This window comes from Anguilla anguilla, chromosome 4 (genome assembly GCF_013347855.1).
Source record: "Anguilla anguilla isolate fAngAng1 chromosome 4, fAngAng1.pri, whole genome shotgun sequence".
NCBI lineage: Eukaryota > Metazoa > Chordata > Actinopteri > Anguilliformes > Anguillidae > Anguilla > Anguilla anguilla.
Window position 1 is genome coordinate 25526603 of NC_049204.1, and position 144179 is coordinate 25670781.

Genomic DNA, 144179 nt, shown 5'->3' on the forward strand with positions numbered 1-144179 from the left:
CGATTAATAGTGCTGACTGTGAGAATATTGACCCGATTAAAATGTCGCAGATGGAGGAAAGTCACTAAAAGACAAAAGCTGAAGCACTCCAGGCTGTGATACAACAACCAAAGAAGCCGTAACTGTCAATTCTGACAAAATGGAGGTGCACACTGGATCCAAGGCATGTGTCTACCTGCTTCCAGTAGGCCCAGTTGACCTTCCAGCTCTTCCTGCAGCTGACCCTTCCCAAACTGCCTTTCCAAACTTTCCCTTTCAGGTCCATCAATCTCCACTTTGTTCTTGACCTCTACTGCTGTGCTACTCCCTGCATATTCTACACTAGCCGTGGCTTTTACCTGATTATCTCCGTTCCGTCACCACGTTCAGTTTGGCCTGCTCAGTCTGGCCGGTGTGGATGGATAATACTCGCTCTGAAGCAGCTCAAATAGGGCACTGCAAGTCAGTGCAATGTGTACAACACTTTGTTGTACGTCACTCTGGATAAGAGCGTCTGCCAAATGCCTGTAATGTAATGTAAGTTCCATGAACATAGTAACATTCGGCCACCCAATGCTATTAATTCCCCATCGTCCTCCAGGATTCGCAGTCTCTAGCAGGTCATTTTTCTACAGTATGTTTTCTTCCTTATTCAGTGTTTTTTTTCCTAAAAAAAATAACCTTCAGAGTGATACAGAGAAATTGTCATTCATGAATTCTGGTTCTTTGGAATACAGTGGTTAAGGGTGCTGCTTCGAGCCTGGAAGGTGTTTCAGTTAGCTCTGAATGCTTTATCAGCGCTGTTAGACAGCAGCAGCTGAGCCGGAACTGAGAGTCGCAACCTCCGCGTGAAGTGTAGAAAATAATTGTTGTGAAAGAGCTTTGGTTTTTACACTCAACATTTTTTATTTTATTTTATTTTTTTGCTTAGCGCAGGGACTTGTTCTTTTCGGCCCGCTTGGGAGCCGTTTCTTGCTGCTCAGGCTTCAGTGTGGTGTACGCTAATGTGGGGTTAGACGTTAGATGCGGTAATGATATGCTAATGAATGCCCAACTCCCACAACTTGCTACTGATGACAGCACATCAACAACACAGGGGCTGCCATTTTTTTTGAAAATAATGATCTTTTATCTTATCTTTTTACCCCTACTGTTTTGCATGAGATTACTCCCTGCTTATGAACAGAATGTCTTCACCCGTCCTCCTGCATGTAATCAGGCTCCTAGGACATTTTCAATGAGTTGAAAAAGAACATAATTAAGATTTTAGTTTTTCACAGAATAGACTAACAAAATTAATACTTTATTAATTTAACTTCTATTTTAGCAATATGTCCTAAATACTCACCGGTCCCCTCCACAGAATGGTACTAAATGTGACACCTTCTCTTTAGAATAGAGTAGGCTAGCTGTCAGGCTAGAAGGTGTATTTTAACAAATGAAGCAGAACTCTAGTAAACCTTTATTGTGATTTCTTCGGGAGAAAAACTGAAATTGAAGATGCAACTTAATTTTAGCTACCCTAAATGTATGCTTCAAATAAATGTAATTTAGCTCTTGCTTAAGATAAGGTGGACTTGGATAGGAGTTATCTATTACTGCCTGCAGATGTGTCAGTGCGGTGTGTGTGTCTGTCTCACTGATGCCGTCTCTGCCTTTTTGTAGCAGGGTTCTGAGGATGTCAGGAGAGAAGCTGAAAGGCGAATCCGAGGTGAGGAGGAGTATGTGAGGTGTGAGATGAAGGGAAAGCTTCGCCCTTCCACACCGTCCAGCCTCTTTAATGTGAGAGCTGGAGCAGGCGGATCAGCTTCGCAGGCCTGGGTCTCAGAGCTAACAGCGATGGTTTTTCGGGCCGGCAGTAACAGAGAGACATACAATAAATTTGGGGTTTTACGGGAAAAAAATTTATCAAAGGCAGAAACTTGGGTCCTCTAGCTCTGTTCATTGGCTGGAGAAGTTTGGGCATTGTCCTTCTTGACACACAGGACACACACACACACACCAATACATGCATTCGCTTGGACCGTGCTGATTGGGTTACATTAAGCTGGACCAGTTTGAGATAAATTGAGTATCCTGTATTAAACACCAGTGGGGAGACAGGATATTGGAACTATTGAGGCAATTTTACTGTTCAAGCAAAGTTAGAGCTTCCAGTGTAAAGTGTGTTTCCTGCCTAGATTTTGGGACATACGCATTTTGTGTTGTTCTTTTCATCTGACACTCCATAGCTGGGAAATGGAGCCAATAAAGTAACACTGTCCAAATCAGGAAAATGTATTTATTTTTTTATGAACGATCTCTGTGGCTTTATAAAGAGTGTTTGTTTTGTTCCGATTGTTATTAGTACATAAATCTACAGTAGGCCTTCTTACCGGATTCTGAGAAGTGACAAACCTGGATATACTCTAGTTCTGTGACTGAATGTTGCTTATTTTCCAGTGTAGAGAAACCAGGCTTGCAAGAAGGTAAAAGCTGTCCGGTCCAATGCAGCGTGGTTATGTTCCCATTGGCTGACACGCACTGCATGTTGCGCTCCGTCCACGGACCTCTGTCACACATATTGTGGCATTAGCTGGATAACTGCACAGAGTTAACCTCAGAACCCTCCCAAATGTGGAACATAACTAAATTTCAAAGAGCTGTGCTGGTTTTACTCCAGATAAGTCAGTAATCCTGCTTCATGATACAGGCTCTACATCAAGACTGCGTAGGAACAGACCAGGATAGCCTTCTTCTTGATCTGGGTGATATTTCATGATGCAGGATTACTGAGTTAGCTGGACAACTGCGCTGAGTTAAACCGGGAACAGCTCTTTTTACTTCAGTCCATATTCCAGATTTGGGAGGGTTATCAGCACAGTTCTCCGGCTAACTCAGTAATCCTGCTGCGGGAAAGAGGGCCCTGATTTCTGCCCGTGCCTGTGTTTGTGTAACGATCGATCAGTCATCGCAGCGGGCTCTTTTTTTCTTTCCGCATAAGTCTGGGATCACAGATTCTCACGCCTACGTCGGCAGGAGCGGCACAGTCGTGCATCTTGTTGACTCTGACATCGGCTTGCTTGCAAGTAGGCCAGCGCCAGTTTTGGTTGTGGGCTGAACTGACGTGAGTCAGCATTACAAAAAAATCAACACAAATCTACCCTGAGCCTGAACCGAAGGTGCCAGCCCAGAAGCGGGGACACGATGGTGTGGTTCCCCCACAGCCGAGTGACTGTTCCTTACACCAGGGGTGTCTAATCTTATCCAAAAACAGCCCGGCTGGTGTGAAGGTTTTTGTTTTTGTTTAAGACACCTACTTGATTAAAGACCATCATTGGTTAATTTGCTGGATCTGGTGTCATAGTGCAGGGTTAAAAGAAAAACCATTTTTGGACAAGATCGGACACCCCTGCCTTGCACAGTGACCCCTAGGCTACAAATTCTTCAACCTCTTGTCCGGTAGACCCTGCTGCAGAAAGACTTCGCGTGTCTGGATGAGTATAGCATAATTTTTTTTTACCCTGAGAGAGGTGTTCAGCCAGGATCCAAGGTCAGCGATTGATATAGTAATCTGTTTAAGTTCAGATGGGTTCCTTTGTTCATATAGATGATAATGCCTGTCAAAGGCTAGCCATGCAGTGTAAATGGGGCACGCAGGGAATTCTCCTATTGAGCTGTTTCACATAGCATTTCCCTTTCTCTGTATATCTCTCTGTGTGTTCCCCTTGAATGTCGATGATTCTCTGTGAGTGTATAGTAAGCTAGCTATGTTCTTGTCTTCTGATCTCAGCCTTGCAGCCTATTGAGTGAGGTGCCGAAAGTAAACAACTGTGGATACAAGTAGAAGGCTAGTTAAGTCACTGCATGGTGTCCCTTGGCAGGACTGCTAATGGCCAGTTCTGTTACGATTTATTTAGATGCATTCTAGTTATGACAGAAATACAATGCCTTCTTCCTTTCTGATGAAAAAGTTAATTGAATGATTTATTTGGTGTGAGTCAGCTTCTCAGGCAATTATTTTTTCTTTGTTATCCTGTGTGTGTGTGTGTGTGTGTGTGTGTATACATGTCCTCTGGGGTATCTGTGTCTTTGTGGCCATAGGTCAGCATGCATACCTGCTGATAGTCATTAAGACCAAAGACTGTGGTTTTTTTAGATGGTATTTCACATGGCTTCTAAAACATAAAGATCAGAACCCCCAGCCAAAGCTTTGTTCTTTCACCGTGACATTACTGTGAAGGTCATATAATGTCAGCACTTGTGGCAAAGAGTTTCCTTACATAATTAATTGGACAATAATGCAAGAAGATGGGTTCTTCTGTGCTTTCTGTTTTATTCATAAGCATTCCTGCACAGCTGAATGCATAACTACAATATCTTGAAACTACAAAGAAATGCTGTTTTTTCACAACACTGCAATATCATGAGTTGTCCTCAAGGTGGCGGTGAGCTTAAGTGTGCTGCCTCTTGCACGTTTGTGTTATCACCAAATTATCACATAGGGCATTGTGCTACAGAAACATAATGATGTGCATCTTACCTTTTTTAGAACTATGTGATTTTTTTTTTTTAAGTGAAGACGTACTGTAAATTCCTTAAAAAGGGAAACAGATCTGATTTCCATTCAGACTCTCTCAGCGAGCTTAAAACAAAGGAATCCGTTTTCATTTTCATATATCTTGGTCTTATGGCAATAAAACCTGGATACATAAAAATGTGAATGAGCCGAAAAATAAATCGAAATGCCATGTGCTTTCAATAGCTCAGCGAACTGGCCTGTATCAGTCATCGATTCGATTCGATTCAATTCAATTCAATTCAATTCAATTCAATTCAATTCAATTCAATTCAATTCAATTCAATTCAATTCAATTCAATTCAATTCAATTCAATAAACTTTATTTATCCCCAAGGGGCAATTAATTGCTGGGCATATTTTGAATCAACATCAAAAGCGGACTGGACATAATAAGGTGACATCACATGCAACAGAAATTCAAATAAACATGTAGAAAAGAAAATGCAGTGCAATAAGAAGAGTATTTAAGACGGAGTATGTATGTACACATAAAAACACACACACACACACACACGCACATGTACAGATTCACTTGTGCCAGTCAGGCTCAGACATTCGGTGGGGAGGCAATCATTGGTCAGTGATCTGCCTGACGGCCTCCCCCCTTGTACAAAGACGCTACCATGGCATGTCTGTCTATCCTGCTCCAATGAATCCACATGTAAATTAAACTATTCAGAGATTCTATTTTCATTCTGGGCTTCTGAGTTGATATGTGGTCATTTTTACAGCTTGCCATCTGATTAGTATGCAGTTGTAGAGCCAAGGAGTGAGGGCAGGCGGAGTAAAGGGTAAGACTGTGGCCCTTTGTAAATTAGCCCGCTCCGCAGTGGGTTAGTGCCAAGCCTTATTGGCTCTTGGCACTGCGTGAGGGTGCACATGCCAGCCAACATCCATCAAGACCCTGGTAATTTTGCGGGCACCTGCGAGGCAGTGGCATTGTCTGATCCCTTGTAAGCTACGTCCAATCACACGTCTTCCCTTTCGCCGGAGAGGGTGATGCTGGGCATTCAGCCCCCCCTGCTTGCCCCCCCCCCCCCAGTCCCCTTTCGCTCATTCAGGCTGAGACAAAGGGAAACGAGACTCTTTTCTGCCCTTCCCTTTCAGCTGTCTTCCCATCTGAGGTGACACACTCCTCTTTGGAACCGAGGGAACAATTGCGCGTCACATCCATCAGACGTGTCACAAAGATTTTTCCTTTTCTGGCGTTAATCAGCCTTGCTCACCGCAATTAGCTTTTTTTTTTTTGTCAAATGTTCTCGCAGCCTTATCATTAAACGCATCAAGACATGTCAAGTGTCTTCATTTTAATAGACGAATCACGCGTTGTCGCGCGGCTTTCGCTTCTTGGTTTGGTGTTTGTGTGTCCTGGGCTCTCCCCCCCCCCCCCCCCCCCCCCCCGCCACGGTTCTGGTGCCTGTGCCTTCATGCCGACTGGGAGGCTGCATCTGAGGGCTGCAGCTTATGGTTGACTGAGCTGCGCTCATCGCGGAAACAACCAATCAGATCTTTCCCACAGGGTCTCCATGCTATTTAATTGGCTGACAGTGCCAGCTAGGACAGCTGATATAAACACACAGCGCTACTTGTATCAGACAGTGGGCAAGCGAGAGCGTGCGATTGAGAGCGAGAGAGAGAGAAAGAAAGAGAGAGAGGAAGAAAGAAAAAGGCCAGGCTTTAAGTGGGAGACAGACACAGAAAGGGAAGGAGAAAGAGGAGGCTGACGGTGCTGACAGAAGCTGGTGCTTGTTACCCCTTCCCCTCGCCAAAAACAGCCATCTGAAAGTGTCCATCACCATCGGGCGACATGAACCACAGCTCCACAGAGCCAGAAGCGGAGCCCATTGAACCAATCCGGTACCTCAGGTAAGAGGAGCACGCGTGCAGGGGTGGGGATGTCTGTGGATACAGTGGGGAAGGAGATAAATTTTGTGATGGATTTTGTGGCAACCATTTCACTGTTGTGTCTGTCTGTGTCTGGCGATCTCCAGTCATTTTAACCCGGTTTTCACACGGAGAGGAACAGTCGAATGTGTGGGGAAGGATGGCTTCGGTGCACCTGTCAAAGAGCCGGTTTGTGTCTGTGCGCATCAGGTCACAAAGTTTCACGCATGGGTCCTTGAGTTTTCAGTCAGAGAGGTGTGTGTGTGTTTGTGTGTGTTTACATGTGTGTGTGTATGTGCGTGTGTGCGCGCATGTGTGTGTGTGTGTGTCTGTGTGTTTGTGTGTGATAGTATGGAGCGTGCACGTGTGTGTGTGTGTGCGTGTGTGTGTCTGTGTGCACGTATGTGTGTGTGTGTGTGTGTGCGCGCACATATGTGTGTGTGTGTGTCTGAGTGTGTTTATTTGTGATGATATAGAGTGTGTGCTCGGTAGCTGGTTTGTACCTCGGTACTCCAGAAAAATCACGGAACCCAGAGGAGACAGCAGGAGACTGGCTGGTTCAGACCACTTTGACTGTGCTGTCTGCATTACAATAAAGTACATGCATCCATGTGTGTGTTTGTGTGTGTGTGTGCCTGCGTGCGTGCATGTCTGTGTCTGCGTGTGTACGTCTGTCCATGTATGTCCATGTGTGTCTGCGTGTGTGTGCATGCGTGTGCATGTGTGTACGTGTGTGTGTGCATGTGTGTGTGTGCGTGTATCTATGTGTACGCATGCATGCATGGTGAAGTGTGGAGATTAAGTGTACCTGCCCAGCAGCCTCACCCTTGCTCAGAACTCGCTGGTAGAACAGAGGAGTTGTGCTGGATGCCTCTTCAGTCTATGACATTATGATCGATGGGGCGGAGAGGGAGTACACAGCGAAAGAATTTTGAGGTGTTTCACTCAGAATGCAGCATCAGTGCTGGGATTCCCTTTAAGATCGATCAGTGTTGGGAATAATTCTGAAGAGGTCCGGACTACCCTTCATTTATTAAGTTTCCCTTTTTGAACTGGGTCTGTACATGCATTACTTTGCATGTGTTATACACCATTTAACTGAAGGATCATAAGTCTTGGTTTGTATAAATGCATTATGCAGTATGTGCACTGCAGTCTTGGATCATTCCACCTTTTAAAATTGCTTTGGATTATGTTATACACTCTCTAACACCCATGCAATTGGAATAGTACATTATGTTATGTTCAGACAGCATATATTCCATCACATTAAACATATGCTGGAAGTAAATGAATATCAGTCTGTCTGAAGAACAAGTAGAAAAACAAACAAATGAATCATATTCTGTTTATTATTCAAAATACTGTCTTAGTATAAGGTAGTGATAGAAGCATTTTTCATTTTTAAATAAATTGAATTTCATACTGTTTGTTTAGTCAACAAGAGGCAGGGTCATTACCCTCAACAATTTTTTGTACATTTTTGCATTTTGTACATGTCTTTGTGCTGTGGCAGTAACACTACTTGTTTGCACATTAAGTTCTCTCACTTCTTTCATGGTGAGAACTCAAGGTGAAAAATGCAATATATAAGAATTCATATCAATATTGGCAGCTTGAAGGACAGATAAATACCTGGAGTGCTGTTTTGATGATTTTATGCATACCTGCATGCATTTGTTTCAGTGCGCAAATGTTCAGTGAAGGACAAGGCAATCTTCACGGCATGAGGAAACATAATGAATGGATTAGCAGTATAATGTCAGTCTGTCTAGAAAATTTCCACCCATTCCATCAAAGCCCCCCATCTCCCCTCTCCGGTAAGCAGCTGTTCATCATTGCCCCGCCCCCCTCCCCACCCTAAACACCTACCTTTCTTTTCTCCCATTTTCGTTGCAAAACGGCAACTAAACAATACAAATGATATCTGTGCACACAGCACAGTATTGTCTAAAATTTGCTCCTTGAATTTATGCCCCAGCACGGGGAATACCTGTCAATGAGTGTGTATTTCATTTAAACCACACCTCTGTGGTTTGTTGATATTCCTTCATTAACCCTTTTTTTGGAATGCAATTTTATGTCAACGTTCTAGAACGTTGTTGCTTTCAATTAACACCAGTGATTGATTGTTACATCAGCAATAGAATGTTCAGTTCATCTTAAAGGGTTAATATCGCTTCCATAGTGCTTTTCCAGCAATAAAGAGTAATGGTTTCGCCCATACATTTAGGGCTTCCAACAGTAGAACATAGACACATAAATGGAGCCCTTCTGACAGGGCAGAGTGGTTTTAGATTTAAGTTAAAGTGGGATTTCAGAGCTGGGCTGGCTTTGGGCAGAAGATGCCTAAACCCGCACATGGTGTGTGGGCTGGCCCGCGTTGGCATGCCTGCTGAAACATGGCTGCTGATTAAGACTGAGCTTCGCCGTGTCCCACGCGATGTAATTCTGGTGCCATACCGAGCCAGGAATTCTTAAGGGGCTTCATGATCCGTTCACTTTCACCTGACTGGGGACCAATTACAGAACAGAATGGTTACAGTAGCAGCCCCCTTTCAGACTTTGATACGGATAGATCCGTATCCAGCCTCATTATGGTCTCACGGCAGGTTCAGTGCCTGCTGCACAGTGGAAGACGGTGTACTGAGTGGCAGTAATGAGAACGGCATCATGCTGTTGTCACCCCTGGATGTGAAAATGCCATCTTGTCAAAAGTCAAAACATTTCAAATTACGTAAAGAGAAACACAGGAGATGGACATGCTTCATAATGACTCATTATTAGCCAATGGGCATGCAGTCCTTCAGCTCCCGGGCACCTTGTCATTTGCAGACAGAAATAGACATGTTGTTCCCTCAGCGTTGGTTCTGAGGCCTTGTCCTCGCTCCAGCTGAACGAGGAGCCGCGGAGGAGCGGGGGAGTCCGAGCCGCGGTGTGGCGCTTCGTCCGCCCTTTTGTGCCAGAATCAGCCCGTACCCCTCTGCCCCGTTACGCCCTGAATTCAGCGGACATGTCCGTACAAGCGCCTCTCTCAAAAGACAAAAAACATTGAGCCATGTAGGTATTACAAGACTAAATTGGTTTTATATTGTTTGTATCTTATTATCAGTTTCATTCAATCTTATTATTATTATTCTCACTGAAGCCATTCATATTTAATTTGAAACCTGTGGCAACCTGTGATCCTGCAGCCTAGCCTGAGAACCTGTAGCTTCTTTGCTGTAAGTCTGGAGCACTACGGTGATGCTCTACACAGCAAGCAGCAAGCTGCACCCAGGAACACGCAGTAGCAGTCAGTTTCACAGTCTTTGACTGGACGATGACGCATGCATCGGCTATCTGTGCCTCTCTTTCCCTCTGAGAACCTGTCCAACCGCGTGCACTTGTTCGGTCAGACATTTTAGACAGGTAAAAAAATATATATATTGTGTTATATGGCTGAGTGATGGGCAGTTTGTGGGCCACAGTAATTTTATATTTTTGGAAAGGTTTCTTAAATTTTTTTATTAAAAAAAATAATGATGGCTTCACCTGCTTTTCTTTAACGTGAAAGCATCGGATTGTGACTCGGCCCTCTGTGTCGGACCCTTCTGGCTGTGCGCAACAGAAGGTTTGTTGTTATTGTGTTGGCTCATCATCCCATTCCCACAATGCATTGCAGAGAGAGACTCAATTTCCTTTGTGCCTGACACAAGTTTATTTATAGGCCGTGACTTTCAAATGCAATAATCATAGCATAGGGAAGGGGTGAAGAGAGAGAGGGGGTGAGGGGGGGAGGTGGGGGGGCACGGGCAATTTGTTATCAGGTCGTGCACAGCCCGTAAAGGCGGCTCCCATTAGAGTCAAATTAGACTTAAGAGCTCTCCATTTGCTGGGTTCTAAGTGAGGTGTGTGCGACTGGGACACGTGGGCGGACACATTCATGACAAAACTATTGCATTATGAGGATTTTTTTTTGAACACACATAAAAAACTGCTCTGCTGATCCTCTTTCACATTTGTCCTCATTTTTTATTATGGCAGGGAGAGGGGTAGGGGCCCACCGTAGGAACAGTCAGAGACGGGACCCCGTAGAACTGTCCCGCAAAGGTTGACGCTCCGTCGGGTGCACATCGCGCAGTCTTTGCGTTTTGCATAATACAGGTGGCAGGTGCACAAAACCCATTGACACCGGCACGCTGGCAACACAACGCACTCGAGCCCTCGCTACTGTGTAACTGTGCTGAGGGTGTGCAGCTGCGCTGAGGGTGTGCAGCTGCGCTGAGGGTGTGTAACTGTGCTGAGGGTGTGCAGCTGCGCTGAGGGTGTGTAACTGTGCTGAGGGTGTGCAGCTGCGCTGAGGGTGTGTAACTGTGCTGAGGGTGTGCAGCTGCGCTGAGGGTGTGTAACTGCACTGAGGGTGTGTAACTGCGCTGAGGGTGTGCAGCTGCGCTGAGGGTGTGTAACTGTGCTGAGGGTGTGCAGCTGCGCTGAGGGTGTGTAACTGCACTGAGGGTGTGTAACTGTGCTGAGGGTGTGCAGCTGCGCTGAGGGTGTGTAACTGCGCTGAGGGTGTGTAACTGCGCTGAGGGTGTGTAACTGCGCTGAGGGTGTGCAGCTGCGCTGAGGGTGTGTAACTGTGCTGAGGGTGTGCAGCTGCGCTGAGGGTGTGTAACTGCGCTGAGGGTGTGTAACTGCGCTGAGGGTGTGCAGCTGCGCTGAGGGAGTGTAACTGTGCTGAGGGTGTGTGACTGCGCTGAGGGTGTGCAGCTGCGCTGAGGGAGTGTAACTGTGCTGAGGGTGTGTAACTGCGCTGAGGGTGTGCAGCTGCGCTGAGGGTGTGTAACTGCGCTGAGAGTGTGTAACTACGCTGAGGGTGTGCAGCTGCGCAAGCTGCGATGTTGACATGTTCATCAGGACTCTTATCAAGGCTGTTTCACATCCACAGAAGGCTGTTATTATTTTCCCCAGGCGTGAAAGTGAAAATGAATGACTGGTTGAAGAAAGAAGGGAAGCAGATTTTTACCGAGAGCCTCTAAGGACTGTCGAAATCTCTATGCTCAGCAGGTCTTGGAGGGCTTGATGTTACGTACACTCACAGACCAAACAAACAAACAAACACAAAAAAACAGAGAAACACTTTGCCATACATTTCTTCAACATAAATCTGATTGTCATGTCCCATCAGAATCAGAAATCCATCAAATGAAAGAGAGATCTGCGTTGGAGATCTACTGCAATTCTGCTCATTCTGCACCTCTTTTTTTTCACCATTTGGAATGTCCATTTATATTTGTCAGCATGTTCCATCTCTGTGCCAACCTCCCTCAGTCTGGGAGAATGCTGACTAGGAGGCATATCCACTGAAATCCAGGCTGGGGTCCACTGGGACTTTACAGCCATGGCCTCAGTGGCTCCGCCTCACAGCTGTTGTGTCACAGCCTAGGCTGGCACCTATTGGACCAGAGAAGTGGCTTGTTCGCAGTGAGACGGGATAATCTGGCCTACCAAAATCCTCCCTCCCTCGGTGGCTGTGGAGGCCTAAAACCTGTGGGACAGTGGTACCGTCTGGATTCGATTGCGGATCAGTCGCTGCATTGAGAACAGCTGCTTTAGCAGAGTGAGATGACTGAGAGTGCTGATTTTACCTGTCTTTTAAGCTTAACACTTTAAGGTCTAAAATCACAAGTGTGCTATTAGAATGCTCTTCACTGAACATTCTAAAGCTGTTGTAAGCATCACTACCGGCAATTGAAAGCAATGGAGTTATAGAACACTGACTTAGAATTTAGAAAACATTCCAAAAACCCACTCTTCACAGAGTTAAAAACACTGAAACGGTTCTGTCTGCCTCTCTAATAAACTCTCCCCTCCAGCAAGCTTGGTTGGCATGTAGGCCCATAGGCATTAGCAGTTAGTGAGTTACCAAAAAAGATCCTTACGTGTTCTTTAGTGTGATATCCGCTGTCACTGGTGGTCCCTGTTATGTCCTGCTGTCTTTGCTGCTTGTAACCATCATGGCAGTTAGAGATGAGGTGTCACATTGACTTAGCTTTTACCTTTTCACCTTTTAGCTTGTTATAACAACACTTTCATTCTGTAGTTATAAAGGTGTATACATACTGCTTGCATTAGCTGTGGCAATCAACCCTCTAAGTTACTGGTCTGAAAGGTAATAAAAAAAACTTCACAGGCCACCTTCAAATGATTTTAATGACGTGGAATGGACTCTGTCTGGTTAAAGTGGATCGCTGAGAACAAACGAGATCATTTTCTACACCAACCCCTAGATAATGCGAGAGACATGAAAATGATTACTATGCTGTCCTGGGCTCTTCCAAATTCATGTTAAAATGGTCCTCAGACCCCCCCTTTTTACACCCAGTCAGCACATATCAACACCCTGACAGGAGGAGCAGCTGTTACCTGCTTGCTGAGCAGCGAGCAATTCCTGTTATGATTATGCCTGTTTTATTTTTTCAACTGCTGCTGTTTTTGCTCCTTCATGCTGAACTCTGCTGAGTCAGCTGTACGTGAGAGCCAAAGGAAACTGTGCTTTTGATTATTTTATTGGCTTGGTCCCTTGTACACTGTGCAGTAAATACACAGATCTGGCAAGGCCAGAGATGGATTTAGGGGGTTAAATTTCGCCGTGGGCAACTTTCAGGCAGCCTTGCTATGAGTTAGCTATCGATAAAAAACTTTATTTCAGGAACAAATAAGCTGCGGCTATAGAACTTGATTTTAAGCACTTATTGAAGTCCCATCTGGATTATTGAGAGGTTCCCTACCCATTCCCTAGGGTCTTATGTGAGCTCGCTACAGTGTCTCACTACGACATTGACCAACTAGTTCGCTTGGTGTCTTTCAAAGTATTTTTTTTTTTTTTTGCCCTTCATAGCAAATTTGGTCATTTTGGACATGCCTTGAATTAGAGCATTAATTTTGTGTGGCGTGGTATTCTTGATTTAGAGGCTGTAAAATCTTCTGCTTCACATGATTCAAGGGCCAAGCCTGCGGCTCCATTAATCAGAGCGCCCTGCGTCCATGTTGAGCTGCTAATGACCTCACAACATGAGCATAATCTGATTGCTCCTCCACAACTGGACTTAATCCCAGCCTCTAAATTGCTGTTACATTCTGAGTCGTGTGCAAATGAAATCCCCCATTTTGTGACCCTGGAAGACCACTGTATTTCAACATCCTAACATGGAGGAAGATCATTTAATAATCTGGGCTGCCTTACGGGCTCTCCCCTCAGTTTCTCCAGGAGGGGGTTGTGGGATTGCCCTGTACTTTGGCAGCAGTTGTACAGATCTAGGGGATGGTAATGTGCTGGCTGAATTAGCTCCCCAATGCCGTGACATTCTCCATCCATAATTCATCAGTGCTTTTCTCTGCATGTCTGTTTTATTTTTTAAATCTCAGAAAGCTCTGATAGGAGGCAGAAGCAGTCTGTGTGGGGAAGTTGGGCTGGGGGCTTGGGGCGGGGGGGCTGGGGTTGGGGGTGGTTGGTAAGTAAGATGGACAGTTTCTATGCTTCATCAGATCTCTTTAATGAGCAGAAGGCTGGATGATGAAGTGTGACTTTAGGAGATGCAGTTTGGGGTGGGGTGGGGTGGGGTGGGGGGCGTTTGGGGGGCCGAGACTGTGCATCTCGTGCTCGGAAAGGCAGAGGGTCTCTGTGTTCCTGAGAATTGGAAGTGATTGCGATGCCCTTCTGGAAGTATGCTCTCTTTATTTACCTTCTCTCTGTTTCTCTTCATTGTTGTTTCTGCCATTTTGTTTTTGCATAGGCATCCAGCTCCTCCTCTGCTCTTCATTTCAGTTGGTCTTATTTCGCACATATTTATACACACAATGAGCTCCATAATATTTGGGACAAAGGCATATTTTTCCTGATTTAGCTCTGCACTCCACAATTTTGACTTTGTAATCAAACAATTCACATGTGGGTAAAGTGTGGATTCTCAGCTTTTATTTATGAGTATTATTATACATTTTGGTTTCTCCGTGTAGAAATGATGTTTGTTACGCACTTTCCTCTTGCCATCACTCTGATCCAAGTCATTCTCTATCTCATCTGTCCACAAGATCTGTTCCTAGAACTCTGCATGTTCTTTTAGGTACTTCTTAGCAAACTGTAATCTGGCCATCCTGTTTTTGCACCTGACTAGTGGTTTGCATCTTGCAGTGTAGCCTCTATAGTTCTGTGCGTGAAGTCTTCTGAAGGCAGTAGTCACTGACATGTCCACGCCTCCCTCCTGAAGAGTGTTTCTGACCTGTCTGACAGGTGTCTGGTGGTTTTCCTTCATTATGGTGAGAATTCTTTGGTCATCAACTGTAAATGGCAAATGGACTGCATTTATATAGCGCTTTTATCCAGAGCGTTTTCCAATTGATGCCTCTCATTCACTGCCATGCAAGGTACCAATCAGCTCATTGGGAGCAATTAGGGGGTTAGGTGTCTTGCTCAGGGACACTTCGACACGCTCAGGGCGGGGAATCGAACCGGCAACCCTCCGACTGCCAGACAACCGCTCAGACAATGGAGTGCAGGAGGTAGAGGTCTTACTCTGCTTATCAGCCCCTTAGCAATTCCTTGGCTCACCAAGTGCTCTCTTTCTTCTTAATGATGTTCCAAACTGTTGATTTTGGCAAGTGTAAGGTTTGACCTGGGCCTCTGACGTTTTTTTTCTCTTTCTTTCTTTGCGATTTCTCAGTCTCATAATGGCTGCTTGGACTCATAGTGGCACAACTCTGGTCCTCACGTTGACAAATGCCAATAACAGACTCGGAAGCCTAGAATGAAGACTACAGACTGAAAACTCTCTTATGCCTGCACTATGGTAGAAAATGAACACACGTGACTAATTAGAAACGCCTGTGGAGCCATCTGTCCAAAAAATTATAGTGCCCTGAAAGGAGGGTAAAATGTATAAAAAGAACTATAATTTCTGCATGGTGAAACCAAAATGTATAAAAATACCCTTTCATAAAACCTGAGAATCTGACTTATACTGTATACACACACACACACACACACACACCCCGTTCTTATGGTAACGGGTATAAGGGGGATCTTGTATATTAAATACTGAATCAATAATTGGTAGCAGTGACCTGGAGAAAATAGAATATTATAGAAAATAGAATACTGACAGTTATTGATAGTTTGTACAGAAATAACATGATTTAGATGTGTTCAGATTGTTTAATGACCCTAAACAAACATGGAGTAACACTGTCTAATGCTCAAGACCCCTGCCAGGAGCTCAGTCTTTCTGGGAATCACAGTGTTTCATGTTATGGCCCAGGCAACCAACCGCAAACCTTAAATTTCAATCAAGGAAATTGCTAGAAGGGCAATCTCCAGCGGGCACGTTTGTGTTGTACCCCTACCTCTGTCAGCAGGGATCTTTCCACTTTGCTGAATTATGTACAGCAGTTTTTCTCTAGCAAAAGCCAGCACATAAAAGCAATCATGGCAAGAGAGGGAGAGAAAGGGAGGCAGAGAGAGAGAGAGCGCTCTCTCCGTGTAGGATGCGTGTTGTACGGCCGTCATCACGGCAAACTGTGCCCCCCCCCCCCCCAGAAGCTGTGGGGCAGACACGGCGAGACGAGGGGGTGCGAGAGCAGTGGTGGGCGGGGATGGAGTACGAGTGTGTGGGGAGCACTGGGAGGATCCGCTCAGGAGCTACAGAAAAGCTGGCCCTCCTGCACTCCATTCCATCTCCATGACAACAGCAAGACCCAGAGTTCTGAGCCAAGCCCACACAGACTAAAGCCGGATTCCTGCAGGGCTAGAGCAGAAACATGGCATCATCATCACCTCTGACCATTTTCTGCCAAGGACCACTGATTAGCCTTTAAATAAATAAATAAATAAATAGTGCAATTTCACTGTGTTCTATAGGCTCAATGTAATGACACACTAGACGCTATGTTCAGATTACTGGAGACATCCACCACACAGAAAAGATTCGTTTGTATGTAAACCTAAATAAATAAATTGTGCAATTTCACTGTTTTCTATAGCCTCAATGTTATGAAACACTGGATGCTACACTACATGATCAATGCATGTGGACACCTGACATCCAACATTACGGGCATCACTGTTTGGTGCTATAACAACCTTCACTCTTCTGGGAAGGCTTTATACTAGATGTTGGAGAATTGCTACAGGGGTAATGGTGATGGTAATGGACTGCATTTATATAGCGCTTTTATCCAAAGCACTTTACAATTGATGCCTCTCATTCACCAGAGCAATTAGGGGTTAGGTGTCTTGATCAGGGACACTTCGACATGCCCAGGGCGGGGGATCAAACCGGCAACCCTCCGACTGCCAGACAACCGCTCTTACCTCCTGAGCTATGTCGCCCCAGGGATTTTCTTCCATTCAGCCAAAAGAGCATTAGGGTGGTCGGACACTGATTGGGCAATTAGGCCTGGCTCGCAGTTGGCTTTCCAATTGTTGGATGAGGTTGAGGTCAGGGCTCTGTGTAGGCCAGTCAGGTTCTTCCGCACCGATCTTCACAAAACCATTTCTATATGGACCTTACTGTGTGCCTGGTGGCATTGTCTTGCTGAAACAGGAAAGAGCCTTCCCCAAACTGTTGCCACAAAGCTGGAACCACAGAACCAGCTGGAATATCATTGCAAGATTTGCCTTCACTGGAAGGTAGGGCCTAGCCCAAACCATGATAACAGCCCCAGACCAAGGGGTGTCCAGATACTTTTGGTCATATAGAGTACCTTTCGGCCACAGAGAGAGAGAGAGAGGGTGGGGAAAGGTAAGGGAGAGAGTAAGAGAGAATGTGAAAATCTGTCAGCTACCATCAGGTCTCATAAAGAAAAATTATAGTGTTGTACACAGATGTTGTTGTTTTATCAGCTATTACCACTTGTCACTCATGTTACTTACATGTATGGAGTCACCATAGAAACCTTAGAAGTGCAGTAAATTCTTATGGGAAATGTATGGGTAATGCTAATGTATGTGTGTGTGTGTTTTACACTGGGGGTTGAATGTTATTAGAATAATACTGATATTTAAAGCAAATGCAAATTCAAGCAATTTCAACAGGTTTAGTATACCCATAAGATGAATTCCACACAGTGGTAATGCCACGTTATAACAATAGCCTGAGATGATTTAAAAAATATTTTTAAAAACCCAAAAGATAATTCAACTAAGTAAGTGTAGGAGTGTGCGGGTGTCAACTCTTCAGTGTGTGTGGAGCGCTTAATTACTACCTTTGAGTTTGAAGGCATTTCTCTCCCTGTGTGTGTTATCAATCTTTCACAGGTCATCAAATTTTTCACCATTATTCTGATAATTTATCCCTATTTTCAGATGGCTGAAGCCGAGATTCTCCACTGGAGCCTTTAGTATTTATTTTCCCCAAACCAAACTCAAACGAACCTTCAATACGAATCTATTTTTATTGGTATATCGAAGTAGGAGTCAAACAAGAGAGGTGTGATGCCTTCTTTGCTGAGGAAAATCAAAATAGCCATATATCACACTCAGAGACAGTAGGCCTGCAAACTAATGACTGTTAAAGGATGCAGCTCTCGCCTCACGTAATCATGTTTTGGTGTGCTCCCATGTTTTACATTACTTGTTGAAATTGCGCTTGATCACTACTTCGCTGTTCCTTGGAGAGATTGACTGAGTCTGACCTGAGGCTGGCAGCCCAGGTTATATCTCCTTATTGGTTGGTTCCTCGTTGGTCTTAATGGGCTGGAAATGGGCTTCTCCACGCTCCCGTACTCAACGCCCGTGCTCATCAGCAGATATGCTCTTCATCGACTGGAAGGAAATGAGGCACTCTTTGAAGGCACGGGAGCAGATTTCACGATAGTCCTTATGTACGCTTCCTTATGTATGAAGCTCCCCTCCATTTGTTTTGTTTATATTTCTGAGAAACGGAGCCCCTATATGCCTCCACTGCTTTTTATTTCTTCAGTTTCCTTTTGTTTGGTGGTGGAGGAGAGGGGGTGTATGAGATGGAAGTGATGGAGATATTGCTGTTGGAAAAAACAGGAAAGAAAAGTATAAGAGGTGAAATGAAATTTCATTGTTACCTGTCTTGTTGGCATAGAATGAAATTTAATTTAACCTGTTCGGGTGTCCGCCCAGCAGAGATTTTAAACAACAACAACAACAACAAAGACCGCTGAATCACCTATTTTTTCCACCAATCACTGCTGGTATTGTTCTGTTTTTTTATTACCAAAGTACTCTGTGATTGGTGGAGGTCCTCTCTGGTTTCTATGCAAAATGTGACAACACGTCATTCACACTCCCTTTTTTTAGTATCCCTGGTATGAATAGAGCTGTGTGTCCTTTAAATTTAGTTTTTATGAAAAAATAATCCAATTTCTCTGTCAATTTTTTCAGTGCTGCACTGGACAACATTTTAATCATGTAGCCTACCATTGCACTTGTTTTCCAGCTTTTGGTCCACAATAGCTGTCACCAAGGTAGAGTTTCATTTGAAGTCCACACACAAAGAATATGTGAGGGATCTATCGGCCTTTAAAATTTCTTTACCATGCATCAATGTGATCACTATAAGGCTAGAGCACGCTACTTTTCTGTCCACTACCCTCTTCTGTAGTGGTTGTGTCAGTGGAGAGAGAGAGAGGCCTTCAGTCCTGAGCGGACCCAGTGTCTCCCTCTGCTAGGCAGTCACGGCGCAGCCATTCTGCTCCAGTTAAACCGCAATGGATATCGTCTGAGAATTCTGATTATGCAAAAGGTCAGCTTGCTCAAGCCACTCGTCTGTGCAACAACAGTTTCTGTTGGTTTCTGCTGGTGGTATAAAAAAAAAAGAAAAAGAACTGCCAGGCCCAGTCTATACCATAAGCTGATATTTTACAGCTACATGAACATGAAAATTTCATTCAGAGCTTTTACATTTCAGTATATCTAAAGCATAACACTGGAATGTTGTTTTGTTTTGCAATTATTAGAACCTGAATTACACCCTGAATATTTATTGTTTTTATCTTTAGTTTGGAATTCTGTGTGTTTACTCACAGGCATATGATGCATTTGAATGGTTTTATTTAGATTTAATTTACATTTATTTGTTGAATTTATAAATGAATAAAAATGCAAATGTGAAACTGTTGAAGATTGGCCTGCATTTACACCTCCTCTGCCAGCATATGAGAGCCATTATCCATTATAACAGCACAGCATCCAATAATGGAGAAGCGTCAAAGAAAGGCTCCACGCCAGCTATCTGATATAGTCACTGACGCTGTTTTTGGGAGTATTTGTAGCAGCATTGGACATGGCAATGCATGCTCAGGACAATGCATTGTGGGTTTTCGTTGATGTGCTATCTCGCAAATTAGCTTGTGTTCAAACCAAATGAATACATTTAATTCTTAATGGATTCTTAAACCTATGAGCGCTGAATGAGAAAAATCCCAGCCAGACCTTCATATTACAATAATAACAGAGATAAGAATACATTTCAAGTGTAATTGGAATGAGTCCAAACCCAGATTTAGAGGAAGCATAATCAGCTTTGTCCTCAGCTGTTACTTCTTTCAAACATGGTTGATTAAATTCAAAGACTTCAGAAACATTAATATTGTGTAAAAAAAAAAAAGAAGCAAGCTGCTCCATTTGCTTGAATTCCTTATTCCAATGTGAGGACAAAGCCCTTGTAGATCAGATTATGTTGAATATGAGCTCATGGCCTTTCCAGCTGCAGGCTTGACTGTGAGCTGAAATCTAGGCTGATTTTGTCATTCATTACATCTTAAGCTGCAGCTATACCCCTCAAATGACAATCATATCATGCTGGCCTACATTTCTGTAGTATTGTGCTTCTTCAGTGTCTTCACATGCGAACTATGCCATAGTGTATGGCTTTGCTTAAAACCAGACTCCCTTGTCGTTCTACTTCAGGTTTAATTGCACATTATCTGAGAAGCACTATTCTTAGTGCTGCTGGATGGCTCATACGGTTAAGGCTCCATTTTTGCTCCGCAGTCCGGGATGGAAACCCGTGGCAGTAACCAGTGCCGGTGCTAACTGTAGCCGATAGCCCCGCAGGGCAAACCACAATTGGGGATAGCACCACCCATGTTTAGGGAAGGTTCAATTGCCAGGGACACGCAGCTCATTGCTCTCTAGCGATCCCTGCTGGTTGATCAGGTGCTTGCAATTCTGCCTGTTAATTTGCACACTGAAATGTCTTCCTACAACTCATCTCTATGCATACTCAGCTTACGGGCTGTGGTGTGATAAGAAGTGCCACTTGGTGTCATGCGCGTCTGCCAAATTGATGGCAGAGTTCCAGTGAATGCTGGTGTATGCAACTGGGAATTTCATATTGGGGAAAAGGAAATTAAAAAAAAAAAAGAATAATATTCTCACTGTCTCTTCAGAATTCATATTTAAAGATACAGGTAGAAATTGATGTATAATTTAAACAGGGAGGTATGGTATAGGGTAGACATCCGAATGAAATAAATGGTGGTGTGCTGGAGCTCGTATTTGGAGCATCACTGTTCATTAACTTTGTTAATGTCCTGTGGCAACCCTACTGCTCCTGTTCTGCATAATAACCTGAATCCTCAGCAATGCCTGAATAGGCTCAGTAGCGCCCTCAACTGGCCTCTCCCTAGGGTTTCCAGATTTAGAATTAGTTAAAACCAGACAACATGCAATCGAAACCAATGGAGCACATTTTATTGACCTGTACAATAATTTGAAAACCATACATTCCAGTTTGAAACTGGGAATCTGGCAACCCTACCTTTCCCTCTATTCATGGCCCCAACAAGTTTTCAATGTGCCAATTAATATGACAGTTGCAAGATAACGTGTAAGTTTATTTTATTTTTATTGAGATATCAACTTCTCCAAGCCTCAGTTGTGCAAACATTAGCAGACAAGTATTTGGGAAAAAACTCTTTGTGCTCTTTAGTTTTTAGGAACACGCCTATACAGAAAGTGTGTGTCCTGATTTAAGTGCTTCTGACAAATAACTTGGGAATTTACAGTGATAGAACAAGGAGTTGCTCGCAGTGTGTAGCCTGATGTATTTAGGACAGACTCTCCAATTACGAGAGCAGTCGCTAAGTGTCTTTGCATCGCCCCCAAGGAAATACACTTCAGTACAGATAGATCCTCCCTAGTGGATGTCTTCATGTACTTTGTGCATTCCTGAGGTGTCCTTTGACAGTTGGATAGTGTGTGCTAGCAAGGGCATTGGCTGCTGGTCTCGGTCTCTCTCTCTCTCTCCCCCCTCTCTCTCGCTCTGTCTCTCTCTTTGTCTCTCTGTCCCTGTCTTTCTATTTCTCTCTCTCTCTGTCTCTTTCTCTCTCTCTCTCTCCCCCTCCCTCCCTCTCTCCCTCTCTATCTCTTTCCCCCTGTCTCTCTGTCTCTCTCTCCCCCCGTCTCTCTCTCTCTCTCTCCCTCTCCTTGCTTTTGAAGCGGTCCTGATTCAGGCGTGCTGTGCTGTGCTGTACCGCGGGTGCGGCTCGGCGGTGTGAGTGGGATGCTGACGCTGACGCGCGGGGCCCGGTGTCAGCAGTGCGCCGCGCGCGGGAGCCAGGATCGGAGGCGACACGCCGGCGCTGCACAGCGGCACAGGGCAGAGCCGCGAGGCTTCAAAAGAGCGGGATGAAAGCGCCACTCGATAGCTGCGCGTGACGCTAAACTCCCCTTTGGCTCTTCTGAGCCGCGGCCTGCGGGTCACGGACGCACGTCCGCGCGTAGGAGCTCGCCGTGAAGGTGATGAGGCAATTTCATCAACCCCCCTCCAGTATCAGCAGCCAGCATAACATTACCCCCCGCCCCCCCGTCCCCGCCCCCACCCCCCGCCAGCAGCTGTCACAAGTTAGCGCGGCACTGACACACCGGCTCCCAGGGTTCCTGTGGCTGTCATGCCCCCCCCCACCAACCCACCTGGCTCCCATCATTAATTATACAGGTACTGTAGCTGCCGACAGCTCTACACCTGGGCTGTCTGTTCCCCTGCTGCGCGGTTCTGCTCCTCTTGATATTCTCATATCCTCAGTGAAAGCGATGCCTGTGAAAGGTGCAGAAGGGAGACGGCCGTTTGGGGGAAGCGCGGGTCGCGAGCGCCACGTTTCGCTTCCTCTCTGAGCGCGCTGCCGGCGGATTCCAGAGCTACGTCGGGAGCTGCAGGCTCTGGGTCCTTCCCTTTCAGTTTCGGGCCATCCGTTTGGCTTCTTATCTGGGCTTTTCCCAAACGAGATGACCTGAGAAGTAGATCACAATGTCACTCAAAGAACCGATAAGGCACAGGCGTATTCTGCCCCTACCACTGCTTTTCAGCACATCTCAAATCCTTTGTTGGCTGTTCGGAGTGGAAGTACTGAGAGATTTTGTAGTAACTATAATGCCGTTTTTGAAGTGGTGCTTTCTGAGAAAATAGGAGCAGTCCTGAAAAGCTGGAAAGTATTAGGAAGAAAAAGCTCTCCTGGACATGACACCTTTCACCTCTCCTCTTTTAAAGAGCTTGGCATTGTTGCTTTCTTAGAGTTGCGAATGAAAGAACAGCAGACTCCATGGAGAGGAAGTAAAATGGCTTACCTCTCTCGTTTTTTACCTTAAAAATAAAATGCATACTCTGAATAGGCTGAGGAACTAACTGGCCTCCAGAATATATCTTTTCAAAGCACGCTTTTGGTATGCATGTGAGGTAGCGAGCGAAAACCTGACTGCTCTCTTAATGAAATGATCGATGACTCATTGAGGACCAGTCTTCTGTCTCTCCCCTTACTTTATTGGATCTAATGTGGTAGATACCTTAATGTAACCAGCTTAATGAGTACTTTACGTTACATAACTGTAATTATAAAAATAAAAAAAATTGTGGGTACATTTGTAAATTGCTGGTACATGCGTACATATGGATGGAGAAATAATTAATCCATTTTAATACTCAGGTGCCACTTTGAAGAAGTAAGCTCACTGTTATGGCAGAGCAATGTAAAGCACAGTATGTGCTACTAGGATTTCGTGTGAGGTGATCTAAAAGGAATAAAAAGTAATTAAATACCCAAAAACAAGTAAGTTTTTGTAAGTGCGCTTTGCATGCTATCTAAGGAGCAATGGCTCACAGTGGGATGAGGGATGGGCACACTTTGCCTTGTAGACATTCTCGATAAGTAAGACATAAGATTTACAGAGATATGTTTAATTGAACTATTGCACTGAATGTTTCATTGAAAGGAGAAATTATTGATGTAACACTGCTGTGAGTGGTACACACGGCTCTCATAGTCCATCTGCTACTGTATGTGGTAGCGGGATTATTTATCATCGTAGTGTGGGGGGAACTTTTTCAGTGCAGTAGATGTAAATTCATTGCATGGACATCATTTATTGAATGCATTACTTTTTTGGAAAATTATATATAATCACAATTAACCTAGGGTAGTACATTGTAATAAATACATTTTAAAAACTTAATTTGTTAGCTAACCTAGAAAATGTGGCATTGTTCTTTTTCCCCTTTCCCAAGTCTCATGGAAGGCTTTTTGTCCTATCAGTAAGAATTTTCATTGTGGAAGAAATGTTTTCATAGTCAACACACGGTACACCCCAGATCTGCTTGTCTTGTTTCTGTAGTGCACAAACGTTCTATTTTTATCAGACTCATTACACGGACCTGCTGTGGTGATCGTTCTCAACCCACCTTTCACTTCAATTGCCTCATTCTTTGCTGCCTGAAGTGCCTGATCTTGGTCTGTGGACGCGTTAAGTAGGACCACCTAAACACGCAGACTGAGAAGTACACGGGAATCGCTCGGCATACTTAATTAACTGGCACATGATTTACGCGCTGGGCACTTGCCTCAGCCGTGAACACATCGTGCTCAGCTGCTCCGTGCGCGGATGGGAGATTTAAGTGGATGATGTGAATCGCCAGGAAAGAGCTTAGCCATGGGAATGCTTATTCATCCAGCGGCGCAAGCACCGTAGGAGAACACAACTGGGATAACAGTGCCGTGCACAGTCTGAGCGGAAAATTACATTAAATTATCAGACCTCGGCTACTTAACACGAACTGCGCAGATGAGACAACATGGCTCGTAAATCTCACGAGTAAAACTTAGAACTCACGTACTGAGCCCCAATACACAATTCACACACTCATGTCCAAAAAACTCACACACTTCAGAGAATCCCTGCCGATGGTGGCCTCAAGTTTCATTTCATTGCTGTGCTGAGGATACACTGTTGTAGCCTACTTGAGCACCAAATCTATCGTGGCGTCTGTCTCCTCCACTCTTGCAAACCGCTTAGATGACATAACAAACTAGATTACTAGGAGGTTTAAACCTTCTAAAGCTAAAATGTAATAAATCCAAGTGATTGGACCTTAACAGCTTGTTCACAAGACCACTAATTTCATGTTTTTTATTTGTTTTATTTGTGTGTGTGTGTGTATATATATATATATATATATATATATATATATATATATATATATATATATTACTGGCAATTTGACATGTTGAATTTGGTTGAAGCATTAGGCCTATCATTCACGAGGCACGCATGCCAGCATAATTGATGAGGCTGCATGCAAGTTAGGAAGGTAATGCCACATTAGCGACGTGTGCAAAGGAAACAGGCTGCAGATGGGTTATCTGCATTCCATTTAAATCAAAGCGCTATTTAACCATTAGAAACATTCAATGGCAGGTTTCAGACAATTAGCTACGGTTAACATGTACGTTTTCAGCCTCTTCCATTTAAAGCTGGCAAATCGCCCGCTTCTCTGCAGTCAGCCCTCATGCTTAATCCTCCCTTCCAGTTTATCATAACCTGCTACTTAATGTGATTAACCAAAAGGGGGATTTCATTAAGCATGGCTCTCCTTAATTAGTTACCAAATAATCTAGCAAAGCATTTGATCCTTGTTTGTTCCGGTTTCTTTTCCGGAAAGGGAATCGGTGTTTGGTTCTGCGCCGTCTGGCCTCCTGCCAAAGCAATCTCACGTAGCCTCTTATCATCGTTATCCATCGTGTATGAAAGATCGGTAGAGATGGAGGACACAACGGTTTGTTTCTTAAATGGACAGGAGCATGGAGTATGGGTGTGTATGCATTGCACGCAAGCATCAGCTGGCAAACAGTTGCTTTTTTATTTTTATTTAAAAAGGTAAATAAAATTTGATAATTTATTTTGTCCTTGCTTTGGTTGGAGGGGATGCTGTGTGTTAAAGTAAGGGAGAAGATGTAGTCTCACAATTTCAATGAGGACGTCAGCCTGTATTCCTTCAAGGGGTCAGCATGGGTCAAAGTGAGAAAGGGAGGGAGGGAGGGAGGGAGGAGAGAGAGATAGAGAGAGGGAGAGAGATGACAATCCCTTGCTATTCTGCCATCACTGTTGTAATGATATCTGCCTTTTCTCAGCTGTCAAAAAGAGAAACACTCATGGTGGCAAAAGCTAATTTCATATCCCTCCAGCCCACCCCCTTGCCCCTCCTTCCTTTTCTCAGGTTAGACAATCTGGAGGATGCCTGTTATGAGTTCACAGGGATTGTGCTGCTCAATATACACCTTCATTTTGCTGCTGTAAATAAGGTGCCATTCACAACCTCGTGTGAAATCCGCCATTTAATTAGAAAGTGTGGCCAGTGTGATGTTTGGTACGGTTTCCTTAAACGTCCCACTTTGTTGGGATCTGGGAGGATTAGGAGCACCTGCCCAGAAGAACCACTTAACTGGCTTCCCTCCTGTTCTCGAAAAATTTCGGAAACCCCGACACCGCCGCCGACCGGCCTCCTCCTCGCATTCCTGCCGCTTGACCTTCAGATTCGATCTTCTGTCCTTCGGTCTTCCCCTCTTCCCTCGGGTCCCCCCGCCGTGCGCCTGGCTGTTCTCCTGCTCCTGTCGGGCCGGTTCAGTGGCTCGTTTAAAAAGAAGCCGTTACAGAGTGAGGTCTTAATTCGGATGCCCGGCGGCGTGCGGACAAAGCCTTCTGGCTGGCGTTCCAAACTCTCCCTCTTTCCTTGCTTTTCTCTTTCTAGGACAATGGCGCTGCGCAAGCAGCGCAAACGGACTCTCTTCCCTCCGGGAGAGATTTGTCACGGCGCCCTCTTAGGAAAATTGTTGATAACTGTTTACATTGTCGGCAATAAATAAAGTCGCTCGCTGCGTTATTTTTATCCTGAATGGTGTTATGATCGGAAAGCGGGGAGTAAATTAAATTTATGACAGCGCTGGGCCTTGAAATAATATTACAAACAGTGATGAAAATGATGAAAATCCTTATTAAACGTCTCCCTGAGAATTACAGTGTAATATGACAAGCATTGAAGCTCTCGGTCTATGGGGGCTTTGCAGAAAGGTGTGCTCGTCAGATGGGCTTGTAGCCATGAGAAAGAGCTTGAGAGCAGTTTTGTTGCAGGGAAGATCTACAGTTGACCTTTTAATGCTGTCTAACTGCATGTGATGTGTTCTTACTCGTTCTGAGGCAATGTTTAAAATGCCAGGCTCCTGAGCTGTGGACTTCTACCACCTTTATGAACCAGACTGAAGAGTAGAACAATGATAATACACCATGTGACCAAAAAGACCCCGATCGTCCAAACATTTTTATTGTCTTTCTGAATGAGATTTTCGGCTTGGTCCTATTAAGACGCGCAGTGAAAGGATGTAGATCTCCCAGCGTAGATGGTATCGACGAAACGACGACACGCAAAGTGAACCGCGTGAGCGCACTCATCCGCAAACCGCTCATCAGTACCCCGGTCTGGCGGGATTCATTGATCCCCTTCAATAATCAATGCAGGCTCTGGGCAAAATGTATGATCTCCATCAGCTTTCCGAGCCGTGAGCTCGAGTCTGCTCCAAACCCCCCCCATCCCCCGGGGTAAGAGCGTGGGTGGCTTGTGCTGTCCCCAGGTGGTCAGCGAATTACTTTCCTCCTCTTGACCCTTCCTCAGCCGTGACTTATCCACCTTGGATGACTCATCTTTAACTGATTGCTGCATAAGGCCATGGGGTAGCCTGGATGGTCCCACAGATAAGTGGCTCACAATCCCAATTTTTCTTGTTGTTGAAAACCTCTCTACTCAGTCAAAGTACGTTAGACACCAGGTCTAGTCTTCCTCCCCTTGTGGTTTGGCTTTGTATCTTGCAATCCCCTTCTTGAAATACCAGAAGGCCCCTGAGAGGAGAGTTTTTTATTGGACACCACGGGTGGATTTAATACATTTTAAAAAGCAATTTCGTAGACCGTGAGAAAGAACTACTTCACAGTGTTGCTAATGTATGACACGCGTGTCGCAATTTTCTTCTGTGTTGCACTGTATTGCTCTGTGTGCTCCTCTGTGCCTTGAGGACCCACCGGAGTATGACTCATTACTATCGGCTTGTCGTATGTTGTATGGACAGTAGGGTGCCCTCTGATGCAGACACAAAGACTCTGTGTGTCGAATGCTGCATACAAACAGCCACGTCCTCAGCGAGTTATCCTGGAATTCTGGTTGGACGGCACTTATTAATTCAGAATTTTCTGCAGTGATACATTTGTCTCCCTCCCTCCCTCTCTCGCTCTCCCTCTTTTGCACGCCCACTCGTTGCTCTTTTGCTTCTTCCTCCTTCTCTCGCTCAGCTGAAACTTCTCCTTGCTTCTGTGGCGAGGGTGAATGAGTCCTCTGAATATTTGATTATGTCTGTGAGAATCTCCCCGTAGGAACCCGTAGGTGGGACGGCGGCGAGGCTCGATGGCACTGAATTAACTGCAGGACACTCGTCCTTTAGTCCTCGCTGATTACTCTGGGAACACTCAATCAGCGCTCCAGACTTTCAGCCATCTCAAACAACCGCATGACTCAGAATGATGTCAGCAATATCCCCAAGGTGCGGGCTGCCATATAAATCGCAATCATTACAGTTGGACTTTAGTGGGAACAGGAGCATTGTAAAACACTATAAAAAAAGTGGACCATTCTCATTATGTTAGGATGGGTAATGCAGTTGCATTACCTTTGCGATTAGGGGATTGTTCTTCTGTGAATCGTGAGCGGTCGGTTCAGCTATTTTAAAATAACTGTCGTCCGAGGGGGTAATTTTTCAGTTGATTTATTTTTTTTGCCTCAGCAACTTCCAGCTCAGCCAAGCAGCGGTTTTAATTGGGCCTGAAGGAATGTTCCAGTGCGTCTCTCTTTCTCCTTCTCTTTTTCTCTTTCTCCCCTCACGTATATGCCGACTGAGGCAACGCCTCAAACGACCGCCTCTGTTTCCATGGTTTCCAGTATCCAGTGGTTGTCCAGTATCACCCTTAACAACTGTACTAACGATGCGCTTACACATTTGTACAAACACTTGCAGCCAGATGTATTTGTGGCCCCCTTAACTGAGATGAGCAAAGTAATGAGATCAAGCTCTTGAGAGCTGAAGGTACTTCAGATGTGAAGTGTGTGGCTAGCAAACACATCGTTGAACTTACAATACTCCAGCTTGGTGTAATACAATTTGATTAAATTTTATTTGTAAAGCGTTTTTTTTCACGGAGACACTGTCAGAAGGACACTTTACAGAAAAATGTAATAAAAGGAAATGTAGGACAGATGAGAAAAAACAGACCTGAATCGGTGAAGAAAAAAAACTCTCAAACAGTGGTATGAAACTCCCCTGGTGGGTATAAATCTTATAAAAGCTATAAAAGGAGGAAGTTGATATAGAGGGGTAGCCCATGCTGATCAGCCTGGTGTCCGTCTTTAAAGAAGGGCTTTCAAATTAGGAAATCCAAGCTAAATGCATATCTCTTTTGATCGGCTAGGATCTTCAAGCGAACCCTGGGGGCAAGACTTTTTTTTGGCAGGATTGTGGCTTATGTTGGGGTTTCAGGATAGTCTCAGATAAAGTATGCACTGCACATGCCCAGCAGGGTCCTTGCAGTGTGTGTTTGCAGACGCCCTGTGCATAGACTGCAGAGCTGGACCCTCGGAGCTGCACCTGAGGTCACACTCACAGTGAGAGGCTCTCAGACATGTAGTCTTTCCCTTATCTCAAAAAACACATATTGTTACATTACAGGCCAAGGAGAGTTGAAGAGGAGGCATCAATCTTTAAACAGGGCTTTAACATCTAGCCAAACTGAGTTACTCTGACACTTGTTCACCGGTGCTATGAGGGTGCTAACAGTCCTTGAAATGTGCTGGGAAGGTGGCCTATAATTCATTTATAAATTTCCCTCTTCAGAGTGTAAAAATAGCAGACAAAACATAAATGCAGTTAAAGCTTACACACAGTTGATCTTCAATCCAGCTACTGGTCATCATATGGCAGGTTTGAGGAGGCGTGACAAAGTTAGCCAGCTGTGCAAGGGGCTTAATGCAATTTTCAGCTGCAGTGGACACAAATTCCCCCGTTCAAACCCGAAGTGAATGTGAATGAACATCACTCATTAGATCATAGTCCCCAAAACCGTGGGGAATAAAGACTCCAGATCGCATCCACCCACCATCTGGAGGTGGACTGCTCTTCCTGAACATCCATCACTCAGGGGAAGAAAGTGTGACAGAGATGGAGGATTATTTGCTAAGTGCCATTGTTGATTGTGCTGTCGGGTATTAGTTTGGCCATTTCCTCATTGCTGCTGTGGGCAATGCGGTTAGTACTTTATTAGGATTGGTGGTGATGACTTTCTGTTGTGAAGCTGCATTCAGTCAAGCCTGATATTACTGCCAACACTTCTGAAGAAAATACAGAAATCCCTTTAATAAATGTCAGTGTCAAAAAGGAATCACCAAAAATTATTCACTCGTAAAAATTTGTATACTGAAGCAAGATTGAAGTATGCAGTTTATTAGTGTACTTTGGCATGCTTGAAGTATAATTAAAGTTTGTATTTAAAGTATACTGAAGTATGCTATTTTTCCCAGGGGTCCTCTCTTGGCCAATGGATAATGGGCTCCTCTCTATAGCCAGGTTCCTTCTGAGATTTTTCTCATTTGGGATGTTTTTTCTCGCCCCGATTTGAGTGTTTTTCCTCCCACTGGTAGTTCTTTTTTATTTTTCCTCACTTGTTTGCTTTTTGGGGATTAAGGCCTGGCTTTGCCCAATTTTCCTTTCTATTTCCACTGTAAAGCATCTTTGTAATGGTGCCTCAGCAAAAAGTGCCATACAAATTGAATTGAATTGAAATGAAAGTTTCTCAATTCTAAAGTAATCACTGAGCGTACAAATAAAAAACCGAAACAACCAATAGAGTATGACTATTCAAAGCCCTTTGCAACTGAAATGGCAGAAAAGTTTTTAAAAAGTATAAGCTATTTTCAAATATCAATGTATTATTATTCCTTGAAACAGAAGTGTGAGAAACGTATCAATGTCAAGAAGCAGTGTGCTTGTGAAATGTATTGCTCAGGAGCATGAGCGTGGTCACACCCGTCTCTGTACTTTCACAACCAATGAAACGCTGTCCCCTGCCCCAGTCCTAGTCAACCTCCTTGCTGCAACTCCTTTGCCTTTTACTCCATTATATCGAATCCAGCCCTCCTGACCAGCTGCCTGTCTTTGTGTTGTCCTGTTGCACCGACCTTTCTGCTCTGTGCTCTGTTATTGATGTCTGAAAGGCTGTGCTCTCCCTCGCTCGCTCCCTCCCTCCCTCCCTCACCTCCCACCGGTGTAACGGTCACCTGCTGCGGAGTGCTGCCAACCTTGCAACTGCCCGCTGAGCCGTCAAACCTTTTGCACCTGCTGTTGGCTCTGAGACTTCAAGAGTCTGTTCGAAAACTGCACAGTAAAAATGTCCAGATCTAAAATTCAGGTCTAAAGGTGTTAATTCAGCTCTAAAAGTGTTAATTCAGCTCTAACACATTTGGTCCTGCTGTGGACTTCCAGTGTGGGACCAAATGTTGTCTGTGTGGTTCAGCTGGCTGTCGTGTCTCCCGATACGTTTCTGTTTTTCACCGTGAGCGCCGGACGACCACGATGAGCACGCCGTGACTGCATGCATTTACAGCAGTGATTGGCTGGATAAGGGAGACACATCATCCCACCCTCATCTCTCTGTATTGAGTACAATAGAGTATTAATGAGTTCTGGGCCCATACTCATAAAACATCTCTGATGAGGAGTCTTGGTTTTTTTTATCACAGTGGATAATGTTAGGATATGCGAAGGGAAAATCTAATCCGAGATCAGAGCTCTTTTCAGATTCTTTATTAACACATGTACTGCTGTTCACAATCCAACCAAGATACCTGGATTTTTTGCCTTATGGAATACTGGTTCTGGATTGTGAAGCTTATTAATTAGCATACAATTAACTTATAATGAACTCTCTGTGGTGTTGGTATGACTGAAAACAAAATGGCTACTTCGAATTGCTTATTGGACATCACTTGTAATCCATTACAAGTGACAAGGTATAATTTGGCATTCTTCCTGAATTTTCAGGTGAACCATGAAATAAAAGTGTAACTCCGAGCTCAATGTAATTAAAAGCAAAGTGATGTGTTCTAATTCCCTTCCACTCTGCCCACTGTCAGAAGTCATTAAACTACCCCCCCCCCCCGCCCCCCATAGGTGAAAATGGAAATGACAGAAAATGAAACAAGACAGAATAAAATATATTTGATTATCTCAAGGGTTCCCTCTTGAGGGATTTGCTCATTGCACAGAATTATTGTTAAGTGGAGCTTAATCAGGCACAGGGAATGGTGACGAATCATGGGGGACCGAATGGAGACCTATTCGCCTGTAGAACAGGCTTTATTCCTTTGCCTTCTCCATCCTCTTTCTTCTGAAGCTAATAAGTATGTGACATTGGGCAGTGCTTGACTTTATTAGAGCATAAATGGCACTTGAAACATCAGGGCACCGGACCCTGGACTTGCTTGAGTGGCAGTTGAACAAGTGTGGGAAATGCAGTTATTTAGCTTGTCTTGAGAGCTGGGTAATTACAGCACGACTTACACGAAAAAGATGGCTCACCACGTGGATCCAGATTTAGGAGCTGTTTGGTTAATTATCACTTTTGGGGGGGGGGGGAGATGTCATGTGGAAGCTCTCAGTCTTCCGTGGCTCCTTGTAAGGCCATACGACATATTTAGGCCTTTTTTTTTTTTTTTTTTTCCCCCACTTTGTTAACGGTTACTAACTGTGGGCATTAAAATACTTCATTTGCATGGTGTACTTTCTTTCTTGTAATAAAAAGAAGACACATTATATCAATGTGCCATTGCGTGCACTTTAATATCATGCCAATATTCCAACAGTGTGCATGACTACAAGAATACAGTATATAAGTAAGTATACAAGTACGTCACTGCAGGATCATGTTTTTAAAAAGCCATGAGAACTGTTCACAAATTCTGTGTGTGTGTGTGTGTGTGTGTGCATGTATGCGTGTCTGAGTGCAGGTGTGTATGTGTGTGTGTGTGTGTATAGTGTGTGAGTGTGTATATATATGCAGTATGTGTGTGTGTGTGTGTTTGTGTGTGTGTTTGTGGGCATGAGTGTGTGTGCGTGTGTATATGCATGCATGTGTGTGTGTGTGTGTTTGTGGGCATGAGTGTGTGTGCGTGTGTATATGCATGCATGCACACGCGTGTGTTTTCCACAGGAGAGCTGTAGGTGTCCCTCAGGGATTGTTACCAGGGGTGCAGCCTTGTGCGCTGAGCTGTCACAGTAAACATGCTCATTAAGAGATGTGATTACAGGCGCGGGCTGCAGTGAGGAGCCCAGGGGGGGCGGGGCGCCACATGGGGAAATTAATGAGAAGTTTTGGGGGGGGGGAAAGGGTCTCTCCTGCGTGCCGCTGTTGTTCGCTTCAACAGATGTTCCTCTGCATGGCCTCCCTGGGTTGTGTGTTTTTATATGCAAACTTGCTACACAATATGGTCCCCCCCCCTCCCTGCCCACTTGACTTAAAGCTGGCGCTGAACCTGAAGGAATTTGGCCTCTGACTAACAAAGCAGGCCCAGTGAAGGCCTTTGTTTCAATCTGGGCTCGTATTTGGCCGGACACGCTCAGCTGGGCAAAATTCCATCAGCCTCACCAGCTCGTGACCACCACACTGGAACCATTTTGTGGGGGTCCTGCGCTGGCCAAGTCCTGGCCCAGCTAACACGAAACGCTCTCACACTGTTGCTGCAACGTAGCGGCGATGTCATAGCATTGATGAACCAATCCGGAAGCATTGTGAGAACATTTTGTGTTGGCTGGGCTAGCGCGTGGCGCTCACACACCGCAGCATCGCACTCGCACAACAACAGGTGGATGGATTCATGTTGCCGAATGCAGAAAGCGGTAAGAAACCGCATCATGGATTTCCAGGGAGACGGTTGCCCTGGTGATCCAACACAGGTTAAATTTAAAGAGCAGGAACATATCCGCAGGTGTACACTAGTCGGGAATTTGAAATTAAAATTTTAGAAAAACAATAGCAATTTCATTCATCATTGTGTCCCTGAAAAACCTGGGAAAAAATGTCTTCTGTAAATTATGCATGCAGACTGTAGTGGCTTCTACCCACTGAAGGCAGTTGGGAAATGACAAAAGGCATGCTGTACACTGCCATAAAGTGAACTAAAAATGTAATTGAGGTGAGGAAATGTTCAGTAGCATTTGATGGAAGCAAAGCTTATGTGCCATAAAAGGATCCCTAGTTGCTTTGAATTTTATAAATAATGTGACTTATCTTTGTTTTTCATTAATAATGATTCCCTGGTTACCTTACTCTGTGTCTCCAAAAATCAGTTTTGCTGGTTTGGGCACAAACAAGGATTGCATCATCCCAAAGAGGGATTACTGAATACTGTGCTTATCTAACATCTATGTCATGATAGGTGTTCTGCGGTACCATGTGAATTCGGTTTAGACAGACAGTGCCCCCAGGGAATTGAAAAGGACCCCCCCCCTGACACACACACACACACACCCACGCACGCACGCACGCACGCACGCACGCACGCACGCACGCACGCACGCACGCACGCACGCATGCACACACACACACACAAATGGGGCTTGAGATATGTGTTTCATGAGTTTCACCTGGATCGATGTGTGTGGGCACTGTTTACCGTAAGCAATGCAGTGACCCACGCACTATTCATGAATTTCTTTGTTGCCTTGGCAACATACTGTGAAGATTATGTCATTATTCTGGAGGAGCCGAGTAAGCCATGTCCCACAGTCGGTTAGACTCCAGCTAAAAATTATTTTGCCCCCAATTTCTTTTCATTCTCACTAGAAGCCTTGAGACGTCAGTTTGAATGAAACCTAACGGGATGAACTGAAGTCCTTACATATATGCCCGGTCAGTACCAATGATGTGACTGAATCTGATTAAGTTTAGCTCAGCAAACACGGTCAGTTGAACGGAGGGGCAGGCAAGGAAGACTGTATCTCTGTCTGGACTTCCCGCCAACTTCAGCTCATTTATTTAACTGGCCTCGCCATATGCGATATGTGTTCTGACATTTTTGCCAAGCTTCTTGATAAGCTCACGATTCACAGATGATGGCATCCCTGTCAAAACATTGCGCCAAAGCATTTTCCCTGACGAAACATTGTACATCTGGTGGAAAGAAAAACGGGCATACACCCTGGCTGAATAGATTTGCCCATCCCTGATTTAAAGGCTTGTTTTCAAAGATGGCCTTAGTAGGTGTAAGCTGAGCTCATCACAACGTTATGAAAGCCGATGTGCTTATCCAGTACGTCACTTGACATTTTACTTTATTTATTTATTTAGCCAGGTAGGTCAACTGACAACTTGTGTTTGCAAATGATGACCTGGGGAATCAAAGTGAGCAAGGGATTGTGGGAATCCAGTCAAATCTAAGGGATGGGTGATGGGGGAAGGGTAGGTGGCCAGATTTAGACAGCCAGTTATTTATTTATTTATTTATTTATTGTGGGATTTTGGCCAGGAAACAAACAGCCCTATTCTTTCAAAAAGTGTCACGGGATCTTTAGTGACTACAGGACCTCTGTGTTACGCTGGTGGTATGGCTGCTGGAAACTAACAGTTAAGACAATATCAGGTGTGAACTGCAATGGCATTTAAAATGCATTACTTCTTTGCTTGGTACTTCATTGATTTCTAGAAAGAAAATACAAGTTTTAACAATCAGTTCAATACTTTGGAACCTTGCAGATTACCCATATGTTTGGCTCTACTGTAATCAAAACACGTGTGTCCATCTGGTTTATATAAGCATTAAATGTCTGCACAATACCTGTATCAACACGAAAAAGCACAGTAGCAGTGCATAAGGAATCCACAAGGTGTCTCTAGCGTAATAACCTATGCCTCGTGAAAAGCTCTTGACTTCGTAACAAGCTAATACATTTGAAACTTCCCTTTAGCTACAGGGCATTGCACATCATATGAAGAAGAAAATCGCTTTTAAAAGATGTGTGTTTTGGGTCCATTTTATAAACTCACTTCAAATTCTTGCTCTAGATGAAATACTTAAAATCCAGAGCAATCCTACAATTCAATTTCATACAATTTTTATTGTTCACCTTTGAAAATGATTTTTGTACGATCATCTCAAATTCCACCCAAATAGAAAATGGAACAATAAATATAATGGTCTTTTTTGTCGTGATGTGGATATAGCGAGTGCTCAAAAATGTTGGTTTGTCGGTTATTTTTGCCTATTTTAACAGTGCTGCATTGTAAAAATCAGATGCTCCATACTATATTATTAAATTCAAAATGATCTCACTTACATAGTATGAAAAGGGAGTCAAATTATTATTTTTTTTAACGCACATTCTGTAAATGGCATCAACTTTTCAAGTAACGCTTAGAATTGCTTGGATACTTAAAATTCACCTCCATTTCCAAAAGGCTAATGATTACAGTCCAGTCCAGGTGTAAAGCAGTGAGTCACCCGGTTATGACTGAGTACTGAATGCCTGTTATTTCACCCTCCGAGGTCACCACGCAGCCTACCGTGTGAGCCCTGAATCTGAGGCTCCAGTCACATGACACTACAAGCATTTAGCAGACACTTTCATCCAGGGCGGCATTACACGGCTTTTGCATTTTCACATAGTTACTCATTTTTAAAGCCAGATATATCCTGAAGCGATTGAGGTTGAGTACCCTGGCTCAAGGGTGCGGCAGCAGTGTCTTACCTGGGAATCGAGGCTGCAGCTGTTTGGCTACAAGCCCAGTTCCCTAACCTGTTAAACTACACTGCCACCCCCCAGCTAGTCCCTGGGTGTGCCTTATCCATATGGCTCTGCTCTTATCCCTGGAGATTCAGGGAGCTAAATAAAGAGACTCGGCTCAAAGAGGACAGGAAGAGAAGGTGTTTGTCATGTGAAGAATTAAAACCAGCTCAGAAACAATACGCTCAAAAATGCCCACCACTGGCGGCCATGCAACTCACACCTCTGTCCTCAGACCACTTGGCAGTGTCGTGATCAGACAAACTATTCTGGAGTTACGAACCAGAGGCCGCTTCTGGGGATCCTGTTGAAGCCCGAGCTTGTCTTCTGAAGCACGTAATGTCAGCCGCCGTTCACCTGCAGACTTGCAAACACCTGATCCACCAGCAGGGGTTGCTAGTGAGCAACAAGACACTGTCATGCCAGCAGAAACCCGCCTATCCCTGGGAGATGCTGGAGCCAGTTGTGTGTTGCACAATTGGGCTGCCAGCCTCAGTCAGCACTGGCCTGACCTGGATGTGATGCTGGAGCGTTTGACCCATCCATGCACCAGAACAGTGCCTTAACAGGCTGGGTCTCCCCACACATGCTCTTCTGGTCCATTTTAGCAGGATAGTCTAGTGGTTGGATGTTTGACTGGTAACTGTAGAGCTGCTAGTTTGAGTTCCTGGTGGGCATATAGGGATGCTAACTTGAATCTGGAGAGATGAAGTCGGGTCCCTACAAAAAAAGAAACAACTCTCTTTACTAAACAAAATAACACAAGCTCTTTTTACCCCTGTTCTCTCTCTCTTTCCTCTCTCTCTCTCCCCACTTGCAACTATGGCGTTCACTCTGGAATTTCTCCCAGGGTGTTCTTGAAAAAGAGGGACATGTTCTCAATGGACCATCCCTGATTAAATAAAGGATTAATGAAAAATAAATGATATAAATTTCTATGTAACCATGACTTCTACTGCACTGCTGTGCCCAAGCTCTGGAATTACCTACCTGAGCGCTACCAACCCCATCCACTCTTTTAATACACTCTTTTAAGTTAAAATCTTACCTGCTTAGGAAAGCCAATGACATTGTTTGATGTGCATAGTATGCACTTCTGTGTGTAGTGGTTATGGTATCTCTCTCTTGTTTCCTTGTACATATTGTTTGTTTCTTTGCTGTTATTTTTATTTTATTTATACTGTTTTTGTAGTGTTCTGCATTGTTCATTTTAACATACTGTACAGTGCTTTGAGAATAATAATAATAATGATTATGGTTATTATGATTATTATGATTACTATAATTATGATTATGATTGATATGATTACTGTGATTATGATGATGATGATGATGATGAGTATTATTCATGATATTACATAGGCGCAGCAGATAGAGCACCATGAGTCACTTAGCAGTGAGGTAAATCCAGTTCAGAGCATTGTCGCGGGCAGATACGCTCCTAACGCGTTTCTGTGTGACCTTGCCTTCCCCTGCAGCAAGGCAGACGCCGCCGCCATAGAGACAGAGCTGCTGAGGGACTACCGCTTCGGACAGCAGCAGCTCATCGAGATCTGGGGTCATGCCTGCGCCATCGCCATCGCCAAGGTCTGTGCTCTCTCCTGCAGGCCAGACGTGGGCAACGAGGGTATATACAGCCAGCTGGCTCACTGAGGCAGGATGATGGTTGGAAACAAAAACCTGCAGGAATTGCCCACCCATGCTATCGGCGCTAAACCCCAACGATTTTATCTCTCCATCTTGTGTCTTTCCCTCGCCAGCTTCCTCTGCACCTCCGCCTAAGCTCTACCACTCCCTTCCCTCTCGTTTAGCACTGTCTTAACAGGGACACGGGGCACACATGTGGATCCCATCCGACTGTTAAATGAAAAAGAAATTAATGATTAAAATGAAACTGCCTTAACAGCAGCTCCAGGACACTGATCATAAAGTCAGCAGCACATTTAAACAGAATTCAGTAATAATGCTGGGGTGAAATGGGCTGAATGGGGTGATCTGGTTTAACTGGTGGAATACGGTTTGGCAAATGGAAGCATTGCGTCACCCTGAACAACGTAACGTCCAAGCTCCAAAAACCATCCCCCAGCCAGACTTACACAGTCATCAGAACTGTCTGCTGTGAGTCACACTGAGGATGAGGGGTAGAGTTGCTTATTACACCTGCGGCTTATAATGCTCGATTAACCTGAGATTTGGATTTGAGCCTAAGTGAATTATCAATGGGCACTCACAAGCGTATGAGGAGAGGCACCATTCACACATTAGACCGTACTCGATTAGTTTAACCTCTTCAACACGCCACATTGGCCATAGACATACTGCACTGTAAATTCTGATTTATATTTTGTATGTATTGATTATAAATTGAATTTCTGTGCCTTCTGCACTCCTGAATTTTACACTGATGTGTAAAACTGATGTTCTCCACTTTGCTAAGTCACTCTGGATATGAGCATCTGATTAGTGCGTGTAATGTAATGTAAATTCTGCTTGGGGCATTGAACCATGCTTGCCACCTAATAATTAAATAATGTAACATTTATTTACATTACGCTTGTCATGTATAATCATGCAAAGCAAAATTAGGAAGCCATGTTGTATTTCAGGTTACTGCTATGATTGCAGCTGAAGATTATGATAGCGGTCAGCATCAAATTGCACGGATAATAACAAGTATTACAGCAATGATGATTCATAGCCTTTTCCTACATGGACATGGTTGAATTGTCATAGAATGTCATCTGACTGGACCTCAGAACTGGCACATGCCATAATGTTATATTACAATTTAACATGATTGTATTGCATAGTACAATGGAAAACTATACATTCCAGATTTACATTTGAACTGCCAACTGGATGAATATAAGGTATGAATCTCACACTGCTATATGTCGAAGTCCCATACCTTAGAGACTGATTCTCAGAATGCTTGACATCTATTGTCATTTGTAGCTGCTGATAACAGTCAAAGCGCTGTCAATGTCGTTTCGAGTAAATAGAGCAAATAACCCCCCCCCCCCCCCGAGTATTGCTGCTGCTGAAAATGTATTTCATGTATTTTAGCTGTTTTTGGCAGAATGCCGAAGGCAAATTTCCATTTCGTGTAAATGTAACGGACAATAAAGTTTCCTTATCTTATCTTATCTTATCTTAAATACCGCTCCGCTTCTCTCTCCGGAATCTCTCACCTGCGGAGTTCCTCTACCTCGCTGTGTTCTTCTAATCTGCGGCCGTTTGCCACTGGCTCGGCGTTGCTGTAGTGATGTACGCGGTGCTGATACTCTCACATCAATCATGTATGGTTCGGGGCGGAGGTGTCGGCTCGATGGGAACGTGGGTCACGCCGCTAATTAGGAGAGCCGCCGGGGAGGCGCGTCCGCGGGGACCCTATTAGCGGCCCTCCGTCGCCCCGGGTAAACACCGCGATTGCTCTCCAGCATCTGGACGGGACCAGAGCCGCGCGCTGGGATCCCTGGCAAGGAACCGAAAAAACAACATTCCTTTTGCGAGGTGCGGAGCGTAAAACCCACTCGACGCAACATTCACTGGCGGGGCAACGCAGAGGACGCCGCGCCGTCCCATTCTCTTTCCTCTTTTCTTAATCTTCTGAAGAGTACGATTTTGGAACTCTTTCAATTACAAGTCGTGATTGGTACATCAGCATTAGAATGTTCAGTTAAGAGCATTTTAATAACCGATTTGTGATCTTACACCTTGATTGGTTAATGGCCGGAGAAATCCAAAAATGGGGGTTTGTTTTGCCTCAGATACGATGGGCATACTCCCCACCTATGTATTAATTAGGGACACTGTGCTCTGATTGAACTTAAGCTGTTTCCGCCTGGGAGACCAAACAGGATTTTTCAATTCGGCACTCAGGGAGGTTGGAAATAACACAGTGCGACACGAAGTATGGCTTAAACGACATGCCGTTTGCAGCGCTCTTTAAAAAATTTTTTTAAATCCTCTGGCAGTTGTCAGCCGCTTCCCGTGGACACGCGCACCCTCAGTTTTCACGCAGAGTGAAAGGGCCTTTTTAAAAAGCACCAATGCATGTTCCCTGACCTGTGAGCAGCTATCATTTGAACTTGTATGTCTGGAACAGGAATTGGATATTTTCTGGAAAAAGAAACCAATTGATGTCTGAAAAATAAGCTGAAACATCAGTGTTTTAAAGGTTCAAGCACACATCAAACTGAATGGCTACTGTATATAATGAATTCTTGGTCAGTTCAGTTGAGCTATTATTAGTCTTCTTTTTATCTCATAGGAACAAATTACTTTATTAAGTTCTAGAACCTTCTGTGTTTGGAAGCAGCTTATAATTTGCAATATATTTTCTGTCTTCTTTCAGAGGTTATAATATCCGCCACTGGTGCATATCACAAGAGCAGTCCGCTAATGAGAACAAAGATTCTCACACCAGTGAAACATGTTTTCTTTACCACTTTATAGCACATACTGTATAATTTCAGTACCCACAGCTGTGGGCATCATTATTATAACCACTGCGCGTTCTGTAATCTCTCTTCCACTGATTATCTTCACCATTGTCAGATTCTGGAACTGAACCAAAGTCCTTGAGTCTCAAGTCCAATAAAATAGTGTTATGTTACTTCTTTGTGCATTAAATACAATGGAATGTCACATAAATAAGATCACTAACTTCATTCACAGCTTTTCAACTGCAGTATTTTTTGACCTACACCTTGGCTATGTTAGAGAGAGAAAGCATTCTCTACATACCGGAGCCAAAGCACCTTCACCCGGCACAGACAGGGTGTGTCAAATAGTGTCACTGTCAGGGGCGCCACCAGGGATTTCGTGCCCCATGAAAATAACACAATGGCCCCCCCCACCTTCACAATGACCCCCCTCCACCCTCTCAATGCCCCCCCGCCCCCCACAATGCTCCCCCCCCCCACCCTCACAATGCCCCCCCCACCCTCACAATGGCCCCCCCACCCTCACAATGGCCCCCCCATCCCCACAATGGGCCCCCACACTTTCTCAATGGCCCCCCAACCCTCACAATGGGCCCGCCCACCCTCTCAATGGCCCCCTCACCCTCTCAATGGCCTCCCCACCCTCTCAATGCCCCCCCCACCCCTGGAAATGAATATTTGTTTAGAGACCCTGTCAGTCTGGGCCCTTGGAATCCTGTCTGTCCATCCTGTTCCCTCCCCCCCTCCTTTTTTTTGGTCCCTCTGGTCACTCAGTGGGTTTACATGATGCTTGAAAAAGTCGATTTATTGTATTAGTCTGGCTAAAACTGGACTTTTAAAAATCATGTAAACATTGTAGTCCGACTGAAATCGTGCTCATTCGAATTTTTCAAAGTCGGATTAACATACCTAGATAATGCGGTTGTGGTCGATTTACTACAGCATGTATAGGCTACGCTTCAATAGACCAAAAATTGGCCTAGGCTTTCTGCGCTTGTTCTGTAATTTACATAGCCACTACTGTGGCCAAGCGGAATCGATAACATTTCAGAAAATATATAACTTTAAAAGATTTAATTCAATCTTCTATTGGGACTTTTGTCGTTTATTGAGGGTGTGACAGAAAAATTTGGTGCCGCTGACTATAATCAAATGTTTTTCACATTTACCGTTTGATTGAGCAAGTACCATGCAAAGTACATTTTTATGGGTTAGTGCTGTCTGATTGTGCTAGCTACTTCACATTAACCTTGTACGGCGATCAATAAAAGCTAACAGCACAGGAGCACTTAATTATTGTCACTTCTATCACCACTGTAATGAACTAAAAAAAACGACCTTTTCTGTGAGAAATGCATTGTCGAGCTCACGCGCATACACTGCTGGCGACATTCTAAAACTCAGTTTTGCCCTAGTATCATGGCGAAAAAAACACATTTCTGGACGGACGAGGAGACTAACTTCATGCTATCGCAACTAAAGGAGTTAAATATCCTAAAATTCATGGATGGAAGAAAAACGCGGAATGGCGAACTATTCAAAAAAGTTGCAACAAAATTGGAGGAAGCAAGATTTATAAGAAGCCTTCGTCAGACATATCTCCGGCCAATAAATCGATTCTTTCCGAGTCATGTATATTGGGACAACGACAATAATCCAATCAAATCTCATCTTTGGCCAAATCGAGCTATTAATATAGATCGATTTCACCTGTGCATGTAAACGCACTGCCTGTCAAACTAATAAAATCTGTAAAGGTGTCAGTAGTGGCACGGCTGTGCTGAAAGGTGGGAAGCAGGGCGAGAGGGGCTAGCTGGGGGTGTGTTAGCCAGCGGCCGCAGCGAGCGGCCCAGCCTGCTTCGGGACGCGCAGTGGAAAGTGCGTTATTTAAAGTCGACATCCTGTGGCGCGGGCGCTGGTATTTTTTCCGATCCCGTCAGGGTTTATTTTAATTTAAGTTTGGGCTTTTAAAAAAAGACAGGGATGCCATTCCCCACCGGCAGCTCTCGCTATGGATAGAGCAGCTGACAGTGATGGAGGGCTGGCTTCTCTCTGACAGGTCAGGCTGCCCCTGATGCCGGAGAGGGAGCCTACGAGACAAGCGGCTAATTGCTAATGCTTTCTCTCTCCCCTTGTCTCTTTGGCTATCCACATTTCTCAATCCTCAATCCATCTCTCTCCCTTTCTTTCCTTTCCGCTTTCTCACTCTCTCTTTCTTATTATTTTCTCTTTTTTTGCATGTCAATATTGGTGTGTGGGTATCATTTTTATTGTTTAAAAAGGGAAGTTAGAAGTCAAGTCTCTCTTTTTCTTCTTCTTCTTACACTCCCTCTCTTTGGGAAAAACACAAAAATAACAATACCTTAAAATCAGAGATCTGTACAATTTACACCAAGGATGCACACTCTCACACAAGTTTCCACTAGTGTGAATTGATGTGTCTTCAGAATGAATGTGCAATTTTGGGTGACGTGCCCAAGCCTCACTGCACTCATGTAGCTGACTGTGTGTGACAGGACGGGTAGCTGAGAAAAAGCCATCAGATATGGCACCACAGATGGCTGGAAGGGACACAGTATTCCATACAAGGCGCAAGCATGAGGGCTGAATGTGAGGAGCACTTCAGCTCCCCCGTGAAGTAAACACCGGGGAAACGGCAGTGGCTCTGCCGTTCCTTATGCAAACGTGACCCTCCCGAGTCCCGAGTGCATCCGGCTAAACCATGACTGCGACCGGGCGTCCCATGGGGCTGTGTGCAATTGGCAATAGTGACCCCCCCTCCCCACCTCGCATTAGCGAGGCACCTGCAGCCTGCCTGCGCCATCTGTGTAAATATGTGTCCTCTGGGACTGTGGCCATGCAGGTGGGCTGCAGAATGTGAAGACGTGGCTGGCTGTGCACGCTTGAAAGGATGCATGCTTTAGTGCATTTCGTTCCGAACTGATAGAGGATGCATGCGTTACTGCGCGTTCTCTTGACCCAATGCAGGATGCATGCGTTAGTGTGCATCCTTCCGAACCGATAGAGGACGCATGTGTTAATATGCATTCCTCTCAACAGACGGAGGATGTTATAGAGAATGGATCGGCCAACAAATACCGTTGTGCAGTCCAGGAGACCAGTATGTATGGAGGACCAATGCTGCTTTAAAAATACTAATAAAAATAAAACACAGAAATGAATGGAAGCAAATGTGAACTAAAATCAGTCCAAACAAATTTGCCATGGTTTATACGCAGATGCTCAAAGAGGCACAGGAACAGATGGCTGGACGCCTTTCTTTTTTTTTTTTTGTACAATTTCCATGGCCCGTGTTTTCTTCCCGTTTTGGCTCTGGTAATTGTACTTATCTAGTTACCACTGTGCCACCTACGCCCACGCGTGTGCTGCACCTCCAACGCTTCTGCCAGCCAGCGATGATTTCCCCCGCCACAGGTCACACGCTTTCAGAGCGGCTCTGCTCGGGCCAATCAGAGGAGATGTCTGTCTCTCACTAATGAGGACTGTCACCTCTGGGCACCCGATGAATTGCTCGGATGGACATATGCTGCTGATGAATCCTGGTGGACTGATTACCCACAATGCCCTCTGACCAGTGAAGACTGCCAGTTACATAACTGCCTTTGTGTACTGCCAGTGCAGACTCTAAGTCATAGGGCCTGATTTACTAAGACCTTTAGCACATGCAGAACCTTTTAGCGCATGCAAACCAATAACATGACCAATGATTGGTCATGGCATTTGCTTTGCACCAATCAGCGGTTGTGTTGTGCTAAAAGGTTTTGTATGTGCTAAAGGTCTTAGTAAATCAGACCCATAGTCGGCATAGTGACATAGCCAAGACCTGAACCTGCAGTGTGCTTGATGGCCGTTGGGTCATACAAGGAGCTATTAGGTACACACAGCTATTTTATAAATTAAGCCATATTTTAGATTCTGCCACCAAACCGATTCCAGCGGCAGAATCCCTTTGACGTTAGTGAGTCTTTCTATTACGTCTGTTGTTTTTTAGAGAGTGAAGTTTGGACCCAAATGATTTATTTGTTAGGTGAAGATGCGGGCAATAAAGCCGCTTCTGTGCCTTTAAAGTTTATCACGATAAAGGGATTCCTGAACCTCTCTGAATAACGTGCTTATGGAAACCTGTGGTGCTGCCAGTGCAGCAGTCTGGCTATGTGTGCACTGTGCCCGGGAAGATTTAAAGCATTTTTCAATGTGCTATAATATATGCAGTAAATATTTTTATTGCTTTCGCAGATGATATTATATTGCTTTTATATGGCGATTTTATTGAAATCTCTCTCTCTCTCTCTGTCTCTCTCTCTCTCTCTTCTCTTTCTCTCTGTTTCTCTCCCTAACCTTGCAGGCCTTTCCTCTGAGTACTCTGGGCAAGAAGCAGCCGACAGTGCTTGTGGTCTGTGGCCCTGAACAAAATGGCTCCATCGGCCTGGTTTGCGCCAGACACCTGCGTATTTTCGTAAGTAAGGCTTGGCTCAGAGCAAGACCACAGTGCTGGGCTGCTACATACGGTACATCCTGACAACTCCAGTAGCAGCATACAGCAGGTTCTGTCATACTGTCAGTCAATCAAGTGCAAAACATTCCACTCACCGATACTAGCAGGGTGAGAGTGCGTTTGTCAGACATACCTGTTGCAAGGCTGGAAGTGTGTGTGTGTGTGTGAGAGGTTTCACCGTGTCACAATGAGCACCTGTGAGTCACTCCACGTTAAGAATTTCACTTCCAAGAAAGTTTAGATGGTTAACTTCCATGATTGCAACACTCCTTGGTGACTTATTGAGCTTGTGGTACAATAAAAATATTTTTAGTTCATGAGATAATATATTACTAATATTATATTAATAATTACTCAAGTATTTTTAAAAATATTATCAAGTGGTTACCTCACGACCACAAGATACCTAACTCTTGATTTTTAATATTTCCTAAGAGGTTAATGTATGGTGGGTTGTTAAAGTCTTAATGAGCCATTTTATTATTACCGTGATCAGAGTAGTAGAATAAGTTTAGGCAGCTTGCCATTAGAGACTGCCCAGCAATGTAATCGTGCTCTCAATCATAAAATGCTTCAACAAACTCAGCATCGAAAAGGTAGTAGCATGGACAGTTGTGTGGCTGATTGTTTATCATTTGTTGATGTTTTTATTGATGTAATTTGTCGTCATTTATTATTTATCTATAGAATCTCCCCATAACAACAATACAAGCAGCAAATAGCCTACATGGTAAGCAGGTCTCATCTCCAGCACAGATTTAGGGTGTGTGAGGTGGGTGGTGGCCAGGCCTCATAACCCAACTGCTTCTGGTGGCTACTGATCTATCACAGACTTACGGTGTACGATAAAAGACATTACAGCTCATTCAACAGACATTCAACAGACAGGACTGCGGGCTTTGGAAGGCAGAGTTTTTATTGCTAAAATAGTGCAGCCAATAACTATGAAACACATGCTAAAAAACCTTCAGATGAGCGTGTGCCATATGAATTTGCCATATGGACTTCAGATGCAAGATTTATGGAACATTTAGATCTTCTATTGAAAACAGATTTTTTTTTCTGTAAAGTTGGTGGAATACTGTCTGCCAGCCATTCCAGTCAGACCTCATGTGAATTGGAGGTTCATCATGCCGTGTGTGTCACGTGTTGGAGATGTTTGAATGCACAGTCTGTTATCACACCCTATGGGAGTGTGATAACTAAAACATAACCTCCTGGAACCCCTCATTACTGTTTTAGATGGGATGCACCCTTCCAGGATACATTAAATAGCACGGCACACCTTTACAGATTGTGTTCTGGTGGGCCGGAGAGCTTAACAGCTTAAAACCTTAGCTCTCATTCTGCAGGCCAGGGGGAGGCCAGGATTGAGACTGAGTTGGTGGAGGACGGCATTTTCCCTGCTGCAGTTGAGCACGGCTGATTTTAACGTGGGACTCAGTCATCCGTGTTTGGCCTCAGCTTCAGTGTCCTTGGCACCATGTGTGTATTCCCGCTGTCCTGTTCTGCTTTGTGCTTTAAATAACCGAACGAGCGAAACGTTGGGCGTGGCTGGACCGAAATGTCCCGCGGCCGCGGCTGAACCTGAACGTGCGCATAGCGGGGATGCCATCGTGCGTCCTGATGGCTCGTCTGCCCCTCCACCTTTCCTGTCTGGGAAAATGGAAATGATTCGCTTTGCCCCTTTGTCTGGGACGTGGATGAATCCTTCTAAACGTCCACACCTGGAGGGTACATCACATTCACTCTGTAGTATCTTGAAAAACTTGTGGGACCTGCTTTTGAGCTGTTAGTTTACCTACCGTTAAGCAGCAACTCAGGCTGTTGGTTAAAGGTCATGGTTCATAAGCTATGTTGCCAGGCGGAAAAAAACAACATTTATTTATATTATCCCACATAAGAAAAATAAGCAAATACTGTAAAAAAATTTTTTTTAAAAACCTCAATGGTGTACTAGTTAAATAGTTAAAAACCTAACTTAATAATTAACATTAATAATAAATATATAATGTTATGAAATAATGAATAAAATCCAAAACAATATTTCAATTGAGCGCTTGCATCGGCCGTTCTGGCCTGCTCTTTACCTTGAGAGCAACCGTTGTAAATGGTTATAGACCGTGACCAAAGGAATGTCACGGTCCAGATGTTTACCTGTGAGAGCCCCGACTGGGTCGAGGGGAAGCTCGGGCAAAGTGCTCGGAAGCTTGAGAATAACAGTGAACCTGTAACCTCGGCAACAGGATGTGAAGTTGTTTTTCTTTCACCCGGAGAGGGAAAGCCCCCCCTACCCCCCAGGTGTCCTCACGGTGCAGTGTTTGTTCCTGTATCGTGTCTGGGGCCAATCGGAAAGGCAGGGGCAAATCCCCGGCCAATTGCAGCGCGGGGGATGCCCACAGGTACTCCGTGGCGTCTCCGCCTTCAAACACGTGCAGCCGCCGTTGCGTTCTTTGGTGAACACACACGGGCTTCAGATATGCAAACCAGGCGCTCCACAGTACAGCCCCTCTGATTTACAGTCCAGAGAGCCGATCCTCTGCATGCTGACAGGACGAATCATTCCCAGGGGCCCCTGGGCCTTATGAGGGCCCGGCCCTGCTACAGACAAAAGCACCATGACACTGTTGCCTAGCATGACAACAAAAACACACCTACGCCCAGAAGAGACAGTCTATATGTGCTCAGAGTCTATCTGTGGATTTCTGGTCTTTATCGTGGGACGCCACCTCCTGCCATTTTTATCCACATATCTCTGGCTTTTCGCTCACCTTGGCCTTTGATTGCATATCGCAGTGTAGTCAAATCCCAGGGGCCTTAGGAGAGTGACCTGACACACAGAACGAGAATGCTGAATCCCCAATGCACATTACAGATGGGGAACAGACCAACAGCTGACATCCTTTCTTAAAACTTAAATCAGTTCAGGACTTCAGCCACTCATAGTCAAGTTAAATTGGCTTGATTTAAAGGCTCTCTCTCTCTCTTCCTCTCTTCTCTCTCTCTCTCTCTCTGACAGGAGTATGAACCCACCATCTTCTACCCCAAGCGCTCTTCTCACAGTCTTCATCAGGACTTTACAGTTCAGTGTGAAAAGATGGACATCCCCTTCCTCTCCTACCTTCCGACAGAGGTGACTGGCAGGGGCACCACTGAAAAATTCCCAACTCCACTGTAGGAGCTTAAATATGAAATGAAAAGGGTTTCCCCCCTACACAGTTACTAATGACAAATATCAGATGCTAAATAAACAATGAATAAATTCAAAAACAACATAGATCATTTTTGTAAAGCACCATTGATTAAGACATGGTGCGGTCAGATTTTAGGACCATGCAATGTGTCCAATTCTGTAAAATGACATATATTTTCCCACTGACAAAAGGAGACCTATCTTCATAAAAGAAATGTCTTGTTTCACGCATAGGCTTTCTCAAATGTAACATGCTTCAGCATAATGGGCTTTACTGTTGTGTGGTTCTTTAGTGCTGCGTAGGTGTTGTTCTGCAGCAAGGATGCCATGGCATAGGAATTCTGTGAGGCCTTTTTGTTTTTGTTTTTGTTTTTGTTTTTTATCAGAGTGCCTGACTTTAGTTAATTTAATAGCCAGATAGTTTTTCTCAGGTTTCTTAAAGTATTTTGTCTGTAATTAACTCACTGCAAGTTCATTCTGAAATGACACTATTTATTGGAGAAAAGTGTGGAGCCTTCCAAAACTGCCTATTTTTAGTGCCTTCTACCAACAATTACCCTTTGGTGACATACAGTATGTGTGCTTTAAAATGTGACATTTGTACTTCTATGGAATGTGGCATTCACGCAAAATTGTATTAATAATTTAAGCGCACATACATGGTATAAAATGAACTGAGATTCAGAAAAAACTACACTGAAATACCAACAGACAGAAGTGCATTTACATAAAGAGTTTATTAGGTTGGTAAAATCCCGTTCCCAAAATGTTTTTTTTTAATGTATATGTACCCCTTTGTTGTGAGATAACAAGACTTTTTTCCGGTGATGTGCAATGGCGCTACTCTTCGGACACACAGTTGCAATTTTTGGTGTAAATGTAATGTGAAAAGTTCTTGAAATCTTTAAAAACAATGGGTGATTTTTCTTCATTGTGCTGGAATGAGATGAGCTGATGAGGCTGTCTTTGTGCTGTGATTAACGCGTTCAGGTGCAGTTGATAAATGACGCCTATAACCTGGTGATCGATGCTATCCTCGGGCCCGAGACAGACCACACGGACATGAGAGAGCCCTATACGAGCATCCTGCTCACCTTAAAGCAGATCAAGATCCCCATCGCCAGCGTGGATGTGCCATCAGGTACCATTACTCTAAGGAAATCCAAGCCGCAGTGTCACCAGTGGTTCGATCATGTACAGCCTCCTAAACCCAGGGCATGTTTTAGCAATCTGAAACGCACTAAAATTCTCAGAACTATCCCTGCGGGTTCAATTGATTTGTTAAAAATAACAGAGGTTTTAAAATAAAAATGCACACTGGGAGAGTAAAATGGTGGTGGTGGTGGTGGTGGTGGTGATGATGATGATGATGATGTAGATTATTATTATTATTATTATTATTATTATTATTATAAAAGCAAATCCTATGAAAAGTCTTGTGAATTTATTAAAATTATTTTTTCATCTTGTGAAATACCAAGAACATTTTATAATACATGACATATTTATCATTGCCTTGACCATAAAGTATTGATTGCCGATACAGACTTTGAGCAAGACTGTATATATCTCTGATAAATCAAGGTTGGGATGCGGATGAGGCCAGCACAGATGGAATAAGTCCAGAGGTCCTCATCTCCCTCACGGCACCGAAGAAGTGCGCTGCCAGCTTCCCTGGGAAACATTATTTGGCTGGACGGTTCCTACCTTATGACATCCAGAAGAAATATGAGCTCAATCTGCCAGAGTACCCTGGCACAGACTGTCTTATAGAATTGTAATGGGCACACCTGAGCTATTCTTTCCATAAAAATATACAAAAAAATATATACAAACACATTTTTGTATTTTACAGTTTGTTACAGTGCTATATTGTTATTGTGCTCTATAATATGAGTCTGAAGCATATTGTGGCCTAGTCAGAGTTTTATTTCTCTGCTAATAAAAAACAATAGAAAGAAATATTATATATTTAGAGTATGTAAGTGGTCTGAGTTACAGTATATGAAGTAAATTTGCAAAATAGTTTGAGGATTGTTCATGTTAATTGCAAAATTCCTTTTTTAATTTCCCTCCCAAATAAACAGGACCATTTTCACCAATGGCAACGTGTTATGAATGCTGTGCGGCATAGGTATTTCATACCTTTAACCTTTGGCGTTCTTTTTTATTTATTCTTACGATCACCATTTTTGATGTTCACACCACCTGTAAAATATAGCTGCTGTTCTTGTTTTCCCTGGCTGCATTTACATTCTGTTTCTTCATTTATCTGATATTACGATGCTCTCTTTCCTGTATCCAACCGATTAACTTGTTTGATATTGAGCAGTTGTAGGGATTATTCTTAGGTTAATTAAAGCTCTTGACAAGCCACCAAGTTTATAATGAGTGTTTATGTGCAAATTCTTTTTTTTCCAGCATAAGAAAAATTGAGGAGGATGCTTGAGAAAAGGCAAAAAAAAAAACCATGAAGGAGAGAAGTGGAGAAACAAGAATACCATGCACTAAACATAAAACTGCTTTCCCCTGCATTTGCCCCCTGCACCCTCCCCCCCCCCCCCCCCCCCCCCCCCCCCACCCCAGGAATAGAATTAGGTATTATGCTGCAAGTTATTTCTGTGTTTGACACGCTGTTCCACAATCTGCACACCTGCAAACCAGGGACTATTTTCCACCCTACTGATTTCTCTGGCTACAGCACTTTACAGTGATTCATGATGACCACTGTGGCTGATTGTGGCAGTGAGAGAGGTCTTAGTAACTAACAATATTGCAATAGCCATAAAATACAATATTTGACCCACCTTAAACAGTGTACCTTGCTAAGAAGTGTGGTTCAATCACACCTTACAGCTGAAAAGCCGAAGGTGATTAAATTCTCGCACAGAATCTCAAAATTTGAGATTGCTCTTGAGCTGGGACTTTGGGACAGACGAGAGGAACAGCGTGGTCCCCTGCAGCTGGTTCTAATGATGGCAGCCGGGAAGCAGAGGTACTGCAAAGATGAACACGTCAAAGAGACAAAATTACTGCAGATGTACACAGTGTTGGAGTGCCCCTTCATTCCAGTACTGTGTTAAATCCTTGAATGTTACCCAAAATAAAAAGGGAACACTTTCATATTACTTTTTTAAAGTACTCACTCAGTATGGCTTATCTTTATTGTAGTGAGTCATAAAATGATCATGCACACACACATTTAAAGCTGCAACATCCTCATTTCAAATGAGTACAATGAGTACAAGCAGGTCGGCTTAACAACATATATTCTAAAACTGATACAATTCAAGATACAGGAGATGGGCAAAGGGGTCAGTGGCAAACATCAGTGTTTCCATTACAACACATTTATTTCCTATTAAAATATTTGACTGCTGATGGAGGAAGCAGCCTTAGAAATGATCTTTCTCTCTCTCATTCGATCTCTCATTAAATGAACACGCTCCTTTAGCATTGAATGGCAGTAATGAGATTATGCCACTAGAGGGCGTTAAGGCTGATGAAGTGGTCATAGTGCCTTTCGTATTCCGCTTGGTTTCTGATGTTGTGCAATGTAGACAACATGTTTTTCATTCAGATAGCATTTGTAACCCACCTAAATAATGACAATTGTCAATTGAACAGTAAGAATCATAAGCAATCTTGGACGCTCTTCCTTGGCTATAAAATGTAAAAAAGATATGATAACAATGACATACAGTAAGCTAGTATTAAATATTGTAGAAATAGATTGCAAAAGTAGCATGTTACTCCAAAACCTGGACTGTGATATTCCTTAAAAAAATTCAATACAAATACAATGACCTAATGTCTGCCTACTGTATAAAAATGCCCTAAAACCATCACAAAGGACTCCCCCCGTGAAAAGCAATAAACATGAAGACATACGCTGGTAATCACACCTGTCAGCACTACAAAGACGGCCTCAGACGTACGAGGAGCGGAGAGCACCGTGCGCGGATACTCCCCGGCCTGGAATGGGTCTTCCACGTTGCGTAACCATCATAAAAGGACGGGGAAAGGAGAAAGGCTTAAGGCTCAAGGTGAAAGCATATGGTTGCCGAGACACGGCAATAAATGTTCGCTCGGGAAGCCTGTTCTCAGAATCGACCTCCTGCAAGGCACCGGGAGCTACGCGGCCTTACGAGGCGCCGGTGACCTGGAGGTGCTGACGCGGAGCTCCGGGGGGATCCCCCGGGCAGGTGTCCCCACCGCTGGATCACATTTCTCTCTCCCTTTGAGGCTGTGAGGCAAATGTACACTGCACATAATATGTGTCTGCCTTTCAGGGTTGTGCCATTTTTTATTTACAGTGGAAAAAAAGAGTTTTTTTAAAGGGACAAAACCAGAACAGCCTACCTGCAACGTGCTTCTTTCTTCAGAGAAGTTTTGTGACTTGAACATTTTAGAAAAATTAAAGTCTTACATGACTTTATGAGATCAGAATGAGCTGGGGGGGGGGGATGCAAACTGCAAAAAATGAAACTGCAGTTTCTTGCTAGTAACAATGATGTTTAAGTAGTGGTGAAAATATGCAATACTTGCATACATGCATTAGTTAAAGGACAAAAGCGTTTATTCAGAACCTTATATTTTTATAAGTGATTTTCTCTCATCTTCCCTGTAAGAATTATGATGCATTATTGATGAATTACAGGAACACTATTGCACTTTGTCTGAGACTAAATGCGTCCTTTGGGGCCTGTTCTATTTCTGTGTGTTCTTTTGGGAGGTATAAAGGCTTTTTAGAAAGGAATTATTTGATAAGCCAATGTTTGTCATAACTGTAACGCTTCGGGTGTATACATGTGAGAAGGGTATGGAACAGTTTATGTATGAGGCAGTGTGTTCAGGGCTGGAAAAACCTGAAAAGGTCAGAAGAATACTAACATTGTGGGTGGGATTCAAGGTCATTGTAGTGGAACGTTGATCCATTCAGTTAAGTAAAGAATATGAAACCAAGGATTCTTAGACCATAGTGGAGATTTGCGGCAACGGTTAACTAAACAGAACCAAGCTAGTCTCTCTCTCTGCTGAGGCAGAATAAGGTGGTTCTGGGATTGAAATAGAGGTTTGTAATGTGGCTGAATATTCATAAAAGTGTTAATGAAGCATAAGAAGGGATCTTTGCTCGTCAGTGTAACCGTACGTGCTAATTGAGGAGCATCACTTTTCCAGAAGCATTTCACAGCCAGCGCCTCTAGAGACTAGCCGTCGTTTTAACGACAAGACAATTCCATGCGTTATTATCATAGCCTTAAGAGCAGAGATGGAGTTAAGGGGAAAAATGTTAACTCTAAGTCTTCATAAACAGCTCAGAAATCCAGCAAAGTACATGAACATAATAATAAATACAGACACAGCACTCAGCATAATCATCAAAAATCCAGCAGCAGAATTATGTTAAAAGAGCACACACATTTGCAATAATTATTGCTTTAATTTCTCACAAGAGCAAGATACTTACCATAAAGTACACACATACGCACACACATACACAGACATTCATGCAGGAGCACATCCAGTCACACACAAGCAACGATCCTTTGACAGTACTTGTGTTTCCACAAATCATACACAAACCTATATCAGTGAAAACAGAATGAAAACTGTGATGCATAAAATTAAATTTCTAGACTCCCCGTTGGTTTAGATAGACTGTAGATTAAGCAGCTTAACCTAAATTACCTCAGCACTACTTTGGCTCTATAAATAGATGACATGTCAAATGGGAACTAAGTTCCCCTTTCCCCTGGGATAAAGTAATCTGCCAAACAAATAAACAAAACAGATTTTTTTCCACCACTAATTGAGCACAGACTAAAAGCTTATTAAGGCAATAGAAAATCACCCCTGGATAGCATCTAAATGTCTAATGAGGTCTGATCAGTTTGTTCCTTTCCTGAAGCATGTCTAACAATATTTTGTTGCGCAGTGTTTATTGACTGGCACGCCATGTGATGCCACTTCCTCCTCTGGCAGGAGGGCACGGCGCAGTCGGCTCAGCGGCTGTTACAGTCGCAGAGCCGCAGCGCAGACGTTCCCCGTCTGCTGTCCGCTGCTTCCATGCAGCCTGAGCGAAGGCAACTGGTGCAGAGGTCTGCTCTCAGCCAGACCCGCAGAGAGCTTTTACATGTCAGCAAAATTAAGAAAACTGCTCCTCTTGAACCTATACAGGACTGCTGTAAGATCAAAGCCAATCTATAGTAATATGTGTTTCATATATAGGAAACACATTGGAATACACAATGATTCCTTGGGAAGAAAAAAAAAACACATACTATACATGGATGTGCTATTATGATTTTAATAAATTATTTTCTTTTATTGATTCCCCACTCACCTGACAAATGAAAAATGTTCTTCCAACAGCAGATGTATAAATTGGATAAAGAGAAGCAAAAGGACGATAAGAACAGCCAAACCATGAACATTTGGAAACGTCGCTCCTACAATCAATAACCAAGACACCCATTTATTAATTTTTTTTTTTTTACTTGAGGTTATTTTCATTCCTTTCTCTTTTTTTTGGGAGTGACCAGAAGAACACAGATGTTAACACACGCTGGCCAATGGCAAGCTGGAGGGGGCCGGATTGGACTACACTCCGAATGTACCTTCTTTTAAACCTCCGAGCCACAGTGCAACACGCAATTCTCATCATCCAGAGTTACAGGAGAGGGCAAGCTCTTCAGCCAATACCACTTAACTTCCTAAAACTTATCTTTATATGCGTGTGTCAATATATTTATTACATAAATAAAGTTGGAAAAAGGCTTTTTGATTTTACTACCTTGAGTGGAAGAGTGATCGGCGTCGCAGGAAGACACAGAGATTGAGACCATGTGGAACTTAAAGAAGGTGATACTTTGTTTGCCTGTCCTGCTTGCAGTGGCCCTAGCACAAGGTACGTACATTCATATTCATTTCTGTCTCCTTCTTTCTCTCTGTCTATGTGTGTGTATCTGTGTGTGTTTTCATGTGAGCAAGAGAGAGAGAGAGAGAGATTGTGAGTAGGTTACAATTGCAATTACAAGAACTTAAAATGCAATGACTGTCTTTTACCACGTGATATATACAGTAGAGTTAAAAAAAGCGAGGAAAAGTTGTCAAACCATTTTATCCATTTCAAATTAACAAGAAGACAGATACTCAAATATCTTTCCTAAATATCTTTATGGTTCCTAGGTTCAAACAAATTCAGCCCCTGGCATTAATAATGTTCACGGACACAACTGTAATTTTGAGGGGGTCATTAAGCAGACATCACAGCTGTTCCTCTATGCATTCATAAGGTGGCTGTCATTTGAGGGTATCATCACAATATGGACATCTTCAAACAATTGAGTGACAACCGACAAGTCTCAGATATAAGAACGCATGCCTGTCAATGTCACACTGTCATTATACTATTACACTTACACTTTTGACACTGACATCCTGCTTGTTGCATAGGTTGCATTAATATCTTTAAATTGTACAGCATGTCTTCGATCCTGGCTAGCCCGTCCATGTGTGAAATTAAGATTTTGTCCAATGAGGTTAGTTGTATTTATTACATAGAATCCAACACGGCAATATGTGTTTGACTTGGTTACATACTGTTACATAACAGAGTGTCTCTTTGGTAAATGTGAATGCCATAGAAAGTCAGTGGAGGTTCAGTGAGTAAATAAATCACCAATTGAGATCAGCTGAAAGAGGACCCCATGAGTGGTGGTCACCAGTGTTGACAAGTTATCAGCAAAGCGCATTGTCATTTCAAAATTAGTCTCCTGTGTGTGTGCGTGTGCGTGTGTGTGCCTGCGTGTGAATGCGCATGTGTGCTTGTGTGTGTGTGTGCGTGCTATGTGTACGTGTGTATATGTGCACACCACGTGTGTGTCTGTGTATGCTGCATGTGTGCATGTGTGTGTGCCTGTGTGTGCATACGCATGTCTGCTTGCGTGTGTGCATGCTGCATATGCGTGTGTGTGTGTGCGTGCCACATGTGTGTGTGTGTGTTTGTGCAGACAAGGTGCTGTGTTTAAACCCAAGAATATTAAGAAATCATAGACAAACTTTGCAGATTCAACTTTCTGAATAATTGTATAGCCAATATATTTGCCTCCATAAATAGCAAGGGTCATGTGGAATGGTCTCCATAGTCATCATTTGATCATTTGACATTGATTCCACTTATCTTACCCTTCCAGAAGACAAATTGTACAAGTTAATCATTATATACAGTTAAATGTAAAAGTATCGGAAATGTGATACCATTTTTGTTGCTTTAGCTCTGTACTCAAGCATAGAGGATTTGATATAAAATAATGAATGTGAGGTTAAAGTGCAGACTATCATCCATGGTATTTACATCCATTTTGGGGGATCTGTGTAGGAAAGGAAAGAAAAAGTAATTGGACAAATGAATATATTTAGTACATGGTTGAAAATTATTTGCATTCAAGGATTGCCTGAAGTCTGTGACCCACAGACATCACCAGCTACTGGGTATCTTCCCTGGTGGTGTTCTGCTGGGCCTGTACCATCTTCAGTTCCTGTTTGAATTAGCAAAAACATTGGGAGTGTCAAAATTAACAGTTTTATACATTGCTAGGAAGCAAGAATGTAAGTACAGTAATATCAAATGACCTGGTTGACCACAGAGGACCACTATAGAGAATGACTAAAGAATACTTTCAATTGCATACTTTTCTACTCTAATACTTTTCTACAGTGGTCTTCCATGGTCAACCATTTGCTATTGCTAAGCTCACCAGTGCGTACTTGCTTCCTAGTAATGTATCAATCAGTTGATTTTGACCCAATGTTTTGGCTATGTCTCCATTCGATTTATTCTGATTTTTCAGCCTCATGATGGTCTGCTTTGCTGGCTTTGACATGTCTTTGGTCCTCATATCGAGAGACAACAGCAACAGGCTTCAAATGCAAATTCCACACCTAGAATCAACTCTAGACCTTTTGTTAGCTTGCACATGAAGTAATGCTGCAAAGACGCACAGCTCGCCAAGAAACAGCTGAACAGCCAATTATTCAAGTACCGTCGCTCCCCTAAAATCGGGGAACTATATGCAAAAAGTCTGCACTTCAACCTCATTTCCATTGTTTTATTTAAAATCCAATGTGCTGCAGTACAGAATCAAAACAACACAAACTGTGTCCCTGTCCATAAACCTACTGACTGCATTACAATTTCTTGCTCTTAACAATAAAAATATACCACACACCACTGGTATGTAGAGATAACCTTTTGAAGAACAGCCTAGGCTTTTTGGAATGGTTTTTTTTCTTCAAAATTCTATGTCTAAGTATTCTAGAACTCCATTGCTTTTAGTTACCAGCAGCTGTTGTTACATCAGTATTTTGATGTTCAGTTAAGAACATTCTAATCACGTATTTGTCATCTCACAACTTATAGACCCTCTGGCTCAGTTTGTACTGCTACCATAACATGAGAAATGATAGACATTGGTTTCGTCCCTCATCCCCCCCCCATGCCCTTCACTCTCCCTTGACGTGTCTTAACTGGCGTATAAGATCTGAGCGAAATCGAACTGTCAGTCATTGGTGAAAGACTTCATGCAATGGTACCCGTCTGAGAGCAACTAACTGTGATAACATTTTGTACCCAAGACGCTATTCCAAGGGTATTTCATCAGCAAGCGAAGGCAGAGAGTGGTGGATTCAGGACATTCCTGTGAGTGACAGTAACACAAATGACTTGCTGTTGCTCTCTCTCTCTCTCTCTCTCTCTCCTTCCCCCTTCCTCTCTATCCCCCCCATCCTCCCTTCCTCTCTCTGTCTTTGAATTTATGATCCGTTTCCCAATTTGAGCTGGCAGCTGCTCCTGGATGCTTTGCAGTGCTGAAATGGAACATTGAAGCTAACATTGTTGGAGTTAAGTTGAGGTTTTAAAGCTGCGTTTTAAATAACCCGATGAGCCACTCGATGAGGCGGTAACAAGTTGTGCTGTGGCATTCCAGGCAGCCGCGGTATGGGGACGTTCTTGTAAGCATGATGAAGCCATTTTAGCGGTCCAAAGTAAACATCTGCCTCATTTGCGAGCTTAATTCTCCAAATGCTTACTTTTTGGATACATTGGTGTGTCCATTAAAGATATTCTAGTTCACTGGGATTGAACTGAAATAACTTTTAATGAGAGATTGAAAAAGGAAGTCAAATTTTCCCCCCAAAAAAATCAGATTATCAAGGCCAATCCAATGAAATACCTCTATTTCACCTTCCCCACATCACAATGCCTGTTTTTTTGGGAAGTATATTGTGCTACATCATTTTTGTTCTCAAAACATTATGTCCCTCAGCATCCTTGTGGCACTGAAAATATAAAAGTAAAAATACATTCCTTTTTTAAGCGTGAGTCAGAAAGACATCACCAGGAGAAAAATCTTATAACCCAGAGCTACTGTTTTTCTCTTTAATCACGGGGAGTCATGAAGGCTGATTTGCATCATTGATGCTATTGTCCGAGGGGAAATTGCATCTAGAGTAATGGCGCACAGATGCCCCTATTATAATGCGATCAGAATGATAATGCTGCCCAGGGGGACATTCGGTCAATGGCTAGACCAATACTGGAGAGGGTCAGACAGGACAGCCTTCTTTCTAAATGACCACCAGTGCCAAACACACAAAATGGTCTCCAAATATATGACAAAGACGCATTCAGCTTTTGGGGAAAATCTTTCGATTCGTTAATTTGTAATGGGGTGTAGAGGAAACAATTCAGCCCCACTGGTTTGTCACAGTCCTTGTCCGACTTGAATGACTTTTTAATGTTTTATATATAAATAACTGCTTGTTACCTAAATCTCAATAAGTCCGGGATGGCCGTGGACCTCTCTGATGCTCTAAACACTCATGAACACACTTCTGTTACTGCACTTAAGTGCTGTGGTGTGGTATGTCTGAATCAACACTGTGACTTTGAGCAACCACCATTTATCCAAAGACTTACATAACACAGAGGAGTGATTGACGTTTTTCTTCTGTTAGGGTCTGGACTATTTTGAACTACATTAAGACAAACAGGCCAGACGTACTGAAACGACTGTATTGCTGCCAATCCAATTCTGGCATTGCAAACTGCCAAATCTGAAGGGATCCACTCTGTGTAAAAGCTAATTATGTTTTTCTATTTTTTCATTCTGTGTTTTATTAGCTTCTGCCAAAAAGGGTGAAAAGAGCATGCTCTTTTTATTAATTTTTTTTGGAGAGTATACCAATAGCTTAAAAATAAAATGTTTTGGGAAAAGTCTCCTTGTTATTACTAGACTGTTTACCCTTGTGTACACTGTTACTAAATAGTAACTCGGCTACCATAACTCGGTAACAAAATTCACAGTATTAGAAGGAACCTTCTGACGTGATGGATGTGTACCTTAAATAGCATGCTCTGAAATAACCTGGGCTGGCTTAAGTCCTTTGGTACACTGCACTCTGTTCACAGATAATGCATTGTTTCCATGGCGCCTTCTGAAACCCTGAGCAATCCTTTCATGAGGGTCTCTCTGTGGTCAGGGGTGGGGCCACAACAGGAAGGCCGGCCAATGAAATTGTGTTCTAGCACAGCACTAACCTGCTACCACTTCAAGTAGAACTGAAAGCTTATCATTTTTTTTTCCTGCGCAGCCTCATTTTAATGACCTCCTGCTCGATCTCTGTAGAGCCAATGAAAAGCTGTTTATGCCCCCGGTTGCATAAAAATACATTTAAAATCATTCAGACTGAAATGACCATAAAAAGTGTTAACAGGGAAATGTTAATGCCAAGGAAATATAAGCCATAAAATGCACCCCTGGAAGTGCTATGCAGTGCACCTGGATGACTCGATGTCTGTGCTCCTGGTGGTGTGTCTGACACATAAAATATGTCTTATAACAGCATTCCTCTTTATGTGCATCATAAGTGGCTCTCTTTTATACTTAAATGAGGCAATGATTTCATAAACATGTCTCCACATCGTCATTTTGAAATCCTAAGTTATGTATTGACTGGCGTGTGAGCTGCCTGTTCATAGTTTCTTTAACATGTGTGCTCTTGGCTTGGGTACAAAATTTATCACAAAAACAAAAACGTATACATGATGATGTCGTGCAGAGGTCACAGAAAGATGTTTGCACGTCTCCGACCGGTGTCTCGCCCGCTGTTCCACGTTGCACATCGTTTGCGCTAATTAAATCATTCTGATTTAATGCTTCACGGTATACAATTAGCTTGACGGCAAACTGAAATTCACCAAACACAAACTCATGCACAGAGGGCTGTTTAAATCCGACCACGGTGAATGCAAGTGTCATGCTCATCGAATAAAGGTTATGTCAAACGAAATAAAAAAACACGAACTGCATGTCGGACGGGGGTGGGGGTAAACGTGCTGTGCGGGGTATCCTGGGTTCCATTCATCTCCCCCTTTCTACGACGTTACCGAGGAAACATTTTTAATGACAGGTACTCATGATTTACTTTCCATCAAATTAAATTAAACTTTCCATCTGTCTTTCAACCAGTTATGAATTGCTGTCAACAAAATCCCCATTGCAATAAAACTTCAATGTGAGCTGCAAAAAGGCTTATGAAAAGGTTTCAAGCCAAAGAGGTAAATAACAATAAAATGGTTCTCCTCTCTTAATTTTATGGTTCAACTGGCTGAATCCCTTTTCTGTTTGTTGTTTACAGCGATGACCTGCTGGGTCAAACACAGTAAAAAAAACAATGAAAATGACAATAAACAACCTGGCATAGCAAAAAAAAGTGCCACGAGAAGCCGTAAAAGTTAGCAGAACGGGACCGAGCGCGAGACCCTGCATGGGGCTGTTTTCGGGTTTCCTTCCAATAAACTCAGCCGTTCCTCTTGGAAAGCAGCGAGCGTTCCGCCAGACAGACCAAATGGTTTTCTCAGGCACGGGTGACCTCATGCACCAAAAAGGTGTGGAGTGACTCCATCAAATGTGCAGCGAGTCTGATCAATCGGCTTCTCTGAAATGCTGAGACCGTTGTGTTCTGGCTCCTTAATGGGTGGATGAAGAATAGGAAGGCGGTGGTGGGGTGGGGGGGTGTGGGGGGGGGGGGGCTGCAATACTGACACAGAAGAAGGATGTTTTTGCTGGGGTAGAAAATAACGCTCTCCTCATTTTGCCTCTCTGGCTCACATTTTGCAAGATACCACAGCTAATGACTCACTGTCAAGGCTACGGAGGATAGTTCAGGAATTGGTAATGTCGGGCTTGAATGCAATTCTGGCCATGTCGCTTATAAAGGACGGTTTTTATGAGCGCTTGCTTTATCTCAATCGCTGCCAGATTGTCTGAGATATCGATGAAGACGTGTTCACATCAACGAGCGTTTGGACCCGATGTGGGATGCCAGAGAGCCTTGTTGTAAAGAATAAACACACACACACACACACACACACACACACAGAGTGGTCCCACACTCTCTGAGCGGGTGGGGTATAATTGGCCATGTGGAACATAGCTCGCTGTCAAAGAACAGCGAACCACTTCCACCTGTCTCGTCTGTGTTATCTCCGCATGCATCCTGAACCCTTCCCATTCCTCAGCATTCCTTCAAAGATGCTCCAGCGCATAGCTTTGCTCCTGATTACCTCTGAAAAAAAAGAAGAAAGAGAGGAAACCGGCAAAAACAGAAAGAGCGCCATGCAGATACAATCAGGCTCCAGTGATTTTCCATATGCGTCGGCACTCTTTATAGGACTGGACTTTATTCAGCACCAGACAGCCCCAGGACTAAAGGGGGGAGGAGGAAACACCGTCAGGCCAGGGAGTCAGATGTCTTTGGAGGGCTAAGATGTGTCTGGCAGTGGCCGGACCAGACAGACCCAGCGACAATGCTGGATGCGGGGGCGGTTTAAAAAAAAAAAAAAAAAAAGGCGAGACTAGCTCTTATGTTCAAATGGCCCCCAGACAGCAGTCCCAGTGCACGCAGACACTCAGGGGCCGGTCCCGAGATCGGGTGTCTCCCAAACTCCCCCCCCCCCCCCCTCCACCTCTCGTGAAACAGGGGCTCAGACCGAGACATTCCTTCTCAAATTCACGGACAGTCCTGCGAGCAGACAGGCAGCTGCTTCACGTAGCGCGACGCCGCTAACGCATACTGTACGCCTCAGTACATCTCACAAGCGCCTGTATAGACCGCGTGCAGACACTGGTCCCAGGTCACTGTTACAGGGTACGGCCATTCTGTCTACTTACCGGAATCTTCTCCCGTTTCAAACAGATCCCACCGGGGGCAACGTGCAGGTCAGGAAGCGGAGCCAGAGGGGCAGGAACAGGAATCAGGCCCTCGGGTCACAGACCACAGGTGACTGTCGACCGCTCGATGCGCTGCCGTCCCGCTGCGGCTCTGTCTCCCCATGCAGTGCTCCAGACAATCTGTCCTTACTGCGCACCGACTGTTTCTGAGACTGATCATAATCGGGAGGAAAAACAACATGAAAGAATCAATTAGGAATGTTCATTAAACCCACTGCAAAAAAAAAAAAAACTAAAATAAATCCCATAAAAGCAATGACAGAATTTAGCCCAATTTAGCCTGGAACGTAGCCCTTTTCTTACGTATGGTCTACGTGGTCTATGGTCTTGATTAAGGAATAATCAAGATAATTTTCACAATCACTACTGGAGATCTAGACAATAAGGTTTTATAGCGTAGGAACAGTGGCTAAGACTGAAAGCATGAAAGGATATAATGTTATTTTTTAGAAATACTGCAAGTGTTTTTAATCCAGCAGCAAGAGTCATTGGGTGTAGATTTACACTGTCCTTGTGACAGCTAACTTCCTGACAACTTCCTCCCATAAATCTACAGACTTTCCTTATGACGCCTCCCTGGAGTGTCTTTTAAATGACGCAATCAATAATTCTGGGGAAAAATACGGGGCGCGCCGCCACCGAGCTGCCGCGAGGTATTTCCCCCAGAGCGAACACCCCGAGCCGATCCCGCGGCACGCGGAGTGCCCCGACATCTCTCAGGGGGAACCCCCTCCCCGGGCAGAGGAGTTCTGACTGGCATCTGTCTGTGAAAAAAAAACCGCTCTGCTGCTTTCATGCAGGGCTGACCGAGTGGACGTCCTGGTTCAACATCGACCACCCCGGGGGGAACGGAGACTACGAGAGGCTGGAGGCCATCCGCTTCTACTACCGGGAGAGGGTGTGCACGCGCCCCGTCGCCATGGAGGCCAGGACCAGCGACTGGGTGAAGGCCGCCGACACCGGGGAGGTGGTGCACTCCAGCCTGGATAAGGGCTTCTGGTGCATCAACAACGAGCAGCCATACGGCCGCCTCTGCTCCAACTACCACGTGCGATTCCAGTGCCCGCCAGGTAGCGCAGCTCGCCCACCGCTCGTCGTAAGAACGCGCACAGGAAGGGGAGGTGGGGGAGTGTGGTGCCGTTCGTAGGGCGGCCAGCTTTGAACCCGTGTACCAGGACTGCGCAACCCTGCTCCTGGAGACGTACCGTCTTGGGGGTTTTTGTTTCAACCCCAATTTGGCATACCTGATTCTACTTATTAGCAGCTCAGCGAGACCTCTAGCTGATGAACGAGGTGTGAGGTTGGAATGAAAACCGGCAGGATGGTAGATCTCCAGAAACAGGGTTTGGCAGCCTTGCCATATACGAATCCTGGCATGTGGCATGTGGTTGGGTATTTGAAATCCCCCCCCACCCCACTACCCGCACAACCCGATGGAACATTCTGTGCTGTTCTGTTCTTTCTGTGTCTAAATAGAATATAAAAAAAACAATAATAGATGAAAGGAGGGCAGACTGTCTGCTCTCCTTTAATAAAAAAGAACAATGTTGGATTGCATTAATATTGGCCTTTTCATCTTCAAGCACCTTGCAGTGTAGAGGATAACATTCATTCCAAACCCCACTGATGTGCAGCATCCACTTGGGCTTTATAATACCTGAGCTCACCTGGGCTTTATAACACCTGAGCTCACCTGGGGTTTATAACACCTGAGCTCACCTGGGCTTTATAAAACCTGAGCTCACCTGGGCTTTATAACGCCTGAGCTCACCTGGGCTTTATAACACCTGAGCTCACCTGGGCTTTATAACACCTGAGCTCAGCTGGGCTTTATAACACCTGAGCTCACCTGGGCTTTACAATACCTGAGCTCACCTGGGCTTTATAACACCTGAGCTCACCTGGGCTTTATAACACCTGAGCTCACCTGGGCTTTATAACACCTGATCTCAGCTGGGCTTTATAACACCTGAGCTCACCTGGGCTTTGTAACACCTGAGCTCAGCTGGGCTTTATAACACCTGAGCTCACCTGGGCTTTATAACACGTGAGCTCACCTGGGCTTTATAACACGTGAGCTCACCTGGGCTTTATAACACCTGAGCTCACCTGGGCTTTATAATACCTGAGCTCACCTGGGCTTTGTAACACCTGAGCTCACCTGGGTTTTATAACGCCTGAGCTCACCTGTGCTTTATAACACCTGAGCTCACCTGGGCTTTATAACACCTGAGCTCACCTGGGCTTTATAATACCTGAGCTCGCCTGGACTTTATAACACCTGAGCTCAGCTGGGCTTTATAACACCTGAGCTCACCTGGGCTTTGTAACACCTGAGCTCAGCTGGGCTTCATAAAACCTGAGCTCACCTGGGCTTCATAACACCTGAGCTCACCTGGGCTTCATAAAACCTGAGCTCACCTGGACTTTATAACACCTGAGCTCACCTGGGCTTTGTAACACCTGAGCTCAGCTGGGCTTCATAAAACCTGAGCTCACCTGGGCTTCATAACACCTGAGCTCACCTGGGCTTCATAAAACCTGAGCTCACCTGGACTTTATAACACCTGAGCTCACCTGGGCTTTATAACACCTGAGCTCACCTGGGCTTTATAACACGTGAGCTCACCTGGGCTTTATAACACCTGAGCTCACCTGGGCTTTATAACACCTGATCTCAGCTGGGCTTTGTAACACCTGAGCTCACCTGGGCTTTATAACACGTGAGCTCACCTGGGCTTTGTAACACCTGAGCTCACCTGGGCTTTGTAACACCTGAGCTCACCTGGGCTTTGTAACACCTGAGCTCACCTGGGCTTTATAACACCTGAGCTCAGCTGGGCTTCATAAAACCTGAGCTCACCTGGGCTTCATAACACCTGAGCTCACCTGGGCTTCATAAAACCTGAGCTCACCTGGACTTTATAACACCTGAGCTCACCTGGGCTTTATAACACCTGAGCTCACCTGGGCTTTATAACACGTGAGCTCACCTGGGCTTTATAACACCTGAGCTCACCTGGGCTTTATAACACGTGAGCTCACCTGGGCTTTATAACACCTGAGCTCACCTGGGCTTTATAACACGTGAGCTCACCTGGGCTTTATAACACCTGAGCTCACCTGGGCTTTATAAAACCTGAGCTCAGCTGGGCTTTATAACACGTGAGCTCACCTGGGCTTTATAACACCTGAGCTCAGCTGGGCTTTATAACACCTGAGCTCACCTGGGCTTTATAACACGTGAGCTCACCTGGGCTTTATAACACCTGAGCTCATCTGGGCTTTATAACACGTGAGCTCACCTGGGCTTTATAACACCTGAGCTCACCTGGGCTTTATAACACCTGAGCTCACCTGGGCTTTATAAAACCTGAGCTCAGCTGGGCTTTATAACACCTGAGCTCACCTGGGCTTTATAACACCTGAGCTCAGCTGGGCTTTATAACACCTGAGCTCACCTGGGCTTTATAACACGTGAGCTCACCTGGGCTTTATAACACCTGAGCTCACCTGGGCTTTATAACACGTGAGCTCACCTGGGCTTTATAACACCTGAGCTCACCTGGGCTTTATAACACCTGAGCTCAGCTGGGCTTTATAACACCTGAGCTCACCTGGGCTTCATAACACCTGAGCTCACCTGGGCTTCATAAAACCTGAGCTCAGCTGGGCTTTATAACACCTGAGCTCGCCTGGGCTTTATGAAACCCGAGCTCACCTTTGCTCCTCCGCGTGTTTTCAGTGCAGGCCTACTGGACGGACTGGACGGCGTGGGGCGCCTGCTCGGCCACGGCCTGCAGCGACGTGGGCATCCAGGTGCGCGAGAGAAAGTGCGTGAGCAAGGAGCCCCAGACCCGCCTGCTCTCGCCACCCTGCGAGGGCCCTCACACCGAGAGGCGGGAGTGCACCACCCCTCCATGCCGAGGTAACGACTTTACTCTCCCTTCTGGAAATTTCTCAGTGCGATGACGGCTGGGCAGTAGCCTGCATTGAGCTCTGAGGACGGTATAACTCTGTACTCTACTGTATTACACTGCCAGCAAGTAGCAAGTAGTCACCGGTAGTTTTTGTTTATGCGATTCTCATGGTCACACAGTATATTCTGAAAGGGAGAAATGGACTGCTATCATGTTCACAGCACCAGACTGTGTTCTAGAACTCCACTGATTTCAGTTACCAAAAGCGGTTGTTACACCAGCATTAAAATGTTCAATTAGGAACATTCACATATTTTTATCACAAATACAAGATCACTTATTTGTGATCTTAAGACTTTAAAAAATCTGTTTGTGTTTTTTTTTGTTACAAGTTGCTAAGATCACCTAGAGTATCTATAAAGTCATATTTAATTAAGTTAGCTAGCCAGACATCACTATAGTTTGCCAGTACTGTTATTTTGACCGTAGAGATTTTGTACAGCATATTGACCTAGAGACATTTAATGCATTGCAATCAGGCTAGCTAGTTGGTTGTGTTATGCAGAGGCCTACGTTGTTGACAAGAATCGTGTGATCAGGCTTGACTGCCAGTTCAGACACTCATGTTAAATTATAGCAATATAAGTTTTGGTTTACTTCATGTCGCTTTGAAATATTGAAACCTTTGCACTGAAATTCTATCCGACAGAAATACTATCAGATTTAAGTGTTTTCTGCCTTGTGACAACACATGGAAGGTCGGCCTGTCCACATCCTAATTATAGCCCCAATACTCTAAAGTAAAAACAATGTTGTTCTGATCCAGGATCAGCCCTCTGAGGCTGGATCTCACAGCGGTCATGGCACCGCGGTCTCGCAGAGAAGCAGCATTGCACAACGCACATGACCTTAAAACGTCAAAAAATAAAATTACACGACTATTTAAATTTGAAACCTACACGAGAGATTTACAAGAAAGCAGCAGGAAGACATTACAAATCTGAGCGGCTCGTGCGTTGGCAGTCTTCACATTCACACATAAAAGCAGCTGTGGAACGTGATTATTCCTTCCGTGCCGACTGTTTGTAGCGTGTGCTGCTTTCAATTAGCCGCACGCATCACTCACGTTGGGCAGCCCCGTGGATCAAGGCTTCGATCAGAGTCGTCTGCCAGTGTAAAACTTTACCCAGAATGCTCCAGTGTGCATAACTGATAGCTGATGTGTGGTGAGTGTTCTGGCGCAAAATGGCTGCCGTGCATCACCCAGCTGGGTGCTACTCATTGGTGGTGGTTGAGGCAAGTTCCCTTCACACTGTAAAGTGCTAAAGCACTTTGTGCGTGAAAAAAGCAAATGGTGCGTGTGCCCTGCGATGGACTGGCGAACTGTCCAGGGTGTATTCCTGCCTCTCACCCAATGCATGCTGGGATAGGCTTCAAAACCTCCTGCAGCCCTGACAGGAATTATTATTATTATTATTATTATTATTATTATTATTATTAACCACTCTCCTCAATGGAAGGGTACCACTAATGCTCCAGACCTTCAGAGGCCAAAAGTGTGCTGGGGTCTGCTCTCTAAAGCTGTTCCCCTTCCATCCCCCCTTCCCTGTTGACCATGAAGCCGATTGGAGCCCTTGGGGCCCATGGAGCGTCTGCTCGGTGACCTGTGGCAAGGGCCGAAGGGTCAGGAGGCGGACCTGCCTGAGGTCTTCCGTCAGCGTGCAGTGCGTGGGACATTCTGCAGAGCTCCAGAAGTGTGGAAAGCCCCCCTGCCCAGGTACCGTGTGCCAGCCAGTACATACTCCCCGCATCTATGGAGGGCTGCTAATGACAGCTGTAGTCAAAGGTCCTACAATTACTTATTCATGGAGACTAGATTTTTTTTTTTTTAAATGCAAGTGCAATAAGCCATTTGTAAAACATATGCCATGAGAAAAATGTGAGCCATAATCCTTTGTTAAACAACGTATGAATAAGTAGTGTGGGTACAACGATCATCAAAGCATTGTTAAAATATTAATAGCTTTCGTTTGTTGTTCTCTCACTGGTGGGAGCTACATGAACACTGTACAGTTGCACAGTCTTTTATGTATATTAAGAGTCATAATTTTTAAAATTCTTTCTCAATGATTGAACAGTAAGAAAACCAAGAGTAATTAATTGGCCTTGGGTTGCCAGTAGAATAGCCCTGAAATAATCAGTAAATAAGAAAATTATTTGTGTATGTCTGTGTGTTTATGTGTGTGCGTTTGTGTGTGTGTGTCTGCGTGTGTGTGTGTGTGCATGCGTTTGTGTGTGCATGTGTGTGTGTGTGTGTGTGTGTCTGTGTGTGCGTGTGTGTGTGCATGCGTTTGTGTGTGCGTGTGCATGTGTGTGTGTCTGTGTATGTCTGTGTGTGTGTAGCGGTGTGCCAGCGAGTGTGCTCTGAGGGCCGCCCCAGCGATGACTGCAGCCGCTGCGTGTGTAAGGGTCACCTGCTGCGTGGCGAGGTGAAGGGAATGACCGGCGTGCCCGTGTCCGGAGCCCGGATCACCCTGGACAGCCAGCCCGAGCTTGTCCTTGCCCAAACCGACGCCAGGGGTCTCTTCACTGTCCCGGGGGTGTGCTCCGGCACTCCGACCCTGGTCTCCATTCAGAGGGAGAAGTTTTCCCCCGTCGCCGTGACAACATCCAGCAACAGCACCGGAACATCCTGGGTCCGGGTGGTCATGAAGTCATCCGGTGAGTTCTGCAGGAAAGCTTTAGCTTCTAATGATATCACCAAAGGATAGCCTGCCAGGTGTCTTGACCTCTGAGGCTGGTCTATGTAGACACTCATACGCAATGTCCAGACTGTGGGAAACAGAACATTAAACAAGGGCCACAGGAGAGATAAAAGGCTGTATTTTTTAAGGGATTCTTGAAGTACTTAAAGCAAGAATACAGAGGCCAGCAGCTCAATCCCACAACAGTAATGTTTAATGAGGACTACTGTACGTCCCACACTGGTTCAAAATTATGCACATGATTAGATCCTAGGTTTTAACACCACCCGAGGCCTCAGTGGCACCATTCATAGCTGTTAAGCAGAACAGGCTGGGGGATTTACCTTTGCACGGTCCGTCGCTCTACAGAGAAGCCGTACATGGAGAAGCACCCGGAGGACAAGGTGCGATATGAAGGGCAGCGCGCGGCGCTATGCTGCAAGGCCACCGGGACGCCGGTCCCCGACAAATACTACTGGTGAGGCTATGCAGGTCTATGCTTGTACATCTGCCAGAGCACAATCCAAAAGCCAAACAGAAACACTGCAAAGCAGCTTACCATTATTAAACCCGATTTATTACTTGATATAATAAGTGATTTTTCTCTGGTGAGAAATAAACACGCCACATGAAAAAAACAGATACACGCCTGGTTGATGCATTTATGCGTGCGGCTTGGCCTGGGGGCTCCGTCTCCCGGTCTTGCGGATGCAAAATGAATCTGATCGCAAGATTTGTTTCGTTTTGTTTTCAGGTACCACAATGGAACGCTGCTGGATCGCAGCTTGTACAAGTATGCAGAAGACCTGATTTTGAGAGACCTGAAGCCAGGGCAGACCGGACAGTACCACTGCAAGGCCACCAGCGAGGCAGGGAGCATTAAGTCCTCTCCAGCTTTCGTCACCGTACTTGGTGGGTGCAGTTGTCATTAACTTCATATATACCTGTATATATAAAAGTTACACAGGAGAGCTTAAATTGAACTAAATAGATAACGGCAAATGTACCGGGTCTATTAGAAGAAAATAAGACCTCAAAGAAATGAAGAGCATAAAAAATCAGGACTTCGATATATAACAATGTGCACAAGAGTAAGGTTTGTGTGTGTGTGTCTGTATGCCTGTGCGTGTTTACATTAGTGGAAATGAACCTTTTCCAAACAAAGATTTTTTGTTCTTCTATTTTTGCCAAGAGATTGCCCCAGGTACCGCAAAACCACAAACCCCCATTCTCCAGAGCTGTGCGCATTGAAGAGAAATTCAAGATTCCCAATAAATCCGCTTTCTGTTTTTTTGTCAAGTCAGACAAGTATGCGTTTCCACATCCGCAAGGGATAGATACACATTGAGCAAAATCCCTTGATGCTTGTTAGTCGATATATAAATTGACCAAAAGGGTCTGCTGAGGAGTGTGCTAAAGTCATCAGCCCAGGGTTTCCTGAGAAGGATCAGTAATGCTTTTCAGTCACAGCAGGATTTGAAAAGCGGTCCAGTGAATAAAACGAGGAACGCTGCAGCGCTGAATAGAATATTATCAGCCTGTTTTGCTAAAACCGCAGTAATTGCCGTGTCCTCCTTTTTTCTTTTTCTTTCTCCTTTTTTTGCATTTTAAACTTCTGTACGAGGACAGACAGTTATTCTCAGAGGGAGAGGGATATGATTTAAGATCATATCATATACACTAGATGTACAGGAAAAGCTCTTTCCCCTCCCCCGATTAATAGCCTGTACAGTAGTAGCTCCTGCGATGATTAGCTTCTTCCCTCCATCAGCAATGATCTGCTTATTTTTGAAAAATGTTCTGATTATTGGACTGCAAACTAAACCATTATGTCATACATGGAATAATTTGCTGACAAAAAAAGTAATTTATTGTTATGAATTGTTATTCTTTCTCTCTGGTTTCCTCTTGGGATGTGAGTGAACTGACTTATGCAATAGACTAACAGAGAATACTGTGTTGTTTTTTCCTCCCACCAATAATCACTCTATAGCAAAAGCTAAGACACATTACTAACATGAGTAACATTACCTTCCCTGTGTTTGCAGTGTGACTAAAGTAAAACAGACATAGCACACACACATATACACATACACACACATACATGCATGCACACGTGCCAACACACACGTGCACCCATGCGCACGCACGCACACACACACAGACCTGTCATTTTGAGTAACTTTCTTCTGGACTGAGTTGTAGAGGCTACTGGAACAGTAGTATATCACAACCACAGGATTTTGAGTGCGCTTATTGAATAGGAGTCACAACAATTTAAAAGTCAGAGGCCATTTTAAGGGTCATGTCTTCTCAGCTGTGCATGGGTCAAAGAAGCTGAAAACTCATATGCACTCTCTATAGGCCACATCAATTCATTTGACCAGTTTTCTGACGATTCATTGGCTAGTTTTTTTTAAGTTTCAACTTTATGGAAAATACTTGACTGATTATAATACAATGTTCGTGCGCATATTTGACTGAAAGGTAATAAATGAACCTTGGCAGATTGTTTGAAAATGTTTGAATCCTCAACAACCCGCTCCAGTGTCCTGCCAAGTGGTGAACATATTTTGTCTGAAGTGAAGCCATGTATGGTACAGTACCATTTTGAACAGTCGCAAGTGTTGGAAAGCACTGTCATGGCATAGGTCAAGTAAGAGTGCATTGGCACCCTATCTTTAATTTCCCTGGGTTTTGGCTAAACATTTTCTGTCATTTAACACAGGGAGATTTTTTATTCCAGTGTTTCGTTTGGAACGTATTTAAGTGGATCAAATAAACACTAGTTTTTCACCACTGAAAAAATGTCTTCTTGGATTTGATAATATAGTCGGTTCACTGAATAGCCTTCCAAAAAGATCAATGTTTTGCAGCTTTAATTCAAAGGAAAAACACGTGGTCCTGCAAGAAACAGCTTCTGGAATATGTTGTTGTTTGAAAGTAATATTTTTACTGACTGTTGGCTGGGCTTGTGAAGCCTGGCATTTAAAGCCATTCTGTTCCCAAAAAAAAAAAGAATTATGACTTGCTAGGAATTTAGTTTGCCGGTTTAATTTGAATTTAATGATAGTTCGCAGATGTTCACAAGAGCAATTCTCATAGCTCTTAACCACCTGACACACCACAAGACCTATGGCGTTAAGCCGATGTTCATGTGTACATGCCTAATTTTCATGATGTAGGCAGAAAGTTTAAAGCATATGTTTTTTGTTGGGACTAAACTGGAGACTAAAATCTAACAGTTCAAGGATTACGTCAAAGACATTAATGCTAACTGTCTGTATCTTATGTCCTATAGCTAAAGGCACACCTGCCTGCATACCCACCCCCGAAAGTCACCTAGTCAAGCTGCCAATAGACTGCGTGCAGCCAGGAACTAACTCCAGGTTCTATGATGCTGGGAGCTGCCCCCATAACAAGTGTGTGGGATCGCTGGACTATGACCTGCGCTGCAGAGACGGCAGCAGCTTTTGCTGTGGGGTGAAGCGCCTGGAAACCCGGGAGATCAACTGCGGCAGCTACATCCTGCCGATCCGTGCCGTTACCGAGTGCGGCTGCCAGAAATGTGTGGAGCCCAAGGTGCTGGTGCGGGGCAGGGTGGTCGCCGCGGACAACGGGGAGCCCCTGCGCTTTGGCCACATCTACATTGGGAAAGAGAGGGTGGGCACCACCGGGTACCAGGGGAGCTTCACCGTCCAGGTGTCCCCCGACACCGAGAGGCTGGTGGTGAACTTTGTGGACCGGCTGGAGAAGTTCATCGACACCGTCAAGGTTTTCATCTTCGATAGAAGGGGGGGTGCTGTCTACCATGATGTGAAGGTGATGCGGAAACAGAAACCTGTTGACATCAACTCAGCCGAGACTAACACAATCTACCTGGGAGAGATCAAAGATGAGGATCCCATTGGCCAGATAGTCATACCTCCGAATTCGTTTCACAAGAACAGCGGGGAGGTTTACGAGGGCACTGTAAAAGCCAGCGTTACTTTCCTTGACCCCAGGAACATCACCACAGCACCTGCCGCACCAGGAGACCTCAACTTTGTCAACAATGAAGGAGATATGTTTCCGCTCAGGACCTATGGGATGTTTTCTGTTGACTTCAGAGACGAAAGCAACCAGGAAGCCCTTGGGGCTGGGGCTGTACAGGTGCTTCTGGACACCGAGCACGTTAAAATGCCAGAGCACATTCCTAAGATGAAGCTGTGGTCCTTGAACCCGGAAACAGGCATCTGGGAGGAAGAGAGTGACTTTCACTACACTCAGGCCACTGGTGGCGGGAATGGAAGAAGCAAGCGGGAGGAGCGCACTTTCCTCATTGGGAACATGGAAATCAGGGAGCGTAGACTGTTCAACCTGGACGTGCCGGAAAACCGCCGCTGCTACGTCAAGGTACGGGCATACATGAGTGACAAATTTCTGCCCAATGAGCAGCTTGAAGGAGTTGTCATAAACCTCATCAATCTGGAGCCCAAGCCTGGATACTCTGCTAATCCGAGGGCGTGGGGCCGATTTGACAGTGTGATCACTGGACAAAATGGGGCCTGCTTGCCAGCCTTCTGTGATGCTCAGAGACCTGATGCTTACACAGCCTATGTTACAGCTATAATGGGAGGAGAAGAACTAGAAGCAGCTCCCTCAGCCCCAAAAATGAATCCCAATATCATTGGAGTATCCCAGCCATGCCTGAAGAAAATAGATTACAGGCGATCAGACCACGAGGATCCTGCTCTCAAGAAAACTGCTTTCAAAATAAATTTGCCAAAGCCTAATCCAAATAATTTTGATGAAACAAATGGGCCAATATACCCCTATCAGAGTTTAATAGCCTGTGAAAATGCACCCATCGATGCCAATCACTTCCGTTTCTTTCGGGTGGAGAAGGACAAGTATGAGTACAATGTGGTTCCGTTTGAGGAGAGTGACTTGACAACATGGACTGGTGACTACCTCGCTTGGTGGCCAAATCCCCAGGAATTCCGAGCTTGTTACATCAAGGTGAAGATTAACGGGCCCAACGAGGTCATGGTGAGGTCACGGAACTTTGGCGGCTCTCACCCTGCGACGAGAGGCCAGCTCTATGGCATCAGGGACATCCGCAGCACCCGAGACATGCATGTGGCTAACACCTCCGCTGCATGCCTGGAATTTAAGTGCAGCGGAATGCTTTTTGATCAAGACATTGTTGACAGGTCGCTCATCACAGTTCTCCCCCAGGGCAACTGCCGACGAGCAGGCGTCAACAACCTCTTGCAGGAGTACCTCACTAAGCACCCTCCCGTTGTGCAGAACAACGAAAGCTTTGCCTTCAACATGCTGGCCCCTGTTGACCCGCTCGGTCACAACTACGGTATCTACACAGTCACAGACCAGAACCCCCGAGTGGCCAAGGAGATTGCGATCGGGCGCTGCTTTGATGGCACCTCAGACGGATTCTCCCGGGAGATGAAGCCTGATTCTGGGGTGGCGTTGACTTTCGCCTGCCCAGAGAGGCCGGTGACTCGGGAAAGCCTTTTCCAGCGCTTGCAGACCAACCCAGCCCAAACTCTGGCTCAGGTGGCTCAGGACATGAGAGAGGCAGGAGGGGTGCAGGTCAGCAGAGGGGAGCCCCGAGTGGTTGCCTACCCTTCAAGTCAGCAGAGCCGAACCCAGAGTCGCAGGACCAGCAGTACTTCCAGCAGAAGGAGAACTCAAACCAGGACACAGCTTCCTCAGTAGAATTATTGTTCGGTAAGCTGTGAGTTCCTGTCAATGTTGAATTTAGTGATGGCAAAAACTCAAAACATACCTTCAGTACTAAGAAGAAATCCAGCATATAAATGACATACAAATTTTTTTCTGGCTCACAGTTCACAGTAAAGTTTACAATCCTGTTCATAATTAATAATGGAAAATTTCTACTGAAATATTTACTATTTTCCTGTTTGTCCCTTTTTACAGAAAAAAATTATTTGTCCATGGGATAAGTATGGTGACGAAGGTGAAGATGAAGATGTCCTCACAAAAATGAAAGATAGAGATCCCAAGCTCAAACGACTTGGTGACGTTGGACATGAATGCTTTCCCGACATCCACTGAGAATGTGTCTCCCTGAAAACAGAGCCAAAAGACTCAAAAGCAATGCTACTATTACCATCACATACCCATCATGTACAGAGCAAAACAGATTAATTTGGATCACATTGCATTGAGTCAAAAGATCAGTTTACAGAGTGGACACAACTACTAGTTTATGAGATTTATGATGTCTATTCATTATATAAACTGCATTCCAGATTCTTACATATTTTCCCACACAAGATATAATACTTTCCTTAGAAGGCCTCATGAAAATTTAAAAGAACATAAGCTCCATGTTGAAACACGTCTGCCATCACAGTAGCAGGGCATCCGCTACAAAAGCGTGAAACCTGTCGTCCTGCTAAAGAAAGACGTATTATTAGAGTGTATGGAGTGAGGATGAGATGCATCTTTGTCCCATTTTAAATGTACGTGTTAACAGTGCCGACTGGAATACAGCCAACCCTAACTCTGACAGCAATGTCCAATCGAGCTTTTTCAGAGACAAGTATCCCTTAACAAAATGGATCTCACTAGTAGACTAAACAGATGCAGGGGTATAAAAGACCTGGGACTGAAAGCTTGTGAGAGGAAACACATTTCCCTTAATCCTGAGCCCCATTTTGACCTTAACTTGGATCAGTCCTACATTTTCTCTGTAGAGAAATCTTGTGAATTGTATCATGGAGAATTAGCTAGACTAATCATAATGCTTACTTGACTGTATATTGTTTTTGTTGGTGTCTTTGTCACTTGAAGTGCAATAGTATTGTTAATGTTGACTTGAGTGCCCTGACAAAAATGTCCAAAAGGGCAGACTAATTTATTATAGGATCCTATATCAAATTGGCTACTTCCCATAATGAACTGAGCTAACCTCTAGTACATATGAGCTTTGTAAGATTCACATGTAATTTGGATGAGTTCCTGTACATGACAACCAACAAGTAAAACACAGATAACTTTGCAGAGAACATTTTTTACATTAGGTCAATAACCTCCACATTTTTAATTGCATAATGGTACTGCATGCAGTACATACGAAAAACAATATTTATCTACATATAGTTTTGCTTCCTCCCAATAATGTTCCATATCTGTCATTCACTGTTCTTGTTGATGTATTCTTAAGATGATATTACATGTGATATCTTAATGTTACAACTCTAACAGAAATTACTGACGTCCTGACTAACTCCTTGGTATGATTTGACCATTTTGTTTATTTTAAATAACACAACTCAGAAAATGACCTTCAATTGCCCCAATTTCCCTTGAGTGCATAAGAGTCTCGGAAGGTATTTTGCCGCAGCAGTGGTGACTGATGGACCTTATCAATTAAATCAGAGTATGTTTACAGAGTTTAGAGGGGCAACTCTAAACGTCGATTTCTCATCTTCACAGTGAGTACTTCAGTTCCGTTAAGAAAATAAGACCTTTGGATTGCTTTAGAGTTTGACCAAAACTTTAATGGAAAACACTTTTTTTCGGATATACATTTCAAGATGAAAAAAGTCAGTCTAGTTTTCTTTCACTTTTTCTATTTACAATAATTTAAAGATTCAAGGCTTATTTAAGTCTCTGTAATTATGATTGAGTTCATCCCCATCACTCTTTGGTTGAAATGTACATTATATGCCAATGAAATGGTCCTGAAGATCCAACTTTCTTTTTGTCTGTGTATAATTTGAAATATGAAATATACACACCCTGATAGTGATTGCTTTCGCTGTGTGTGGTGATTCTGAATTTATTCATAATAAAACTTGAATGCTATTCACGCCTAATCAACCCGAATATATTATTCACATGTAATACGTATATATCTATACAATCAAGACTTTTCTCCGCAAGTCTTCAAACATAGAGGATTTCAAAGGCAAGCCACAGAAGAGCTTCTAGGCTGTTGCCATGCAGGACCGGAGTTAAGTCACAATTTGGCTATTGATGTTGATTCTGCTGTTAACAGACGCGTTAGCATCTGTCTTCTCCACTGCTGTCTGGCAAATCTCTCGGAGACTTTAACTTATTTCAGGACATCCTCAAAAAAAATCATATTTAGGTTTTTTTTTTTTTTTTTTTTTTTAAATAACCATGACCATTCTCTTGGATAGTTGTGTGGTTTCCATTTCACTATGAAAAAATAAATCTGAATATAAATATAAAACAAATCCTCATATCTCCGCCGAAATCATTATGTAACATGTATTGCATGACTTATCTCGCCTTTTTAATATTTTTGTGCCGATTTATGTGTACATTGTGTATTGAAGGGACATTATTAAAATGTTTTTGAGGTGCTGTAAATAAACCTGTTGTAAACTTGATTTTGCGTTAAGCCATACTTCATGAAACATCCCAAAGGGGCTGGGGAAATATATTTATTTGATCACAAACTATAAAACCAACAATATGTTAGTCAGGAAACTTAGCACCAAGCAGAGAAGGACACCCAAAGTAAAGAACAAAACGTGTAATTCAGCTCACTACTTACAGTAATAATCAAAGAAAACCTAGGAGTAAAACAGAACCACTATCACCACAGTGATTGTTAACATTTGGAGTCAGGCAGATAATGTAACCGTAAAACAGTAGCGTCTGCAAAATATTGCATTAATATGAATGGCAGGTTTGCAAATGGCAGACAAACATTAGCTAATGCATTTCTGAGCACTGACATTGCTGAGGTTTCTCCAAACGGTTCACAATAACCAATAAGAGCGACGCTTTCAAAGCCTCCTAAACATCTGTATAAACCACACGAGCTATACACGGCAGAGCCAATAAAATGTGATTCTTCTACCGACAAGCCGCGGCTGCGTCTCAACTGTCTTGGCACATTATTCTCTATGTATTGAATTATTAGATATGTGTCCACATGGCAGACAAATATTTTTCCAATAAAGACTCTCAACACACAACACAGAACAAACGAGGTGTGAGGAGGAAAATAAAAAATAAAATAAAATGATATTACTCACTTTTACTTCCTTTTTTTCCAGCAGCTTTAACATGTACATGTGTGAAAATGGAAGAAAGAAAAGGCGTGCCAATTTGTTTGCCAGATTATAAGGGGGGAAAAAAATTACATTACATTTAGCAGACGCTCTTGTCCAGGGCAACTTAATCATCTTTCTCAGTTTTTACAGTGTCCATTTATACAGCTGAATATATACTGAAGCGATGCAGGTTAAGCACTTTGCTCAAGGGTACAACGGCATTGTGCTACAGGGGAATTGAACCTGCAACCTTTAGGTCACCAGCCCAGTTCCCAAACCAATAAAATAATAGCAATAGCAATAACAATAAAACTGTGTTTCCCTGTGTTGCTCCAGGAAAGCCCTACTGGCCGGAGTTCCATCTCACTTCAGCCCCACTGCCAGGGTTAAAAATGGCTCCACAAATACCAAAGGGAAACACAGAGGTATCATTTTATGGAGGCCTTTAACATAACGAACAGAAAAAGACCACTGGACAAAAACCAATTGTATTTACACTTGATGCGTGTAGCTAAACAGCCGGTAGGACACCAGATTAACATCCAATGCAGGATTTCTGTGCTTCTGTCCTGCTCTGCTGGAGTTCAATCCAGTCAAACTCTTAACACTTTTTCATTGCCTTTTCAGTCTTTAGTGGACAGCTGGTTAGATAAGCACTGGTGTGCGGACAATGCTAAAAGTGTGAATGTTACGATGCACCTATTTGCTTTGTTCAACAGTCTGAAAAAATGCATTATTACTAAAAGCTTATTTGTTAAAAAGAAAATAATTTCAAGTCAAAATATAATGCCTCAGTAAAATCCACATTTTTGACATATCAATAAGAAACTCAAGTTGCTTCTTGCATAAAGGACATTGTTGCTAACCTTTGCTGATACATTTGCTTTGAGACTCCTTGTCAAATCTACAGCATTTTAATTCTTCAATACAAAAATCTTCCATTAAAAATTCATTTTTGAAGATCCTTTAATGGTTGTTAGATTGAGGTTTTGCCATGTACTAAAGAAGGTTAATTAAGAGTCCTAAAGTTGAACAGTGGCTGATATATAATAAACGTTGAGTGTCTAGTCGATTGTCACGATCAAAGCGAAACCTCCAATCACTTTTTCTTTCCACTGTCAGCAATGGCTTCAGTCCCAGAGTTTGAGGGAAAAAAATTCTCTAGATAGTGCCTGGATGTTTACATTGCCAGATTCCTGTGGAAAAGGGCTGTTGCCACAGCAGATAAGGTGAGGAATGTCTTGTGACAACCTGGGTTTTTAAAAATAAATCCAAGACACAGCCCAGGAATGTTAGAGCCGGGTCTTTATGTAGAACACAAGAGTCTGTGGAAGCTTTGAATTTCAGCTCTTCGGAGTTGGAGGGAAAGGCTGTAGAGACAGTGGACTGGCATGCTTCACATACACTCCTCCTTCCTCTACCTTTACTTCATACACTTCTTGCTAAAACAGACAAACACATAAAAAACATGAGTATAGATTATATTTCTATCAATTGTTTTGCTGCCTGTGTGTCATACAATACATATTTCTGGTCTCCCCTGGGCTGCCCGATGTCTGTCTACTTTGTAAACTGAAGTTAATTTGCAATTTGGCATGGTTTCAGCATTGTTGCCTTATACTTGTTACTTTTGCCATTATTTTTGTTCATAAATAGATAGCTCAATTGAAATTGAATGAACAGGCTTGTACATTAATTTTGAAAGTGATAAGACAAGTCGCTGGAACTGGAGGGACTTAATCTTTAATCTCACTGAACAGAATCAGCCCATGTTCTATGCCAGCACAGACAAGCATGAAGTTCACAATTTATTAGCTGGTCAAAAGACAGATTACAGCTTGACCCCATGGAGACAAGACAATATAGTACATAATGTCATCACTATTTCTATACTTGAAGCATCTATTCATTTAAAGTTTTCAAGTTGTTTTGCAGTATTGCTATAGGGATTTTTATAGTTCAGTCTCTTATGTGACAAGCTACACCTTGGCATGTCTTGCTATTGCCCTCACAGTTAATTAATGGACAAGTGTTTCCCCTCACCTTTAAAACTAATTTAATTTACATCTAATTTTGTTAATTAAACCTCATAAAACTCATACTCACAGCCATATGGATATTGACAGGACATGAGGAATTGGCATGTTTTTATGACAAAAGTCACCTTCAGTTACAACATCACCATAGCTACCGTAGCTTCTGAACAGACAACTGTACAATTCACAATACAGTTCCCAAACAGAGTTGTTTCAACCAATGTCATTTAGGGGTATAGAGAGGGACAAGTGAAGCTCAGAAGCTAGACATGTAGGCTGTATAAGACGATGTACACCTATAGAAAACACACAAACACAAATGTGCATCCATACACACAAATGCACACACATTCACACATGCACGCACACTCAAACGCACACTTTGGCTCAGGTACCATAGCATTTGGCCTGTGAGGACACGTCATAACATCGCTAAATCTCGGCCCACCTGTAAACCTGTCTGTGACTTTCCTGTCCTGATGTTGAAGTCATAATCATGCCAGGGACAGAACACCTGTAGCACTCCATCAGCCTCTTCAATGTCTCCCTCGCACAGTGGGCCCCCTGTTATAGCCACAAATAGGGTTCTGTACAACTCTTCTGACACATTTTGGTGCAGTTTCACAAAACCAGACAAAGTTAGGACCACTCAAAGTGGATTTTGAGTGCTTTTTCAGTTGCTTTTTAGGTTACTGCACTGGTGAAAGGGTTTTAATTGACTGTAACAACAACAAAAGGTATCAGACTATTCACCTTAGTTATATTTCTATTATACGGAGGAATATACGTGGTGACGTATTCCAAAGTGCCTGCTTTAGCCACATTTAAAATAAAAAGAAACATATGCAACGTTCATCTTGTCCAGATAGACAACCAGCGGAGACGGCCCACCAGCGTAAACCGAATGGCATTTTATAATGGTTAAAATTAGCGTTTGTAGTTGAGTGTTTACGAGGTGTCGCTGATTTTGCAAGGCGGGCTAGGAAGTAGCTGAAATTTTAATGATACATACGTACATAAAGATTCCATATCCCGCAGGTAACACAATGCATCTTTTAGAAAAAACAGGGAAAAGAGTCCGGTAACCTACGTACGCACGCGCTTTCAGCCACCCCTAACGTCTCGTTTTCTCCGCGTTTAGCGTTTAACGTCAAAACACCGCAAAAGAGGTAAATCTTACTTTTATTCTCATGTAAAGGTTATCGCTAATATTTACAACGTTTTATATAGCTACATTGTCGTTCTATTTAAAAGTTAGTGTAAAATAACAACCGATTGTAAAAACACTCCGTGGATTTTGTGTTTTTAAATTGTAACCGACACGGACGTAGCCTATATTGAGCAGCCTGATTTCACCTTACCAGCGTGAGCGCAGCGAGCATCCATAGCAAAGAATTCCCCCTGTATGAAGAAGAGGCACACATCCGAGTTGTGGCCGAGAGCGGAGTACACCAGTCGGCATTGTTTCTTGGAAAGCTCCGTGACTGGGCCTATTAACCTCCATAAAACGGCATTAAGTGTGTTCTCATCAACACTTCCAGAAGCCATCAGTAACTGCAAACAGCCTTTTGTCTGTTATAAGTAAACAAAGTCCTTAATTTATCTTCCAACGGACAGAAATGCATAAAACAAATAACTGTAGTGTCACTGGCAAGGAAGTAGAACAGCAAATAGAGTAAACATTGCATTGGATGGCTACTACGAGAAAGGTTATCTCCATAGAAGGATATCTGTCTCATTGAATTATTGTATTTAGCTGGTTAGCCAATAGCATTGCAATTTTATTAAATATAAAATGTCATCATTATAAACTGAATTGATTCTGTACCACAGCTATTTAAAACGTACTGCTTGCTAACCACGTCATCGCAATTGTGTTGTAGGCTACTATTTGTGTTGTACTACGTTAATTTTTTATTCTCTTCGATTTTTAAAATTTTTATTATTACCATTAATAATAACCAACTAATTAGGCTACATTGTGCAGTTTTGCATTTCAGTTATGAAGACTACAGTTGAGATAAAATACAATTAACATTTCATTTAACATGTACAGAATATCGATGTTTGATGGTTTGTTGACAAATCCTTTATTAAATAATTACAATGATGCGGCAATATTTCGTACTTCACTGACCTTATTGGCTTACCAGCCAGGATGCAGTCACTCGTTACGATTAGCTTTTCCCTAAGGAACAGAATGTTATTTTATATACACACAATGGAACATTGCACCTAGATTTTATTAAAAACGTGTTTCAGCTATATTTCTCAAATTGTTATACAAGCCATCTGGTATGGGCGCTAGTCAGTGTTTACAGTGTTTTTGGTGTATAGCCATAATAAAATTAGCACTTGTGTATTTCATGGCATTATTTAACACATCTGCATTCTATTATCTCTCTGATGTGAGCAGTTTTATAGAATCTTTAATGAAGGAACAATGCAAATACATCTGCTGTTTCCAGGGTAACTGCAATTTTGAGCTTTTTATTAATTCAACAAAACTTTTTTTTCCAAAACAAAAATAACCACTCTCGGGTCAGGTAAAGGTAGTTTAGTTAATTTGTTGCAAAAAATAATGCGACAAATTAACAAAACTACTTTTACCTGACCCAAAATTGTTGTTCAAACATGTTTTCATGTATATAAGCAAACTTCTACATTACATTCAGTATGCATTGTGATAGAGTATAGTGTCCAGTGATGAATTGCACATTGCTGCTATCAATACCCTTATTTTTCTTGCAGGACCTTGCCAAGCAAACCTCTCAAACCCTAATCCCAAACCTGAAAACAGATACAACTGTCTAGCCTCTGCTTTTAGAATGTCTGGGCCAAGCAACATAAAATAGGTGCTCCATAAACATATCCCATAGCAGCAATTATTTAATGGAGCACTTATAGTTTACACATTTATCAATTAGGCTACAAATTATAAAGGTTTTGATTTGTGTAAAAGTTGAGGTCATTATCTGGCCAGCCTGCAGTTAGTTTACAATCTAGAAAATTTAGTGAAAAAAATATTCTTTCAGTATTCAGTAGTTTTCAATGTATTTTTATCAGTGTAAGTTTATCCGTAGGTACCACTGTGTAGCTTTTTTATACCAAACTGCTGAAGCTATGTGGGACAGGGCCTGGTTTGTTCCTCAAAAGGAAATCTCCAAGGAAAACTAGGACCGTGTCCAAAAACGGCCTCCTGTACTGCGTCCTCAAAATATGTCTATTAAACATACTGCCTACTGTTTAGTGTATTTTGTTGACGTCCTGCCCCTTTGTAATAAAAAGGCCCCGCCTCTTTCTCTCTGATTTATGGTTTACTTCCACAGAAGTGTGCTCCCAAATACACTTAGCGAAACTCCGGAAATAAGTATATCATCCAGGGATTTTAAATACACTACTGTGTAGAGAAAACTTTGCCTACCTAACAACATTCTCATCCAGTGTACTCAACTTACATACTCAGTAGGCAAGTAAGCTGTTTCCGACATGGCCCTGGTTACTGTTGAAAGTTGTGTTGACGGCCATTAGGGGGCAGTTTTCTTAAGTAAATAGAATGCCCTGGAGTAGAGAAGGGGGTGCTCTTCTATTAAAAATGTAGCCTATTGTATGCGAGATGTTAAACCAAGGTTCTTACTCATTTCACCCACTATGAGTAGAGTAGAGTAGAGTAGAGTAGTGGAGTGGAGTGAAGTGGAGTGGGGAAGAGTAGCGGAGGAGAGTGGAGTGGGGTGGGCTGGGGTGGGGTAGAGTAGAGTAGTGGAGGAGAGTGGGGTGGGGTGGTGTAGAGTAGAGTAGGGGAGGAGAGTGGGGTGGGGTGGGGTAGAGTAGCGGAGGAGAGTGGGGTGGGGTAGAGTAGAGTAGCGGAGGGGAGAGGGGTGGGGTAGAGCAGAGTAGCGGAGGAGAGTGGAGTGAATGTGGATGCGGATGTGGAATGGAGGGTACATCAGTGTCCAAACCCAGCTGTCCCAGGCTGTTGGTGTCAGACCTCAAGTGAAGTCTGATACTCAAACAGCTTTCCCTTTTTCCTGATAAGGAGCAGAGAGCAAAGAAGAAACAGCATATCACACGCATATATGAAGTATTAACAATTATAATAGCATTTTGATTACTCAATTAAGTATGATTTTGTCAGGTTATGTCTGTCTGTATCCTGGGTGCAGCATTACATGAAGCTTTGTTGTGCATGGTGCTTGATTCATTATAGGAGCTTTTAATAACGATTCAGTTAGTCAGACAACCTCTATGAAGTTACATCAGAATTAGATAAGCTAGTAATGCCTAAATGACAAAACATAGGACAAAAGCATTCACAGAGCAATTTACAAAAAACGTCTGTGCACAGAAAGGTTTGTACACTTTAAATTTAAAGTGCAGTACAATACATTTGGAGCTTAAAAAGGGTTTTTGACGACCTGTATATATCAAGTACACAAAGAGGACAGACATTGTGCCTTTACCTGAAGACCTATCAAAGAAATCCATGCCAAATTTGCATTAGAAAACAATTTATTTGGTACCTTACCTTCGAAGGTACAGAAGGCATCAATACTTACTAGGCATGTTTTCTATATTTATTAATCAGCTAAGAAATTCATATGCAAATCACATGTGGTATGTATGTCTAAACCCTGCCTCAAATAATGTAGCCTACTTTCCAGTTTTACGCCTATTTCATTGTGCCAGTGCATTGTATTGCTTGATGGGGTTTATGTACAGTGTGACACAAACAGACATTGGCTGAGCTGGGTTGAGAAATTGGGAAGCAGGCTGTCGTGGGGGTGTGTTTGATCAGGAAATAAAGGGAGCTGTGATAATGTCACAAATTTGGATTACTTTTGGACCTCAGAGTAGGAAAATAATCATTGTAATTCCATATGGTGAAGGGGAAATCACACAGAACAGAAAGAGCTCGGTAGTCAACGCTTCTGAATCCGTGAAATTTCAGGATAATACGAACGGATGATTTACTGGAAACAGCACCTCAGATGGTTCCTGGTTAGAGCTAACTGTTACAGTTAAAGGGGTGTGATTTATAATGTGTAAATAATGGCCCTGGGGTCAGGACCTCTAATTTGTCCCTCCTCCATGCAGGCCTTCGGGCCTGAAAGAGCCCATGCACACTGCTGGTGGACCCATTCACGGGCGGCGTTGTGCCAGTGTTGAATGATGGTTATTAATGGAAGGGGAGGTGGAAGTCTGCATTCTTTAATAGGTAGCAGCCAATTTATTAAATTGGAAAATTAGGAATAATTCATTTTGGGACATTTAAAAAAATATAAATACACTCATGCTTGTTTTCTGTCATTGTATTGCCACACTGCAGTATGCAATTATTGAGAAGTGGGTATTAACCGTACTGAGAGAGATTACCACATTCCTTGGTATTTCACATCGGAAGGAAGGTGTTAATGATGTTTGAACAAGCCTTTCCACTGCCGGCCTGCAGTTTACGATGCCAGTGATCTTGTGCATGTCATGCAAGCATCGCGTGGCTGTTTGAAATCGACCCACTTCATGAGAAATTAATTATGGGACATTGCTGGTGTTCAGTCTGTCACCCACAATGCTCTGTTGTGCAGTGGGATGAACGGGGCTTTGAAATTGCCCTTACATCATGGCGGGCGTGCGTCCAGTGCTCCCCTACTCCGACGTGTTAGTAACATATGAAACGGAAAAATGCAAAGCTCCAGACTGGCTAAAAAGGACAGAATTACCCTACTTCCAAAAATATTTTCATTAAAAAAAAAGAATAAAATGCACAGTAGAAAACAGTCAAGTAGAAAAAAAAATGACATGCAGGGTCAGCAAAACTAGTAATAAGTGGAAAAATTCAGCTCTTACAGAACAGCAAACTGCTGAATGTAGTATTTCAAGCCTGCTTTAAAGTAAGGCTACTCCTGAAAATTGCCATTGTGTGCTTTTTTTGTGAGGGCAAATGTGGCCTCTCTAAAATCTGTTCTTCCTACACCACAATGAGGAAGCTCAGACGTGATATCTGGCTGCCAGTGAAGCTCAGGCTCATCCATCAATGGCTTCCTGCAGGTTCCCCAAAACACTGTCTTCTTCCCAGCAGCTGCCCTCCAAGGGCTCCTAACTCACCGGCCGGCCCTGGACCACGGGCCTTCCAAAAAGTGTGGTTTTCATTTAGATGAACTGAACGCTAGCTAATGGCTTGCATCGGTGCCAGCAAAAGCAGCAGTGAGCGTGCTCCATGCCTTTGTGCCTCGCTAGCGTCCATAGGCAAGGAGACAAATAACACCCTCAGGCACCCATGTATGAAGTAATGGCTGACCCATTTTGATGATGTCATCGCCAGCTGAAGACGACCGGATTGGTTGAAATGCATTGCTGCGTACCTCACTAAGCGCAGGTAGCTATAGCCAATTAGCTATCGATTGTCTGTTCGTTATCCATCTGTTTGGAGTATTAGCTGTGCATTCTATGTCTTGTATTACATTACATATGTAGGTTGCTTACTTTCTAAGAAACCTGTACCTCCACCATTTTTATTGTACCATTAATGTGACCTCCTGATACCTTATATTGCCAAACATTACATAGTTGTACAGGGATTTCAACAGGAAACAAACTTCAGCTTTGAACTCTAGTTTTGAGGTCACTTCTCTTGGGTTACATATAATCTATTTGGGTTCTGTTTAAATAGTGCTATAAACTTTCTGTAAGGTTCTTATATCAAAATGTGCATTCAATGTAACCTTGGTCTGGACCCCTTTCTTCAGTGAAAGCACTCAGCAGGGGCTTGAAATCCAGCTCACCTCAGTAAGACCGCCAAATTTAAATCTGCTTATTTTGGAGATGCCTGCTAAAAAAGAAAAAAGTGATTCAAAAGCAATAACAGAGCTTATTTGTCTTTACACCTCCCCCCAAAAAAGAGAAGAGAAAACAGTGTAAGAAGATATGTGTGAGATCATAGCCCTGTCATAATGGTAGGAGGCCCTGTCCACTGTGCCCTAGGTGGCCTCATGAATGAGGAGGTGATGAAATAAACAACAGAGAAGCCATCTACTCCCTACTAATCTTTCATTCTCAACACTGAATGAGTACATTTCACAGGAAAATATATATGAGTCACATATTTACTACACTAGGTGCATTCAATTAAATGGTACTATTCATCACACAATGTACAACTATACTAAACCTGACTTGTGTACTTTGGGCTATTGGATGGCTTATCCTGTCAAGTGTTGACATGTTAACATTGGAACAGGATATATCACCAAGCTACAGTTAAAACAAAGTGCAAGGAATCAATTGCAGGTACAGAAAATACTACATAATTAAGAAATAACTGAAACAGTTATATAGCTATATATTATGTTGTAATTATATCAACAGTAAACTTATATTTCGGATCAATCAAAATGGACAGCTGGTATTGGATGCTGAATGGGCTTGGAAAGGATTAAGAGATGGTTACCTCCGCCAAGGAGGGTATGTAATGATGTCCATCCATCCATTTTTTCGTATCTGGAAATGTAACGGCAGGATTTCCATGATTGCTGTGCTTATTCATTTTCCCAAAAGGGAGAAACTCGTTGGTTTTGGTGACCCCTTGACATTTACTTCTAGCACCACCATCGGGCCATACTTTCAATTTTGTATTGATAAATCTAAAAATAGCAATGGCCAGAGTGCCATGAAATTTGCTGGGCACATTCATGTTCCCAAGAGAAAAAAAAAACCTGTTGATTCTGGTGACCCCATGACCTTTCCTCTATAGCACCACCATCAGACAAAACATATCTGGAAAAGTAATGACTGAATTGCCAAGACTTTTGCTGCATACATTCATGAGAGGGGAGATTGTTCTGTTTTGGCGGTGGTCTACTGAGTGCATTCTTTCCAGTTTTGTTATGAGATGAGTGACAAAGACCTGTTTTGAGACTGCACTCAGCGCTGTACACTGGCAAAGAACTGGACACGGCATATATTTCACAATAAGATCAACAGCTCCAATAACTCTGAACTGAACTCTGAAGAAAAGAAGGATGTCTCTTTTGTCACGGTGTATTTAGATGTACTGCAATTGTAAGTTCCAGTACATCTAAATTTTAATTTATTTGACCAAGTGCCCCTTCAAAACCTTTCCCTTCATGTGCCTCATTTCTTCTGTCACTAGTACCTTATTTTTTTCCATAATGAGTGATGGCACACAGGTGGTTTGGCCCTGCTGACAAATGAATGAAAGTAGGGTTTTGGGCTGAGTTAAAGGAAGCATCCGTTATGTGGTTTGAAAATGGGTTTTGGATGAAGAGGGCTGCATGATGAGGGGATAATTGCGGGTCTCCTTTTCGCCCTGGACCCAGCTCCGTCTCTGATGCAGGTCTGTTAAAAAGATCAGACTCAGACTCATTCCTGATTCATCCTATCATCATTCATAATAACCTCCAGACCTAACGTTGCTTGTTCTGCGCGCCTCTGTCTGACAGCCGCCTTCTGCTTGATTCCGGAGTCTTCGCACATGAGCTGGAGCAATTCTGTTGAGGAAAACAGGATCCGCTGCTGCAAAACAAGGCGGAATATGGCCAGGTGTTATTCACTATGGGAAAAGGAAGGAATACTTCACAACTGATTTGCAACACTAGCCTGTGATGTGCATTATGATATTGTGGATTTTAAATCATAGCGGGAATGGGAAAATGTTTGTATAAGTAATGGGAATGACCTCTGAACGCAATTCTTGATGCAAAAGAATGGCTGTGATCATCGCATCATTTAAATATTTCAGTTCTGATTTCCATGAAATTATTGCCTGCTCAGCTGACCTACTTTCAGCAGAGGCTAGAATGTAGCCCAAGGTGCTCCACATGTGTGAATACATTTGGCATAATCAACCACCAAACGGGCAAAAACTCTTACATTTTTAGAGTAAACAAATAAAGTTGTTGCCTTCTGGGACATTTAAGTATGTTGTTGATTTAACAGTGAGCAGGCACAATCAGGGTGCCAGTGCAGCAAGAAAGATGGAAAAAACAGCTCTGATGCAATGGAAGATGAGCTACGAAGACTGAGTGCCACTTTCTTCCGTGGGGGTTTGGGAGTCTGGTTATTCAATGGGACGAGACACATCGTGACCATGTCATCAATCTTCTTCTTAAGAATCTGAAGGCAGACGACTTGGCAGTGGTCTGGTGCTTGCACAAAGCCTTGTATAAATTGGGAAGCAGTAGGGCTGCAAAGTGGCCCGTGGAGGGGTGTAAAGCTGCCGTGTTCCAGTCTGCCGCTCCGCAGGTCAGCTGGCGGCTGCAGCTGCCGAACATTCGCCATTCGTTTGGCCAAAGCTGTGCGTCCCAGCTACCGTGGTGCCACACATCTCTCCCAGGTTACGAACCCCCTCAAGTCCAGCACCGTTCGCCACAGGGGACACCGGAGATGCTCCGAAAAACACCTCCTCGTCTAGGTGGCAGAAGGATCTGGCTGTTTCGGGCACTCTCGCCTCTGGCTCTCGCTCAAGATAAACCAAAATGAACAGAAGACTATCTGCAGGGGAAAATCCACTGGTCTGACATAATGTTGTTTACATTTGATTCGATTTGCGAGAGCATTAACTCCAGTGTTTACTTCTTCTTTTTTTGCTTGAATCGGACATCTGCTGCCAACTCCACAGCTCCTGTAGTTGGGACAGATGTCAAAATGAGCCCTTTCTTTGGGACACATTAGAAAGCTGAACAAATTTCCTAAAGTTTCACCCCCTTTCCACTCATTAATTTAAAGTTGACGTGCTATGACAGAGAGAGAGAGAATTTTGTGCCAGCATTTTGCAAACTGACACTACAGCGGTCCGTTAGAAAGGCAGCACCTTTCATCAGCTATTCTGCCTTTTCTTAAAAAACTGATCCTTGTCTCTTAGCAGCTGACTGTCCATACCATTTGCTTTCAGGGTATTTTCATCTTGTGCAATGTTTATCAGTGCTTTTCTGAGTTAAAAGCAGAGATGACATGACCAACCATCTTTGGTGGTGTACAGCTGGATTCAGCTGGTTGACGGCTCCCTTGTCTGCAGACTATCATCACACAGTCTGCTGGGAAATCAGGAGGACAGCACTGCTTAACACTGGCTAGGCTTTTACTGGAGATACCAGGAATGACTCCCAAGAGCCATCTATCAACTTTCTGACCGCTTAGTCCAGATCAGGGTCACAGTGCAGTCTGGACATCCCTCTCCCCAGCAACATGCACCAACTCATCCCAGTGAATCTCAAGGTAATCCCAGGCCATCCTTGTCAGATGCCCAAACCACCTCAACTGACTCCTTCCAATGCAGCGAGAATGAGGAGAATAAGCCCTGCCACCCTACAGAGAAACCCCATTTTAGCCACTTGTATTTTCAATCTCACTCTTTTGGCCACTACCCATAGCTCCTGACCATAGGTGAGAGTAGGGACGAAGATCAACTGGTAAATCAAGAGCTTTGCCTTTCAGCCCAGCTCTTTCTTCACCACCACTGTCCGATACAATGCCCGCATTATTGCAGCCACTGCACCAAGATGGCGGTCACTCTCTGAATTCCTTTTTCCCTCACTTGTGAATAAGACCCTGAGATATTTGAACTCCAGCACCTGGGGCAGTTGCTCCCCTTTTACTCATGAGCTAATGGGGGAAAAATAGTCTGACTAGCTCAATGGAAAAAGGTGTAGTTTACATTTAACTAAATTACTGTCCTAAATTCAATCAAAAATTATTTTCACAGTGTGTCGAATGCATATCCTTTTGCATTCCTCGTTGAACACGTGGAAATATAGCCTCTGTTACTTAAACAAGGCCAAAAGGTTCAGAGAAACTGTGGTTGAAGTTCTAGTCATTGCCTTCGAAACGCTATGTTCTACCACTGCCTTCCTCTCTGGGAGAAAGCCAGGTCTGTCTGGGTCTTTGTTGATGAGGTCTTTGTTGATTTATCCCTCCAGACTCCAGCAGGACCTTGGGTTGCCTGGACAGTAAAATTCTGGCCAATGTTAGTTGAGGCTTTGCTCTCTTGACCCCTTCTGTTGTTTAACTTTCTTCTGTATTTAAAAAAAAAAGTTTTTCTAAATGAACTGTTTTATGAAGAACAATGGGATATCTTTATAGCTTTTCTGTTCTACCTGAATGTATTTTTGTCCTATTTTCAAAGAGCACCAGCATGAATTAATGCAATTGTTATAACCACAATGTGCTCTAGTATATTTTTTCCTGTCTGAACAGTTACTTTGACACACTCTCTCTCTCTCTCTCTCTCTCTCTGTCTGTTTGGTGTTTGGAGGAAACTATTGCAAAAGAGAATAAAAATGCATTTTAAAATCATGTTGCGGCTTTAAATAATATAGACTTTTATAGTTCATATCTATGACTCTCTGGCAGGTAAAGACTGTAAATGATTTCAGATGATACAAATCCCATTCCTAGAAAAACGGATACGTGAACAGTATATTGAGCCTGTGTCTTAAACCATTGCAGCGTATGGAATACTGGTATTCCAAAATTGTTCAATCATTAACCTAAATCATTACTTTGTAATTTGTTGTTTTCTCATGTCAGTGCGACTCAAAGAGTAGCTTCTAGCAAAATAAACAATGCTTATGATACATAGTAGTACTCCAATGAGCAAAAGGCAAAAACTAGACGTCTAGAGGTGTGGAAATCTGGGTTGAGAAATGTTTTGGCTTAAACGGACTTGGCAAATCTCAATATAGCTCAGGTTTTACCCAGATGTAGCCTGGCTACATCCTGTTGACTATAAAACTTTCTCTTTTCAACCAAATGAAGCCAAGTTTTCACCTGAATGCCTAGACAGTGCTTTGCTGCCTTTCTCGCACAAAAAAACTCACTGCGACATGGACACATTTCAGTTAACTTGAATTCTGTTTGTTTGATTTTTGCTGTAAAAGGCCCAAAATGCTGTGTATGAGTTTTTAAATTAGTCAGTCTTTGTAAACTCAAACTTCTGTGGAAGAAATGGAGAGGTGATTTCAGGAAACGATGGAATGTGGCCTTGCAGTGTCTGCTCGCTGAATGTGGCTTTCTCATTTCTATCATGGAGGCATGTATTAAGTTCTACATACCACCTTCATTCTGTGTTTGGCACAGGTCCAGCCACTCTCCCAGGTGCCTGCTTCAACGTTCCATCATTCGGCATTTGGGCTGTCGCCAGGGGCATCACCGGCATGCCGTTACAGAATGGAAACCTCCCCTTTCCCTGCTGCCATTTGACAGGCATCCTCGCCAGACGCTATCCCTCTTTTCTAACAGGTGGCCAGCCCATTGGATTTGACCACTTCACTTTTCCGTAGGTGTGCAGTTGCACTTTTTTCCTTCCTCTGGTTTGGTGCCTCTTGCAGTTGTTTCATAATGACTCCCCTATTATTACTGAACCCCAACAGCCCCTGCTCCTGAGCCCTTGAATGGTTTAATATAAAATTGCAGGTCTTAGTGTTTCTTTTTTTTAAAAATTACACACCCCATTTCGTTTTTTTTCCAAATTTGGCCTGCCTAACTATATATATATATATATATATATATATATATCGTTCAAGGTGTACCATGTTCAAGGACGTTCCAACCTGTTAAATGCTTCTTAAAGGAGCTAGGAAGCTATAGAAGAATTCTTGAGCAAGGAAATGCGAGTACATCCTTTGTGGAAGTATTTTTTCGGAACACATGTCGTATAATGATTGACCTGTGGATCCACCTCTCCCCACCTCTCACATCTGTAGCTGACATGGCTTCAGACTTCAAATACACATTTCCTTGATTCCTCGATTTGCGCGTCCTTTCCTAGCGTCCTCCAATGGGTGGAGGCAGGTGCAAGGAAGGGAAGTACTGCAATAAATAAAGCGAATGGAATGGCCCCACGTTCACAACGCGTGATTCTAGATGTCCGTTTCACATTTTTTTGACCCATTTGTCCTTCCATACTAGGAAAGCAAGCAAGGAAAGAAAGCAAGGAGGTGAAAAAATAAGCGGTGGAAACGTACCCACAATTTTCAGCTTGACAAGGGGACTAGCAGGCAACTGATCAACCAACAGGAGTTGCTAGTGAGGCATGAGAGGCAGTTATCCCAGCCAACTGAAACTCGCCCCTTGGGTGACACTAGAGCCAGTCTAGCCTCGCCCTGTGAGATTGCCGGCTACAGTCGGCACTGGTATGGTCCAGATTTGATACCTGACCTTTGGGGCCATCCATTCACTTAACAGAGGACCTCAGTGAGTTTTTAAAAGGAAAGACTCAGACATGAATCACCTCAGAAGAATAACACATACCAGAAAGATACACAAAGCAACCCTAGTGAACATTACCAAGAATAACATGCAACCCTTCTCATTCTCGCAACATAGTCTCCTTGGGCCTTTTTGCAATGGGTTTACCAAAGTAGAGACTGCATTTCTCTTTTAATGATCATATAAAATAATCGATTCTCCACTTTCCCTCGAACCAACTTTGAAGGAGAGTTATGGTTTTGGTCGCGAGTTCAGGGTTCTTTGGAAACAATCCCACAAATGAGGACCCTCCTGTAGAAACAGAATATGAAAGTACTTACACATGGTGACAGTGAGTCGGACCAAGGGTTAGCCACAACCTTACGTCAATGAATCCAGTTTCATTAAAACCATACCTGATCCCTGGGCTCACTTCCTCTATTCATAGTCAGTTATGCATTAATAATAGTTAATTTGTTAATCGGTTGACGTAGCAGAGTGAGGACAGAAATCTCCACTGGCTACTGTATAAACTTTGAGGTTTATTGTGCTCCACAGAATGACTTCATTGCAGCTTTGAATAAACAAAGCTTCATTCACTCCATTTACTGGTGGATTGATTCTTTGGCTTGCCATTGCCGAGAACCCATGATATGAGGCATAACGGACATTTTTTTTGATCAATTAGACTTCTTGAACATTCACCCAGCGAGATCTGAACTCTGAAATCTCTCTGTGATTTTTATTGTGGCCAGTCAGATGGAGAAACTGAAGACACTGTCTGAGGAATGAGTACCACACCTTCTGGGGAGAAGGCAAATCAATGCAGCGTAACAGAAACCTTCAGAAACGGAGCTTGTGCCGCATTCCTTGGTAGCATCCCCTGTTCCTTTGACACAATGTGATCCGTCCTCCGGTGTCAGGACTCCGTGTACGTGTGTGTCAGTTCTGCCACTGGTTATTATAAATTTTTCCAGCCCCAACACACATGGAAGTGCCCTGCTGGCAGCCTGCCATCAACACCTCTATTAGTCTGCGAGCGTTTAGCCAGTCGCCACCACAGCGGGTCGCCAGAGAACAGGCGAGGGCGAAGCATTCGAGAGAAAGATCAGCAGTTAAAAGAATGAAAAACAACAAATGGCTCGACTTCTGGTGGACCGCTGCTCGGCCAACAGCTGGTGCTAATTGTGGAGCCAATAGGAGCTTGCTTTCTCTGTGTGGAAGGTACTGAGCAAATGTCCTTTTGCCAGAGGAGAAAAACCTGAAATAGACTGGGAAATAATCTTTCTTCATTATCTGGTGGGACAGCTCTAGTTGTGATGTCATAAACGGGCCCCTCTCCAGCCCACAGTTCACGTGCGCTCACAATCAGAAGCAGTTAGGCCATCAACAGATGGAATCTTGACAGGCAGAAATGATTGGGAATGTATTTCTCTTGTCACGTTTGCGAGATTGAGCGAGATTAGGCCTCAAGAACTCAATATGAGCGTAAGGTATGTAACAGTACCAAAGCAGCAAACAAATGAGATTTCCTGGAAGTACACGTGTAGTTACCACTAATTGTACCAGTAAAGTACAATGTTAATGTTGGGGGGGGGGGGGATATCATGTGTGTATGTTTATGTGAGAGAGACACAGAGGGGGTAATGGGAAACTCCAGCACACAGTGTTCTGTGCCCCCCCCCCACCACCACCTTGTTTTTAGAGGAACCTCAGCTGAAGACCTGTGTCTGTTTTGTCCATCCCCACTGGCCCCTCTAATGGCCAATACAGACTGTCTGCTTCTGTGGGTGCCCCGGCCAACAAGACCCTTCTGAAGATACATTCCCCCTCACTTTGTTTTTCCTGCCCTTTATTTCGTTTTCACGAAAATATCTGCCTCCCCCTTTGGCCACAGCCAAATACTCCGAATACCAGCACAGTGCGCTGGTTCCACTGCCTTCCTATGCAATCAGATCACCATTTCCGTGGCTGCCAGGAAGGGAAGCCCTGGGGAATATGTTTCTGAGAAATGTGGTCATATTGATGACTATTTATTTATTTGTTTATTCATTCATCATCATCACAACACTTCCACTATGTGTGAAAGCCTGTAAAACTTAAATATGTATGTGTATACATATACATACATGTACGTATGTATGTATGTATGTATATACTGTATATCTGTGTGTGTGTGTGTGCGTGTGCGTGTGCGTGTGCGTGTGCGTGTGCGTGTGCGTGTGCGTGTGCATGTGCGCATGCGGATGTCTACAAACTCAACTTTTTTTACTAAGTTGGGTGAATTTTTCTAAACAAATTACTTGGGGCACACATTGGTACATTGTGTAATTCAGGTGGTAAAAACAATGTTCTGTGAAAAAAAAAATTCCAGAAAATCTAGTGCAGAAAATCTGCTGTGGGGTTGTGAGTTTAGCAAGAAGATACTAACACCAGGAATTTAGGCTCAAATTTTATCTTACCATCTACAAAATCACCAGGCCTCTGGAGGTTCACTTCTGTTTGGATTTATTTCTAATGTCATTGTATATATAATCAATGTTGAAGTGTACACACAGAGACTCTATGGTTTCTGACAGGCTGTTGCAGGGCATCATTTCAGCCCCTGAAACGATAAAAACGCCTTGCTACAGCACATTGCCTGTCATACCCAATTGAGACTCAAACAAAAACCTGGTGTTTTACCTTTTGTCCCACTGCGCCCTGTGAGGCATGAGCAGCCTTATTCTGTATTGTGTTTGGTCTCTCCCCAAAAATGTCAGAAATCAATCCCTAATTGTGTCCTCTCATTGTAATGCGTGTGCTCCCGTAAAGAACCACAGTCCTACGTTCTCTGGATATGAGATCATCCCAGCACATCCTAACAGTTTTGTGTGTGAACATGGATATTGCCTTACAACTCTGGGTCCTTTCAAGTGACCCATTTTTTAACAGAAAGTTTTATTTTTAATGTATTCATCCTTTACTTACCGAAGAGAGAGCCCCCATTGAGATTGTCAACTTTTTTTTTGAGGGGGAATGGGCCAAGAAATAACAGAAATGGGACATTTGAGACTCTTGTTAGCAGGTTTAAACATATACAGTGTACTGTAGGAAGAGTGAACCTCTTAACATCCCTGAATATATACAGGACCCCCACACCATAATGCATTCTTTTCCACACCAGCTGACAGTCATATCCCTGTATCAAGACACTGTCTGCAGAGTGTTCAGTGGAAAGGTCTGCTGGAGCCTGTGCTTCTCAGCCAGACCGATTTACAGGGCATTCTACCTCTGGCACTTATTTTTTCGGTCTGACTAATGAGTCTGGAGTTACAGGGGCCTTCTGGGGCCATCAGTGTCTTGTGGCTAATGATGAATCTCTTTAAACGAAGGACGTTCGTTCTATCATGTTAATCCAAAACATCAGTGGGGAGCTTGACTGCTTGGTAGCTGAAGCCCTTATCTCATCCATGTTCTTTTTTCATCTTCTTCCAAAACCTTCTTATTTCTTAAACCTCTTGCTACTGTGCATTTGCAAATTTACCAAATTTACCTGTTTTCAAATTAGTTGTTTTTTCCATTTTGGCTTCTGAGCGGATTATTGAAAAAAATTATTATTAAAAGAAAAGAAATAAAAGACATGCTATGGTCATTCTCATTTAGCCAAATAAGCATTTTAATTAGACCTAACATAATGTCTTTTTCCTGATTTTCTCCTTTACTTTTTTCGGCTGTACACTTGATACATTTAAATACATATCCCACATTTAGAGTCAATGGCCACCACATGTTTTGTGGACGAAAATGATTCAAGCAGAAGGCCAAAGCATGCAGAAGAGCGACTTAATTTATGTCCTTCCTGACTCACAAGTCAGTGACCTCTCTGTCCTCTCGAAACCTCATTATGAGACTTCCAAATAAATGAATTGTGTCACACAGTCCTTGTAATCAGAGGTGGGTAACCCGGCTTCAAAGAGTAAAAAGACTGACCATGTATTTGCGCCACCAACATGCACTAAACCAGCTGATTACAATAATTAGTTCTCCTACCATGGTGAAGAGTTATGCTAATTAGAATCAGCTGGTTTAGTGCATGGTGGTGGAGCAAATACATGGTCAGTCTTTTTACTCTTTGAAGCCGGGTTACCCACCTCTGCTTGTAATGCTTTTAATATTACATTGATCACACTGATAATTCACTGTTTGATCATAGTTTGACTGTAAAATTCTATCAGGAACGGCGTAGTGAAGACCCAGAGGAAACAGTGCTTCTATCATTGGCAACACAAAATTCTGTTCACACTTGCATGGTATAGATACACAGTGGTAGGGTACACAGTGGTATGTGTACTTTAAGTTGTATACTAGCTTTTTAAAATATTAAAATTCATGCAAAAGAAATCGAACCCTGTCAATGTATAGGGAAAGTCTACTAAAGAATGTAAGGTACTGAGAAACTTTGCTTGGCTTGTGCAAAAAGAAAAAAAAAAAGTTCCACACATTTTCCCACACAATTTTCTCCATTGGCGACCATGAGCCACTTGAAAGACAATTACACAAAACCATCTGCCAGAGGTCTGGAGTAATATAGCAAAAATAACTGATCTCCAATCACAGTTAACAGTCTTGTCCAGAAAATAGCAAGTATGGCAGACCCATTGGAAGAAATGCCAAGACTGACATCAGAAGTCCATTAAAGTGAGATGAGGTCTTTGGACCAGTCTGGGATGCTGTAGCGTTGTGCGTTCTGACTGATACACAAACATTTTTTTAAAATTCTGTTTTCCTTCATCTGAAACAGGGACATGTTTTTGGCAAATAACAGGAAATAAAGACTGGAAAAGAGCTTTCTCTTGACCGAAACTCAAGACAGTGATCTGTGCGTGCTTTGTTTTTTTGGCGTGGTTGGGACATTCATCCAGTGAAATACAACATTTGAGCCCGTGTGGACTCTAGCTCTATCTGGAAACACTCTGGTCACATGACAGGTAAACCCTCATGAATTTCTTCATACAAACAACAACATAAAGGAAGCCTTAAGGCTGAATACATTTAAAAGGGGGCTAAATGACTCGCCAGCACATTAAAAACTTCCTAATGAGGAAAAATGGCAATAAATAATGGCTCTCTATGTGGATCCCAAGACACAGAATAGATAAATGGCGGTTTGTGCTATCAGGTGTGCTTGAGGTGGAACACATCAAATACCTGAATCCAGCTGAGGGTACCTGAGGAGAGGTTTGGAAACCGCTGCATTACCCTTAGGAAATTTCACAGATGCTCTCATGCAGAAAGATTTACATTAACTTAAATTAAACTCACACAGCTGAACATGAACTGAAGAAATTCAGGTTAAGTACCTTGCATGACAGTACAATGGGAGAGCCCTGCCAGGGAATTGGCCCTGCAACTTCTGTGTTACACTCTCACGTTCTCATACTATCGGTGCATGTAGGTGCACTTGCTATCCGTTTTGATTTCTTGAACTGTCAATCACAACTATGGCAAACATGGACAGGCAGGAAAAATTATGATTGAATGAACAATTTACTGAAAGGAAGAAAGTCATATATGCTTTCCATAAAATATTAAATATATATATATATATACATAATGGAATGTAGCATAAATGCAATGTTACATTACATCATTATATTCAGAATGTAATATTTTTGGTTATGGACTATTCTCCACTGGCATGAAGGAGGCTTTCTTGGATTAGCCATACTCTTCTGATCCACTGATAAGTTTTCTATGGGTGGCACAAGCTATTTTATTTACTGAAAGGGTCAGGGTGTTTCCCATGACTTGAGGGTCATTAATTCCATTCTTGGTTGGGATTAAGTAGTTGCACCTTGCTGCTCTAGCTTTAGGAGAGCTTGCCTTACCTGGATTACCATAGCATGCGTAAGCTCAGTGTATAGAAGTCCAATGTTTGTGTGTAACCCACCTTTAGTTGCTTGGCCAGTCTGAATGAAACAGAAAGACAAGAATGTTAGCATTAACAGTGTATTGCTTGCCTAGACTTAAAATATATTGAATATAGGGTTAGGGTTATAAATAGAAAATATTGAATATAATGGATATAGATGTGCAAAGGAATTTAAATAAAGGGTGCTACCAAATTGTACTGTTGTTGTTCTTGCTGTTATTGTTGTAACACTATAATGATAATCTATAAAAACATTCAATTTAATGTCATTTTATTCAGTATATTAAAAGGTAATTGACAGAAGACAGCCCTGTTGTCAATAAACAAGAGCATGAGAAATGACTGTACAATTAATGAACTTAACGCCCCAGTGATTTACATAAAGCCAATTATGTAAAGGGGTGGCGCTTCTCCACCTATCTTTCAATGATGAGCATATTTGCCTGAATCTCAGAATGTACTTCCTACTCAACCAAGCACAAGCAGGCTACAATTCCTGGGATTGGAGACCTGGTTCTCTGGGATGTTTCCTCCCTTTCCAACACCTCTCATTTCTCTACCGTTTTCCTTCCCTTTGTCTTCACCTTGTGTTGGCCTACAGCGCTCCTGTTTGGCAGTTGCAGGTGCAAAAACTCAACAGAATACCAGCAATGTGCCGCATTCCGGTCCAGCACTTAGAAAGGAAGAGGGAATGCAGGTGCGGGCCCTGAATTTATCTTCCTAAGCAAACACACACATGCACACACACACACACACGCATAAACATACACATACACATACACATACACACACACACACACACACATACACACACGCATAAACATACACACATAAACATACACATACACACACACACACACACATATACATGCACATACGCACACGCACGCACACACACACATACATTTATGCACATGCACACATACGGGCACACACATACACATAAACACACTTTCCAATGATGAACAAACTACAAATGTGATTATGAAATCAGTAAATTATTACACAGCAAACTGGAGAAGGTATTTGTGAGTATAATTATTTGAAATTCACTCTGGCCTCCTTGTCTAACAGGCAGTTTTATCAAAAGCATCGGAGCTGTTATGGAGAGATGGACATCTTGGATACATGACTTATAAACCGGAAAAGTTTGCGTTTTATGGCCTGTTTCAAATTAAGGAATACTGTTCCCATAAACCATCCCTTTCCTGTCTATCGCTGGCCATTCAGACCGATCTTCTAGGGAACATAGTGTGAGGCACACTTGATTGGGTTTTACTTTAGCCAAGAGGTAATTGCATTTGCTTGAAGGATTGGATTCTATTAGAGGCTGAGGGCTTAAAAACCTGCAGTTTTCATAGAAGCCACTCAAAATGGCGGCGTTGCCTTTTTGGAATGTGTGAATAGATCAGGAATGTGTGGATGCGGTGTGCTATGACACACATCACACCAGGACATATCCTTCCTCAGGCCCTGCCAGTCCACGAACCCCAGGCACATGCTAAACCAATTGAGGATAGTTGGATGGTCCGTGGAAAGCATCAGGTTGCTATAAGACTGTCCAGTTTTTCGCTCTCATATCTGTCATTTTTCTTTTCTTAATAAATGTCATTTGCACCGTGATTGACGGACCATCATCATACCTCGACCCCCCACCTTGCTTCTGATACAATGCCCAATAATAGAGCTTGTCTCTGCTCAAGTCTCCTTCCCCCGGTCCCTGTGTAACTATATTGCTCCTCTCTTTCCATTTTCCCTAAACCACCTCCTGCAATTTCTATTACCGTATTAGCTCCAGTTTTCCCCTCAAACTTTCCCATTCAGGTCTCTTTTCTTTGCTAAAACCCACTGTTACTTTCAACCCAATAATAATTATAATACAAGCTTGTGGCTCAGGTATGAAAAGAACATATTTTAGTCTAGACTCTGAAAGGTATTAAATGCCTGTAGTTCTTGGTCAGTTTATAAGAGTAGTACTCTGAGCCAAAAGAAATATATTAGAGCATGGCTATTTTTAATCCTTTTGTGGTTGTAGAACTTTTTTTAAAGATATCTTGTAAAGACATCTTGAACAAAAAAAATTGGGGCACATTACATATTAATGGTTGTTCAAGAACATTTGGATTTAAATTGGATTAACTGTACACCTCTGCCAAATTAGCCATCTTTTGCCAGCACAACTCACTCAACACAAAGACCAAATCTGTAAAGTATTCATATAGTTTCAGGATTTTTTTCCCCCCACTAATGAACTCCCGAACAATTTGAGCGGGCATCTTTGTGCATGAATGGGGTAGCCTCCAAATAATCTGAAATTTCCCTGAGCAGTCAGAAATGCAATCGCTGAAAATCAAGTGAGCGCAGACTGTTAGGCTCATGCCTCTGCATCAGCATCTTTGTGAGAGGGCTCTCCAGGTAATTTAAGGACACCACCAGCAAAAAAGGAGACATTGATTAAACAAATTGCTTTTCACAGAAAAAAACACAAGTTTGTATATATTAGCAACATCAAGGAATGGATTAACTGAAACTGTACCTTTAAAACAAGTCACAGAAAGTGGTTTCCATGTGTACGTAGGTACCAAAGAATACATGGAGAGGGCAAAGGCATCACAAAGAAGAGGAACATTCCCAAAAAGTTAGAAAGAAGAAATGCTTCGAAAATGCTGGGATGTGTAGGTAAATCCTGGAAATATACAATATAATACATAAGTTGTGCTCAAGTGCAAAAGTGCAAGATGAGAAAATAAAAGGGTAAAAAAGATCTAAATATGAATAACAGAAATATTAATTGAAAATATATACCCGCATGTATATGTGTTCTGCATGGTCGTTTGGTGGTTCTTAACATTTTGGCGTGATCATGTGACTCTTGCTCTCCAACCAAACACTAATCGTAGGCTTCAGTTCCAACTTCAGATTCAAAAACCTTTCCAAGTGTAGACGATGTATTATTCTATTTGAAGATAATAAAGAGGTAAAGCACTGACATTTTTCATTTAAAAAAATACAGCACCTTGTAACTTTTTCCTTTCTCTTTGCCAAACCTAAATTACCCCAAAGAAATGCCACAAGCTACCTAAATACATACTCTGTCTCAAATTTTTCATTGCAACAGCATAATTACATTTAGTCATAATACCACTTCATTTTCAAGTGGGCAATAAATGATATAAACTGCCGTTGGCTGCTGTCTGTACTAGGTTCAAAAGACCCCCCCCCCCCCCGTTAGAATTTAAGCGGAAATGCTGCTTCCATTATTCTTCCAACATATTTCACTCGACTAATGAGCACCATGTACTCTGCCATTTAAAACAAAGACTGTTTATGTACGTTTCCCTCGACTAGCTTGCGTGAAGCAAGCTTACCTTTGGGGCCAGCTGAGTGTACCTTTCTTGAATAATTTCCACAAATTTCTGACCGCAGGAGCCAGGAGTCCTGGGAAAGTCGGTTCACCTGACCGTCTTGCTGGGGAACACACGGCTTTACTTACCTAATCTGCATACATCTATTAACAGACAGATTGGTGTATTTTTGTAATACTCAGGGTGATATTTCAGCTTTTTTTTAACGGTCTCCCTACCCTTTCCAGAGACGCCGGCAGACCCTTAGTGTGTGACTGTTTGGCTGATGAAGTGATGTACAGCAGGCTTACCCACAATAAGCACATATATATGCACACACATCGACTATCATGGTTGGATCAATGCACACAAATAAACAGAGGCAATGGAAAGCAATGCATTTAACATTCCAGTCCCATCTGCAGGGGGCCAGGGGCTGCACCTGAGGCTTGATGTAGGCACGTAGGCAGGACAGCCGCCGTGGGCTATGCGTGGCAAATTGCGGTCACTCACGTTTAGTCAGACGCATGCGCAGATGGTGCTTCGTTTAGTAGGACGCATGCGCAGGTGGTGCCTCGTTTAGTAGGACGCATGCGCAGGTGGACGGTTCCGTGCTTGTTTACAGTTTATCCATCAAATTTATTTAAACAAAGAAAGCTTTAAATGCATTTCCTACATGACTGTCGACTAAAAAAAAGACACGCTTGAAGTCTATTTCCAGTTGGTCTTTTCATTTTGTGTGGGTATATATTTATACAAACAACATCCCGCTCCTAATAGAATTATACACTGCACCTTTTCTTGCAACAGGATAACAATGCCCCCTGGTGGACAACGGTCACAGCCAAGGAAAATAAATTAACACACACCCTAAAACCCAAGTGATGCAAATGACATAGATAGATAGATAGAAACTTTATTGATCCCATAGGGAAGTTCCCTTAGGGATCATTACTCAACATTACAAGGGTGAAGCAGTCCCATCCTTAACAATATGGTGCCAAAACTGCAGTGAACAGGGTTAGTGGTCATAAAACCTCACCCGGGTGCAAACCAGATCTAAACAAACCAGCCACCCGAATGACACTTAAATAGGGCTATAGCGCCCTCTACAGGAGAGAAAATCTCTACAAGGAAATCTGCTCATTTATGCTGTACCACTACTAATTTAAATTTTCATGCAAGTCTGAGTTTTCGTTCTATTCTTATCATTTTGTGATTAGCCTATATGGAATTGACGATGAGAAAGTAATCAAACAGCAAATTGTTTACGTGTGCATGTTTTCTGCTGTTGTTGCCAGTTATATTGGAAATGTGAATGCATTCTGTCGCTTCGGATGTCAAGACATGAAAGCGAATGTTTGCATAAAAACATGTTTGAGAGGATATATAAAACAGTTACAATCTGACTATTGGCCTGTTATATACTATTTGTTGCATAACAACGGTCCAAGTTCAACTACCAACGACATTTTTGCTTGACGGTAAAATATGCCCAAACGGCTGCAGAAGAATATTTCAATTCCAGGTGATTAAATCAATAAAAATCAATAAATACAAAAGTAACCATATAGTCATTGTTGGTAGCCTGTTGTATATAAGTGGAATAAACCCCTCCGGGCTGTCCCGGTTATTAGAAAATAATGTAGGCTACTTCGGTGGTAGTATGGGATTACAGAAGAAATCATAGGACAGATGGACCGACGACGTCGCTTTTTCATACGTCAGTGGGCTAATTTGCCTAATCTTCACAGGACTTTAGACCGCGGTGGAAACGCAGAGAACCATGGGCTGAAGGAACCTTTTAGGTCCTTGAAAAGTAGTTCCTGGGACTAAAAGTTCCGGGTAATTTTGGTGGAAACGCGGCTATAGTATACCTTCACCACCGCAGCCAACTAACATTAATGTACCAACCATTTAATGGTCACTTTGGTGCTTTAGAAAAAGACTTAAGGGGAACCAACAACCAGACAGAAAACGCATTGCCAACCGCCAATTAAAACCCTTTGAAGAGGCTGGTTTTTTGGGAATGCTTCATAAAAATTCTAAATCAGTGTTCTAGAACTCCATGGCTTTCCAGTATCAGTAGTGATTGTTACTATCAGCATTAGAATGTTAAGTTTAAAACGTACTAATCCCATTAAAGGGTAAAACGGACAAGGGCGGAATGTATTCCCGGCCTTAGAAGACCTACATGCTCATGTCAATTGTACCCATTGCCTTATGGGAGCATCACGCATTGCATGTGAAGCGATGCTGGCGAAGACTGCATTTGATTAAAAGCAGGCAAGCAAACAGGTATGAATCATGGACATCACGTGAAAGCCACTGCTTCCAAAAAATTTGACCCCTCATTGAAATCAATCCTGAAAGGATTCATTTTTTAAAATTTAAATTCCCTTTATAAAACATACCTTCCCAACATCTCACATTAAAGGGAAAAAGATGACAATTCAGGACAATTCACAACATATTGGTAGTTTTACATTTATTTAAGAAAAGATACAACCATGATGGTACAGAACATTAAAAAAAACAAATATAAAACAAATCTGACAAACTGGTCGAATCGGTTTCCACACAATACCACTGATAAAGTTTTGAAACACTTTGTTTTGAACAGATCTGCCTTGCAAAAAAAACCGTTGCACTTGCAATTGCATGTTGTACAAGTTTACCCTTTAAACTAGAATAAAATTAAAACACCAACATACAACTGGCCAGTCAATCCTAACAGGTGGAGACTGTACTTGTAAGCAGACTCTCAAAAGAACTCCTGACCTCACCGAGTTACTTCCCTTCTTTAACAGTTCGATTTAACAGGGTAATGTTTCACTTATGTTCGAAAAACAGCTGTGAAACTTTTTGACCCCTACATACTGAGTGTCATTCACAGGGTCGCTATAAAAAGAGGATGAAGCTTTGCTTTAACATGTCATTACGAAGTGAAAAGAGCCGCAAGGAAGCATTACCCATCTCACCCCCGGCTGTGCTTCTTTTGAGATCAGCACAACTTTAACGATAGCCATCATCAAACTGACAACTACAGCTAGTGGCCCCAACCTGTAAAGAAACTTTTGAGGAAGAGAAAGAAAAAACCAAAAAAAAAAAAAAAAACCAAAACAAAAAAACAAAAACTTTCAAATAACAAAACTTGGAAGAGACCGGTCTGGGCGGCTCAACATACGAGCCAGCCTTCCCGCACTTATCCAGGACTGCTCGTATCTACATAGTCCGTTTCAGAAGAAAATATTAAAGTGTTGGGTGAGAGCAAGCTGTGGGCCGGGACCGGGCCCGGCTGTGGGGTTCAGGACCGGGTCGGCAGGGTCGGGGTGGGTGGGGCTGGGCCCAGACAGCAAGCATCCACTTCTGCCTCTCTACCAGCCTCCCTCGTCACCTGCGGAGGAAGAAGCGCCGGTTATCGCGCGAGCAAGACGCAGGAGCAACAGGCAGCTTTCCCGCTGGTGAAAGCGAGCCGCGCGCGTTCCAATGCGAGTTAGGAGACATGCCGCTAGCATCGCAACACTCCCGGACACAGGCTCAGAGAATAAAGCCCGAGGTGGAGTCGGTCAACTTTAAAGACCCTATGCAATAACATTCAGCGTTCATTAAGCCACAAGATGTGCATACTTTTATATCAACATTATAAACAGGAAAATCCTTTGTTTTTATTCACAGAATGTCATTTTGAAACATGAAAGCAGAAGGTCTGACACCATGTCTTCTGTATGGATATGGACTGTTTTTGGACTGGCAGCTCACCAAGTCAAACTTGATTGGTTATAATGTAGATGCCATGCAACTAGAGTAACAACCACGGTTCCAAAATGACCAATACTAAATCCAGCTGCAGTGGCAAATAACTTGCATCCAGGATGAAAAAGAAGAAATCCTTAATTAAAAAATGGAATAAAATTACCTTAATATCATTCTATTAGTTCTCTATGGTTCCTCATGCATGGGTACAAAAACTATATTGCACAGGGTCTTTAACACTACATTAATACTTTTAGGAATGACCTGCCTTAAACTGCTGACAAGCCATAAAGATCCTGAACAGGCAAAGCTCCATTTTGTAGCAGGAAGCTCAACTAAAGAATGAAGCTTTTATGAAAGATAACTGACAACTTCCTCAAAAGCAACAAGAGACTAGCCAAACCGACGGAAAACTGATTCAGGCAGCAGGACAAAGGGACAGGAGGAAGTCATATTTATATACATTTCCTCCCAAGGAGGGAGAAAAGAAAAGAAAAAACAAAAAAAGATCTCACTTCCAGTTCAAATTATAAAGACGCGACACCCTCTACTTCCAGGCTACAGCAACTAAATGTAAAAAAGAGCTGGTTGAAAGGTTCCTAAAAGCCAGGTGTTCATGACTAGAAAGCCAGAAGAATTTAGCAAGCCTAAAACAAGGCCCCGTCGACAGCTAGCTCTTGTGCAGACTGTGGTCCAGCCTACCTTTCCAACAGTTCTGCAGTGCTAAACTGGACCTCATTTTCTTCAACACAATTAAACTACAGAAGGAAGAACTCAGGGGCCACCACCTCCTGTTCATAAGGAGAAAAGTCCAGCAGATTAGGGGTCAGAGTTAAAATAATTATGGTTGGGGCAGGGGAATGAGGGGGGCAAGACTGATCGCTAGGACCGTTGCCACCATACTGTGTGTGGTGTCTTCATAAAATTTTTTCTATTTCAATCCAAAGTGATGTCAGAAAGCAATTTGCTAATGTTTGAGCAAATAAAGTAAAAGCACTTCGATACTCCTAGAACTTCTCATGCAGTTAGAGGACAACTGAGGCCATTATAGTTTCAACTGGACAGGAACATTTGTTTTCATTTGCTTTGGGCTAGCAGATGCATGGTGGTTGAAAAATACACTGGCTAGTGGAGTTGCACCAATATTCATACGTTTGTATGGTTATACCACTGAAAGAGGCTATAGAAAAAAATTGTCAGGGTTGTCAGAGGCCAATTGTGCAACTGGCTTTCCTCAGCTCTGGCCAATAACTACCAGTTGTCATTGTGGAAATGCATCTCCCTGACCACTAGAGAACAGTGTTCCCCAGAATTGCATTTTACCTCTCTTTTCATTGACTAAGCACAATTTGCTTCCAATCTTACCAAATATATATATATATATATTTTTAAAATTTCACCATACTCTGCCTTGGAACAAAAAGGAACCACCACTATCTGAAGAATGAATCTGAAACACAGAACATGCTTCCAATAACATGCGTGCAGCTCTACCAAGGGTGGCAAACCTGGTCAAAGAGCCACACGGCATTCTGAAAGTCCGTCGCACGGTCAGTGCACAATCTGAACGATTCCCTCGAGTGCTCATCATATCTGAGCAGGGCGGTACCTTGACGAGCAGTTGATCGACACCTCCAAATCCACATCTACAGATCACTGCAGTGGAGTGGCTGTCCTGGTGCCAGATTGGCCACCCCTGCTCCAACTTTTTAAAGACCTGGCATAAGAAACCTCACCATAACCATCATAGTCTCTGTACGAACCTCCTGAACGATCTCCGTATCCGCCTCCTTGTGCTCTGCAGACAGGGAGAAGGGGAAAGGTTCCAATTAGTCAATCGTCATTTCCCTAATGCATGGCAATTTAAAATAGTACACGTTCTGACCATTAGCAATGCCTTTGCCTATGTACACGCCCACCGAAAATGATTGTATGGAACACAGAAACCAAAGTAGCAGACAGGGTTCATAACCTGCCTCAAAACCTAAAATGGCAGCAGACCAACAACTCACCGGTCTCTGTTGTAGTATCCACCACCACCACCACTTCTGTCATAACGGCCGGCACCATATCCACGCTCACCTCCACCTGCAATTGAGAATTCTGTGAACAGACATTCTTCAGCTTGCTGTAGAACCCGACCTCAGGGTCACCATATCAGGAGAGCAAAATCCATGAACTCCAGACTAAAATCAGACTTTTGTAGGATCCCTGGGATAATGGCATACAACGCACTTATAATATTCAAACACACTATAGTGTACCCTACCACCAATTCTCAAGGTATTAAAATGAAGAGTTCACACCACCCCTAGTCAGGAATGGTTGACTACCATGACAGAACTGATTTACACCATGAGCCCAGCTGAATGTTTTTCATTGAGCTTCAAGTAGGTGTGTGGCTGAATGTTAAAGGTTCCCTTATGAAAGTCACTTTATTCTGAGGTACAAATAGCTGAGGGTACAATGCTGGTAAACGGGGGTGTTCGGGTTTGGCACTACCTCAAACCCCTATACCAAAGACAGACTTGTAGTAAAACACGAATGCATTGTGCCATGCTATGCAGTCCAACCATGAGCACGCACAACTCAAACGCCACACTCATGTCTCTACAACAGTGGTGCTCAATTAAGTGCCACAGAGGCCAGAATAGACAGGTTTTGATGGCAACCAATCTCTTCACCTACTGAATTCACAAACTAGTTTCCCTCTCTGGTTGAAGGCGTGTCACTTTCTGAAATTAGCGAGTGTAGAGACTGGTTGGAATGAAAACCTGCACCCCCCGGGACCCTCCATGGCTTATGATTGGGCACCACCGCTCTATAACTACAAGAGCACTTGCTTGCACTTTTTGCAAAAGATGCAAGAGAATGGGGTAAGGATTTAAGTGACAGACGAGTAGGGTGAGAGGTCACAGGCTCACACCGTCAGCTTCCATTAGTTCTGCATTCACAGAATTCCAGGCAGGCGGGGATGTGAAGGTGAGGTCTTGGGAGTAGGGATGGGGAATCCCAGTCAATCCAGGGCAAACAAGGAGACCCAGACACAAGAAAAACAACAAACTTGCCTCGTGAGAAGCCACGCCCACCTCTTCCACCACCCCCTCTGCCACCACGGAAGTATCCACCTCCTCCTCTACCACCTGAGGAACCACCTCTGTATCCTCCCCCGGGCCTGCTCCCACCACCAGACTTCCCGGCCTGGTCAACGCGGATCTGTCTTCCATCAAGTGACTAAGGGATCAATGACAACATCAGTGAGCAGAGAATTCCCTTTGGGTCTACAACATTTTTATTTAAGCAGAAGCAAAAACTGGTTTCAATAAAATTAATAAAAAATGCACCAACAGAATTTGTATACATCCAACACTAAAGCAGAAGTATACAAGTCAATTGGGGAGGAACTACCAATCAGAGTCTTCAATTTAAAGTAGGCACCAGAGTTCTCATGGCAGCAAATCCAAAACATGTAAAAGCAGCTGCCATGCATCACCACCTGAGGAATGTGTACTACCGCACTAAAAATATTCTACACCATTTCAAGCCTCCTGGCCTGGATGACAGACATTAAACTTTCGATTCTTTAAGTCTGGGGAAATCACACATTTTCTCTAGATAACCTTAGTCAAAGAAATCTCACCTTGCCATTCATGGCCAACATGGCATCCTTGGCATCATCTGGATTCTCAAAGGTGATGAAGCCAAAGCCTCTGGACTTCTGACTTTCTCTGTCCTTGATTACAACAACTACAAGAGAAAGTACAAGCAAAAATAAATTTAAAAGTTCATTTGAAATCAGTTACCCTGGAAATGTAGCAGATTTTTGGTCATTTCACAAAAGTATTAAACTTTACACATAATATACAAGCAGTGTTCAGACTTCTCATTTCCGTGAGACTAAGTACAGAACTTTTGGTCTTACTTGGTGTCAAATTTCAATTTTGCTTTGCTTTTGAGAAACATTTCTCAATGAAGTGACTTGGATAATATAAAAGTTTTACACCTGGAACCGTATTGGAATGAAAATATCCCAAGACTAACCTTCAGTGATTTGTCCATACTTTGAAAAGACATCTTCCAGAGACTGTTCATTGGTGTCAAAGCTCAGGCCACCAACAAAAAGCTTCCCTTCGTCTGACATTCTTGCGTTGCAGGACTACAAAAAAAGGGGGAAAAACCATGTTAGGCTGGGCTTGCATTGTGTTTCCACAATAAATTCATATATCAAATAAGAAACTACCATTTGCATACCACAATTAGCCAAATTAATTAATGTCTAAGTTGTAGGCAGACTGCAGCATGTTGGTCGGTCGTAGAGTCTGTTATGCCATTTATTTGAAAATCGTCTTAAAGTTGTCTTTGTTCTGTTGTTCTCAGAAGCTGAACTATGCGACAATCAGGCCATCTGTCCACAGTAGCCAATCCCCTCCAAGTGATCACGCAAGCTACCATCCCCCCTTCTCCCGCACCTCATAAAAAACACAGCCATCTACAGAATGGTTCACATACGAACCAGTGACGTTGACAAATGACTAGGCAGTCAACCAACTAGAGTACGCGACCTAAAATAACCCAGCATGCAACTTGCGGAACTGCCGAGCGCCTTCCCGGTCTTCCTCCAGTGCACAACGTGCTGTCGTAAAATTAACGCAATGGCGGCTTTGTGGAAGCATGTATTTTATATAAGTAGCTCGATTGATACGGATGTAACGAGTTAACGGGTGTTACCAGATATTACCAAATCACGTTATCATTTGGCGCGGTCCAAATTGAGCGTTCACACATCTGAAACTAAACGGAACGTTTAAACAGCGCCACGTTGGGGGAAACAAATCTGCATCGTAGTACATCAAAAGTGAGGGATGATCTTACGTTCCGATGTACAACTCGAGTGAAACGATTTTTCCGCCACATTTAGAACGAGCAAAGCCTGACCTGGATTGTCTATGCGACGGACTTCCAAGTAACTGTGGCAGACGCTCAAAAGCAAACTGGTTTCACTAAACTCTTTTGTTCACGTACTCGTTCCCGTGTAGCTAGCTCGAGGTACCATGGCGTTAATACGATCCAGTAAACTACAATATTGGAGACAGTGAATGGGTCACCGATTGAGACATTTTGGGCAGTGTTCGGTTATTTCCATAAAAAAAAAAAACATTTAAACGACATTTGCTATGAACATTCACCACCGTACATTATTTCAGACGTTTCAAATTAGGCCAGTTGGATCGGAGCCACGTTCATTTACGCAGTGGCCTACAGGCCAGTGGTGGAAAAAGAGCATTTATCCATAACAAAAATACGTTAGCTGGGAAATTTCAAATGGTTAAACTGCCAACTAGAGACGTTAAAGGGGATTCAAAAAAGGTGTCCATGCACCTGCTAATGTTAGCAAGCTAGTTCACAAACGAGGAGCAATGCGTTACCCGTTTCAGCTAGCTAGCTTAGCTAGCTAAAGCCATTCTTTTTACTCCAACCCACCATTTTAAAGCTTACAGCAAGCAAGTCTCTTCTACTATGTAAATATCAGCGAGCATTAAAATGCACGTTTAAAATTTCACCTAAGCCACCACATCGTCGCTACTCTCATTTTCCTCCACCCTCACACGTGCAACCGGAATGCGGTTCTTCGCTTTGTTCCTTTCCTCCCAACTCCACACGAAACGGCGCCATTTTTGACATGCAAGTTACCGTTACATCCAGAACCTCGAGCACTGCGTCATGAAAAAGCGAGCTAGCTAGCTAGTTAGCCAGCCAGCTACAAAACGGTTTTATCCAAGCGATCGTGGATTAATGTAATCGGCTTTTTATCGCGTTATAACCCATTTATCATTTTAAATAACGTTAACGTTAAATTAATTCCACAAAAATTAATTGGAGGGAACATATCTGGGTCGTGTTTTTAAAGCTGTGAAAGGACTTAGCCTAGCCTAACCCATATAGTCTAACGACATCTAGTCTACTCGACAACGCAACTTAGTGTACAAGTATAGCAACCTTGGATAAAATGTTACATAAGACATTCATAATTGATTTATTTTACACTTACATTAAGCCTCTCGTACACTTCTCGATTTACCGGCAGTAGATGTGAGGAAGGTGATGGCGAAAAACTTGGCTTATATACGCTCGCCCCATCTGTAACGCCCCCTTTATACATATTCAAAAGGTAGGATTGTCCTTCATTACTTCCTCCCTGAGGGAAATATTTTTAATAATGCACAGGCCTAACATTTTCCACAAACTGCTTATATTAAGATTTACATATTTTCTTTAAAAAAATAAAATAAAAAGAATACTCGGGTATTATTGTAAGTTGATTAGTCCAGCTGTCAGCATTTGTAAGCTGTTACTAAGCAAATATCCTGTCCCTTATCTTCCTCCAACATTCTTACACCAATCAACTGCCGTGAAACTGTGGAGTAAGGAAAAATGAACTCCCATCCAAAATATACTTGTGTATAGGCTACCTCTGTATGGCATTGCCTCAGGGAAATCCAAGTCTCCAGAGTATAAATAAAAATGAATATTTAAATCCACCAGATGGACCTTACACATGCAAGCTACTTCATTGTAATTGAGAATTTGTAGTTCTTGTCCCATGAGCAACCATTCACCTCCTCAGCCACTGTGAAAGAATCCTCTTCAACTGCCACATCTTGGCACTGCTCTATTCAGATTCAGCTGTCCAACTGACCACAAAACTAGAGACCAATGTGTAATTGTTAAGACTGTTTGTGTACTGCATAAAATAAATTATATTATTACCTTAGTCTGCATTACATACACCTTCACCTTAGCTTATCATGGGATTCTCATTTTATTAACCTAACTTCCTAATATCCTGTAGTATAAACTAAGATGGAAATGGTATGCATTGAAGCATTATAATCTTAAGGAAATAAGGAAACATACAAAGCCTCAATATATCTTGGGAGTTGTTTCCATAAAGGCAAAAAGAGGTAGTCTGTTTATCACTAGTGTTTCCCTTTGAAAACATTGGGATGCAAAAATGCATTTTGTACAGTAACTGAAATGAAACCTAAGTAACATTAAAGCCATGTTCACGTGGCTTAGGGAAGGTGTCAAGAAAGAGTCATTTTAGCCCTAAAAGGTTAAAAGGCAAATACGTACATTTGGTAACTATTAAAGATTAACAAATGCAATTTTCAGTTAAGATGAGGCAAAAGACCGTTTGAATGTCTGGACAAGCTGCCTTTATTAATCGGACATGGTGCACTGCAGATGGAAATCTTTCATACCAACTGTCACCACAGGAGTACACTTTAGAGGATTTTCTGACTGGAACCTCCATGTTGAGGTTGGCTCACAGGAACTTAACTTAAGGCATCAGACCAAATAATAAAATGCATTTTAAGTAGAAATGGATTATGCATATACAGTCTTAATACAGTCAATTTCTATTTAAAATGCAATAAAAAATTTTGGATTAGCAAAAAATAAAATAAAAAAATACTCCAAAACATGCACAAAGGTTGTTCCAAGAAAGGTGTTGCACATTTGCATTCCTCTACTTAGACAAACATGCCCTTCATTCTTTATCTTAGTAATAAACTTACCACCATGAGATTATTTCATGGTATTTAATTTGCTGGACATGTTGGCATTTGTACTAGCATCAACTAAAGTGCTTAAAAAATATTTAACAAGGTCAACATGGACACCATTGGATATTTACACTGTTTTTCCATGACATTTATAGAAAATTAATGTACAAAATAATATGGGAGAAATATTTGGCTCAAAACCCAAGTTTGCAAGCTTGTTTTAGACAAATTGTGAAAATAAAAGTAGTATGACAAAATATACATTTGAAGGAGTCACAATTTAATATTTGCCATTATTTTTTGATCTCCAATACAAGTTTGATATATAAATTACGACTTCTAAAATTCCAGTTCAGCCGTTCAGCTCGAGGCCCACGGGGAGGAGCTGTCAACATTTTGTTCTCCAGTTATGTTGCGTCAATCCAAAGAGCAGCTTCTCAGCACAGACCCAATGTGCAAGGGAAAGCCTCCAAATGATAGACCTGCAATCAAAATTATTCAGTGAAATTACACACAATTAATAATATAATAATCATAAAAAAAGACAGTCAAACCCTTTTCGATAACAACTATTCCATTTTCTCCAACATATAACAATCACCCACATCCCATGACTCAGTGATTTTTAATCATAGACAAAATAATTTCAAATTTTAAAAATGAACCATAATAGATTTCAATAAAATTAGGCGGATATTAGTCTTCATGTGTAACTCATAATTTTCACTGACAAATCTGATGCAAATTAAAATGAGTAAGTACTGTTCCTTTAGCTAGATTTAGAAGTAAAACTACCACCATCTCACAATACCCCAATGCAATTCACTAAAACAGCCAAAAGACTGCTTTTTGAAAAACTAACCTCAAGACAGACTTGAAATACCACAGCACCATGGAAAAACTCCAGGTAACATCCAACTCACAGGAAAACTTGCAGGATAATTTCAACCTAGAAAAATAGGGGAAAAAACATTCAAATCAGTCTAAAGCATAAGCTTCACCTACACAATACCAATAGCATGCACTCCCAGTACAACAAGCAAATACAAGCCTAATTCAGACGACTTTCGGAAAGTTATTTCTGAGAAATAAAAATTAACATTAGCCATGGTCACAAGTATACACCCACTCAAGAAAATGTATCCCAGTATGTAAACCAGGTTCATAGTCTGAGATCTAAAATAAGCTTCCAGTTTTCATTGAGTTACTCCACACCCATATTTGAAAAGGAACAAGAATGCACTAGTCTTAAAAAATAGACCATGGAGAATGGCGAACAACCATTCACTTTCCTGAGCAGTGAGAGAATGGACCAAACGGAAGGACAAGTTCCTACTTAGACTACAGACAGTAGTTTTATAGGCATCATTTTTTTTAAAATTTTTATATCAAGGCCTGGAGCTTGCATTGGCCAGAGCCATTGCACCATGTTTTGTGGACAGTGAAATATCTCCAAGGATAAGGATGGGGCACTTGACATCATGCAGCTTTAATAGCACCCACTTTTCTGGGGGAGTCACATCTGCTAGGACATTTGCAGAAGGGCAAGTCTGATGAGCAAATGTTAAGATGGTCTGAAGGATATGAACAGGAGAGCAAAAGTAGTTACCTCACATTACAGGCCTATCTCCACATTTGAACTAGCCAAGAGAGCAGCTTTCATCCCTGATGATTCACTTGTCGGTAGGCACAACACTTCATTCTCCACGGACATTGATGATTTTCCCACCAAAGCTAGCAGAGAACTCTTGGACGCAATGAACATTAAACAGAACCAGGGCCAGCTGATGTTTCTAGTGCTACATTTCAGTCTGCTGTACAGTAAATGATAGTCATCTTTAAAGTAGTGCATGAGACCCAGGTGAAGCGCTCACACCATAATTCTATGTAGAATTTGCCCACAATCAATAGCCCAACTAATTTAACACTTTCATTACCCACCCAAAAGGATTCCTGTTCTATAAAAATGTTGCCCTCCCAACACCCTTTCCAAATACCCAATACTTCTTTTCAAACAATCAGCTGGCTTTGCCCAGAGTAATGACCAATTCTTTGGAGGCACAAGAAATTCAGAGCATTTTCATCCAAGTGTTTTAATAGGCTTCATGAAGCCGAAGTTTACAAAAACAAAAAAAAGTTTCTTCAAAGTTGATACACAGAACAAAAAAAGCACAATTCTTTCCCAAGAGGAACATCACTGGTAGTAACATTTAGATTGATCATGAATATTTCAGTCCACAGAGCACATTAAAAACACAGGTTGCAAAGAGCAAAATACCTCCAGTAAACAGGAGCAGGTTGCAATTAGCACCTCGTGTGAACAGCTGGCCAACTTCAGGTTAAGTTACCAGTCTGAAAGTAATTCACTCTTTGAATACTGAATATTTACAGATCTTTAGCTAGATCAAGGAGGTCTGCTGGGAACACAAGATTCCAGGTAGCATCCCTGCCTTGCTAAACTGAAGGAATGCATTACATAGTTCAAGGCACACAAAGCCTTGAACATCACAGCTCATCAAGCTTCTGGGGAGGAGACTTCAATTGGAAACTTTGGTTGTGGAAGTTTAAAAGAAAATTGGAATTTTAAAATTTCTCCAGTATTACTCGTTTAATAATTGGAATCATTTTTAGAAGCTATCAGGCTGTGCTGAACAGGATCAACGACTTGAGACTAAAACAGGACAATGAGCTTTCTTTATAAATACAGCCATAAAATGAACGACTTTCCCTACAATATATTCTCAGTGCACCAGGAATGTGAACAACTTTTTTTTTTAAATTTTTTTTTTTAATGCAGGAACCACTGAGCAGTTTCCAATTTAATCAAATTATAAATGTTTCAGATTGACATCTCATTGAGGAAGAAATCCTACACTGAAATGCTTAAATTGACCAAGATAAAAAAAAAAAAGCTTTATATAAAAAGATGCTGTCAGGCTGCTTTAAAGAGGCTACAACCACTTTACATCAACATTTGGGGGCAAAAACAAAAGAAGTCTTCATAGCACATCTTTATAAACGCAGCCAGCGAAGTGATGATCTTGAAATCAGGAAGATTTTTACTCGTGCGCAGCTGAGGACAAGAAGTGGCAAAAATGTAAAGACACCGCAGCATTCTACAAGATTTCACATTAACTAGCCATGGCTACCCCAAATACATTAACGCAATGAACAGGGTCTATCAGATGTAGCGCACTTACTCTGTACATTTAATGAAGGATGGCAAATTAACTGCCAGGCAACAAAACTGAAAGGCTGAATGCCTCGTTCAAGCAGCAGCTGACAGTGCCTCAAAGTTGGCACGACTGCAATCGTGTCCAAACAGGATCAGCAGTGTCAAAACTGAGACGCCTCACTAGTGTGGCTCCGCTTAATCAGAAAGCTTGTCAGTAGAGCATTAAGCCTTATCTACTGTACACAAGTTCTTTATGGCCATTCCACGGATCTCAGGTAACTGTACTTCACCAATTTCTACTACCCCAAGCTGCACAAGCCCCTACAAGTTGCTCAATACTTACCATAACTGTCGTATCCGTCTCTGTAGGAACTCCCAGAGCGGTCACCACCATAACCTCCCTGACTCCTACAATACAAAACAGTAACAGTGAGACACAATTCTTTTGCAGAATTGATAAATAGTCATGACAACATGCCTGGTGCCATCATTACCTGTTGTCTCTGTTGTAATATCCTCCACCACCACCTCCAGAGGAATATCCTCCACCCCCACTCCTGCTGGAGTAACCGCCTCCGCCTCCGCCTCCGCTTCCATAGCTCCTATCGCTGCTTCCATAGCTTCGGTCCCCACCATAGCTCCTATCGCTGCTTCCATAGCTTCGATCTCCTCCATAGCTGCGGTCACCTCCATAGCTGCGGTCACCTCCATAGCCTCCACCACCTGCAAAAACATTAGTTAGTGAACCATTGCTTACTTTTGTACTTGGAAGATGATACTAAAATACGGCAAGGAGGGCGTGACTCGTCACACCCACCCCTTCCTCGGCCACCTCTGAAGAAACCGCCTCCTCTTCCAGATGACCCGCCTCTGAAACCGCCACCAGATCTTCCTCCAGATTTGCCGGCTTCATCTACACGAATCATCCTCCCATCAACAGACTGCGCCAAAAAAAAAAAAAAAAGTTGAGTTAAACGACCACCACAACTTGCAACATCACCTGCAGGTTGCATCCATAGTATTGACCCACACAGAAATCTAGAGGTCCAGGTCGATTAGTGAAGAAATCACAAACCTTGCCATTCATTGCCGTCATGGCATCCTTTGCATCCTCAGGGTTTTCGAATGTAACAAAACCAAAACCACGGGACTTGTTGGTCTCTCGGTCTCTGATAACATCCACTGAAAATGATAAAATGATAATATAATAAACCATTTCCCCAAAGGCTTTAAATATGGCAAAGGATGGAGGGAGGCATTATTGACCATGTGTAGAATTTATAATAAAACAAACATACCCTTTGTGATGCTCCCATACTTGGAAAACGCCTGCTCCAGTGAATCTTCGTTGGTATCGAAGTTGAGGCCTCCAACAAAAAGCTTTCCTTCATCAGACATCTTGAAATATCTATTAAAAAAAAAAATAATAAAAAAAGAAGTTTTAAGTAGGCCAAAGGCCACAACATATCCGCATGGGAGAAAACAATATCCAGAAAAACTAATGTACGAAGCGATCACTATACAGAAAAAAAGAGCATTTCGAGTACAGTGAATGCAATGGTGAGGAGGCAGCATAAGATTCAGGCTGCATGAGCAAGGAAGATTCGCTGAACAAACCATGTGCGCCATTTTCTCCCGCTCAGACAATTCAGGGTGCGTGGAGCGGCCATCTTTGAACCCACCGAATTCGGTTTTTAAGGAATTAACGACAGATACAAAGCGACTATTCTATTCGCCTAGTACGCCGCTATAACGTTAGTACAGCAGAGCACGTTTCGTTGTATAGCGGTCTTTCAGCTCATACAAGTTACGACATTTCCATTCAACGCGAACACGCCACTCCTGGTTACCATAGCGGGCTAGTGCATAGACTACACGCGGTCCTTAATTTTCTTGCAACGATATCCAGAAAATAAACTGATAAAGTAACGGCTACGGCTTAAAGTAAAGTCAGCTAAACACGAATGTCGACTTAAATCTGAATCTCAATGGTAATTTAACAACGATAAACTATTATTTCAATGATCGTTAACGTGCCGGCCATTTTGATTAGCTTACGAACATCGCTTTGTTCGCAATTCGCCATTAGTGCTGACCAGCTAACAATCACGTGGAAACCAAATAACAGAACCGAATGTTATGCATGTACAATAGATTCATTTTCATTGATCGGGAAAATAAACTGAATGCACTGAGGCAAACAAGCAATGCTAGTGTAACTTAGTTGGCTAAATAAATAACCCACCTAACGACTTAAAATGTAAATGTTGCGTCTTTTTTTAAGTAACAGGACAAGGTAAATCTGTTATCCCTTAATTATGATCAACGCAAAGTATTCTAGCAAGCAGGTAGCTGCTTAAACTAGTAGTTAGCCAAGTAACAGATACCTTCTACGATAAAGTTACTCACCTTAGGTGACAGACCAGCACAGTATACAACCCCTCTACCGGATGCTCGACGGCGAGTGAAGAAGAACTAAAATGGAGTCTAATTTATGAAACATTCGCATGCGCCAGTTCATGAATAAGCAAGTGAAGGGACTAGAGACCCTCCCACTCTGTGTAACAAAATCTATGGAGAGGCGCGCCAAGCGAAGATGACGTCAGAGAATGTGATTTTGGAGGGTTTTTTGTAGGGGTGGGAACGTTTAGTTTTGTTGGCAAAGAGAGTAGAAATCCAGACTACCTAATTTTCAATATACTCAAATCCGATATTCATCTCCTATCGTCTACTGTAGAGAAGATATGGCAAGTAACGTTTTAACAAGAGAATGTGTCAAATATAATGTTTGAGTAAATTAACTCTACATTATGTAGGCTACCCCGTAGGCCTGCTTGAATAATATTGGTTTATGCCTTAACTCGTCGATTCACAACGAGAATAGATCTGATTCGTTTCATGTTTTCATCCCCATATGTACGCTTATATTTCATTTGCTCATTTTCATGCGGGCTGAAATGCATTACAATCACTTAGCTGACGCTATTATCCAGAACGACTTAACAAAACTGGGGAAAACTAATGTCAGTCTTCGCAATATAAAAGTGCGATATCACCAATAAGGCACTGAAGGTAAATGTTGCTTTAAAAGAACCAAGAGAAACATTTTTTTTGTGAAAATTTTTGATGAATACATGGACTCTTCTGCCATGCAGTGATTTCCTTAAAAAAATGAAATCAGTAAAAATTATGTCGTGGTTTCTCTGCAGGAGCCACTTCATACAGTATACAAAATCAGACAAACACTTTTACAGGTAGTGGCCAAAATCCCAGGTATGGCAGGACATATTCTTTGCATCATCAGCAAGCCTGGGTCCTAATTTCCACGTATTTTATAGTTTCTTTTATAGGGGGTGCAAATCTCCAATAGTGAACAGTGCAGCTGCTGCATGTAATGTTCAGGTTCCAATTTCTTAGGTGAGTTTCAGTAAATGTAAATCACTTTGAATATTTGTGCTGGTTGCTTGTTGCATCTGAAATTCCCCAGGAAGTAGGGAATTTCAACCCCCAACGATGGCCTAATGCTGAACAAAGGCATACGACCACCCTCACCCCCCTCCCTTAAGGCAGAAATTCTAAAGACCAGAATGGGGCACATGGTTTGCTTTTCACTGCCGTGCTACCCCCCACTATGTGAGAGTAGAAGACAAAGGTTGGGTGAGGTGTGGCGGAAGATCATGTTCCTCTAGATATGCAGTGAGAGTCCAATTTCAATGGAAATCAGGAACAGAAGCAGCGAGCAATATATGCATCAATATAATCTGTTGTATAATATGGTATCCTGAAAATGTCATGACATTAAGACCCTCTTACTTAGGCCTATAGTAGTTGGATATTTGCTGAAACTCTTATATTTAATAATCTCACCTATCATTTAAATCTTCTCACATTCCCTGGCCAATATACTGTTTTCCCAAGAGCCTGAATTAACTTGTGTTTAATAACTTGAATGTGTATGATAGCTTTCAGTATTTCTGCTTTTTCTGACTTCAGTGTGGAAAATATATTTGCTACCAGTACTTAAAAATCAGCATATATCAGTCTTCTACCTGATATATTGCTGCAGCACATAGTGCCTATTTTACATACAACTGAGTAACTGACTGAAGAACCCAAATAATACAGTTCAGAGGCAGACCTTATTTAAAGAACGTTTAAACAGGACTGATATTAAGACCTTGTGTACCTAAAGAGGCTCATCACTGCCATCTCCTGGTAGGAAACCTACCCCACACCTGTCAGGAAAAGTTTCCCTCCTATGTAGCTACATTTAAATAGCTTTGTATTTCCATTCATTTACAATACCAGTGATGAACATTTAAAGTTTTCCAAAATAAAAAGTTTGAATGTGCTGAAAAAAATCAATTACTTACTTCACACTGAAAATATATGATTTATCTTCCATTTGACATTGAATTTGCTGCAACATGATGATTTTCAAATCTGGGTTATCAGGACCAATTACACTTGCCACTTACATTTGTACAGAAATGGTCCCAGTGCAAAATGAAGTAAACCAAGATAGCAATCACTAAAATGAATCCCCTACATAATTTTAAAATGAAAGCCACTACAGAAGAAAAATCACAAACTATTTTTATAAACTATTTTTAAATGTTCATCATGGTTATGGTAATTGCATGACATCAAAAGCCTTTTTCATGTGTTTTTGAGGCCGGTTTCTAAAAAATAAAAATAAAAACACGTTTGAAAAATGGCTAAATTTGATGTTATTAAAATACCATACCATGATGAGCATTAATATGCAAAGGAAGTTTAGGTGTAATGACAACGTGGTTGTAGTTTTGATGGTGATTAACCTTTTGCCAAGCATTAAATAAACAACAAAATCATAATTCCATTATCAAAAAAGTAATGAAATGACAGTAACACAATGCCAAGATGATATTTTAATATGTCTGAGACAATGTTGAATGTCAGCAATCTTGTTTGGAAAAATAATTTTCAATGAGGTTTTAGACATTACATTACATTACATTTATTTGGCAGACGCTTTTATCCAAAGCGACGTACAAAAAGTGCATTTCATGGTCATAGACAACTGCTAAACACAGGTTCAGTAAGGTACAATACTTATTTTGTACAGCTATTTCTAGCCAAGAACACAGTTTAGTTCACACAGTGAACACTAGAACACAGTGAACACATTAGATTTATTCTCTATTCTGGATAATGTGTCAGAAAACATTTTTTAAAATGTATATTTTAGAGTGGAAATGCAGAGTCCATTGTGGGTTTCTGCAAACCAGTGTGCAGTTACCAATTACCAAAAACTGTCCCTTTAACCCTAGTGTGTTTCAGGCCTTTGGTATCCAGTGAAATGTTGAGCAGGGGTACTAATGAACACACCTCTTTTTCCTATCTCTGTTTAGATTTCAGTGGGGCGCAACACCCTATTTTTGGTGACGCAATTCATATTTCCCATGCATATTTCATATGTTGATTTGAGAAAAAAAAGGAAAGACTGAGTTTGTAGCACTGGGTTTAAAAACAACACTTTGGTAAACATTTATGGGCGAGCGGTATGATGCATATTGGCTATAGCTGCAGTCCTATCACTGTACTCTAGAATAGAGTAGTTGAATATTAGACATGGGCACACACTGGAAAACAAATCCAATCTCAACAAGTATTTTGGCCTTATATTTAGACTTAAAATATTATTTTTATTGCATTTTTGCTAAATAAGACAAACATTTAACTAATTTCAAGATTTGCCAGTGGCAAAGAGTGTCAAGCAAAGAGTAACTTCAAACAAGCAAATATTTCTACTTCAGAGAAAAGAAGTAGGATTTAAAATCTCAATGCAAGACACTTTTTTGCAGTGCAGTGTTCAATGTTAAGTATGTGATTAAAACTGGTTTTATATTGGCATGGCTGTGTATGATTGTTTAGGAAGAGAATGCAAAGAGACGCGCGACACAGGCTGGCCTTGCAAGCCCTCTCTTTGCAGGCCCCAGAAATAAAAGATATTTTCTGCAGCGGTCGAGCCCGAAAAGGCTCAGTGGACCGCAGCTAGGCTGTAAATATGTAGGCCGCTGGGCCAGCGTGAACACTGTCCTCCCCCCCAAACACCTACGCATGCGTTCTGCGGCTTCCTGTGACTCGCTTCCTTTTTCCATTCAGACTTGGCTGCCTGACAGGCACGTCACGCTCACTCTCTGTGGGCTGCAGGCTAATATAGGTCACTTGAGCCCCCTGGCCTCCTTCTCTCTCTGCAGCCCGTGCACTTTCCTTTATGTAAATTGTACATACAGCGAAAAAGACCAGAATTGGCATTGGCAAATCAATTTTTTGCATGTCACTTCTTCAAAAAAGTATCAGATAAAATCAACCCTTGTAAGAGACAAATAAGGGGACGCAAATCTGAGATTTCACTATGACCTAACTGTTCAATCGAATTTATGTCACCAATGTTTGCTGTTTGCATATATGGAAAAAAAAGTAATCAGGTGCCGCACAAGCATCAGGTTTCTATGGCTTTTAAATACACGCTCTACACATAACAGACACAAGATGGCAGTGTTAGCACACTTCCTGCTCTGAAGCTTTGCCGGTGCTACTGTACCCAGCTGTTTCACCACATGGTTAAAGCTAAACTCCCACAGTGTCTTTGACAGCAAAGAATTACTCTGTTTACAGGAAGTTGATTTCCAGCAAGATGTTGATTGTTATTGCTCTGTTGTTATTGCTTTATTCTCTAATGTCTATTGCTACTATTTTTGTGCCTCAGAATCATCTAACTGTTCAGTTATCAATCTCTCTTTTTCCATGCAACCATATCCAACCAGAGTGGTGTGGGTAAGCAGACCATCAGCGACAGAATGCTAAATCCCCAATCAGGACAGAACAAATATAATAAACACAATATGCCCAAAAAAGGGGTAATGTAACCTCAAATATAAATTTTTTTTCTTTTTTCCCCCACCTATTCTACAATCTACAGACATTCTGAAAAAGCCAGACACGTCATTTTAGATGTGAGACACACAAGCATAACACTGGCACCAGTGTCCGAACAAATTCTTGTCATTCTTCTCACACTACCTCCCAAGCAGTGTTCCATTGAGGGAGCTAAATGCACCCCTGTCTTCACCCCCTCCTTTTGATTCAACATGCCGGCTGCCTCGGGCCTGCACCTGTGTCTTTAAGAGGTAAAATAAGCGTACATTGTTATTCTGGGCTTGTCGACAGGGTGACTGTAGGGGTGGGTGGATATGGGGGGGGGGGGTCGTGGCGCTGATGAGTAAGAGTCTCAAAACACGTGTCCCAGGGGCCAGTTTGGATGCAGGATGCAGTTGGAGCAGGGGGAGAGAGAGAAAGGCATGAGGGGAGGAGGAGGGGGAGGAAGAGAGTACATACACGTTTCTCTGGCCTCCTTTTCGACATCCATCCGCAGCAGCAACTGAAATCAGGGTCATTATTTATCCGGGGCTGGCTCTTCAGCGCGCACGTCAGCCTGCACTCCGTCGGCATGCGAATGCGTTCGGTGTGCGTGCGAGCCGCGGCTGACGTTACCGCCACGAGCCCGCTCACATGTCCGCTACAGGCGAGTGAGCTGGGGGGGGGGGGGGGGGCGTATGGGTTTATGTCTCCTCAGAGGGGACACCTGGAGCGGTGGTGATGCGGGCTTGCACACAGACCCAGTTGCCCCGCTCCCCTCTTTCGCGTTTCGCGAGAGTCCGCTTGCTCGTGAGACGGCGGGGAAATCAAAGCAACCTCTCCTCTCGACGCGACGCTGAAACCTGCCGTGACATCCTGCATTTTCCAGGCCCTTCAGATGCAGTGTGGCGGCATCTGTGCCATGAACGAGATGGAGCGCATTCAGTGCCCAGGCCCATTAAGCACCAAAAATGATCATTACCCCTTTAAAGTGTGAGATCATAAATATGTGATCAGAATGTTCTTAACTGATGATGTAACAATCACTACTGGTAACTGAAAGCACTTACGTTCTTGAACGGTGACTTAAAATTTTGAGAAAACATTCCAAAAATTCTACTCTTCAAAGGGTTATACCACAAATTTAAGGGAACATCATATAGTTGGCAGCATCAGTATAAAAAGAGGCTGTGAGACAAAGCTTGATAGTCCAATCCTATTGTTGCACCATGAAGGTTAATACAATGTCTTTCTCATCCAAGGTCATTTTGGTGGCATGCAGCTTATTTTTGTCAATGAAGTCAAAAATATCCATGAAGCTAACATTTCTGGCTGTAGAAATCACGCAGTGGATGTCCGACAATTGTATGTAATGCTGCAAAAAAAATGCATTGATTTGTGGACCTGCATTTAAAAATATCTTTACAGAATGTATAAATAAAAACTAGTAACTAGGCAGCAGGGTCCCCAACATTCTGTTTTCCGAATACAGTGCACATTGCAGTCACACACGCTAAGGTGACCAGGTTCAATATTGCTGATGGTGGGGGTGGGTGATATATTTTCTAGTATTCATTTAACGCGACCAGATACTGGTTGAGAAGTAACTACACATGAAAAACAGTTCACTACAGGCGTAAGATAGAGATGTCTAACTGAAGTCCTGGAGGTCCATTGCTTCTGCTGGTTTTTGATGTGTTTCAGCACTAAGGTGCTTAATTTAAGTCAATGATAAACTGAACTGGCTGCCACTTGAAAGGAAATCACAAAAGCAAACAGAGACTGTGGCCCTCCAGGACTGAGGTTTGAGACCCGTGTGGTAAGGCATCTTAGTTTACATCGCAAGGGAATCTGAACTGACATTTGGTCACACAGGAAGAGCCTTTGTCAATTTTTGACAAAGAAGAACTTAAAGAAAATATTGACATTCAACAAAAGATTGATTGACCTACCTTGTCGCGTTGAGGCGTCAATTTGTAACTTTGCTGAAGAAAAGGAGAGATTTACAAGCTTTCATCTTTTCCTCCTTTTCGCCATTTGAATGGGAATCACTATTGATGTTTTTAGTTTTTTTAAATTTTTTAAATCAGTGTGGCTGCTTGTCAACGCCCAGCCCAGTCTGTCCGTAATTATCACTCTGCATGTACCTCCAAGCAAGAGCCAGCCATTGTCTCGCACAACCCCCCCCCCCTAGTCACAACCTGGGCGGCCTGTGCCTCACAAACACTCACACAAAGATATGTGTTCTCCACTAATCTGGATCCTCAAATAAACTCTACCAGTCTGGCTGTCTGGGCGACCTTTCCCAAAACACAGAGAACAGAGAAGGAGAGGTGGGTGGTGGAGTTTCTGTCCCTCTCTGCAAAAGAGCTGTGGGACTGAACTTTACACAAAACACAACACACAGTCCCTAAAAACAGTGGAGTAATCTTTGTCAAACAGAGACCTGTATACTGTACCCAGGGGTGTAGCCCCACCCCCCCGCCGTGGGACCTTCGGTAGTCAGTTTCAATATTCAGCCCACCGTAATGCCCCTGACTGTACCTATGAAGAGTCAGGTACACACCAACCTGTCTGTGGGCACATGCTCAGCACGTGATTCATCACTGTGTCTCTCCACTGCCATATGAACACATCAAGGATTTCACAGTGGGAGGGGAAAAAAGAGAAATGAGTAAGATTTGTTTCCCCTGAAGGAAAATTGAAACTAATTAGCATTATTCAAATAATCCATCCCCGGTGCTGGAATGAATTAAAGGGTTTGCACAGTACAGAGGGATGAAAAAAAAGAGAGGACTGGAAGCACTCCAGGTGGAGAGGTGGTGAGTCACTCCCCCAACATAAAAAAATCACATGGGAGGAGGGTGAGGGGTGGGGTGCGGTGTCTGGGGGTTTGCCTCACATCAAACACACCAACTGGGAGTACTCCCTCCTCACTCTTCAGTGGGAAAACACCCGGTGCTTATTAGAGAGGCGCGCGGCGGCCTGGATCACACTCAGCGCTGTTCTGTGAGGCCCAGGTGTGTCTCTGACCTCCCACGGTCTTCATCTGCACCTGCGTGCAGCTGCACAACTTGTGGGAGCATGCAGCTCCTGCGGAACTCCTGAGCAGTGCTTCTGACCTTCATGTTCTGTTCACAGAGGAGCGGGGTTGGAGCGCTGTGTTCATGTGCTTACTTGTGAGTGTCTGTGTGGGTGGGTGAGGGGGGGAGGGGGGGAGGGGGGGAGGGGGGGGGCGGGTGCTGGGGCAGTAGCAGCAGTGTTGTCTGAATTCTCAAGTGAGCATTTAGGAGAAGATAAAGAGAAAAACCTGGGGACAAATCACAATCCCTACAATCCTACTTTACCCAACTTTCACCATTCTACCAGTAATTCTATAGCTTGTGGCAAATCTATGCAGAGGTGCCACTAAAATGCTTTCAGTTGGTTGGTCCCTTAGTATGTTTCTTTGTGACAATGTGTTTTTAATCTAGTACTGTCAATATGTGTAGCACAAAAATCATAAGCATGAAAGAGAATTGTAAAGCATACAAAAGGGCATTGTGGGAAATTTAGTGACGATATTTAGAGTTCAGGAAGGGGCAATGGATGGGCTTTGACCTAGGAAACTCATGGCATGGACTCATGGACTCTCATACATATACTGTAGGCCCCTGTTCCTTTCCTTTGTCTCAATGATCCCAGTATTCCTCATCAAGTCTGCGACTTCAGCACTGTTCAGCCCTATATAACACCGACCCAGCTTTCTGACATGCAGACAGTGTACCGGTAACACATGAAGGACCGAGAGAAGACAGCGGAAGAAAGCTGCAGGAAAGAGATACGGAGCAGACTGCTGCTGGGAGTTTGCATTATTTGTGTGCATGTTGGTGAGTGCTGAACACACAGTTCCCCTGTCTGGAGTGTGTCTCTCCAGAATTAACACAGTTTTCTCTCCGCGCGCGGTTCCCTTTGCATGATTTCATGCGCGTGGCGGTGAGCGCCGTGTCGACCAGTTCCCCCGTTTGGAGTGTGCCTTTACGGGATTAACACCGTTTGCTCTCCACGGGCGTTTCCTTCGGCATCGGCGCTGGAGCGCGAGCTTTGGTGAGATTCGGGCTAATGGCTGGGCTGTGTACAGAGAGGACATTCTGTTCCAGACAAAGGCAGCCTGCTTCCACCCCCGCCTGCCCACCCCAGCCCACCAGCCTGTCTCTCAGCCTAATAACACCGCCAGACCCTCTCCTCCACCAACGCCATTTAGGAAGCACAAATAAAAAGCCGTTGTCATGGAAACCCACCATGTCCTCCTCCCCCTATCCCTCTTCTCTCTACTTAAGAGGATGGAGGACATGTAGAGAAAGCACAGGGAAGAGAAAGAGCATTTTCTCAGATTGATAGGTGCACACGCACACACACACACACACACACACACACACATAAACCCACATGCAATCACGCACACCCACACACACACTAGGCAAGCATATAAGTCTGCTGTCAATCATTACTGAAAGCAACAATAAGTACAAGCATGTGGGTCTGTGCATGACCTTTTAGAAGTGAAGCCAAAATCATATTAGCACCATGCAGTGGAAACACACTCAGATTTATAAGCGGGATAACAGGATTCCTTGGCAGAGCAGAGGCTGAGTATCTGATTCCTTGCCAGCTAAGGGTGAGCGGCTTTAGGTCAGGGAGGAGTTTTGCTTCGGGGTGTTTTTTTTTTTTTTGAGTCCCTTGAGTAAAAGACAGCTGACCCGCCCTGTGTCTCCGTATCCTGGGATCCGAGACACAAACAGCTGCTGTTGCCGTGGGTGTGCCCCCTGCCCCTGGGCGTATGACGCACTTCCGAGGCCCTTCCACTCAGCCTGCTGCGGCCCATGGGGAGGGCATGTGTCATACAGGTCTCCATTCAAGCAAGGTGAGCTGCGGACTGACGTGCCAAGAGGCTGCCATGGCAACCGATGGGCGCGGCAACGTGTGTGTACGCGAGTGTCTGTGTGCAAATGAAGTCGCCGCTCCCCTCTCACCTACTTCCACTGCAAGTTTATTTCACCGTCCCCGTGTTTTGATTTCGTTTCGCGCCGTTCCCGCTTTTTGCAGCCCCTTATCCGCTGAGATTCTGATTCGGTTCTCGTTTATTTTTGGCCTGACCCATTGTTGATTCCGCACTGAGGTATGAGAAGGCTGCGTTGAGCTGGCACTGGCAAGCTGCTGGTTGATGATTTCATTCCTCTCAGGTTTTTCAATGCTCTTTAAGCAGCGCTATTTGAATTAGTGCGGCTGTGCCGGTGCTGCTGTCAAGGCTGTGGTCGGTAAAAAAAAGGATAAATCAAGAGTGAAGACTCAAATGTTGACTTGCATGTAAAATTCTTTTTAACTGAAGTTTGTTTGGGTGGATGAGGGCTGCAATTCTGCACTTCCTCCCAATGCACAAAAACGAGTGTCACTCAAATAAGAAGAACAAAGTGTTTGTGCAATTAGATGATCGTCTTCCTTATGGCAAGTGCATTTGATATGATAAGTAATGCTTTTGTGTTAGTTTGTTTTCCTGAAACGTGTTACACTAATTACATGTTTAAAAGCCAATTATACAAAAGTTTGCGGTGATGAAACATTACTACCAAAGTCTTTTGAATTAAGGAAATAAAGCTGGAATGCCATACACTTGACTGACAATCCTCGTAATACAATGCTTTGCCAAAAACATTACATTAATACTTTGGGCTTCCTGATAGGTGAAATGGCTCTGACTGGTAATCTCTTTTATCTCTTTTTTTTTGGGTTAAACCAACAGGATGTCCTATGTAACTTCCTGGGCTTCCCCAGGGTTTCCCAAATAAACAGCGCTTGCATCCTGTTGCATAGAGGGATAAACGCAAATATGCAAAAAAAAAAAAAGAGAGAGAAATGGTAACAGCCATTAAAACCGCTGTTGTGAGATTTTATATTGATATTGCTAGTTATATGTCTTTATCTACTGGCACTGTATAGGCCAGGGAACCTCAAAAAAAATATTACAGGATATGCTTAATTTTTCATAACTGAATCATGTTTTACAATAGGCATTTTATGCTTTGAATAACAGTAATTGTATTAACCATTGGTTAATGTTCAACTTGTATTAAGTGGAACTTACTCTTGGTTCTTTACATTTCTTTATATATTTCTCAATGGCTTGACAGACTGTTAAATTATGCGGTACACTGCCCGCATCCTGCACAGTGCAAGATCGTTCAGTACACTGTGCGAATTGTCGATAAATGCGCTGCTAATGTGCAAATGTTCTTTCGGTTATAGGGTACAGCTTCATTCCGTCTGGACCGTCCAGTGCAGTCGCCATAATTCCCGCTGCTTTAGGGGGCTTTGGAATAGAACAGATGGGCATCATTGCACATGATCTGATGCGCCGCGGCACGATCAGACTGCAGCTCCGCTCCGCGATTTGACACGCGGCAACTCGCGGTCACGCTCCTCTCCCGGCTCACTGCTGTCCCAGTCTGCGTTCTATAAATACGTATCCTGCTGACACACCGCGTGCGCCGTGGCCATTCTTCCTATCTCTCTGTCCTATTAATCACATCGTTTTATATTCCACCTTACGCGACTGATGCTTTTGTAACATAACAACTGTGTTTCTTTCAGTGAACACTTTGACGGAACTTCCCATTTAAAGCCTCGCATAATTACAAAAGAAAAAATAAAAAGAAAACTGCAGACAAGCAAATGGAAATGTTATCTTTTCTTGACCCCACTGAGCAGCAGGTATTAAGTGAAATGGAACACCAATGAATTGAGGATATCTTTCATTTCCCTGCACATGCTAGTAGGTTACAGTTATAATTTAAATGCATAGAAATGATCGATTTTACCCATATAAATTCTCGAGAAACTGTGAAACACCCCAAATATTGAAGGAAGATGGATGTCAACCATTCTGAAATGTGGTCGTTCAGTTTTTCAGTGGCACTGAAGAGTTTGTGCTTTCTGAAATATAACTGGGAAACAAAATCCTGGGGGTCAACATGCTGGTTTTGGTTCAGATTGGAAGAGCAAACCTCCCTGTGTAATGACATGCTAATTTGTCTCCAATCGGCACTGGCCATTTTGCCACAGATTTTCCTCTGTAAGACTGCATTGTGTGTACACGTTACCTGTTTATTCAAAGTATGTGCTAATCAATCTAAGCAGTCCTCAATATGATCAGCTCTATGGACAGTGCTTTAAAGAGAATGCCCATTTGCTGGATTGATTGATTGACTAATAGAAAGAGACAATCACACTGGAGTCCTAAATGCTGGAAGTGCGAACACCTGGTTCCCGTAAAAGTGCCACCTGCCTGAGGACAATTAAGACAATGGAAATGCTAATGAGCCAAACCTGCACTCAGCTGAAATCCATTTAAAGACAAAGTCGTGGAGGAATTTAAATGCATGTTTTCAATCACCTTGATTAACAGAGAAATTGGCTGAAACAAAAGCCAGCGCAGAACAGAATCTCCAGGACCGAGCTTGGCCAGCCCAGCTTCACAGAAACACTCTCAGCAGCGTGCTTTGTGGTACTGTAGTTTACTACAGACATAAATCAGGTGGCGCCATTAAGCAAGCTTCCACTATTAATTTGTGCGGTCTGCATGATAACAATAGAGGCTCTGAAGATGCCTGAGGTAGCAGGCATCAGAGAAAAGACTCAGGGTGGTTTAGTGTTGGTAAGACAGCACGGTTAACAGCATGCTAAAGAACATAGCTAGTGCTTGTTAAAAAAAATCTTCCATTCATATGAAAGGGAGGCGTGCAGAGACAGCTCTGATGGTGGGGTGGAGTTGAAACGCGTCAAAGAGACATTGAGGGTGGTGAGGTTCCCCTTTGACGGTACAACACCATTAAAAGCACTATACAAATGCAATCCATCCATCAAATCAATAACAATAAATAGTGCAAAACCCCCTAAAGAGTCATAATTTTGAGCTTTGGTCACTGGAGTTTTTTTGTTTTTTTCATTTATTTTTTAAATGCAGGCATAATCTGTCACATTTTCTCACTTCACAGGATGTATAAAAAAAGTTTCAAATGCGAGTGAAGTGTTAAATCTCTTTAGTTCTTCTCTCACCACCAGTAGTTTTTTATGTATGCAGCCCTCTCTGTGCTCCGGGGTTGATGTGAAGGGAGATGTGTTTTCTTTGACTGATGGTTGTATCGTTCTCAAAGCGCTGAAAGCAGTTTCCTTTCGACGGAGTAGTTTCTTGATCCTGGTAGCGCTCTTTTAAAGCCACCCTTGATGCGCAGCAGTGGCAAATTCAATTGCTCTAGAGCGTGCTTCACAGCGGTGGCTGGAGTGCTCTTCATTGCCTTCTGACCATTAATCCTCTGACATATTAGAACTCTTGCACAAAGTTATCATAAGATGCTAAAACGAAAATAGATTTTAACGAATATGTTTGCGGTAAGACAGTCGCCTGTGTAGCACTCATGCACTCCTTGTAAGATGTGCCCTTCTATTCGGACAACTTTCCCCCCTTTATGTTACAGATGCTCTTATCCAGAGAAACTTGCGCATCGTACCCATTGATATAGCTGAATGTATACTGAAGCAGTGCCGGTTAAGTACATTGCTTAAGGGGAGAACAGCAGTGTCTGACCTATAAGGTCACAAGGCCAGTTCCTTAGCCATGCTCCCATTTATGTAATACTTCTACAGAATTCTAATCTAATGATTCATACAGTTGTATTTAATTGCCCTTATCTTTGCTAAGAAATGCAAGTTAGCTTCAGTCTGTTTAACAGTGGTTGTGTTTTTGTCACCTCACAGCCAGTGTGAGTTTGAAATGGAAAAAAGGCATGCATAGCTTTTTCTGACAAAATGCCCCCTTTGCTTATGATGTAATACAGTTGATTGAATTCCCTGCTACTCTGCTTTTAAACTAAGTTTATTATAATTTCAGTGACACTCATTCCTGGTCTTCAGCTTTCTGATTGACAGGTTTAATAAAGCATGAGACACATCTTGTCTCGGTTAGTCTTTCAGCATATTGCACCATATAATACCTACCTTTCTTTTGTCTCTCTCTCTCTCTCTCTCTCTCTCTCCCCTCCCCCTCCCTCCCTCCCTCCCCCTCCTTCTCTCCCTCCCTCCTTCTATGGCATCCATGGTATGTCAGAAAGTAATCAATCAAAATCACCCATCTTTATTTATATAGCACGTTTTATACATAGGCCTGTAATGCACTTCACAATAAAATAAAAGAAAATAAAAAGAAATAAGGAAAAGTAGAAGTAAAATAAATGGAGAAGGAGAATTGGTCTACAGTCAGACAGGACTGCTACATATGGCTAATAATGGAAGTAAGAGCCATTCCTACTTCTGATGGGGATGTACCAAAGCAATCAATACCAGAAATTAATATCATCTGGAAAAAAGAGGAAAGGCTTCACCAGGCTTCTACTGTGCTGTGCTGTGAACGGACGGGAGACAGATCCTGTGCACCCCCCGCCCCTGCAGGTCATGTACAATATTCACAGCTCAAATGCAAGTGATTAACAGAAATGGTCGTGCAGGAAAACAATCAAGTTTCTTACACTTCAAAAAATAAAAAAGAAAGAAAAAGAAAAATTGAAAGCAACTTCTGCCCCCCTGGTGCGAGTATCTTGTGAGGCTCATAATTATAATGAATGCATTCTGGGATTTATAAATAACCAAAATGATGGTTAAATGAAACACCTTTCCCTGTGCTGTATAATTGGACTGTGTGATTAACAGTGACACAGTGCCTTGGAGGAGGGCTGCGGTGCAAGAGCGTGTGTCATGCGTGTGATCGCTGGGACTTTGCGTGTAGGCTGTGCTTAAGCGTGTGAAAGGAGAGAGAGCGGGAGAGTGAGCCACACTTCTCATCCCACATTTGTTCACACTCCTGACAGCAATCAGTGAGGCAATCAGACAGCCCAGAAGAGAAAACTTTATGCACAAGACGTCAAAACAACGCTGCAGAAAATAGCACCATGACTGGGGATAATTTAAGGCACTCTGCAAAGCAAGGGTTAAATGCGTTGGATTCGCTGTGATGTGAACAGGGTCAGGTGCAGGAATAGCCAGCAGTCTGTGGAAGAGTGTGTGTGTGTGTTTGTGTATTCATGCATCTAACTGTCTCCAAGGTAGAAGGTTTGTTGTGTTGTTTCTCAGTCCAAGCAGAGAGAGAGAGAGAGAGAGTTAGTATGTGTGTGTGTGTGTGTGTGTGTGTGTGTGTGCGCGCGTGCGGTGTATGAGTACACGTGGGCGTATGGTGGGCTAGTCTGAGCTCCTTTAATAATTCGAGGGCAGGGAGCGGAGCGGCAGGAAGAGGAAATGCAGTCAGTTGGCCGCCCACTGCTTCCTGTCTCTCCACCCCACGCAGTCCACCGCCTGGCATCGCTTCTACAACCAGTTAGACAAGCAGAGATACTGCAAGAAAGAGAGAGAGAGAGAGAGAGAGAGAGAGAGAGAGAGAAAACACAGAGAGAAAGGGACAAAAATGATAGGGAGCACTTCCAAGAAGGCGAGCGTAAATGGACGCCGCTCGCTGCATTGACGGCAAACAGTGCGTCGGGGAAACAAGCTAAAGATCGGTTGCCAAAATGGAGCTGTCGCTCCAGCTTTCATGGTCCTCAGGAAGAACGTGAAATCAACCAGGCAGAAACGCTCAAAAAGAAAAGGCCTGTGTAGAATAGCACAGTCTGAGATGTGCAAAAAGCCATGAGACCACGAGGCATGGACCTGAGTGAATGTGTGGGGGCCAAAGATTTGCACCGCAATGTACAACCATAGTGCTTTATTGACCCTCCATTAAAATAGTAAAATCAAAGAGATCTATGCAGTTACTCCTGCCCGAATGCACAATTCATATTGAGACAAAACACTTTGAGACAGAGTGTCAATGAATCCATTGATTATGTGCGACCAGTGAGATCAATTTGTGGCGTGCATTTGTCCACACAACACAATAGCTGAATTTCCATTAGAAAGTCGGAGTGAATTTGGCTTGGAGGGCAAAAAAAAAAGAAACAATCACTTTTTGTGTCATGTGCATAACAGTCACCAAGGCAAATATTTCCTAATAGCTTTGTCTGGAGATAAAGTGGACTTATGATCTGAGTGAGTCACACATCTTACAGTTAACGATGGCTTGAATCCATTATTCTTATGAAACAACAGCAGATCTTCTTTATGTGATCAAAGCATGGGGTAACTTGTGTACAAATTTGAACAGTTTCCATTAGCCTTAACACAATCATTACAGTTGTTTCACATTTTTACCAATAATTAAGTTGATCATACTACAGAATGGAATTGGAGAATATAGGTGTGAGTGTGGGTTTCCTCTGGGTATTCCAGTTTACTCCCACAGTCCAAAGACATGCAGGTAGGCTAATTGGAGACTTTAAATTGCCCATAGGCATGAGTGTGTGTGTGCCCTGCGATAGATTTGCGGCCTGTCATGGGTGCATTCCTGCTTCTTGCCCAATGCACGCTAGGATAGGCTCCAGCACCCCCTGCGACCCTGCCCAGGATAAGCGGGTATAGATAATGGATGGATGGATGGATGTCTGTCTAGAGCAGGTCTGCCCAACCCAGTTCCTGGAGATTTGGCACACCATATTCTATTAATTAGCAGCTCAACAAGATCTCTAGCTGTTGAATGAGGTGCGCTTTGTTGTGATTGGAGTGAAAACCTACAGGATGGTAGATCTTCAGGAACAGGGTTGAGCAGCCCTGGTCTAGCATCTAAAGCCTTTCTTCAATGGGTCCCCTGTGTTGTACATTTTAATGAATAGAAAATGAACTCCATTTTCCCCTTCCTTTAACTTAACACGTAACCTCCTTAGCGCAATGTTATGGACACATTCATTCAGCTAAACAGCTCTCAAGTGCTTCCCTTTGTCTTCCGTTTCAGAGGAAAAGGCCTGAGGCTGCATGGGGACAGAGAGGGATTAGGCATTCAAATCCCACCTTTGCATATTTATACCGTAACAGTGATATGATTTAATTTGTGTTTCCATGATTGGGTGTAGGGCGGCACTGTGGTGCAGTGGGTAGCACTGTTGCCTCCTTGATTTGAGTCCTGGCCGGGGCTTTTCTGTGTGGAGTTTGCGTGGGTTTCCTCCAGACATGCCAGTTTCCTCACACAGTCCAAAGACATGCAGGTGCAGTTAATTTGAGTATATAGGTGTGAGTGAATGGTGTGTGTGCCCTGCGATGGATTGGCAAACTATCCAGGGTGTCTTCCTATGCTGCCTATGCTGCGTTATAGCAACATTCCTGCTCGAGACCTGAACCTATGATATAGATGCAGGCTGATGATACAGAGTGGAGTCAGGGTTGTTCAGGGTTGTTTTATGGCGAAAAACCAAAGATACATTGCTGATAAGACATGGTATAAAATGAAAATGATTTGAACATGTCTATGAGTTCAAAGAAAATTGGCCACGCAATATTAATTTTTTTCAGTTACATAATTAATTGGAATCACTGCTACATGCCAGGTGGGTCAGTTCACATGTAAGTTAAAGCTGTTTCCACACCACACCTTTATGCCCAGTGGATCTCCAGCAGGGAAAGTGACAGAGAAGGTCTGCTTGACACACACTGCTCCTTGGAGCTGCAGTGGCAGTGTGTGGCCAGCAGAGGTCCCTCACTGATTACACCAAACAGCTCTCTCTCTCTCTCTCTCCCTCTCTCCCCCCTCTTTCTCGCTCTGTCTCCCCCCCTCCCTCTCTCTCCCTCTCTCTCTCTCCCTCTTTCTCTCTCTCTCCAGGATCCCCCCCCCCAGGGGAAAGAGTAACTAAAGCCCCATGCTAAAACGCTGCAGATTTCTGCAGAGTAATCCCTGCAGGGAGCATTCATTCCACTCCTCTGCCACCCCATTGTCCCACCCGCAGCCTTTCCTCGCCCGATCTGAGGGAGACAGAGAAATGCAGGAAGGGAGGAAGGCTTAACCACCCTCTGTGCCTCCCCCCACATCACCCCTCCCCATCAACGGACCCTTACCCCTTTCAGGCTTAGGCGCCCCGAGTGAACCTTCCACCCACACAGTGAGGAATGTGGGGTGGGGTGGGGAGGGGGGGGTAGTAGGGCAGCGAGCAGCGGGGGAGTGAGCGAGACAGCGAGAGGAGTTATGAAATACTTTTAAACTCAGATGAACTCAGACGCTGGTACGGCTCTGGTATGTCTCACTCATCAGCTCGCCCCCCCCTCCCCTCCCCCCCTCCGGCGTGCTGGTGGGGGTCTCGCGTTATGGCGTGACCGTGACCCGCACTCACGTGCTGGAGGTCCGACAGAGCCGTACGCGCTGGACCCTCTTTCAGGGGGTGTGTGACATCAGCCAGCGATAACCGACGGAGCAAAGCAGGCCTGGAAGTGTGGTTCAGGGGGAGGAGGATGCACAGGGAATCGCTTTGTTGACACTGACACTCGCAGCCAAAAAAGATCATTGACTCATGATATTAGTTTGTCAGCATATTAGTAAGCAGCGCTGTTTTCTTCATGGTTTCCTGTAATAGAGCTTGAGTCAGGAGGCCCTGGCTGTGCGCTTCCCTGGTTGTTCTTCCTCACATTGCTCTCTGTTTGCCTTTGTTACAGGCAACATTAGCAGTCCTCTGAAACTCAGCCTCTTCCTGCAGGCCTCCAGGCCTCCACAGTCAAATGGATTAAAAAAAAAAAAGATTCAAAACAAACCGTGACTTCGCTGAATTTCCGTTCCCTCAATAAAAAAAAGTTTCATGTGGCAAATTGATGAGTAGCGACTGGCGGTCAAAAGTTTCAGGAAACGCTTTGCAATATTTTGGCTGGCTTTTGTTGCTTTTGAGAAAAAGAAAAAAAAACTGAGGACGAAAGCCAGATGGACGAGCGTGTCGAGTGGAAATATTGCACGGATATCTTATGTGCTTTCCCCAGAGTTGCAGGAGATAAGAGGCCCCATTCTATAACCAAGTCTCTAAACGCCGTCCCTGAGCTGCCTGCAGAACATTATATGCGTGATCGAAATTCTCATGACATCATGTGCTTTCGCCGTGGCGGCCAAAAGACGGATTCGTCTGTCCTTTTTTCGCTGCAAACATGTGATCCCGGAACTGAGAGGACGCAGAACAAGTGGGATGTTGTCTCCGAACTCTCTCAGGGCTCGCATCTCGCTCTCGGTTCGCCAGCGTGAACTGAGGAATCTTTGTCTGAGGCGCTGGCTGTCTTGTCTGAGGAACAAGTGGAGGCAGGTGTTGGTGACAGAGGGCGTTAATTACCCGGCGCGCACATCCAGGGGCCCCCTTGCCCGCGCGGCAGCGAGAGCACGTAGGAGAGACGCGTCGCCGTTCTTTAAAGAGCAGCTAAATGCCAGGATGGCAGAGCGAGGCTCTCTGGCCTACATTCATTCCCACTCACGCCGTACGCAGGTCACTTTCCCTCGTTCTTACCGAGGGAAAAAAAAGAACAGACGCATAATGCACCAGACAAGCCTGACATTTCTCTCTCTGTCCCCATGAGTCACCCCCCCCCCCCCCCCCCCCCGTCCCAAGGTTTTAACATTTAGGCGTACCTCACCAACCGCCCATCTCAACGGGATACACTGGCAGCATTAAAATGCATTCGACCTTATCTGCAGATTATCAAAAGAACCACAGGCGTCTGAGAGATTTTTTTTTTCCTCGTCTTTTTTTCTTTCTTTTTTTTTTCAGGGGATGGGCATGAACGCAAACAAGGGCACTTATTTGCTTTTCTTGTGAAAATCAATCTGCCTAGACAGATGGCTGTTTGTTTCCTTGGTATTTACACTCTGGCTCCATGACAAATGTTCCCTTTTTTCGCTGCGCGCTGACACGCAATGACGCACAGGTGAGCAGCTCGCCCCTTCTCCCCGCCCAGGCGAATGACAGATGTTTCAGCAGTCAGCCGCGCCCCTCCCCCGCTCAAACGTTCCTCCCCTGCCTACTTATTGCAACACTTTTTTTGTTTTTTTGTTTGTTCTTTTTTTTTTTTTTAACTCAACCCTGGTGCCTTCTGTAACTGCAGCCCCAGCACGTTGAGAATCAGCACTGCTGGAGCCCAGCATGGTTGGTTGAGAGTGCTCATAGGAAGTGTGTCCTTCACCAGCGCACGCCCCGGTCTTGGGCCTCTCCTGAGTGAGCCCGGCTGTAGCGGGCACACGCCCAAGCCCACCTGACGTGGGCTCTTTCAGCGGGAACCTCCCGCCGCAATGAGCGCGTGCATCTGAGGGCAGCGGAGATGTTAACCCCGCACGACACGCGTACCGCCAAAAGGGAAGGGGCTCCTCGTTCTCCGAAAAAAAGGGAAAAGAGAGCCGTTTCAGTGGGCAGCCCTGGCACTCCGCCAAGGCATTTGTGAACGGGGTCGCGGAAAGAGTGGCGGGCGGCGGGCGGCTGGTTCTCCCGCTCGCCGCTGCTTCGGACGCTCGGCGACGGCCGCGTGTCAGGACAGAGGGGCGGCGGCCGGCTGAGCGGCGGAGCGTATTGGCACACCTGGAGCTAAGCGTGTGAATGCCTGTCCGGAGGACGCCCGCAGGGCTCCGTGGCGAGCCTGGCCCGTGTTTGCTCAAAGCAGGAGGGACAGCGCGGGGGAGCGTCGGGCTCCGGGGCCCTTCAGCCAGCCAACGGGGGGGGCGTCTCCGTCGGCTCGAGGGCTTTGGGGGGGAGGTGTGGGCGGCGGTGCAGGGGCGGAGCAGTGCAAAGTGCGCCGCCTGTGCTCTTGTGATTCCACAGCCCTGAGCTCATGCCCCTCCCCCCTCCCGCTCACTGTACGAGCCTTTAACCCCTTCCTGGGCCCCTCCGAGAGGCAGCCTAACCGGCAGCTGTACACTGCCACCCACCAGGGGCGGGGTGTGGGGGCGATGGGCCTGTACCCGCTGTGACAGAACGGCCTGTGTTTCTCAGAACAGGGATCTGTGGAGAAGAGTCACCAGCAGAGAGGCTGCTTCGAGACTTGGGTCATGAATTCATCTGTACACAGCCACCGCAGATCACTAAGGGTCTGAGGACATTATGTGCGAGTCATTAACGGTACACACACACACACCCACACACACACACACACTTAATGTGTTTCTTGATGAGCGTTAACCAAACCGAACTTTGTCCTTGCGCTGACCTTCAGTCGAAATAAATCAACAGACTGGAAAAAAGCTAAATAACAAACATTAAAAGTCCCCTTGGCAACGGGCGTCACAAGCGCAGCCACCCAACAAACTTGGCTGCGAATAACTGGCTAAACTGGCGGAAACGTTGATAAGACTGCTGAGATATCAGGACCTGATTTTGTGACACATAGCACTTTTCTTATTTGGAGAAACGTCTAGGACAGGACAGGACAGCATCAGGCAGCCGGAGTGGAAAACAGGATGGATGAGAGCATTGCATTCTGGGCCACTATTTTCCACAGAGGGCGAAACTTATGCAACAGGCACGCTGACAATCACATCTGAATGTGCTGACTGGCTCCTGGCGGGAGGGGGGTAACGTGCAGGTGACACACACACAAAGGAAAAAGATGACCTTTTCGATAGAACTGTTAATGTATTCTCTCTCTCTCTCTCTCTCGTTCTCTTTCTCTCTCTCTCTTTTCCTCTGTGAACCCATGGTGCTGGATTGCCACATACGCATTTCTTCATTTCTATTTTTTCTACTGAGCTTCAATTACCTGCTTGATCTTTAAGTTCATGTCTGACCACATGAGAGCCATTTCAAAGACACTGATTTGTCTGGAGACAATTCAAACGATTTGACAAATGTCTTTCACACTGCAGCTATCAGATCTGTAGTTATCAGTGCTAATGTGGCAACCGTTTTTTTTAGCAAACATAAGAAGGACTTGGAAAATGGTCAAGTTGTTCTTCACGTCAGTGAAAGCAACAATCCCACACTAAAGTCAGTGTGGTGTGGTGAATAATGACTCTTTATAAAGCCCTATCAACCCGTTTTTACGTTATCGTGAAAAGTCATACGCTCCAGTTAAGCTATCTTCTGAACACATTTGCCTTCCGCTTGTGCCCCGTGTGCTCAGTTGAAAACCAGAGACAGAGAGAGAGAGAGAGAGAGCGAGGGGTTTTCAGCACAAAGGGGAGGCTTGAGTGCCGAAGAAAGGACGGCGAACTCTTTTCGGAGCGCCTGCGGAGCAAGGGGCGAGCGTCGGTCCGAGGGGGAGAGAGGACATCAGCGTAAACACGGAGAGTCAGAGGAGAAGAATGCGCCAGGCACGCACGGCCCCCTGGGAAAAAAGCCCACGCAGAGCCGGAGCGGGGGAGTGGGGGAGGACGAGACGGTGGGAGGGAGAGCGGCGGAAAGCGAGGGAGAGACAGAGACGGGCGGGGGAGTGGGGGAGGACGAGACGGTGGGAGGGAGAGGGGCGGAAAGCGAGGGAGAGACAGAGACGGGCGGGGGAGTGGGGGAGGACGAGACGGTGGGAGGGAGAGGGGCGGAAAGCGAGGGAGAGACAGAGACGGGCGGGGGAGTGGGGGAGGACGAGACGGTGGGAGGGAGAGGGGCGGAAAGCGAGGGAGAGACAGAGACGGGCGGGGGTCGACCCAGGAAAACCTGCCTTTAGGTGAAAGGGCCGGGAGGAAATCTGAAACCCCTGAAGCCGTCGAGCTGAAATTCGGGCCCCTTGCAGTTCAGAAGCCCGTTCCTCACTCAACACTGATGAGGATGATTTAGCTAAACGAGAATGGGCTTGTGTCAGCAGCAGGGGTCATCGCCAGAGGAGGTGTGACTGAGATGGAACAGGGCAGGACAGGAGGATCATGGGAAGGTAACACACGCACATGCCCACACACACACACACACACCCAGACACACCTCTGTCTTAACCTCCCATCCTGAAGCGCTTCTCCATTCACAGACATCTGAGGTTTGGACGTCCCTTTCCAGTTGCACACCACCATCCGCAGGCCATGCTAATTGACAGCAGAATGCATTTCAAAGGAACGGCCAAGGGCGCCCATGTAGCCTGCGTGTCACCCCACGTCCCCTTGGATCTACGACTTGAAGAAGATAAAAGACTATTTGCAAAAAAGAAAAGGTGCAGGGCCGTGTGCGTGGGGAAGGGACCACCATACAATCGACAGTAGCAGGTCGAGAGAAACGATCCCCAGCAGCGATGGGGGAGAGATTCCCAGCTCCCGGGGAGTGGGAGACCTGACCGTCCGGGGCAGGGTGGGAGGGGCGAGGCCGTCCTCAGTCACCCCTGTCCTCGCAGCTCGTTCAATCATACCCCCAGAGGGCCCGACAGGACACGGCCTCGGGGGCCGTCCTCGAGCGCGAGCGGAGGCGGGGACAATGAAACGCTCGCGCTTCACCCCCCAGGAAGGAGCGCCACTGGCCTCTGCGTCTCGCCGCGTTTCCGCAGAGCGCTGACAGGAAACTGAACGTGCCCTCCTGCCACCGCTCGGCTCAGACCCCAGAAAAGAAGAAGAAGAAGACAATGACAAGAAAAAGTGAAGACGTGAGAAGTGTGACTGTGGCGGGGGAGGGGGGGGGGGCGGGGGTGGTAAAAAGGAGGCCATCAGAAGCAGGTATCAGAAGAGCACACAAAAGAGCAAGCCCGGCAGAAGGAGAGACCGAGGAGGAGTGAAAGTTGCGGTCCACCTCTTTTTAATATCTCCTCTCCCCTTCGCGCGGGGATCCTGGCGAGCGTGTGACTGGCTGGCGAGGGCGTGACTGAGTCACGGCGCGCGCTCTTTACCGTTAGTCACCGGCGCTGGGCCCCGCTCCGCCGGCTCGCCTGACCGCTGAGGGGGAGGCAGCGCCGGCAGCAGATGCTCCTCTTCCTCTTGCTTTCGGTCCCGTGACGGGAAGCCGGCCAGCGGGGAGGGAGGGGCGGCCTCGCCAGAGCAGAACAGGCGGCGGCGGCGGCGAGGCAGCCGCGGGTGGGAGGAGTGTGTAATGGCTGCCGCAGCAGAAGTGCAGGCCGAGAGCTGCTGCGGGACTCCAGGCCTGGTGCCTGTGTGTGTGTGTGTGTGTGTGTGTGTGTGTGTGGGTGCATGTGAGTGTGTGTGTGTGTGTGTGCGTGTGTGTGGATGCATGTGGGTGCATGTGTATGTATGTGTGTGAGTGCATGTGAGTGTGTGCGTGTGTGCATGTGCATGTGTTGTGTATGTGTGTGAGTGCATGTGAGTGTGTGTGTGGGTGCATGTGAGTGTGTGTGTATGTGTGTGTGTGCGTGTGTGTGTGCCTGTGTGTGTGTGCATGTGCATGTGTGTGCATGTGGGTGCACGTGTGTGTATGTGTGTGAGTGCATCTGACTGTGTGTGTGTGTGGGTGCATGTGAGTGTGTGTGTGTGTGCGTGTGTGTGCGCGTGTGTGTGCATGTGTGTGCATGTGCATGTGGGTGCATGTGTATGTATGTGTGTGAGTGCATGTGAGTGTGTGTGTGTGTGCGTGTGTGTGCGCGTGTGTGTGTGTGCGCGTGTGTGTGCATGTGCATGTGGGTGCATGTGTATGTATGTGTGTGAGTGCATGTGAGTGTGTGTGTGTGTGTGTGGGGGCATGTGAGCGTGTGTGCGTGTGTGTGCGTGTGTG

General features: G+C 43.7%; 4 protein-coding genes and 1 long non-coding RNA gene across 8 annotated transcripts; 2 read left to right on the forward strand and 3 right to left on the reverse strand.

The window, feature by feature from the left end:
* Positions 1–6096: 6096 nt before the first annotated feature.
* yjefn3 (YjeF N-terminal domain containing 3) lies at positions 6097–51107 on the forward strand. The gene is made up of 6 exons (XM_035412456.1): positions 6097–6406; positions 38053–38161; positions 45389–45499; positions 48558–48671; positions 49722–49872; positions 50316–51107. The coding sequence occupies exons 1-6, from the start codon at positions 6348–6350 to the stop codon at positions 50510–50512; spliced, it is 741 nt and encodes a 246-aa protein (XP_035268347.1). The 5' UTR covers positions 6097–6347; the 3' UTR covers positions 50513–51107.
* A 4310-nt stretch (positions 51108–55417) lies between these two features.
* Positions 55418–75425, forward strand: cilp2 (cartilage intermediate layer protein 2). The gene is made up of 9 exons (XM_035412187.1): positions 55418–55641; positions 62994–63077; positions 63829–64098; positions 66774–66956; positions 68570–68725; positions 69352–69669; positions 70062–70170; positions 70447–70604; positions 72994–75425. Exons 1-9 carry the CDS (start codon positions 55578–55580, stop codon positions 75411–75413), a joined length of 3762 nt encoding a protein of 1253 aa, XP_035268078.1. The 5' UTR covers positions 55418–55577; the 3' UTR covers positions 75414–75425.
* Positions 75426–80175: 4750 nt separating this feature from the next.
* Positions 80176–81939, reverse strand: LOC118224626. Its single transcript, XR_004764676.1, has 3 exons — positions 81807–81939; positions 81239–81354; positions 80176–80196 (listed from the first exon to the last, which is right to left on the reverse strand). It is a non-coding gene; the product is annotated as an uncharacterized LOC118224626 (long non-coding RNA).
* Positions 81940–105719: 23780 nt separating this feature from the next.
* On the reverse strand, positions 105720–113179 carry LOC118225872 (cold-inducible RNA-binding protein B-like). 2 transcript variants are annotated; one of them, XM_035414931.1, is made up of 7 exons: positions 113054–113179; positions 111046–111160; positions 110645–110751; positions 110094–110238; positions 109017–109092; positions 108768–108802; positions 105720–106645 (listed from the first exon to the last, which is right to left on the reverse strand). In XM_035414931.1, the coding sequence occupies exons 1-7, from the start codon at positions 113162–113164 to the stop codon at positions 106626–106628; spliced, it is 609 nt and encodes a 202-aa protein (XP_035270822.1). In that variant the 5' UTR covers positions 113165–113179; the 3' UTR covers positions 105720–106625. The 2 variants fall into 2 exon arrangements, with proteins under 2 accessions (XP_035270822.1, XP_035270820.1); XM_035414929.1 differs by having other exon boundaries at positions 110073–110238.
* Positions 113180–114198: 1019 nt separating this feature from the next.
* Positions 114199–120314, reverse strand: LOC118225704 (cold-inducible RNA-binding protein B-like). Of its 3 annotated transcripts, XR_004764881.1 has the most exons (8): positions 120157–120314; positions 119046–119155; positions 118823–118929; positions 118565–118688; positions 118242–118470; positions 118091–118155; positions 115435–115521; positions 114199–115054 (listed from the first exon to the last, which is right to left on the reverse strand). XR_004764881.1 is itself a non-coding variant. In XM_035414554.1 (7 exons), exons 2-7 carry the CDS (start codon positions 119143–119145, stop codon positions 117632–117634), a joined length of 624 nt encoding a protein of 207 aa, XP_035270445.1. In that variant the 5' UTR covers positions 119146–119155; positions 120157–120314; the 3' UTR covers positions 116641–117631. The 3 variants fall into 3 exon arrangements, 2 of the variants coding, with proteins under 2 accessions (XP_035270445.1, XP_035270444.1); XM_035414554.1 differs by lacking the exons at positions 114199–115054; positions 115435–115521 and adding an exon at positions 116641–117645 and having other exon boundaries at positions 118580–118688; XM_035414553.1 differs by lacking the exons at positions 114199–115054; positions 115435–115521 and adding an exon at positions 116641–117645.
* Between the last annotated feature and the right edge of the window lie 23865 nt (positions 120315–144179).

Bases quoted from the DNA above. Each gene is read 5' to 3' on its own strand.
- yjefn3 (XM_035412456.1), top strand. From the start codon at position 6,348: ATGAACCACAGCTCCACAGAGCCAGAAGCGGAGCCCATTGAACCAATC. The intron at 45,500-48,557 runs GTAAGTAAGGCT...TCTCTCTGACAG, and splicing joins CCAGACACCTGCGTATTTTC to GAGTATGAACCCACCATCTT. The intron at 49,873-50,315 runs GTACCATTACTC...TGATAAATCAAG, and splicing joins CAGCGTGGATGTGCCATCAG to GTTGGGATGCGGATGAGGCC.
- cilp2 (XM_035412187.1), top strand. From the start codon at position 55,578: ATGTGGAACTTAAAGAAGGTGATACTTTGTTTGCCTGTCCTGCTTGCA. The intron at 66,957-68,569 runs GTAACGACTTTA...TTGACCATGAAG, and splicing joins CACCACCCCTCCATGCCGAG to CCGATTGGAGCCCTTGGGGC. The intron at 69,670-70,061 runs GTGAGTTCTGCA...GTCGCTCTACAG, and splicing joins GGTGGTCATGAAGTCATCCG to AGAAGCCGTACATGGAGAAG.
- LOC118225872 (XM_035414929.1), bottom strand. From the start codon at position 113,164: ATGTATAAAGGGGGCGTTACAGATGGGGCGAGCGTATATAAGCCAAGT. The intron at 110,239-110,644 runs GTGAGATTTCTT...TTGATCCCTTAG, and splicing joins TGTTGGCCATGAATGGCAAG to TCACTTGATGGAAGACAGAT. The intron at 106,646-108,767 runs GTTCGTACAGAG...CTTCCTCCGCAG, and splicing joins ATACGGAGATCGTTCAGGAG to GTGACGAGGGAGGCTGGTAG.
- LOC118225704 (XM_035414553.1), bottom strand. From the start codon at position 119,145: ATGTCTGATGAAGGAAAGCTTTTTGTTGGAGGCCTCAACTTCGATACC. The intron at 118,689-118,822 runs GTTTGTGATTTC...TTTTTGGCGCAG, and splicing joins TGACGGCAATGAATGGCAAG to TCTGTTGATGGGAGGATGAT. The intron at 118,156-118,241 runs GTAATGATGGCA...TTTGTATTGTAG, and splicing joins TATTACAACAGAGACAACAG to GAGTCAGGGAGGTTATGGTG.